The sequence below is a fragment of the Bufo bufo genome, chromosome 3, assembly GCF_905171765.1.
Source record: "Bufo bufo chromosome 3, aBufBuf1.1, whole genome shotgun sequence".
NCBI classification, from domain to species: Eukaryota; Metazoa; Chordata; class Amphibia; order Anura; family Bufonidae; genus Bufo; species Bufo bufo.
This window is the reverse complement of record NC_053391.1, coordinates 3,975,779-4,119,957: the sequence shown is the minus strand read 5'-3', so window position 1 is coordinate 4,119,957 and position 144,179 is coordinate 3,975,779. Positions and strand designations below refer to the sequence as shown.

The following is a 144,179-nucleotide window of genomic DNA, read 5'->3' as shown; positions in this document are numbered from 1 at the left end:
ACAGCAATGTCAGCATCAGCACAGCAATGTCCCCATCAGCACAGCAATGTCAGCATCAGCACAGCAATGTCCCCATCAGCACAGCAATGTCAGCATCAGCACAACAATGTCCCCATCAGCACAGCAATGTCAGCATCAGCACAGCAATGTCAGCATCAGCACAGCAATGTCCCCATCAGCACAGCAATGTCCCCATCAGCACAGCAATGTCCCCATCAGCACAGCAATGTCAGCATCAGCACAACAATGTCCCCATCAGCACAGCAATGTCCCCATCAGCACAGCAATGTCCCCATCAGCACAGCAATGTCAGCATCAGCACAGCAATGTCCCCATCAGCACAGCAATGTCCCCATCAGCACAGCAATGTCAGCATCAGCACAGCAATGTCCCCATCAGCACAGCAATGTCAGCATCAGCACAGCAATGTCAGCATCAGCACAGCAATGTCAGCATCAGCACAGCAATGTCAGCATCAGCACAGCAATGTCAGCATCAGCACAGCAATGTCAGCATCAGCACAGCAATGTCCCCATCAGCACAGCAATGTCCCCATCAGCACAGCAATGTCCCCATCAGCACAGCAATGTCCCCATCAGCACAGCAATGTCAGCATCAGCACAGCAATGTCAGCATCAGCACAGCAATGTCAGCATCAGCACAGCAATGTCCCCATCAGCACAGCAATGTCCCCATCAGCACAGCAATGTCCCCATCAGCACAGCAATGTCCCCATCAGCACAGCAATGTCAGCATCAGCACAGCAATGTCCCCATCAGCACAGCAATGTCCCCATCAGCACAGCAATGTCAGCATCAGCACAGCAATGTCCCCATCAGCACAGCAATGTCCCCATCAGCACAGCAATGTCCCCATCAGCACAGCAATGTCCCCATCAGCACAGCAATGTCCGCATCAGCACAGCAATGTCAGCATCAGCACAGCAATGTCCCCATCAGCACAGCAATGTCCCCATCAGCACAGCAATGTCCCCATCAGCACAGCAATGTCCCCATCAGCACAGCAATGTCAGCATCAGCACAGCAATGTCCCCATCAGCACAGCAATGTCCCCATCAGCACAGCAATGTCCCCATCAGCACAGCAATGTCCCCATCAGCACAGCAATGTCCCCATCAGCACAGCAATGTCAGCATCAGCACAGCAATGTCAGCATCAGCACAGCAATGTCCCCATCAGCACAGCAATGTCCCCATCAGCGCAGCAATGTCAGCATCAGCACAGCAATGTCCCCATCAGCACAGCAATGTCCCCATCAGCACAGCAATGTCAGCATCAGCACAACAATGTCCCCATCAGCACAGCAATGTCCCCATCAGCACAGCAATGTCAGCATCAGCACAGCAATGTCAGCATCAGCACAGCAATGTCCCCATCAGCACAGCAATGTCCCCATCAGCACAGCAATGTCAGCATCAGCACAGCAATGTCCCCATCAGCACAGCAATGTCCCCATCAGCACAGCAATGTCCCCATCAGCACAGCAATGTCAGCATCAGCACAGCAATGTCAGCATCAGCACAGCAATGTCCCCATCAGCACAGCAATGTCCCCATCAGCACAGCAATGTCAGCATCAGCACAGCAATGTCCCCATCAGCACAGCAATGTCAGCATCAGCACAGCAATGTCCCCATCAGCACAGCAATGTCCCCATCAGCACAGCAATGTCCCCATCAGCACAGCAATGTCCCCATCAGCACAGCAATGTCAGCATCAGCACAGCAATGTCCCCATCAGCACAGCAATGTCAGCATCAGCACAGCAATGTCCCCATCAGCACAGCAATGTCCCCATCAGCACAGCAATGTCAGCATCAGCACAGCAATGTCCCCATCAGCACAGCAATGTCAGCATCAGCACAGCAATGTCCCCATCAGCACAGCAATGTCCCCATCAGCACAGCAATGTCCCCATCAGCACAGCAATGTCCCCATCAGCACAGCAATGTCAGCATCAGCACAGCAATGTCCCCATCAGCACAGCAATGTCAGCATCAGCACAGCAATGTCCCCATCAGCACAGCAATGTCAGCATCAGCACAGCAATGTCCCCATCAGCACAGCAATGTCCCCATCAGCACAGCAATGTCCCCATCAGCACAGCAATGTCAGCATCAGCACAGCAATGTCCCCATCAGCACAGCAATGTCAGCATCAGCACAGCAATGTCCCCATCAGCACAGCAATGTCCCCATCAGCACAACAATGTCAGCATCAGCACAACAATGTCAGCATCAGCACAGCAATGTCAGCATCAGCACAGCAATGTCAGCATCAGCACAGCAATGTCCCCATCAGAACAGCAATGTCAGCATCAGCACAGCAATGTCCCCATCAGCACAGCAATGTCCCCATCAGCACAGCAATGTCCCCATCAGCACAGCAATGTCCCCATCAGCACAGCAATGTCCCCATCAGCACAGCAATGTCCCCATCAGCACAGCAATGTCCCCATCAGCACAGCAATGTCCCCATCAGCACAGCAATGTCAGCATCAGCACAGCAATGTCAGCATCAGCACAGCAATGTCCCCATCAGCACAGCAATGTCCCCATCAGCACAGCAATGTCCCCATCAGCACAGCAATGTCAGCATCAGCACAGCAATGTCCCCATCAGCACAGCAATGTCAGCATCAGCACAGCAATGTCCCCATCAGCACAGCAATGTCCCCATCAGCACAGCAATGTCAGCATCAGCACAGCAATGTCAGCATCAGCACAGCAATGTCCCCATCAGCACAGCAATGTCAGCATCAGCACAGCAATGTCCGCATCAGCACAGCAATGTCAGCATCAGCACAGCAATGTCAGCATCAGCACAGCAATGTCAGCATCAGCACAGCAATGTCCCCATCAGCACAGCAATGTCCCCATCAGCACAGCAATGTCCCCATCAGCACAGCAATGTCCCCATCAGCACAGCAATGTCAGCATCAGCACAGCAATGTCAGCATCAGCACAGCAATGTCAGCATCAGCACAGCAATGTCCCCATCAGCACAGCAATGTCCCCATCAGCACAGCAATGTCCCCATCAGCACAGCAATGTCCCCATCAGCACAGCAATGTCAGCATCAGCACAGCAATGTCCCCATCAGCACAGCAATGTCCCCATCAGCACAGCAATGTCCCCATCAGCACAGCAATGTCCCCATCAGCACAGCAATGTCCCCATCAGCACAGCAATGTCCCCATCAGCACAGCAATGTCAGCATCAGCACAGCAATGTCAGCATCAGCACAGCAATGTCAGCATCAGCACAGCAATGTCAGCATCAGCACAGCAATGTCCCCATCAGCACAGCAATGTCCCCATCAGCACAGCAATGTCAGCATCAGCACAGCAATGTCCCCATCAGCACAGCAATGTCCCCATCAGCACAGCAATGTCCCCATCAGCACAGCAATGTCCCCATCAGCACAGCAATGTCAGCATCAGCACAGCAATGTCAGCATCAGCACAGCAATGTCCCCATCAGCACAGCAATGTCCCCATCAGCACAGCAATGTCCCCATCAGCACAGCAATGTCCCCATCAGCACAGCAATGTCCCCATCAGCACAGCAATGTCCCCATCAGCACAGCAATGTCAGCATCAGCACAGCAATGTCAGCATCAGCACAGCAATGTCCCCATCAGCACAGCAATGTCCCCATCAGCGCAGCAATGTCAGCATCAGCACAGCAATGTCCCCATCAGCACAGCAATGTCAGCATCAGCACAGCAATGTCAGCATCAGCACAGCAATGTCCCCATCAGCACAGCAATGTCCCCATCAGCGCAGCAATGTCAGCATCAGCACAGCAATGTCCCCATCAGCACAGCAATGTCCCCATCAGCACAGCAATGTCCCCATCAGCACAGCAATGTCAGCATCAGCACAGCAATGTCCCCATCAGCACAGCAATGTCCCCATCAGCACAGCAATGTCAGCATCAGCACAACAATGTCCCCATCAGCACAGCAATGTCCCCATCAGCACAGCAATGTCCCCATCAGCACAGCAATGTCCCCATCAGCACAGCAATGTCAGCATCAGCACAGCAATGTCCCCATCAGCACAGCAATGTCCCCATCAGCACAGCAATGTCAGCATCAGCACAGCAATGTCAGCATCAGCACAGCAATGTCCCCATCAGCACAGCAATGTCCCCATCAGCACAGCAATGTCCCCATCAGCACAGCAATGTCCCCATCAGCACAGCAATGTCAGCATCAGCACAGCAATGTCCCCATCAGCACAGCAATGTCCCCATCAGCACAGCAATGTCCCCATCAGCACAGCAATGTCCCCATCAGCACAGCAATGTCCCCATCAGCACAGCAATGTCAGCATCAGCACAGCAATGTCCCCATCAGCACAGCAATGTCAGCATCAGCACAGCAATGTCCCCATCAGCACAGCAATGTCAGCATCAGCACAGCAATGTCAGCATCAGCACAGCAATGTCCCCATCAGCACAGCAATGTCCCCATCAGCACAGCAATGTCCCCATCAGCACAGCAATGTCAGCATCAGCACAGCAATGTCAGCATCAGCACAGCAATGTCCCCATCAGCACAGCAATGTCCCCATCAGCACAGCAATGTCCCCATCAGCACAGCAATGTCAGCATCAGCACAGCAATGTCCCCATCAGCACAGCAATGTCAGCATCAGCACAGCAATGTCCCCATCAGCACAGCAATGTCCCCATCAGCACAGCAATGTCCCCATCAGCACAGCAATGTCCCCATCAGCCGTGTCACCCTTAAGCACAGCAATGTCCCCATCAACGATGTCCCCATCAGAACAGCAATGTCCCCATCAGCGGAGTCCCCATTAGCAGCTGATAGGGGCCACCACTGATGGGGACACTGCTGTTGGGGACGCGGCTGATGGGGACACCATTGATGGGGACACCCGTGTCCCTATCAGCGGTGTCCCCATCAGAACAGCAATGGCCAAATCAGAACAGCAATGTCCCCATCAGAAAAGCAATATATTACCATAAAAAAAACAATATTCCCATCAGAAAAACAATATTCCCATCATGGGGACACCCACTGATGGGGACGCTGCTGTTGGGGACATTGCTGTGCTGATGGGGACACCACTGATGGGGACGCTGCTGTTGGGGACATTGCTGTGCTGATGGGGACACCACTGATGGGGACACCATTGATGGGGACACCCGTGTCCCTATCAGCGTTGTCCCCATCAGCACAGCAATGTCCCCATCAGCGGTGTCCCCATCAGCACAGCAATGTCCCCATCAGCGGTGTCCCCATCAGCACAGCAATGTCCCCATCAGAACAGCAATGTCAGCATCAGCACAGCAATGTCCCCATTAATGATGTCCCCATCAGAACAGCAATGTCCCCATCAGCGGAGTCCCCATTAGCAGCTGATGGGGACACCACTGATGGGGACACTGCCTTTGGGGACGCGGTTGATGGGGACACCCGTGTCCCTATCAGTGGTGTCCCCATCAGAACAGCAATGTCCCCATCAGAATGGGGACGCTGATGGGGACATTGCTGTACTGATGGGGACACCATTGATGTGAGAGGGGGCAAAATAAGATATATACAATTTTGCTCCACAGGTGGGGAAAGTGGAATATCGATAAAGAGGGGAAAATGGAATATATACAGAGGGGGCAAAATGGATATAAATAGAGGGGCCCTGTATATATCCATTTTGCCCCCTCTGTATATATTCCATAATCATTTATCCCCTGTGTGTATATATTGCATTTTTGCCCCCTCTGTTATCTGTTTAATTTTTTTTCCATTTTTTTTGCCTTTTTTTCTTATTGAAATATATTTTTGTTCCCCATTGGTCCCCTGTGGAGGATTTCTTGCCTGACATTTAGTTCCATGCCAGGTGCCCCCCTGTGAGTTATAGCCAGGCAGTGGTGGTGTGCACATTTAAAAAAAAAATACTTACCTCGTCAGACTGCTCCGCTCCCGCCTTCTTGCTCTTGCTTGCAGCCCACAATCCTGTCTTCCAGCGTGCGTTGTGTGATCCCGCGAGACCTGGCTGGCGCGATATCACAGCGCCACCAGGCCTGAATGGGTGGAGGCGGAGCCCGAATGGATGGAGGCAGGGCTGGGGTTGGTGGGGCGGCGCAACTACTCACAGAGGCCGGGGGCCCAAGCGACCAGCCATTTACATAAAAATGTTAAAATTACTTGCGATGGGGCGACGGAGCTGCGGGCCCCCCCCACCGCCGGGCCCGGTCGCGGTCGCATCCTCTGCGACCGCGATCGTTACGCCCCTGGGCGGTTGTGCGGATTTGGTTCCTGCAACCTGCCAGCTGCGGGCGGGCCGGATCGAACGCACAATCGGGCCGGATGTGGCCCGCGGGCCGGGGTTTGGAGACCCCTGATCTAGAAGATCGGTCAAGAAGATGTAATGTACGAATTATTGGTCTAACAGAAACCGCTGATGATAAAAATCTATCAGGAACAATACAATCTATTATTTTTGATAATTTTGGGAAGGAACATTTTTCATCCTTATTTTTAATTGAAAGGGCCCATCGAATTCCTGGGGGTAAACATCTTCCGGGACGGCTGCCAAGGATGGTAATAATCAAGATGCTGGCCGCTCCTGATAGAGATATGAGGCGAGCACGGGATCTACCTCCGATTTTGTATAATGGATGTAAACTTTCTTTTTTTCATGATTTCTCAAAAGAGGTTCATGATAAGAGGCGCACTTTTTTAGATGTTAAAAAACCAAGGATATTAAGGACTCCTTTCTATATCCGGCCAAGTTAAGGATTGTGTTCAATGATATTGTGCTCTTTTTCGATACTCCAGATGCGGCCACTGACTGGTTAGATCGGAACAATGTTTAAAATCTGTATTTTTTACTTTAGTTTTTTGGAGGTTTGGCTGAGGGAGTGGGGGAGGGATGGTCCTAGTTAAGAGGTCTGTCACTTTTAGTGATGGAGCAAGGGGGACACGGGGTTCGTGGGTGGGGGAGGGGGGTTCAGAGGGGAGGTCGGGCTATGATGTGTCTATACTTGAGGTGGGAAGTTCGGGGAATTTATTAATTGGATACTTTAAGAATAAGTAATGGCAACAAGAATACTCACGTAGAATGTTCGGGGCTTGGGGGAGAAGATAAAAAGGCAGGCGGTCCTAGACCTGATAAGGAGGCATCTACCAGCAGCTATTGTCTGTCTGATAGAAACCCACTTCACACAGGATACGATTGTGTGACTTGGGGGGAGATGGGCCACACAGGTTTACAACTCTACATATACCGGCTATTCCAGAGGAGTTACAGTCTTAATTCATAACCGGATTAATTTTGTATGTTTGGCATCGTCTATTGATAGACAGGGGAGATACGTCTTTCTCCATGGTAGGCTGGATGGGAAGTTATGTATTTTGGCCTTTATTTATATTCCTCCACCTTTCTCCATACAAATATTGACTTGTCAGATGACGTTTGTGGATCAATGGCCTGACTGTTTGGTTATAGTCAATGGGGATTTTAATTGTGTGATGAATCCAGAGAGGGATAGGATTACTATGGGAGGGAATACTTACTCCCCGGCTCAGGGGTCCTCCTTGGCTCGGTTTTGCCAGGAGGTGGGCCCCGTGGATGTCTGGGAATATCTATTCAAAGGAAAAAGAGCTTTTTTCTGTGTAAGTAAATCTGGAAGATCTATGTCTAGAATTGATCTGACCCTGATAAATAAAGGATATTTAAATTTCATCCAATGTACGAAATACGAGATCCGATCGGTTTCAGATCATGTACCCCTCTTAATAGAGCTGTGTACGGTCAGGAATAGTTTTAGACAGAAACCGCCATTCAGATTGAACCCCCATTGGCTATTAATAATTGATAATCATAACCAGATAGAAAATGAGATCACCTCCTTCTGGGATAAAAATACCTCTTCAGATAAACCTCAACTTGTTTGGGATGCGTTTAAAGTGGTTATGAGAGGGATTTTTATCAGTACCATTGCTAACCTGAGCAAACGTTATGCCATGAAGGAGAAAGAACTAGAGGAAGCAGCCGCGGCCAGGATGGATGGATATACCAAGTTACAATCAGAGGAAGCTAGAGAGATTATGCAGAGGACAGGTCGGGCCTTCTCCGACTTTCTTTTGGATAAAGCTCAACAGAGGTTATTCTTTAGGGGACAGAAATATTTCTCAGAGGCCGGGCGTCCTGGGAAGATGCTGGCTAGGGTAATAGCTAGCCGGGATCCAAAGAAAGAGATTCGTAGCATTCGTGCCTTGGATGGGACCATTATTCAGGATCAGGAGGGAATAATGGAAATATTTACAAAGTGATTTATATGAATCAGAGAGTGTCATCTCAGAGGATGCGATTGACTCATATCTGGACTCTATTTCCCTTCCAGTTCTTACAGATAGTCAAAAAGAACGTCTGGAGAGGGACCTATGTCTTCAAGAGATAGAAGAAGTAATTAAAACTTGCTCAGGCAATTCCTCTTCTGGAATGGATGGATTTCCATATGAGTCTTATCGTAAATATAGGGAGTTTATTCTTCCTTATCTGTGGAGAACATTCTCTGATTCCATAATGGAGGGATCCCTTCCAGAAACCATGACAGAGGCCGTTATTACATTGGTACTGAAGAAGGGTAAAGACCCTAACGATTTGGGGTCATAGAGACCTTTCTCTCTTCTCAATACAGATGTTAAACTCTTCTCTAAGATCCTGGCGATGAGGTTAACTAGTGTTATGACATCAATTATAAGGGACCCATTATAATTTACACCGTCTTTTTACTAACTTACAGACGTCTGGAGGAGATTCACGATCTATCTTATCTATAGATGCCTCTAAGGCCTTCGATAGAGTTGAATGGAGGTTCCTGTGGAGAGTGATTCATAAGATGGGCTTTGGCCCTAGGTTTATCAGTATGATAAAACTTCTGTATAGATCCCCTACCGCAAGGTTGAATATAAATGGACATCTTACAAGAAGATTTCCTATGACTAGGGCACTCGCCAGGGATGTCCACTCTCTCCGCTTTTATTTGTGTAACGGTCACGTACACACACACACAGGGGGGAGGGAAGTGACCACTGCGCTCCACCCTTACCCCTGGCCCTGCCTACTTGCCTCGCGAGTCCTAATGACAGGGGACAACTGAACGGCAATCCCTAACTTGGAGTAAGTGCAGGGATGACAGACAGACAAACAACAGGACGTGAACGGACCGAGTCAATACCAGGAAAGCTACAAAGTACAAAGGATTAAGCAAAGAATGGTCAGGAGAAGCCGGGGTCAAATACCAGGAGAGCGGAGAAGTACAAGAGGAGTCCTAAGAGAGTAGTCAGGTGGGAGCCGAGGTCACAATATCAGGACGGATGCGCAGTACAGGAGGATCAGACAAAAGGATGGTCAAGGAACAGGATCAGGTAAGTATTCAGCAGTCCAACAAATACCAGGAACCTAGAAATTAACAGGCAACCTGTAGCCAGCAGGCTGCCTGTATTTATAGTGGGGAGTGAGGGTCATGTGACGTGGCCAGCGTCACATGACCGACAGGCCAACCAGTCGAGCACCGAGTGATCAGCTCGGCGCTCAAGGCAGACTAGGAGCAGGGAGCCACCCAGCTAGTAAAGCCGCCCTGGGAATGAGGTCAAACACAGAACCTCATTCCCAAAGCTAAGCAACAGGTCTGCGGGCAATGGGGGACCGAGTGCACCTTCGGAACCCCGTGACAATTTGATATCTATATTGAGCCCCTGGCCGCTAGAGTTAGACAGGGCCCTAGGATTCTGGGGTTCGGGGTACTAGGAATAGAAGACCGAATCTCTCTCTACGCATACAATATTTTATTTTATGTTCAACAGACTCAATCTACTTTGTTGAACATCATTCAAAAGATACATAAATTTGGAGAGGTCTCAGGTCTGGATGTAAACTGGGAAAAAAACGACCCTCATGCCTTTGGATAATAGGATCACGTCCTTAGATAACCTCTTACTCCCTAACAAGGCCTCTATGAACACTCTGAAAATTTCTGACTCTTTTGAGTATTTAGGTATTATATAATCTCTCCTAGGGTGGAAGATTTCATCTGGCTTAACTTGATTCCATTGATAAATAAGCTAAGGTCAAAAATAACAACATGGCTCCGTTTATCTCTATCGAGGGCTGAAAGGGTATAAAAGGGTTAAGATGGTGATTCTCCCCAGTTATTGTGCGTCTTCAAGAATTCTCCAGTTTGGATTGGCGATAGATTTTTTAAATTAATAGAAATAATTATTAGGGACTTATTATGGGGGCGGACTATTAGACTATTGGTAGACGCCCTTGGAGGGAGGAGGAGTTAATCTCCCTTCCTTCAGGGGTTACTTCTTGGCCGCGCAGTTCTGTTTTCTCCGTGAGTGGATGGATAGTCCGCTCTGCAAGTACTTAGTGAGTAGATCTCCTTATGATCATTTTTTTACGCTATTGGAGTCGGATCAATTGACCGACTCCGACAGAGAATTTAAATCAGGAATTTGTTGATGAAGTCATGGTATTCGATTAGACTTTGGTGTGGAGTGAAAGGCTCCATTGGACGCTCTCCGCTGTGGTACAACAAGCTCTTGCAAACTCTAGTTGAATTAAGTAGAGATTTATATTGGCAAAAAGGTAATATTTTGTATCTGACACAGGTAGTAGGAAGCGGGGATATTGTTTCATTCACGGTATTATCACAAAGACAAAAATCACAGAAATGATCATGGTTTCGGTATTTACAGTTAAGATCGGCACTTTTAAGTATTAAAGAAAAAAACAGGCTTGAAATTCACACCTGTCCACAATTTAATGAATTGATAGAGAACTTGCGGCAAAGGATGAAGATTTCTCAACTTCAGATGAGAGCCTGAAATCAGGTAATGTGTAATGAAGCCCCCCCATCTGTGCCCCCGATCTTTGCCCGCTTCCTGTGCGCCTCCAATCCCCGCACCCCTCCTGTGAGCCCGGCCTCCGATGCGATCCCCGCCCCCCCATCCATTTTTTGTACCCCTGATGCAGTCCGCCCCCTCCCCCCCATGCATGCATCAGACCCCCAAATGTGCCCCCTCCTGCTGGCCATGCCCCCCCCTTTACAGCACTGCCCCTATCTGTGCCTTCTGCCCCCGATGCGGTCCCCCTGCTTTATTTGATGTCGGCGGCTCCATTCCTGAGCCGCCAACATCAGCAGCGAGTGTCAGCTGTATGCTGACACTCTGCTGTAACCCCTTAGATGCCGCGGTGCGGCATCCATGGGGTTAATAGAGGGAGGGGGCTCCCTCTCTCAACCATCGGGGCTGCTGCGCTGTGATTGCAGCGCCTGATGGTTGCAATGCCAAAAGCGCCCGATGTTGCCATCTACAGGACATTTGATAGTATTGTACTTTGCAATGCAAGAACATTGCAAACTATAGTACAGCCATCAGCCCCGCTGGATCTTCAAGATCCAAGTGGGACTTGATAAAAAAATAAGTGAAAATAATAAAAGTAAAAATAAATAAATAAATAAAAATTTAATTTAAAAAAATAAATTGCCTTTTCCTATAAAAAATGAAAAAAATATAAAAATAGACATATTAGGTATCACCGCGTCCGTAACGACAGTCTTTATAAATATATCACATGATCGACCCCGTATGATAAACACCATAAAAAATAAAAAATAAAAACTGTCAAAAAAGCTATTTTTGTCACCTTACACCACAAAAAGTGCAACACCGAGCTATCAAAAAGGCGTATGTCCCCCAAAATGGTACCAATAGAACCGGCACCTTATCCCGCAAAAAATTAGACTCTACATAAGAAAATCGCTCAAAAAATAAAAAAACTATAGCTCTCAGAACACTGAGACACTAAAACATCATTTTTTTTATTTCAAATTTATTTCACTTGTGTTAAAGTGAAATAAAAAAAAAAGTACATATTAGGTATCGGCGCGTCCGTAACAACCGACTCTATAAAAATATCACATGACCTAAACCCTCAGGTGAACACCATAAAAAATTTAAAACAGTGCCAAAAAGCGATCAAAAAGGCATATGCCCCCAAAAATAGTACCAATAAATCTGGCACCTTATCCCCCCAGTTTCCAAAATAGGGTCACTTTTTGGGAGTTTCTACTGTAGGGGTGCATCAGGGGGGCTTTAAATGGGACATGGCATCTAAAACCAGTCCAGCAAAATCTGTCTTCCAAAAACCATACGGCGTTCCTTTTCTTCTGCGCCCTGCCGTGTGCCCGTACAGCAGTTTACGACCACATATGGGGTGTTTCTGTAAACCGCAGAATCAGGGTAATAAATATTGAGTTTTGTTTGGCTGTTAACCCTCAATGTATTAAAGAAAAAAAATTAATAAAATGGAAAACCTGCCAAAAAAGTGAAATTTGGAAATTTATTCTCCATTTTCCTTTAATTCTTGTGGAACACCTAAAGGGTTTTGTAAAAATCAGTTTTGAGTAACTTGAGGGGTGTAGTTTCTAGAATGGGGTAATTTTTGGGTGGTTTCTATTATGTAAGCCTCGCAAAGTGACTTCAGACCTGAACTGGTCCTTAAAAAGTGGGTTTTAGAAATTTTCTTAAAAATTTAAAGAATTGCTTCTAAACTTCTAAGCCTTCTAACGTCCTAAAAAAATAAAATGACATTTCCAAAATGATGCCAACATAAAGTAGACGTATGGGGAATGTTAAGTAATAAATATTTTATGAGGAATCCCTTTCTGTTTTAAAAGCAGAGAAATTGACATTTTGAAAATTGCACATTTTTCTAACTTTTTGGTAAATTTGGTGAAATATATTGACTCAAATTTATGACTATCATGAAGTACAATGTGTCACGAGAAAACAGTCTCAGAACGGCTTAGATAAATAAAAGTGTTCCAATAAAGTGACGCATGTCAGATTTATAAAATTTGACCTGGACACTGGGGCATCAATGACCCTTGGTCATGAAAGGGTTAATGACTCACGTGGAGGATCAGGAGAAGGTAGCTCAGGATCTAAAGGTGGTTTCACATCATTTTAATCACGTTTTGGTGCAGTTTAATATCTTACATAGACTGTATGTTACTCCGCTCGGGCTTACTAGATGTTGTATCAGGGATCATTAACAATAACATTGTTGCTGGATATACAAGAGTTGGTGCTTCCACAGGGGGGATGATTCCAGGTGAAATACAACGTCTTGGTTTATGTGCACCACAGATTAAGATTCAGCTACAATCTATAAATCAGAGCATGTAAATATACAGCATTACAATATGAACAATATAATGAGCGATGTGGACTTATATTAAGCAGACACTGAGTATCTATTGGGTCTGACCCAGAATTTGGTCCTAAAAGAATGGACCGTGGTTGAGATTCTCTCTCTGCGTGGAGGAGGAGTACAGCTCATCTAAGACCGTTTAGTTTCCTGTGAACAAAGTCCTTGTGCTAATGTTCTCATATTGAGATGGGGTTAAATCTTTAAATATCTTTGTTCACAGGAAACTAAACTATTAATTACACTGTCCTCCGCCTATGTGTATCAAGCCTGCGGATAGCACTTCCATGTACCGAGCCTGCGGATTTGCACATACCCTATCTTTATATTTACCATATCATAGTGATCATCTGAACTGAAAATTTTAGTACATCCTATTTTTTCAAAATGTACCCAGCTTGCACATAGCACTCTTGTGTACCGAGCTTGCCTATTGCACTTTCATGTATTGAGTTTGCATATTGCACATATTCTGACCAAGCTTGCATATTGCACTTTGATATACCGAGCCTGCACATTGCACTTGTATGTACTGAGATTGCACTTAGCACCTTGCATATCCAACTTAAATTTCCTATATGTACTCAGCTTGCCTATCCGGTACTCGTACCTAGTACCTTGTATATTCAGCTTGAATTGACGTTCATTTGCACATAATATACCATCTACTTGTCAATATATAACAGACTTTATATAACCGTTACTTAGTTTATATCTTTTCTTACCATTAATAAATACCATTTTATCATAACCAAGATATCCATCGTCTCACGTTTATACCATATGTGAGTGCGCCATCACATTTTCATACATCAAGTAATTACAATAAAGTATATTCTAGAAAACACAGAGTAAATGTAAAATGTTCCCAATAATATATAATGCTCTCTCCCCATAGTACATTACCTCCATTTATATAATGCCCACTATATAATATGCCCTCCCCATAGTATAATGCCCCCTTATATATATATAATACCTCCCTTCAGTACTAGTATATATAATGCTCTCCCCTCTATAGTTGATATAATGCCCTGTTATATACACTGCTCAAAAAAATAAAGGGAACACAAAAATAACACATCCTAGATCTGAATTAATTAAATATTCTTCTGAAATACTTTGTTCTTTACATAGTTGAATGTGCTGACAACAAAATCACACAAAAATAAAAAAATGGAAATCAAATTTTTCAACCCATGGAGGTCTGGATTTGGAGTCACACTCAAAACTAAAGTGGAAAAACACACTACAGACTGATCCAACTTTGATGTAATGTCCTTAAAACAAGTCAAAATGAGGCTCAGTAGTGTGTGTGGCCTCCACGTGCCTGTATGACCTCCCTACAACGCCTGTGCATGCTCCTGATGAGGTGGCGGACGGTCTCCTGAGGGATCTCCTCCCAGACCTGGACTAAAGCATCTGCCAACTCCTGGACAGTCTGTGGTGCAAAGTGACGTTGGTGGATAGAGCGAGACATGATGTCCCAGATGTGCTCAATTGGATTCAGGTCTGGGGAACGGGCGGGCCAGTCCATAGCATCAATGCCTTCGTCTTGCAGGAACTGCTGACACACTCCAGCCACATGAGGTCTAGCATTGTCTTGCATTAGGAGGAACCCAGGGCCAACCGCACCAGCATATGGTCTCACAAGGGGTCTGAGGATCTCATCTCGGTACCTAATGGCAGTCAGGCTACCTCTGGCGAGCACATGGAGGGCTGTGCGGCCCTCCAAAGAAATGCCACCCCACACCATTACTGACCCAATGCCAAACCGGTCATGCTGGAGGATGTTGCAGGCAGCAGAACGTTCTCCACGGCGTCTCCAGACTCTGTCACGTCTGTCACATGTGCTCAGTGTGAACCTGCTTTCATCTGTGAAGAGCACAGGGCGCCAGTGGCGAATTTGCCAATCTTGTTGTTTTCTGGCAAATGCCAAACGTCCTGCATGGTGTTGGGCTGTAAGCACAACCCCCACCTGTGGACGTCGGGCACTCATATCACCCTCATGGAGTCTGTTTCTGACCGTTTGAGCAGACACATGCACATTTGTGGCCTGCTGGAGGTCATTTTGCAGTGCTCTGGCAGTGCTCCTCCTGTTCCTCCTTGCACAAAGGCGGAGGTAGCGGTCCTGCTGCTGGGTTGTTGCCCTCCTACGGCCTCCTCCACGTCTCCTGATGTACTGACCTGTCTCCTGGTAGCGCCTCCATGCTCTGGACACTACGCTGACAGACACAGCAAACCTTCTTGCCACAGCTCGCATTGATGTGCCATCCTGGATAAGCTGCACTACCTGAGCCACTTGTGTGGGTTGTAGACTCCGTCTCATGCTACCACTAGAGTGAAAGCACCGCCAGCATTCAAAAGTGACCAAAACATCAGCCGGGAAGCATAGGAGCTGAGAAGTGGTCTGTGGTCACCACCTGCAGAACCACTCCTTTATTGGGGGTGTCTTGCTAATTGCCTATAATTTCCACCTGTTGTCTATCCCATTTGCACAACAGCATGTGAAATTGATTGTCACTCAGTGTTGCTTCCTAAGTGGACAGTTTGATTTCACAGAAGTGGGATTGACTTGGAGTTACATTGTGTTGTTTAAGTGTTCCCATTATTTTTTTGAGCAGTGTATAATGCTCTCCCCTGTAGTATAATGCCCCGTATATATAATGCTCCCCCCCCATATGCAAACACAAATAACAAAGTAAATACAATGGTGCCATACTCACGATAGAAAATGTACTGATGCTACGTTATAAATGTGAGATTCTTGGCAAATACACTGCTCAAAAAAATAGAGGGAACACTTAAACAACACAATGTAACTCCAAGTCAATCCCACTTCTGTGAAATCAAACTGTCCACTTAGGAAGCAACACTGAGTGACAATCAATTTCACATGCTGTTGTGCAAATGGGATAGACAACAGGTGGAAATTATAGGTAATTAGCAAGACACCCCCAATAAAGGAGTGGTTCTGCAGGTGGTGACCACAGACCACTTCTCAGTTCCTATGCTTCCTGGCTGATGTTTTGGTCACTTTTGAATGCTGGCGGTGCTTTCACTCTAGTGGTAGCATGAGACGGAGTCTACAACCCACACAAGTGGCTCAGGTAGTGCAGCTTATCCAGGATGGCACATCAATGCGAGCTGTGGCAAGAAGGTTTGCTGTGTCTGTCAGCGTAGTGTCCAGAGCATGGAGGCGCTACCAGGAGACAGGCCAGTACATCAGGAGACGTGGAGGAGGCCGTAGGAGGGCAACAACCCAGCAGCAGGACCGCTACCGCCGCCTTTGTGCAAGGAGGAACAGGAGGAGCACTGCCAGAGCCCTGCAAAATGACCTCCAGCAGGCCAAAAATGTGCATGTGTCTGCTCAAACGGTCAGAAACAGACTCCATGAGGGTGATATGAGGGCCCGACGTCCACAGGTGGGGGTTGTGCTTACAGCTCAACACCGTGCAGGACGTTTGGCATTTGCCAGAGAACACCAAGATTGGCAAATTCGCCACTGGCGCCCTGTGCTCTTCACAGATGAAAGCAGGTTCACACTGAGCACATGTGACAGACGTGACAGAGTCTGGAGACGCCGTGGAGAACGTTCTGCTGCCTGCAACATCCTCCAGCATGACCGGTTTGGCATTGGGTCAGTAATGGTGTGGGGTGGCATTTCTTTGGAGGGCCGCACAGCCCTCCATGTGCTCGCCAGAGGTAGCCTGACTGCCATTAGGTACCGAGATGAGATCCTCAGACCCCTTGTGAGACCATATGCTGGTGCGGTTGGCCCTGGGTTCCTCCTAATGCAAGACAATGCTAGACCTCATGTGGCTGGAGTGTGTCAGCAGTTCCTGCAAGACGAAGGCATTGATGCTATGGACTGGCCCGCCCGTTCCCCAGACCTGAATCCAATTGAGCACATCTGGGACATCATGTCTCGCTCTATCCACCAACGTCACGTTGCACCACAGACTGTCCAGGAGTTGGCAGATGCTTTAGTCCAGGTCTGGGAGGAGATCCCTCAGGAGACCGTCCGCCACCTCATCAGGAGCATGCACAGGCGTTGTAGGGAGGTCATACAGGCACGTGGAGGCCACACACACTACTGAGCCTCATTTTGACTTGTTTTAAGGACATTACATCAAAGTTGGATCAGCCTGTAGTGTGTTTTTCCACTTTAATTTTGAGGGTGACTCCAAATCCAGACCTCCATGGGTTAAAAAATTAGATTTCCATTTTTAATTTTTGTGTGATTTTGTTGTCAGCACATTCAACTATGTGAAGAACAAAGTATTTCAGAAGAATATTTAATTAATTCAGATCTAGGATGTGGTATTTTTGTGTTCCCTTTATTTTTTTGAGCAGTGTACATTTTGTACAAAGTTATTTGTTTCTGCCGGCCGGAATTCTAATGAATGCAGGGAGAGCGGTTACAGCTTTATACTTGCACTAATTAAAATCAGCCTATGGGGCAGACAGGCCGGTCAGGAGTGTACGACCAATGGAGTCCGCCACACCTCTAATGCAGACTGCAAAGAAGAAATGGGGGTTAGTCAGCACATCCCACTGCGCAAGTGCTGAAAGCGCAAAAGCAAAAACAAACACAATGCACAGTATACTCACTATACTCACGATAGAAGATGTACTAATGCTAGTGATGTGTAATAAATGTGCGATTCTTGGGAAATACCGGTACATTTCGTACAACATATATATTGCTCTGCCCCATTGTGCACACTGTAGCTCCATATACAGTACAGACCAAAAGTTTGGACACACCTTCTCATTCAAAGAGTTTTCTTTATTTTCATGACTATGAAGGCATCAAAACTATGAATTAACACATGTGGAATTATATACATAACAAACAAGTGTGAAACAACTGAAAATATGTCATATTCTAGGTTCTTCAAAGTAGCCACCTTTTGCTTTGATTACTGCTTTGCACACTCTTGGCATTCTCTTGATGAGCTTCAAGAGGTAGTCCCCTGAAATGGTCTTCACTTCACAGGTGTGCCCTGTCAGGTTTAATAAGTGGGATTTCTTGCCTTATAAATGGGGTTGGGACCATCAGTGGCGTTGAGGAGAAGTCAGGTGAATATATTTACTGCCTATATAAAGTACGCTAAAAACAGTTTATTGTTTATTATATTAAAAATCTCCACAAAATAGGCTTAATAGGGTGATTAGTGATATCTCAGACTGATGATGCTGATCCCCAAAGAAACACTCCTATCACTAGAACTCCTAAATATAAGGAGTATACAATGTTGGTGTAATTCCTTTACCAGTACAGGGATGTATGGATATCCACTATCAGTGTACCTGAACCAGCAACAGTATATAGTGTATCAAATCTCCTTGCTGCTAGGAGGACACACCCAAGATGTAATGTCAGGTTACACTGTAAGGATAGTTCAACCCTAGACTGGTAATTTTCTAAACAGGAATACACCATATGGCTCCAGATGTATCCACGAGAGGCAGTCTGCATATGTAACTGCAGAGATATATTGCTCGACGCGTTTCCCTATCCAACTGGTTGTTGGCTCATCAGGAGCAATTCACCAAGTCCACTGTTGCCGCAGAATATTACCCCCTCACACTGGGTGTACAGCAGAAGGCAGAGAACTTGGGAATATCTGACTAAGAATATGCTGCACGCCATATGGTGTATTCCTGTTTAGAAAATTACCAGTCTAGGGTTGAACTATCCTTACAGTGTAACCTGACATTACATCTTGGGTGTGTCCTCCTAGCAGCAAGGAGATTTGATACACTATATACTGTTGCTTGTTCAGGTACACTGATAGTGGATATCCATACATCCCTATACTGGTAAAGGAATTACACCAACATTGTATACTCCTTATATTTAGGAGTTCTAGTGATAGGAGTGTTTCTTTGGGGATCAGCATCATCAGTCTGAGATATCACCAATCACCCTATTAAGCCTATTTTGTGGAGATTTTTAATATAATAAACAATAAACAGTTTTTAGCGTACTTTATATAGGCAGTAAATATATTTGGACTAGTACGTCAACAATACCAACCTAACTTAGTTAATGAGAAGTCAGGTGGATACACAGCTGATAGTCCTACTGAATAGACTGTTAGAATTTGTATTATGGCAAGAAAAAAGCAGCTAAGTAAAGAAAAACGAGTGGTCATCATTACTTTAAGAAATGAAGGTCGGTCAGTCAGCCGAAAAATTGGGAAAACTTTGAAAGTAAGGGCTATTTGACCATGAAGGAGAGTGATGGGGTGCTGCACCAGATGACCTGGCCTCCACAGTCACCGGACCTGAACCCAATCGAGATGGTTTGGGGTGAGCTGGACCGCAGAGTGAAGGCAAAAGGGCCAACAAGTGCTAAGCATCTCTGGGAACTCCTTCAAGACTGTTGGAAGACCATTTCAGGGGACTACCTCTTGAAGCTCATCAAGAGAATGCCAAGAGTGTGCAAAGCAGTAATCAAAGCAAAAGGTGGCTACTTTGAAGAACCTAGAATATGACATATTTTCAGTTGTTTCACACTTGTTTGTTATGTATATAATTCCACATGTGTTAATTCATAGTTTTGATGCCTTCATAGTCATGAAAATAAAGAAAACTCTTTGAATGAGAAGGTGTGTCCAAACTTTTGGTCTGTACTGTATATATATATATATATATATATATATATATATATATGAGACTTCTGCTGCTTATTACTAGTAAGTATTCCTATACAGCAGAAGTCTCTTTTTTTTTTTTTTTATATTTATTTATTCATTTACTTACTTATTTACTTATTTACTTATTTATTTACTTATATACTTATATACTTATTTACTGCAAGCTCTATAGTGTAGTGGTTAACATTCTGGGCTGTAATGTAGAAGGTTGTGAGTTTGAATCCCTTCAGAAACTTTTCAGAACTAGAGGCTAAATTAGATTTAAATACACTTGGTGTCCCCAAGCACTGACTCCATATATGGACATAGCTATATATGGAGTCAGAGCAGGGACTCCTAAGCCGGACTAGAGTCCCGACACCCTAGGGGGTGCCTGGTTTAGTGCTCGGGGACTTCCATTGTGCTCAGGTGGTCTGTAGAGAACCCAAGCATGGAGAAGTGTTCTACTCGAGCACACGAGCACTTTGGTGCTTTACCAACACTAGTTAAGAGCATAAGTGCATACACATTCACTAAGCCTAGGCTGAAACCCTGGCTACCAGGAGGATGATAAATTACAAGAGTCCCGAAGGGCCGTCCTTGGTGTAACATGGTGGTGGTGTAACTGATGCAACTAGTTAACAAGATGTCATGGCTACAGGGCTCAGCTGCATTTGAGTCCTGGTATCTGGAGCAGGGAAGATACAAATCCTGGGTCTGTGGCTCTTGCCATGAGTCCCAGTAACACAAGCCGCAAGCAGTCCAATGCTCAGGTGCATCTCAGCCCTTGTGGTAGGTACATTCTTAAGAAAATTGCATAACTTGAGAAGTGGGATCCCCCACTAGAGTACCATAAACACTATTCGGGGGCACAAGAAGCTCAGGTACATTTCAGTATATTCCTTGGGTCAGAGTACTTTAAAGGTAGCAAACCCCATCTCAGGTAGCTTGTTGTCAATAACTTGGAGTAGGGATAGCGCAACCAGCACAACTTGGACTTTAATGAGTACCTGTAGACAAAAGGCAGGTGGGTGGCTATGCAGGGCCCAGAAAGAAACACACAAAACCGGGGCAAGTCCCAATTGTCTTACCCTCCTGGCATTCTTATGGCTTCTGGCCTCTTCCTCTGGTTGGGAGAACACAGATCAATAAGAGGGCCCTCTGGTGGTGAAGCTGTAGCTCGCAGGGGTGGAGTGTCGGTGACCTCCAGTGGCCACAGGCAGAATTGAAGATGTTCTGGCTGCTTGCACACAGGCTGAGGGCCTCCTCTTAGATGATATGGCTGGAGCAGAGGAATGGAGAAGCTCTGGCTCCAGCGCTGGAGGCAGATAGGCTTCAGGGGGCAAACTTGTGCTGTGCGCCTCCTGGTACCAAGCCTATTGATCTGTCTATAACTTTCAGGGAAGCCCATGAGTAACACCAGTGTGGACGTTATGTTGGGACTCACTCTCACCAGGCCAGTATTTGGCACAGCTACTGGTCTGGGTGGATTTCCTAAGACTTAATAAAAAGTGTAAAATCAATGGCTTCTGTCTGGTGTTTTCTTTGCGATTGAGAATATTACACTCGCCACCATTATCTTACATAGCTAACCCTCAGATATAAGGCTCTGTTCACCCAGGCACATGGCATGATGAAGGAAGCAGAGACAACGCAGTATAATGCATGGCTTAGAGCCCCCAGTGGATGCTGTCTTAGGGTGGGATTTTTCGAGCAGGGCTTCAAGCAGTCTTGGATTCAGGCTTGGGTTTTCTATAGAGGAGTAATTACGGCAGCTATTTACTGTACTGAAGGTCTGTCTTCTATTCGTTGCTCTTCTGAATACAGATTAAGTTATATGCCCCTTGGAGATCCAATTTCATGAATATCCTGACTCCACGTAGTCTTTCAAAGATTTTGGGAATTAGGGGCCAAGGGAATTAGATCTTGACAATGACCCTAATGTATGGCCGAAGAGAACCGTCTTTCTTTTTGAGCTGGATAGAAGGACCTCCAGATAAATCTTTAATATAATAAGACATGGCCTGAGTCTCAGGCAAGGACAGTGGGTAGACCCGTCCAAGTATTTCCAGGCACCAGGTCGAGAGGGCAGTCATGGGGATGATGGACGTGGTCTGCGCAGCTGGCACAGGAGGGACGCAGGACCTGCAGGGTGGATGGATCCTGGGGTCACTGAACTGGGAGGACAGTAGACAAGCATTGAGACTGGCACTGTGAGCTCCAACAAAGGATCTCCCCATTGTCCCAGTTGATTACATGGGCATGAAGTCAGAGTCAGGGTAATCCCAACAAGAGAGGGCTGACTGATTTATGCAGGATGCAATAGGAGATCTGCCTTCTCACTGCTCAGAATACATGCATACTAAGCTGAGCCCAGGGTGCATGCGTATGGGGGTCAGGAGGACTAGCACATTGCTTGGGACTCCACAGAAGTAAGGACACACTCACCTGTCGCATACTTGTATAGTGGTCCAGGATGGAGGAGGGGTGCTTTTTGAAGAGATCACATGTAACAGGTCAGCCAGTTTCTTAGGTATAAAACCTGACAGATGCCCTTTAATTGCTGTACAAAAGTACTGTAACGGGGTTCTGAAGGTGCACTCGGTCCCCCATTGCCCGCAGACCTGTTGCTTAGCTTCGGGAGCGAGGTTCTGTGTTTGACCTCATTCCCAGGGCGGCTTTACTAGCTGGGTGGCTCCCTGCTCCTAGTCTGCCTGGAGCGCCGAGCTGATCACTTGGTGCTCGACTGGTTGGTCTGTCGGTCATGTGACGCTGGCCACGTCACATGACCCTCACTCCCCACTATAAATACAGGCAGCCTGCTGGCCACAGGTTGCCTGTTAATTTAGGTTCCACCTGTGATTTGGTCTTTCCTGGCGTACTTACCTCCTGCTGAATTCATGACGATCCTCTGCCTGCTCCTTGTGTACTTTGCTGATCTCCTGGTATTCTGACCCCGGCCTCATCCTGACGATCCTCTGCCTGCTCCTTGTGTACTTTGCTGATCTCCTGGTATTCTGACCCCGGCCTCCTCCTGACGATCCTCTGCTGACTCCTTTGGTACTTCACGTCTCTCCTGGTATTTATGACCCCGGCTTCTCCTGACAATTCTCTGCTTGCTCCCTTTGTACTTTGTAGCTTTCCTGGTATTGACTCGGTCCGTTCACGTCCTGTTGTTTGTCTGTCTGTCATCCCTGCACTTATTCCAAGTTAGGGATTGCCGTCCAGTCGTCCCCTGTAATTAGGACTCGCGAGGCAAGTAGGCAGGGCCAGGGGTAAGGGTGGAGCGCAGTGGTCACTTCCCTTCCCCCTGTGTGTGTGTGTACGCGACCGTTACATGTATAATCAGTATATAAAGATAATGTATAATCAATGTATGGAAGTAATGTATAATGAGTGTACAGAGGTAATGTATAATCAGTGTACAGCGGTAATGTACTGTATGATGAGTGCATGGAGGTAATGTGTAATCAGTGTACGGAGGTAATGTGTAATCAGTGTACGGAGGTAATGTATAATCAGTATACGGAGGTAATGTGTAATCAGTGTACGGAGGTAATGTGTAATCAGTGTACGGAGGTAATGTGTAATCAGTGTACGGAGGTAATGTATAATCAGTGTACGGAGGTAATGTATAATCAGTATACGGAGGTAATGTGTAATCAGTGTACGGAGGAAATGTATAATCAGTGTACGGAGGTAATGTATAATCAGTGTACAGAGGTAATGTATAATCAGTATACGGAGGTAATGTGTAATCAGTGTATGGCGGTAATGTGTAATCAGTGTACGGAGGTAATGTATAATCAGTGTACGGAGGTAATGTATAATCAGTGTACGGAGGTAATGTATAATCAGTGTACGGAGGTAATGTATAATCAGTGTACAGAGGTAATGTATAATCAGTGTACAGAGGTAATGTATAATCAGTGTACGGAGGTAATGTGTAATCAGTGTACAGAGGTAATGTATAATCAGTGTACGGAGGTAATGTATAATCAGTGTACGGAGGTAATGTGTAATCAGTGTACAGAGGTAATGTATAATCAGTATACGGAGGTAATGTATAATCAGTATACGGAGGTAATGTATAATCAGCGTAAGGAGGTAATGTGTAATCAGTATATGGAGGTAATGTGTAATCAGTGTACGGAGGTAATGTATAATCAGTGTACGGAGGTAATGTATATTCAGTGTACGGAGGTAATGTGTAATCAGTGTATGGCGGTAATGTATATTCAGCGTACGGAGGTAATGTATAATCAGCGTACGGAGGTAATGTATAATCAGTGTACGGAGGTAATGTATAATCAGTATACGGAGGTAATGTGTAATCAGTGTACGGAGGTAATGTATAATCAGTGTACGGAGGTAATGTATAATCAGTGTACGGAGGTAATGTATAATCAGCATACGGAGGTAATGTATAATCAGCGTACGGAGGTAATGTGTAATCAGTGTACGGAGGTAATGTGTAATCAGTGTACGGAGGTAATGTATAATCAGTGTACGGAGGTAATGTGTAATCAGTATATGGAGGTAATGTATAATCAGTGTACGGAGGTAATGTATAATCAGTGTACGGAGGTAATGTGTAATCAGTGTACGGAGGTAATGTATAATCAGTATACGGAGGTAATGTATAATCAGTGTATGGCGGTAATGTGTAATCAGTGTATGGCGGTAATGTGTAATCAGTGTACAGAGGTAATGTATATTCAGTGTACGGAGGTAATGTGTAATCAGTGTATGGCGGTAATGTATAATCAGTGTACGGAGGTAATGTATATTCAGTGTACGGAGGTAATGTGTAATCAGTGTATGGCGGTAATACAGATGTAGTAGAGTTAACACACATGCTTTATGAGACGTTTTATCTAAAGTAAATGCGTTATACAAACACTTTCAATTGCTTTTCAATGGCTTTTGTTTCAAGATAATGCGATGAGTTAAGAAATTTGAGAGTTTGTGTGTTAACCCTGCTACATCTGTATTTGGTCCTCAGGAAGCGGTATTATTTAATATCTATATATATATGTGTGGGGAGACATCTTGGAACTTCTGACCCTAGAACTGCCCCCGGACGCAGTGGGGATCAGTCCACTGGACATCGCCTTCTGAACTGACTGAATGTGACTGTGTTGTTGGAAGAGTATTTAAACATCAGGGGCCCCACTTGGAATTTTTCCCAGGGCCACACATTGTTTCCAGTAAATTCTGTGAGGAAGAAATAACAGAGCTGCATCCACCAAACATGACTGACAGCAGCCGGCGCCTCACGTTATCTGCAGTCAGGACGGCGGTGGTCAGCAGACCTCACCACAGACACGGCAGACATGGCAGCATCTGATATAAGAATTCCAAGATGGCGTCAACCCCCCCCCCCTCCCCCCAATGTCTGATCCTGTGGATACAGCAGAACATTACATGGACCCTGCAGCCCTCCTCTACGAGGCCTCATCCACTTGTCTTCATGGGCTTCATAGCAGGACTATATGGACAGTCTGTACGATAGGTGCCCGGCCTATAATATGAAGTCTGCACATCATGAGAGCACCTACCTGCGAGGAACCAGATACAGAGTGAGGACGGAGTTAGGTATCATTTATTTATGGACAGAAGACGCCCGGTGACTGCACAGATTTACCTGGACCCTCCTACAATACATGGCGCTCTACCTGTACTAGACATATTCACAGTGTTGGCTCTGCAGATATATACAGTGTTCACACATCTATGGATTTCCTGGGCACTCATAGGATATATTCTACAGTCCAGGACATGGCTGGGGTGTGCGGTCTCCTTCACATCTCCGGGCGTCTTCTACTCCTCTGGATTTTCAGTATCCGTCAGGTTGAGAAGCGGGTTTAGAACTCTCCATATTCCCTGAGCACCCCCTTTTCTAGAAGAAACAGAACATGATCAGATGATGGACGGACGAGTCAATGACAAAGCCCCTGGACTGGCCGGACCCCAATGAGGCAAGAATTGGCCAAAAGAAGGAACAAATTAGGGCGCATGGAACGGTTATTGCTATAGCCTTTGGATCATTATCCATGAGGATCCCCAGACCCATAACACCAGCTGGTGGGATAGATAAGCCCCCTGACATCATGAACACCCCTTCCGTACTTAGCCTCCTGTAGACAGTGCGGGTTCTCCGTGCTTTCTTGACGTCCCGGATGAGGCAACGGTAGATCTCGTGGCTCTTGACTCCAGTCAGAGTTGAGGAGACTCTGTGACTTCCATTCTGCATCTCCTCCAGCACAACCATGGTGGAGTTTTCCGAGATGTCCTCCTCGCGGCGGTTCAGCCACCTCACAATGGGCACTTTGTACCAACCAGCAGAAACACAATAAGCCACCGTCACATTGTCAATGGTTTCCATCTCCACCGGTGGCTCCTCTTCTTCTAAAGGGTTAAACAAAGAGATGGTTCCACCTGGTGAGGACTTGTTTGAACTCTCAGGGCGTGAAATAAAATTAGCAGGAAATGTTGGGGATCCAATGGCGGGACAGGGAATTGTTTAAAATGGAGAGCCTCCTCCGTTTACTCATTGGAAGATTGCTTCCCTCTTACAAAATGAAAGGTTTCGAGATTATAATAATGGAGGGAGGGGCCCCGGACCACAGCTAGAATGATCAGAGTTATGATTGAATTCATCGTATTGGGACCATGTGATACACTATATGACTACGCTGCATGCACACACCCTAGAAATACAAGGTGCCCTTCACCTCTGGGTCCTCAAGGTACTTATGTCAGCAGGGTATCTGACCTTAAGAGACCTGCAGGGGGATGAATGCTTCTTGCTTCCTTCAGACCGGTAAATCTTCTGCTCTTACACTGTTGAGCAGCACCTGGACCCATGGACCTCCACCACCCCACCTCTGCCACGGCCAATCACACAGCTAGGTCTGAACCCTCTACACTTAGCCACTGGCAAGCAGGTAGAAGACCTCTTAAGACCTCAGCTGTTCAGTCCTGGTTTGGTCCCACTAGTAATTAGACTTACCACTTTACACCATTCATATCTGGGACCCCCAAAGCTGCGACATTAGCAGATGTACCCACCCAAAGATTTAGTCCTCCTCACCAAACAACACAAGCTCACTGGCCCATTATCTACCCCCTTATGGCGAGGAGAATGGGGTATTGTGTTTTGTCCACAAATCTTTTTCGGAGCCTCGATCTGAACCTTCAGAAAACCTGTGCTTTGCCTCTAGGAATCCTGGGCCCCATCATGTCCATGTCCTCTACATCGAGATCTGCATTCACACATACTGTGTGCTACCTGATATTCAACATGTGTTAACATGTATCTGCATCTCTGAAGTCCTCTGAGCTCCCATGATGTAGGAGTATAGGACAAACTATGAGGTACAATTAGTATAAAGCAGGCAACGTGCTAGGTTTCTGAACCACATATGAAATAAACATCAAGTCAAATTAGAGGCCATCATGTACGTATCAGGCTGCAAGGGTTGAACTGACTCTAGAATACGACCTACCTTGTATCATGAGCTTCAGCTTGGTTTCCCCCTTTCCATGGGGGCTGATAGCTTTACATGTGTACAAAGCTTCATCTGGATAGTCCACATTGGTCAGGTGAAGTGTCAGGTCTCCCTCTCTAACCTCTGAGGTGTCCACCCTCACTCGGCCGTGGTAGATGTAGTCCTGTTCTTCAAAGTCTTCCTTGTCCTTGTGGAAGCTGTAGACCAGCTGGGGCTCCTTGTACTCATATGTCTGCCCTATGTAAGCGTAGAGGTCTTCCACCTCGATCTCTTCAATAATGTCCTCTCGATGCCAGCTGAAACCCAAGTCGTAGGTGCCCTCAATGAAAGAGAACTGACAGGGCAGTGTGGCATTACCAAAACGAGGGACCACTATCTCTTCATACTGAGGCTTGGGTATAACATAGTCACAGACTAAAGAGACAAAACAACATGGACATTTACATGAATGGACCAACACCAGGAAGAACATCTCACCACAACTGGGCATCTTCTGTCTCTTTGGCAAGATGTGATGGATGGTGCAGGTTAGCCACATTGGTGTACTGCAAATGTGAAGATACTGCACTATGGACGGGGAAATACCCTGCGGATATACTGCACTGTGATATACTGAAAATGTACTGCACTGTACGATATACTACACTGATATAATGAAAGTGTGCTGTACTGTACAATATACTATACTGTGATATACCGAAAATGCACTGTACAATATACTGTACTATACTGTGATATACTGAAAATGTGCTGCACTGTGATGTCTTGAAAATGTGCTGCACTGTGATATACCGAAAATGTGCTGCACTGTGATATACCGAAAATGTGCTGCACTGTGATATACTGAAAATGTGCTGCACTGTACAATATACTGTACTATACTGTGTTATACTGAAAATGTGCTGCATTGTGATATACTGAAAATGTGCTGCACTGTACAATATACTGTACTATACTGTGATATACTGAAAATGTGCTGCACTGAACGATATACTGTACTATACTGTGATATACTGAAAATGTGCTGCACTGTACAATATACTGTACTATACTGTGATATACTGAAAATGTGCTGCACTGTACAATATACTGTACTATACTGTGATATACTGAAAATGTGCTGCACTGTACAATATACTGTACTATACTGTGATATACTGAAAATGTGCTGCACTGAACGATATACTGTACTATACTGTGATATACCGAAAATGTGCTGTACTGTACAATATACTGTACTATACTGTGATATACTAAAAAGGTGCTGCACTGTACAATATACTGTACTATACTGTGATATACCGAAAATGTGCTGTACTGTACAATATACTGTACTATACTGTGATATACTAAAAAGGTGCTGCACTGAACAATATACTGTACTATACTGTGATATACTGAAAATGTGCTGCACTGTAATGTCCTGAAAATGTGCTGCACTGTGATATACCGAAAATGTGCTGTACTGTACAATATACTGTATTATACTGTGATATACTGAAAATGTTCTGCACTGAACAATATACTGTACTATACTGTGATATACTGAAAATGTGCTGCACTGTACAATATACTGTACTATACTGTGATATACTGAAAATGTGCTGCACTGAACGATATACTGTACTATACTGTGATATACTGAAAATGTGCTGCACTGTACAATATACTGTATTATACTGTGATATACTGAAAATGTGCTGCACTGAACGATATACTGTACTATACTGTGATATACTGAAAATGTGCTGCACTGTAATGTCCTGAAAATGTGCTGCACTGTGATATACTGAAAATGTGCTGCACTGTACAATATACTGTACTATACTGTGTTATACTGAAAATGTGCTGCACTGAACGATATACTGTACTATACTGTGATATACTGAAAATGTGCTGCACTGTACAATATACTGTATTATACTGTGATATACTGAAAATGTGCTGCACTGTACAATATACTGTACTATACTGTGATATACTGAAAATGTGCTGCACTGTGATATACTGAAAATGTGCTGCACTGAACGATATACTGTATTATACTGTGATATACTGAAAATGTGCTGCACTGTGATATACTGAAAATGTGCTGCACTGAACGATATACTGTACTATACTGTGATATACTGAAAATGTGCTGCACTGAACGATATACTGCACTATACTGTGATATACTGAAAATGTGCTGCACTGTGATATACTGAAAATGTGCTGCACTGAACGATATACTGTACTATACTGTGATATACTGAAAATGTGCTGCACTGTGATATACTGAAAATGTGCTGTACTGTACAATATACTGCACTATACTGTGATATACTGAAAATGTGCTGCACTGAACGATATACTGTACTATACTGTGATATACTGAAAATGTGCTGCACTGTAATGTCCTGAAAATGTGCTGCACTGTACAATATACTGTACTATACTGTGATATACTGAAAATGTGCTGCACTGAACAATATACTGCACTGTAATGTACTGAAAATGTGCTGCACTGAACAATATACTGTACTATACTGTGATGTACTGAAAATGTGCTGCACTGAACGATATACTGCACTATACTGTGATATACTGAAAATGTGCTGTACTGTACAATGTACTGTACTATACTGTGATATACTGAAAATGTGCTGCACTGAACGATATACTGCACTATACTGTGATATACTGAAAATGTGCTGTACTGTACAATATACTGCACTATACTGTGATATACTGAAAATGTGCTGTACTGTACAATGTACTGTACTATACTGTGATATACTGAAAATGTGCTGCACTGAACGATATACTGCACTATACTGTGATATACTGAAAATGTGCTGTACTGTACAATATACTGTACTATACTGTGATATACTGAAAATGTGCTGCACTGAACGATATACTGTACTATACTGTGATATACCGAAAATGTGCTGCACCGTACAATATACTGTACTATACTGTGATATACTGAAAATGTGCTGCACTGTACAATATAATGTACTATACTGTGATATACTGAAAATGTGCTGCACTGTGATATACTGAAAATGTGCTGCACTGAACGATATACTGCACTGTACGATATACTATGTTTGAATAATATGTGTGGGTGCACAGGAGCTTTCGGACAGGTCTCTTGATTTACATAAAGGAAAGCTGTGTTGGTCCCATGGTAATATATGCCCGCCAGTGGCGTAATGGCAAACCACGCAGCTGGTATGGGGCCCTGAGCACAAGGAAGGCCCTGCACACTTTTCTTGTGTATACAAGACTAATTTTGACTCTATTTTTGAAATGTGAGGATTCGAACTCACAACCATCTACATTAAAGACAAGAACATAAACCACTGGGCTATAGAGCTCAGTGCTAAGTCATTACTGAAAAACCTCATGGAAGTTTCTCTTCTGTCATACACTGGAAACTTCCATTAGGTTTTTCAGCAATGACTCAGCATTGAGCTCTACAGCCCAGTGGTTTATGTTCTTGTCTTTAATGTAGAAGGTTGTGAGAAACATTTTAAAAATAGAGTCTAAATAAAACTTAAAGGGCTTCTGTCACCCCACTAAACAGTTTTTTTTTTTTTTTTTGGTTACTTATAATCCGTATACTGCGATTTATGCATACATACTGTAATGAATCATTTTGGTTCAGCAGATTATGTTAAAAACGTACTTTTAAAATATGCAAATTACCTTGCTACCAGCAGGTAGGGCGGTTACTTGCTGGTAGCAGCCGCATCCTCCGATCCTAAAGACGCCCCCTCCGCATGTTGATTGACAGCGCCAGCGGACGGGATCTTTCTCTGCTGGCCCTGTTTGCATTCAAAATCTGGCGCCTGCGCCGTACCTGTCTTCAGTCGGCGCAGGCGCACTGAGAGGAGGACGCTCGCTCGGTCGCTCCTTCCTCAATGCGCCTGCGCCGGGTGTAGATGTGACATCATCGGCTCAGGCGCATTGAGGATGGAGCGGCCGAGCTCCAACTGACAATCATCAGATGTAAATTGCTCCATTAGTCTTTATAGAAATCACTTTATCACAGTTCAGTGCTGCCACCTAGTGGCCAAAACTGGGATATCCTAGCAATGAGCCTGGAAGCCTAGTACAGGCTGTGGCTTATTTTTAGAACAGGGTGCTTTTCCGATCTCCGCTCGGGGAAAGCGCGCCTGAAGAGGAATCCCGCGCTTCCGGTTTTTAACACGCTCAGATGCCGTGAGTGAGGGGAACTCATTGCTGTGAGGGGAGGGGGCATGTGGCGTATTCTGGGGCCATAAGGGTGAAGGGTGAAGACTTGTAGATGGCTGGTGGGCATAATAGGTGTTGGATAAACCTTTTAACCATTAAGATACCGGAAGTTTTTTCATTTTCATTTTTCTTCCCTATCTTCCTTGAGCCATAACTTTTTTATTTTTCCGTTCACATATCCATATGAGGCTTATTTTTTGTGGTATAAGTTGTACATTAATATGGCATACAATGTAGCGGGAAGCAGGCAAAAAATTCCAAATGGGGTGGAATTGAAAAAATATATAAAATCCTCCACCGTTTTACGTGCTTTCTTCCTACGGTGTTCTCTTTGAGGAAAAACTGACCTGTGCCCTTCATTCTCTGGGTCAGTAGGAATACAATGGGGGGGGGGGGGTGGTGGCAGGGGAGGAGCTACAACAGGTGGCGGGATGGGCCGGGGTGGGTAGTGGGCGGAGTTAGGGGGCCCAATTCAGATTTTTGGTATGGGGCCCAATGATTTCTATGTACGCCCCTGGTGCCCACATTTCTGAGAAATAACATTTTAATATATGTAAATTAGCATGTAGGAGCAACGGGGGCGTTACTGTTACAACTGCTGCGTCCTCTGCACCTTGATTGAGTTTTCTCTGCCTGGTCCTGTCAAAGTGCAGAGGATGCGGCAGTTGCAGAGAGAGCAGAGCCCCATTGCCCCGAGAGGCTCATTTGCATATATCATTTTTTTCAGCAATGCGGGCACATATGAACATGGGACCAACAAAGATGCCTTCAGCTGCCGGGAGCACATGTAACAGGTCAGCAATATCATAGGTACAGAACTGCTGACAGATGCCCTTTAATGGATAGTATAACAAAGAAACCTGTTGATGATTAGCCTAGGTCAGAACAGGGGTGCACCACCAATGAGGCCAGGTAAGGTGATTGCCTCAGGTGGCGTGACCTAGAGACAAGTTGGTGTGATGGCAGAGGTGTGGGAAATGAGCGTTTCCATGGTAGATGGTTGGTGTGGGTGTTGATGACTGTCATGGCTCAGGCTCATAGATGTTTGATATGGGTCAGAGCACTGGTATGGAGATGGGTGGTGTAGGTCCGGCTTGTAGACAGTTAGTGTGGGTCAGAGACTTGGAGAAAGTTGGTGTGAGTTAAACTTCTAGATGGTTGGTGTGGGAGAGTGACTTGTAGATGGTTGGTGTGGTTGAGAGAATTAAAGATAGTTGATGTGGGTCAGAGACTTGAAGATAATTGGTATGGGTCAGAGACTTGAAGATAATTGGTATGGGTCAGACATTGTAGACGGTTGGTGTGAGTCAGAGACTTGTAAATGCTTGGTGTTGGTCCAGCTTGTGGATAGTTGGTGTGGGTCAGAGACTTGTAGATGTTGGTGGCTGTCGGGGGACTGGGACTTGGTGGCTGTCGGGGGCCTGGGACTTGGTGGCTGTCGGGGGCCTGGGACTTGGTGGCTGTTGGGGGCCTGGGACTTGGTGGCTGTCGGGGGCCTGGGACTTGGTGGCTGTCGGGGGCCTGGGACTTGGTGGCTGTCGGGGGACTGGGACTTGGAGGCTGTCGGGGGCCTGGGACTTGGTGGCTGTCGGGGGCCTGGGACTTGGTGGCTGTCGGGGGCCTGGGACTTGGTGGCTGTCGGGGGCCTGGGACTTGGTGGCTGTCGGGGGCCTGGGACTTGGTGGCTGTCGGGGGCCTGGGACTTGGTGGCTGTCGGGGGCCTGGGACTTGGTGGCTGTCGGGGGACTGGGACTTGGAGGCTGTCGGGGGCCTGGGACTTGGAGGCTGTCAGGGGCCAGAGGCTTGGTGGCTGTCGGGGGCCTGGGACTTGGTGGCTGTCGGGGGCCTGGGACTTGGAGGCTGTCAGGGGCCAGAGGCTTGGTGGCTGCTAAGGTTACAGTTCAGAGTACTCACCTGCCAGGTATGAGAAGAGCGTCAGTGTAAGCAGGACACAGAACAGCGCCATCATCAGGATAGAGATGGAAATCTTCTGCAGCAAAGGCCAAAATCACAGAGAATATTTACTGCAAAGTAACAGGAGACAAGTGATTGTACAGAGCAAATATCAATCTGTTCTATCAATACATGGGAGAGTATTTGAACCCGAATTCTTATCAGTGAGTTGAGATATTACAGCCACTACTGCAAATGGAACACAACTCCCAGTACACAGAGAACCATCAGCAGCAGAGTGGGCCATACTGAAGACTATAGGGACTGCCACCATGCCACTTACATAGGACTGCAGGTGACTACATTATCTGTACTCTGCCATTGCTGTGTAACCTGTGGTGTTACATAGGACAGCAGGTGACATCTACTACATTATCTGTACTGAGCCATCGCTGTGTTGCCTGTGGTGTTACATAGGACTGCAGGTGACATCTACTACATTATCTGTACTCTGCCATCACTGTGTAACCTGTGGTGTTACATAGGACTGCAGGTGACATCTACTACATTATCTGTACTCAGTTATCACTGTGTCATCTGTGGTGTTACATAGGACTGCAGGTGACATCTACTACATTATCTGTACTCAGCCATCGCTGTGTTGCCTGTGGTGTTACATAGGACTGCAGGTGACATCTACTACATTATCTGTACTCAGCCATCGCTGTGTAACCTGTGGTGTTACATAGGACTGCAGGTGACATTACACTACATTATCATCATATATAATACATCCCTTCTGACCCCGGCCCCTCACCTCACACGTACTACACAGGTATTCCTCTTACCTGCACGGGTTGAGATCCTCTGCTGGTTAGTACACCTGTGCCTGCTGTTTCTGGATTAATGTGAGGCCCCTGGGGGCCCTTGTGCCTGAGGCAGCCAGTAAGGTGCCGCCACCTGGTCCTGCTCGCCAGGGTGAGGACTCTGCAGCCTGAGATGTGAGTGACAAGAAATAGTAATTAATTCACTGATCTGCAGAGGAGCCGAGAAGATAGAAAACCACACGTTGTGGAGAGCAAATAAAACGGCCAATCAGGAAAGAGTTAAAAATGACTTCAACTTTTATAGAGTAACAGAAAGCAACAAAGTATCCACTTCTGTAGAAAGTAATCTGAAGGGAGACAATGTAACCACCCAGGGAGGATAGCCATCGGAGGGGCAGCGTCCCCTCTGCCTGAGGGTCCTAATAGACCTTCCTTCAGCGACACTAATGATAGACGAGGGGACGAGGCAGCGACTGATCAGAATCCTACAGACAGACATAACTAATCGCCCCGTCTATGGGCCCCTACGTCAGTATACAACTAATCGCCCCATCTATAGGCCCCTACATCAGTATATAACTAATCGCTCCGTCTATAGATCCCTACGTCAGTATACAACTAATCGCTCCGTCTATAGGCCCCTACGTCAGTATACAACTAATCACTCCGTCTATAGATCCCTACGTCAGTATATAACTAATCGCCCCGTCTATAGGCCCCTACGTCAGTATATAACTAATCGCTCCGTCTATAGGCCCCTACGTCAGTATATAACTAATCACTCCGTCTATAGGCCCCTAAGTCAGTATATAACTAATCGCTCCGTCTATGGGCCCCTACGTCAGTATATAACTAATCGCCCTGTCTATAGGCCCCTACGTCAGTATACAACTAATCACTCCGTCTATAGATCAATACGTCAGTATATAACTAATCGCTCCGTCTATAGGCCCCTACGTCAGTATACAACTAATCACTCCGTCTATAGATCCCTACGTCAGTATATAACTAATCGCCCCGTCTATAGGCCCCTACGTCAGTATATAACTAATCGCCCCGTCTATAGGCCCCTACGTCAGTATATAACTAATCGCTCCGTCTATAGGCCCCTACGTCAGTATATAACTAATCACTCCGTCTATAGGCCCCTACATCAGTATATAACTAATCGCCCTGTCTATAGGCCCCTAAGTCAGTATATAACTAATCGCTCCGTCTATGGGCCCCTACATCAGTATATAACTAATCGCTCCGTCTATAGGCCCCTACGTCAGTATATAACTAATCGCTCCGTCTATAGGCCCCTACGTCAGTATATAACTAATCGCTCCGTCTATAGGCCCCTATGTCAGTATATAACTAATCGCTCCGTCTATAGGCCCCTACATCAGTATATAACTAATAGCTTCGTCTATAGGCCCCTACGTCAGTATATAACTAATCGCTCCGTCTATAGGCCCCTACGTCAGTATATAACTAATAGCTTCGTCTATAGGCCCCTACGTCAGTATATAACTAATCGCTCCGTCTATAGGCCCCTATGTCAGTATATAACTAATCACTCCGTCTATAGGCCCCTACATCAGTATATAACTAATCGCCCCGTCTATAGGCCCCTACGTCAGTATATAACTAATCGCTCCGTCTATAGGCCCCTACGTCAGTATATAACTAATCGCTCCGTCTATAGGCCCCTACGTCAGTATACAACTAATCGCTCCGTCTATAGGCCCCTACATCAGTATACAACTAATCGCTCCGTCTATAGGCCCCTACATCAGTATATAACTAATCGCCCTGTCTATAGGCCCCTAAGTCAGTATATAACTAATCGCTCCGTCTATGGGCCCCTACGTCAGTATATAACTAATCGCCCTGTCTATAGGCCCCTACGTCAGTATACAACTAATCACTCCGTCTATAGATCAATACGTCAGTATATAACTAATCGCTCCGTCTATAGGCCCCTACATCAGTATACAACTAATCGCTCCGTCTATAGGCCCCTACGTCAGTATATAACTAATCGCCCCATCTATAGGCCCCTACATCAGTATACAACTAATCACTCCGTCTATAGGCCCCTACGTCAGTATATAACTAATCGCTCCGTCTATAGGCCCCTACGTCAGTATACAACTAATCACTCCGTCTATAGATCCCTACGTCAGTATATAACTAATCGCCCCGTCTATAGGCCCCTACGTCAGTATATAACTAATCGCTCCGTCTATAGGCCCCTACGTCAGTATATAACTAATCACTCCGTCTATAGGCCCCTAAGTCAGTATATAACTAATCGCTCCGTCTATGGGCCCCTACGTCAGTATATAACTAATCGCTCCGTCTATAGGCCCCTACATCAGTATACAACTAATCGCTCCGTCTATAGGCCCCTACGTCAGTATATAACTAATCGCCCTGTCTATAGGCCCCTACGTCAGTATACAACTAATCACTCCGTCTATAGGCCCCTACGTCAGTATACAACTAATCACTCCGTCTATAGATCCCTACGTCAGTATATAACTAATCGCTCCGTCTATAGGCCCCTACGTCAGTATACAACTAATCACTCCGTCTATAGATCCCTACGTCAGTATATAACTAATCGCTCCGTCTATAGGCCCCTACGTCAGTATATAACTAATCGCTCCGTCTATAGGCCCCTATGTCAGTATATAACTAATCACTCCGTCTATAGATCCCTACGTCAGTATATAACTAATCGCCCCGTCTATAGGCCCCTACGTCAGTATATAACTAATCGCTCCGTCTATAGGCCCCTACGTCAGTATATAACTAATCACTCCGTCTATAGGCCCCTACATCAGTATATAACTAATCGCCCTGTCTATAGGCCCCTAAGTCAGTATATAACTAATCGCTCCGTCTATGGGCCCCTACATCAGTATATAACTAATCGCTCCGTCTATAGGCCCCTACGTCAGTATATAACTAATCGCTCCGTCTATAGGCCCCTACGTCAGTATATAACTAATCGGTCCGTCTATAGGCCCCTATGTCAGTATATAACTAATCGCTCCGTCTATAGGCCCCTACATCAGTATATAACTAATAGCTTCGTCTATAGGCCCCTACGTCAGTATATAACTAATCGCTCCGTCTATAGGCCCCTACGTCAGTATATAACTAATCGCTCCGTCTATAGGCCCCTACGTCAGTATACAACTAATCGCCCCGTCTATAGGCCCCTACGTCAGTATATAACTAATCGCTCCGTCTATAGGCCCCTACGTCAGTATATAACTAATCGCCCCGTCTATAGGCCCCTACGTCAGTATATAACTAATCGCTCCGTCTATAGGCCCCTACGTCAGTATATAACTAATCGCTCCGTCTATAGGCTCCTACATCAGTATATAACTAATCGCCCTGTCTATAGGCCCCTAAGTCAGTATATAACTAATCGCTCCGTCTATGGGCCCCTACATCAGTATATAACTAATCGCTCCGTCTATAGGCCCCTACGTCAGTATATAACTAATCGCTCCGTCTATAGGCCCCTACGTCAGTATATAACTAATCGCTCCGTCTATAGGCCCCTATGTCAGTATATAACTAATCGCTCCGTCTATAGGCCCCTACATCAGTATATAACTAATAGCTTCGTCTATAGGCCCCTACGTCAGTATATAACTAATCGCTCCGTCTATAGGCCCCTACGTCAGTATATAACTAATCGCTCCGTCTATAGGCCCCTACGTCAGTATACAACTAATCGCCCCGTCTATAGGCCCCTACGTCAGTATATAACTAATCGCTCCGTCTATAGGCCCCTACGTCAGTATATAACTAATCGCTCCGTCTATAGGCCCCTACATCAGTATATAACTAATCGCCCCGTCTATAGGCCCCTACGTCAGTATATAACTAATCGCTCCGTCTATAGGCCCCTACGTCAGTATATAACTAATCGCTCCGTCTATAGGCCCCTACATCAGTATATAACTAATCGCTCCGTCTATAGGCCCCTACGTCAGTATATAACTAATCGCTCCGTCTATAGGCCCCTATGTCAGTATATAACTAATCGCTCCGTCTATAGGCCCCTACATCAGTATACAACTAATCGCTCCGTCTATAGGCCCCTACATCAGTATACAACTAATCGCCCCGTCTATAGGCCCCTACATCAGTATATAACTAATCGCTCCGTCTATAGGCCCCTACATCAGTATATAACTAATCGCTCCGTCTATAGGCCCCTACGTCAGTATACAACTAATCGCCCTGTCTATAGGCCCCTACGTCAGTATATAACTAATCGCCCTGTCTATAGGCCCCTACGTCAGTATATAACTAATCGCCCCGTCTATAGGCCCCTACGTCAGTATATAACTAATCGCTCTGTCTATAGGCCCCTACGTCAGTATATAACTAATCACCCTGTCTATAGATCCCTACATCAGTATACAACTAATCGCCTTGTCTATAGATCCCTACGTCAGTATATAACTAATCGCCCCGTCTATAGGCCCCTACGTCAGTATATAACTAATCACTCCGTCTATAGGCCCCTACGTCAGTATATAACTAATCACTCCTTCTATAGGCCCCTACATCAGTATATAACTAATCGCTCCGTCTATAGGCCCCTATGTCAGTATATAACTAATCGCTCCGTCTATAGGCCCCTACGTCAGTATATAACTAATCGCTCCGTCTATAGGCCCCTACGTCAGTATATAACTAATCGCTCCGTCTATAGGCCCCTACATCAGTATATAACTAATCACTCCGTCTATAGGCCCCTACATCAGTATATAACTAATCGCTCCGTCTATAGGCCCCTACGTCAGTATATAACTAATCGCTCCGTCTATAGGCCCCTACGTCAGTATATAACTAATCGCTCCGTCTATAGGCCCCTACGTCAGTATATAACTAATCGCTCCGTCTATGGGCCCCTACGTCAGTATATAACTAATCACTCCGTCTATAGGCCCCTACATCAGTATATAACTAATCGCTCCGTCTATAGGCCCCTACATCAGTATATAACTAATCGCTCCGTCTATAGGCCCCTACATCAGTATACAACTAATCGCCCTGTCTATAGGCACCTACGTCAGTATATAACTAATCGCTCCGTCTATAGGCCCCTACGTCAGTATACAACTAATCGCCCCGTCTATAGGCCCCTACATCAGTATACAACTAATCGCCCCGTCTATAGGCCCCTACATCAGTATACAACTAATCGCCCTGTCTATAGGCCCCTACGTCAGTATACAACTAATCGCCTTGTCTATAGGCCCCTACGTCAGTATATAACTAATCGCTCCGTCTATAGGCCCCTACGTCAGTATATAACTAATCGATCCGTCTATAGGCCCCTACGTCAGTATATAACTAATCGCTCCGTCTATAGGCCCCTACGTCAGTATATAACTAATCGCTCCGTCTATAGGCCCCTACGTCAGTATATAACTAATCGCTCCGTCTATAGGCCCCTACGTCAGTATATAACTAATCGCTCCGTCTATAGGCCCCTACGTCAGTATATAACTAATCGCTCCGTCTATAGGCCCCTACGTCAGTACATAACTAATCGCTCTGTCTATAGGCACCTACGTCAGTATATAACTAATCGCTCCGTCTATAGGCTCCTACATCAGTATACAACTAATCGCTCCGTCTATAGGCCCCTACGTCAGTATATAACTAATCGCTCCGTCTATAGGCCCCTACGTCAGTACATAACTAATCGCTCTGTCTATAGGCACCTACGTCAGTATACAACTAATCGCCCCGTCTATAGGCCCCTACGTCAGTATACAACTAATCGCTCCGTCTATAGGCCCCTACATCAGTATATAACTAATCGCTCCGTCTATCGGCCCCTACGTCAGTATATAACTAATCGCTCCGTCTATCGGCCCCTACGTCAGTATATAACTAATCGCTCCGTCTATAGGCCCCTACGTCAGTATATAACTAATCGCTCCATCTATAGGCCCCTACGTCAGTATATAACTAATCGCTCCGTCTATAGGCCCCTACGTCAGTATATAACTAATCGCTCCGTCTATAGGCCCCTACGTCAGTATATAACTAATCGCTCCGTCTATAGGCCCCTACGTCAGTATATAACTAATCGCTTCGTCTATAGGCCCCTACGTCAGTATATAACTAATCGCTCCGTCTATAGGCCCCTACGTCAGTATACAACTAATCGCCCTGTCTATAGGCCCCTACGTCAGTATACAACTAATCGCTCCGTCTATAGGCCCCTACATCAGTATATAACTAATCGCTCCGTCTATAGGCCCCTACGTCAGTATACAACTAATCGCCCTGTCTATAGGCCCCTATGTCAGTATATAACTAATCGCCCTGTCTATAGGCCCCTACGTCAGTATATAACTAATCGCCCCGTCTATAGGCCCCTACGTCAGTATATAACTAATCGCTCCGTCTATAGGCCCCTACATCAGTATATAACTAATCGCTCCATCTATAGGCCCCTACGTCAGTATATAACTAATCGCTCCGTCTATAGGCCCCTACATCAGTATATAACTAATCGCTCCGTCTATAGGCCCCTATGTCAGTATATAACTAATCACTCCGTCTATAGGCCCCTACGTCAGTATATAACTAATCACTCCGTCTATAGGCCCCTACATCAGTATATAACTAATCGCTCCGTCTATAGGCCCCTACGTCAGTATACAACTAATCGCCCTGTCTATAGGCCCCTACATCAGTATACAACTACTCGCTCTGTCTATAGGCACCTACGTCAGTATATAACTAATCGCTCCGTCTATAGGCCCCTACGTCAGTATACAACTAATCGCCCCGTCTATAGGCCCCTACATCAGTATATAACTAATCGCCCCGTCTATAGGCCCCTACGTCAGTATATAACTAATCGCTCCGTCTATAGATCCCTACATCAGTATACAACTAATCGCCCGTCTATAGGCCCCTACGTCAGTATATAACTAATCACTCCGTCTATAGGCCCCTACATCAGTATATAACTAATCGCCCTGTCTATAGGCTCCTACGTCAGTATATAACTAATCGCTCCGTCTATAGGCCCCTACGTCAGTATATAACTAATCGCCCTGTCTATAGGCCCCTACATCAGTATACAACTAATCGCTCCGTCTATAGGCCCCTACGTCAGTATATAACTAATCGCCCCGTCTATAGGCCCCTACATCAGTATATAACTAATCGCTCCGTCTATAGGCCCCTACATCAGTATACAACTAATCGCTCCATCTATAGGCCCCTACATCAGTATACAACTAATCGCCCCGTCTATAGGCCCCTACGTCAGTATATAACTAATCGCCCTGTCTATAGGCTCCTACGTCAGTATATAACTAATCGCTCCGTCTGTAGGCCCCTACGTCAGTATATAACTAATCGCTCCGTCTATGGGCCCCTACGTCAGTATATAACTAATCGCTCCGCCTATAGGCCCCTACGTCAGTATATAACTAATCGCTCCGTCTATAGGCCCCTACGTCAGTATATAACTAATCGCTCCGTCTATAGGCCCCTACGTCAGTATATAACTAATCGCCCGTCTATAGGCCCCTACGTCAGTATATAACTAATCACTCTGTCTATAGGCCCCTATGTCAGTATACAACTAATCGCCCCGTCTATAGGCACCTACGTCAGTATATAACTAATCGCTCCGTCTATAGGCCCCTACGTCAGTATATAACTAATCACTCTGTCTATAGGCCCCTATGTCAGTATATAACTAATCGCTCCGTCTATAGGCTCCTACGTCAGTATATAACTAATCGCTCCGTCTATAGGCCCCTACGTCAGTATACAATTAATCGCTCCGTCTATAGGCCCCTACGTCAGTATATAACTAATCGCCCTGTCTATAGGCCCCTACATCAGTATATAACTAATCGCTCCGTCTATAGGCCCCTACGTCAGTATATAACTAATCGCTCCGTCTATAGGCCCCTACGTCAGTATATAACTAATCGCCCTGTCTATAGGCCCCTACATCAGTATATAACTAATCACCCCGTCTATAGGCCCCTAAACCGACATATAACTAATCGCCCGGACTATAGGCCCCCTAAGCCGGTATATAATGAATCACTCCATCTATAGGCCCCTAAGCCGGTATATAACTAATTGCTCCGTCTATAGGACCTTAAGCCGGTATATAATGAATTTCTCTGTCTATAGGCCCCTTAGCCGGTATATAACTAATTGCTCCGTCTATAGGCCCTTAAGCCAGTATATAACTAATTGCTCTGTCTATAGGCCCTTAAGCCGGTATATAATGAATTTCTCTGTCTATAGGCCCCTTAGCCGATATACAACTAATGGCTGTGTACCTGTCACGAGGGTGTCAAGAGCCACGTCTGACTCCGTTATACCCGGGGTCAGGAAGTCGCAGCGGTTGGCTGCGCGCTCTATGTAAGATAGGGCTGTTTCCTTATGGTAGCTTTCTGGGTTTGCTTTGCAACCCTTTTTGGCTCACTCAGGGATCCGTAGCTTCTTCTCCTCAGCTGTTTCTTGTCCAGCAATCCCAACCTCCTTATATTCCCCTCTCACACTTCTCTGGTTGCCAGATATAGAGCTTCCTGCCTGGACTTCTATTCTGACCTTCTGGAGCTGTGTAGCTGCGTTCTCTGGTTGTTGGTCCAGAACGTTACCCTCCGGATCCCTGTTGGACCTTTGTGGTCTGCTGTGGTCGCCCACCTGGGTGTATGTGTTTGTATGTTTTGTCTGTCCTCTCCCTGGTGTTTCCCTCTTAGTGTCAGTGGTGCGGACTAGCGATCGCACCGGCCTGTTCACTATCCAGGGCTCATTCTAGGGAAAGCCAGGGTTTAGGCACGTGATCGGCGTACGGGTGAGGAACCCGTCTTGGGACGTCAGGGCAGTCAGGTGCCAGCCGCAAGGTGAGTCAGGGGTCACCACCTTTCCCTCTCCCTTGGGCAGGGCTTTCCCTTTTCCCTCCCTGTGCGTGACGCCGGTCATTACATTATATCTGGCCTTTATTTTGTGTAGGTAAAAAAAAATATATATATATTTTTTTTACCTACTTAGAATCCAGTATGGATCAAATTGCAGCTCTGTCCAAACTCTTTCATGGCCTGTCTTTGGAGGTGGCAGGATTGAAGGCGTCGGTCCTCCAGCAACAGCAGCAATTACAACTGACTGCAAGCCCAGCGGTTGCTACTGGTAACCAGGTTGTTGCGGAACCCAAGGTCCCTCTCCCTGGGGGAAGGGACAAGTTTTTGACATTCCGTGAGGCCTGTAAATTATATTTTAAACTGCGCCCTTACTCCTCTGGTAATGAAGATCAGCGGGTGGGGGTTGTTATTTCCCTGCTGCAGGGGGACCCGCAGTCCTGGGCGTTCTCTTTACCTACTGATTCCCAGGATCTTCGGTCAGTGGATGAGTTTTTTGGGGCCTTGGGTCTCATATATGACGACCCTGACCGAGTCGCACTGGCTGAATCAAGATTACGGAGACTCGTACAAGGAGAGCGGCCGGTAGAGGAGTATTGCTCAGAGTTCGGTAGGTGGGCTACGGATACCCAATGGAACGACCCGGCTCTCAGGAGTCAGTTCTGCTCTGGGTTATCCGAAAGGGTTAAGGATGCGCTTGCGCTGTATGAGACCCCCTTTTCCCTTGATGTGGTTATGTCCCTTTCTATCAGAATAGATAGACGCCTTAGGGTCAGGTTGAAAAAACCGGAGCAATTGGTTACCCCTCCCAAGCAGCAGTTAGTCTGTACGGACTTAGACGAGCCTATGCAGCTAGGCGGAACTACTCGTCAGGTCCGTCCTCCTGAGGCTCGCCGTAGGCGTGGGGTTTGTTTTTTCTGTGGGGAGAGGGGTCATTTCATTAATGTCTGTCCTTCTTTCCTCAGAAACAAAAGACCGTCGGAAAACTACTAACCCCAGGCTGTGTGGAGGATGTCAGCCGGGGGGTATACGTTTCCTCCATACGTACATCGCAATTTGTGTTACCAGCGGTTATTATTTTTGGCGTTAAGACAGAGACTATTTCTTGACTTAAGGAGGTAAGATCATTTCCAGACCCTTCCCACCAACCACTTCCCCCTACCCCCAGTAAGCACACAAAACCTGAATTCTTGGTGGAAAAGGCCATAGCAGCCGTTTATTAAATAACAATATTTTTATCCAACATTATTATAATGCAAACATGAGATATACATATATGCAAACATCAACAGTACAATGTCCCAACAATCACTTTGCGGAAGGATCCTAGAAGGCAACCCAAGCAAGTTGCTATCTTCACTCCTCACATCTTATCCTTTTACCCTCAGCCGCACTCTCCGACCCAAAGGCACCGAATCCTCCAGAATCCATATCTTCCTCTACCCCTGTAGGCCTTTTAGCCCAACAGGAGCCCCCCAGCTTCCAGCTTACCAAACCACATAAGATGCACGCTCCAACGTGTCATGCACCTAATAAAACGTAGAATTGCCTTCCAGGACCCCCCGTTAACCTGCCATCGACGCACATAGGAGACACCTCACCTATGGACGTCCCGCCAAACCCTGAACGCTGTGTCCAAACCCTCCTGAAGCCCCAGCGCCCACAAGTCCATCCCAATTTCGTTAAGATGAACCCCGTCAGCCCTGAGGAATTGAGGTGACGCAACCTCCAAATCCCGGTGACTTACCACAAAACCGCCCTGTCGCCGCACAAAGCGCCCCACCTCCTTGTTCACCTTCGCACGTGCCTTGTTGATACGCTCTACCGACCTCGCAAAACGCCAAGCACTCCTCACCACCACATCAGACCAAACTACCAACAAATCCGGGAACTCCTCAGTCAAACGCAGCAAATCCAACTTAACATCACGAATGACATCCCTCGAGCGGCGGACACCCAAATCGTTCCCGCCCACATGCAGAACCACAATGTCAGGACACCTGTCCAGGGAAGCATATTCATGGAATACAGGTAACACACGCCCCCACAGCATACCCCGCACGCCAATCCACCGGACCTGCAAGTCCTCCGGCCGGAAACCTAACTGCCGTCCGCTCCTCCGCACGTCTGCTCTCAACGCTCCCCAATACACATAAGAATGGCCTAAAATCCAGGCCAAACAAGAAGAAGACGATCCTGAAAACAAACAAAAGAAATTAGCACCCCAACCTACAATAACAAATTAAATAAAATTAACACACACACTCCACCCACCGACTTTATAACATATGAGGACGAATATAGGAACGAAAGCGAGCGGACTCCCACCTGCCAATCCTCCTAATGGCCTCGTCCCCCAAAACCCCATCTGGCGGCTTCAGTTGCCGCCCCAATACGAAATGAATGAGACGCAAACTCACTTGCCGCATAACCCGCCGCTGTCAAACATTTCCGGAAAACCGCAACAAATTGATAACGAGACAAAGCCGAACCGTCCATATGAACCAGCAACGAAGCCGGCCCTCCCGGCCGGACCGCCAGAAAAACCTCCAAACACCGCACAGGGCACAACACTGACCCCAGCAGAGGCCGCAACCAAACCACATCCCTTTACCCACCTGGTCCGTCTTGGACCTACGCAACCTACACCGCAATCCATCCTCACCAACACTCACATCCTCCCGCAGCAAACCACCGCCACTCACTCGACTGTTAGCCACCAGCTCCGAGACCCGAAAAGCCCCAAAGAAAGCCAAAGAAAACGCCGCCCGAAACAAACACACCTCATACCCAGACGTGCACACCGTCTCCACCCGATCCCACAACGACTGCAACACCTGAAAAGAAACCAGACGACGGACATCTTTCCGAACCCCACTACGACGATACCCCTTCAAAGCCTGCCGCACCAAAAAACCCCTTCAAAGCCTGCCGCACCAAAAAACTTTAACCAAAAGGCCACCGCCGCCACCCTTTTTGCCGCCGCCGAGAACGACAAACCTGCACTAAACGACATACCCACAAAATACACCAACAACGAATGAAAATTATCAACCCCTTCGCACCCCCCCACCTGCTCTATCAAACGTTCCCACTGAGACCACACAGAAGAATAAGCCGACCACGTACTGCTACTCACAGACCGCTGAATCAGATCTAACGAGACCCCAAGGCCACGCTCCAGAGCCACTGAGGACACGGCAGACCCGTCACTTTCGCACCCGGTACCAATCTGCGAAAACGATCCCACTGGAAACGAGAAAGAGCATCAGCTATGCAATTATCAACACCTGGAACATGCACCGCCACAAAACACGCATTCAACCTCACTGTTCAGAACCAGGTGCCGAAGCAACCGCACCACTGGTGGGGAATTGGCCGACTGACTATTCACCGCCTGCACCACCCCCAAATTGTCGCAACAAAAAACGCACCCGCTTGTTCCTCAACAACTCTCCCCACAACTCAGTGGCCAAAACTATAGGGAACAACTCCAACAAAGCCAGGTTCCCAAGCAAGCCAGCGACCCTCCATTCCTCAGCCAAGCCCCCGCACTCCACTGCCCCTGACAAAAAGCACCATAACCACATGACCCCGACGCGTCCGTTAACAATTCCAAATCTACATTAGAAATGGGCGCCTCCATCCAAACAGAACGACCATTAAACTCCCTCAAAAAACGCTCCCACACTTCCAAATCCGCACGCACCTCACCCCCCAACCGCACAAAATGAAAGGGAGCTTTCACACCCGCCGTGGCTCTGGACAGACGCCTACAAAAAACTCGCCCCATGGGCAAAATCCTACAGGCAAAGTTCAATTTACCCAAAACCGACTGTACCCGCCTGAGCTGCACCTTCCTCGTCTTACGCAAAAAACACACCTCACTACACAAATCAACCACCTTATCCTCAGGCAGCCTACACTCCATAGCCACGCTATCGATCACGATCCCCAAAAACTTCACAGTTGTAGATGGACCCTCCGTCTTCTCCCTCGCTAACGGAACCCCAAATCTCCCTGCCACCCGCTCCATGGTATGCAACAACACTGAGCACACCCTTGACCCAGCTGGGCCCAAAAACAGAAAGTCGTCCAGGTAATGCAACACAGAACTCCATCCCGTCTCACGCCGCACTACCCACTCCAAAAAAGAACTAAACATTTCAAACAACGAACACGAAATCGCACACCCCATGGGTAAGCAACAATCCACAAAAAACCGCCCTTCCCACTTAAAACCAAGTAAACGAAAACTATCTGGATGAATTGGCAACAGGCGAAACGCCGTCTCAATATCCGTCTTAGCTAACAATGTCCCTTGCCCAAAACGCCGCACCCACCTAATCGCCTCGTCAAACGACGTATACGACACGGAGCACAAAACCTCATCAATGCCGTCATTCACGGAACCCCCAGCCGGGTAAGACAAGTTGTGAATGAGCCGAAATTTGTTAGGTTCCTTCTTAGTAACTAATCCCAAAGGCGAAACCCACAAATCCGGCAATGGACACTCCACAAAGGGGCCTACCACCCTACCAGCAGCCACCTCTTTCGCAATCTTATCAGACACAACCTCAGGACGCTGCAACGCGGAAGCCAAATTACGCGCCGCAACCACCGAACCCACTGCTGTGCACGGAATCCGAAAACCGTCCCGAAAACCGGCCAATAACACTGCTGCCGCCTCCCTATTTGGATAGTTCTCTAGAAACGGCTCCATCACGTCCACCCTCACCAGGGTCACCCCTCTTCTGCGTAACCTCCAATCCCCTACCGCGCTTGAAACACTGCGCAAAACTATGGGCTCCCCCACAACCGGAACACTCATGCTTGAAACGGCACTCCGAAAGATACTTGCAGTGTCCCTCATTGAACTGCCAGCAACATCCCCTTTTGCTCCCTCCAGCCGCATCGGACGCCGAGGGACCCCCGGCCGCCCCACGAAAGGGCTGGCTAACCCCTTTTGGCGCCGCCATCAACCGCATCCACAGACCAATGTCCTTATGGTCCCAATGAATACTAGGCCTAACCGCCTTCCTCTGGCGAAACTGCTCATCGTACCTGAGCCACGCCACCCCACCATAAGTCCGATACGCCTCCCCTATGGCGTCCATGTAGCAAAAAAGGGGCGAACAGTGTTCAGGCGCCTTTTCCCCCACCACACTGGCGAAAATAGCAAAAGCCTGCAGCCAATTAAAAAACGTACACGGAATCCACCTGTACCTCCGCTTCTCCTCCTCCTCCTTTTTACTCTCGTCCGGCTTTCCCCTATCCAAATTAAATTTGTCCAACGGAAGTAACGAGAATATCTCGACATACTCGTCCTTCCAAATCTTCTCCCTGACCTCACTCTTCAAATGAGCCCCCAACGGCCCCTCAAAGCACACGTATACCTCCCCTTTTGCAGCATCCGCCAACCGAACCTCGTCCACGGCAGCCCCTTTACCGCCTCCACTCCCGGCAGCCTCAACCACCGCCGATCCTGCCCCCATGACAGGGGTGTCACCAACTCCAGTCCCACTTAAACGCACCCCCTCCCCAACCGCCGGCGCAGCAGCCCAAACGGCGGCTGGAGACGACACCGCCCCGGTCTTCAACCGCGACAATAACGACCACATACCCGTCAACAATTCGTGAGCTAACCCCTCCTCTTCTGGCAAGGAAGTCCCACCCCCCCCCCACCAGGAACCTGACACGACGTCCTCTCACCTGGCTGTCCCTGGGGCATCCTCCCAGCAGCCGCCGACCTCACCGATGTTCCTCTCTGCGACGACCCAGCCGAAGACCTGGACGTCGAGGGACCCGCGCCGTCTGCATCATCCATCCGACCTCCGATCTCCCATGCTTCCTGGCTGACTTCTCCTTCCTCCAAAGACTGATCGGCCGAGAAACCCCCGCCAGAATCCACGTGGCGTGGCTGCGTAGGCGCCAATTCCCTGCATGCCAACCCACCGTCAAGTGGCCGCTGCAGAACTCTCGATCCAAGGACATCTCGCCCAAGCTCCACAGCCTGTCCACTGCGAGCCGCAACTTGCAATCCTGTGGAAAAATCGTTAACTTGCTGCACCGTGGGCGGAACAAAGTGCAGTCCCCCGGCCAGCGCAACACTCGGCAAACTTCTGCCTGGTATAAAGGACCGACCAGCAGGTGGCAGCATTGCATCACTCATCAGACCACTGCCTGGGACTAAGGATCGACCAGCAGGTGGCGACATAGAAGATCTCCTCAGCCCTCTGCCTGGTGTCGAGGACCGACCAGCAGGTGGCAACATCTCCTCATTCCCCTCACTGCTGCCTGATACCGCAGACCTACCAGCAGGTGGCGCCGATCCCGAACCATCCAGACGAGACTGCACTTCAGAAGACTGCCGCCGTCCCTCAGACCTGGACCGTGACACTGCTCGCCGCCTCCTGGAATCACCCCCAGCTGCCAGGCCACCACCGGAGGTAAGTGAAGCCGCGTCCGCATGTCTACCCTCCCTGCTGCTGCCGCCGGTCACACTTACAGACCGCTGCGCTGCCCGCTGTTCCATGGCAGATCCGCCGACCACAAGGCCCCCACCAGACACCAGTGAAGCCGCATCAGGCCGGCCTCCTCCATCACTGCCGCTACCGGACTCAATAGCAGCCCGGCCGCCCCCCCACCGAGACACAGAACCGCCGCGCACCCCCCCCCCCCCCCCCCCCGCGCCGGGAACGGGACACCCGCTGGGCACTAACCCTCGCCTCCACAGCAAGCGCACTACGCTGCGCAGAATTCCTCCCGCTGCGCCGGCTGGCAGAAACACTTGCCACCCCAGCCGATCGCAGCGGAGGGTCCCCCGGAGGGCTCCTCAAACGCCGCCGGGCCCGAGGGGTCGCCTCCGGGCTCAGACGTTCAGGCGGCACCGATCTCCTAGCCCTCAACCTCCCCCCTGCCGCAACCGGAGGCACGCTAGGAGCCCCCGCTGCAGCCTGCAAACTACTCACCAGCCAAGCCGAACCATGTTGTTTGGCCGCTGCCCGCACCGCCGCCATCAAATCTTCCAGAGACGCCATAACGCTACACTATCCCGCACACAACTCGCCTAGGCGCAACGGACACTGGTGCAGATCCTGCCCCTAACCCTAGCCTATATACGGCGCGCGAACCCCCTGCCACCCCAACAGACCCTCCCCAGAAACACTCCACCCTTTCCTAACCACATTAACCCTAACCTGCCTGGACACTTCCCCCTTTCAGTCAATTTCCACTGCGCTACGTCTGCGCCTCGCTCCGTTGTCATACTTCTTTCTAGACAGTGGAGCAGGGGTAAACTTGATTGATGCCCATTTTGCCCGCACTATGGGTTTGTCTCTCTGTACGCTGCAGAGACCTATTCCCGTATTCGCTATAGATTCTGCTCCTCTGTCTCAGAGAAACCTCACGCACATTGTCCATAACTTACACCTTCGGGTAGGGGACCACCATAATGAGTGTCTTTCATGTTATGTTCTGGAGGGGCTTCCCACTCCGGTAGTGCTGGGTCTTCCCTGGTTGGTAGCGCACAATCCAGTGGTGGATTGGCAGGCCAGGGAGATATTGGAGTGGAGTGAGCAGTGCAGAGAAAATTGCTGAAATAACAATTGCTTAGTTGCCTCCATAGCTACCCTACCTACATTTATTTCGGATTTTGAGGATGTTTTTTCTGAAAAGGGTTGTCAGAAGTTACCACCTCATCGTCCTTATGACTGCCCGGTTAACCTTATTCCCGGAGCAAAATTACCCAAGACCAGGTTATATAATCTTTCGGGTCCAGAGAGACAAGCCATGAAAGATTATATCTCCGAGAGCTTGGCTAAGGGACACATCAGACCCTCTTCTTCTCCCGTGGCTGCAGGGTTTTTCTTCGTTAAAAAGAAAGATGGGGGCCTGCGTCCTTGCCTAGATTTCCATGAGTTAAACCAGATAACCATCCGTGACCCATACCCTCTTCCTCTCATTCCTGACCTGTTTAACCAGATTGCGGGTGCTAGGTGGTTCTCTAAACTTGATCTTAGGGGGGCTTACAATCTGATTCGTATTAAGGAGGGGGATGAGTGGAAGACAGCGTTTAACACCCCTGAGGGGCATTATGAAAATCTAGTTATGCCTTTCGGTCTGACCAATGCTCCTGCTGTCTTCCAACATTTCGTTAATGACATTTTTAGTCATCTAATCGGCAGGTTTGTGGTGATATACCTAGATGATATTTTAATTTATTCGTCTGATCTGAGAACACATGAGGTGCATGTCAGACAGGTACTGCAGGTCCTACGGACGAATAAATTATATGCGAAAGTTGAAAAATGTGTCTTCGCCGTTCAGGCGATACAATTCCTGGGATATCTATTATCTGCTTCAGGTTTCCGTATGGATCCTAGGAAGGTCCAGGCAATTTTGGATTGGGATCTTCCTGAGAACCTCAAAGCACTGCAACGGTTCTTGGGCTTCGCGAATTTCTATAGGAAATTCATTAAAAATTATTCAGTGATTGTAAAACCCCTTACTGACATGACTAGGAAGGGGACTGATTTTTCTAAATGGTCTGACGCCGCTAAAGTTGCTTTTTCCTCTCTAAAAGAGAGGTTTACCTCAGCACCTGTACTGGTCCAACCTGATGTCTCCCAGCCTTTTATTGTTGAAGTCGATGCATCAGAGGTGGGAGTGGGGGCAGTGTTGTCTCAGGGTCCGTCTCCTGGCAAATGGCGTCCTTGTGCTTTCTTTTCTAAAAAACTATCTGCAGCAGAAAAGAACTATGATATCGGCAATAGGGAACTATTAGCTATTAAACTAGCGTTTGAAGAATGGCGTCACTTTTTAGAGGGGGCAGTCCACCCCGTCACTGTGATTACGGACCACAAAAATCTTCTGTACCTCGAATCAGCTAAGCGTCTCACCCCTAGACAGGCTAGGTGGTCGCTATTTTTTACCAGGTTTAACTTTGTTATTACCTATCGTCCTGGGGCAAAGAACACCAAGGCTGATGCACTATCTCGTTGTTTCCCTGGAGGGGGTAATGTGAGTGATCCGGTACCCATTCTTCAAAGAGGAGTGGTTGTCTCTGCGGTACACTCTGTTCTGGAGGGGAAGGTGTTAGAGGCCCAGGGGGACGCCCCGGTCTCTTGCCCCTCAGAGAAATTGTTTGTACCGTTGAACCTGCGTTTCGAATTATTAAAGGAACATCATAATTCGGCACTTGCTGGACACCCGGGTAGTAAAGCAACCTTGGAGCTATTGTCTCGTTGTTTTTGGTGGCCAAGGTTGCGTCAGGATGTAATGGATTTTGTGTCTTCTTGTTCTACCTGTGCGCGCGCAAAAGTTTCACATACACGTCCTGCAGGGTCTCTATTACCACTCGTCATTCCCAATAGACCGTGGACACATCTGTCAATGGATTTTATCACTGACTTACCTTTGTCTGCGGGTAAAACAGTTATTTTGGTAGTAGTGGACAGGTTTAGCAAAATGGTCCACTTCATTGCGTTACCCGCACTACCTAATGCTAAGACTCTTGCTCAGGTATTCATCAGTGAAATCGTGAAGCTTAACGGGGTCCCCTCCGATGTTGTTTCGGATCGGGGAACCCAGTTTATTTCTAGATTTTGGAAAGCTTTTTGTTCCCATTTGGGGGTGCACTTGTCCTTTTCCTCGGCTTTCCATCCTCAGTCGAATGGACAGACTGAGCGTACCAACCAAAACCTGGAGACATATCGAAGATGTTTTGTGTCTGAAAACCAAGAGTTGTGGTCATCATATTTACCGTTAGCCGAGTTTGCCATAAATAATCGCCGTCAGGAATCCACTGGTAAGTCACCATTTCTTGGTGCATATGGTTTCATCCCCAATTCTGTACTTTCAAAGAGGGGGGGTCTTCTGGGGTTCCCGAAGAGGAACGGTTTTCGTCATCTCTTTCGTCGGTATGGCAGAAAGTGCAAGCTAACTTGAAAAATATGGGAGGTAAATACAAATGCATGGCTGATAAGAGACGGTCGCCAGGTCCGGACCTAGGAGTGAATGACTATGTGTGGTTGTCTACTAGGAATATTAAATTAAAGGTTCCCTCTTGGAAACTGGGTCCTAGGTTCATTGGCCCTTACACAATTGTAGCCATCATCAACCCCGTGGCTTTTCGCCTGGAGTTACCTCAGACTTTTAAAATCCATAATGTTTTTCATAAGTCGTTACTCAAGAAATATGTTCCACCTCTAGAACCGTCACCGCTGCCACCCCCTCCTGTTGTTGTGGATGGTAATCTAGAGTTTCAGATATCCAAAATTGTTAATTCTCGTCGGGTCCGCCGCTCTCTTCAATATCTGGTGCATTGGAGAGGTTACGGTCCCGAGGAAAGAATGTGGGTTCCTGCGTCTGAGGTAAACGCCGACAGGTTAGTTCGGGCTTTTCATGCATCTCATCCTGAGAGACCTAGTCCTGAGTGTCCGGAGGCCCCTCGTAGAGAGGGGGGTACTGTCACGAGGGTGTCAAGAACCACGCCTGACTCCGTTATACCCGGGGTCAGGAAGTCGCAGCAGTTGGCTGCGTGCTCTATGTAGAAAGATAGAGCTGTTTCTTTATGGCAGCTTTCTGGGTTTGCCTTGCAATCCTTTTTGGCTCACTCAGGGATCTGTAGCTTCTTCTCCTCAGCTGTTCCTTGTCCAGCACTCCCAACCTCCTTATATTCCCCTCTCCCACTTCTCTGGTTGCCAGATATAGAGCTTCCTGTCTGGACTTCTATACTGACCTTCTGGAGCTGTGTAGCTGTGTTCCCTGGTTGTTGTTCCAGAACGTTACCCTCCGGATCCCTGTTGGACTTCTGTTGGGCTTCTGTTGTCGCCCACCTGGGATTATATGTTTTGTCTGTATTGTCTGTCCTCTCCTTGGTGTTTTCCTTTAGTGTTAGTGGTGCGAACTAGTGTTCCCACCGCCCTATTCACTACCTAGGGCTCATCTTAGGGAAAGCCAGGGTTTAGGCATGCGATCGGCGTACGGGTGAGGAACCCGTCTAGGGACGTCAGGGCAGTCAGGTGCCATCCGCAAGGTGAGTCAGGGGTCACCACCTTTCCCTCTCCCTTGGACAGGGCCTTCCCTTTCCCCTCCCTTTGCGTCACATATGTGATTGGTACGCCGGTTATGATACTCCATAAGCGAAGTATCTGTGATCCAATATCAAAGAGTCTACTCAAGAACCAGTCAGTGGTGGTGCAAACAGATAATATCTCCGCCATGTGTTACATCAACAATCGGAACAGGACACGCTCTGCCCCACGAAACGGTCAATAGAGTCAAATTATGACTTGGTCAGAGGAATGTCATACAGTAGACAGCCATCAACATTCAAGGTGTTCTGAATGTTCACGGACATCTGTTAAGCAGGTCAAAGTTGAAGTCTCAGCGACTGTATTTTCAAACAGATTGTAAGCAGATGGGGTACCCCCACTTAGATGTAATGGCAACAACCTCCGATACCAAGGTTCTGCTCCCTGAATACAATGGATCACCCAGATGAGAATCTTAGCCATAGCCACAGTGCTCCTCTGGCCAGGAGGGCATGGTTCCCTCACTGGCTACAACTTTCTAGAGGAAATTGTTGGAGACACAGTCCAGGCGGATCTTCTTGTTCAAGCAGGCCTACAACATCCAAGCTGGAGATGTTTGAACTTACAGCCTGGAATCTGACGGTTCAGGACTGAAGAAGGGCTTGTAAGATGTGGTGGATAATAATAAAGCGTATGGTAGAATTTGAGAATATTTTCAAGGTCTGGTCCAATAGGAAACAGATGCAGAATCCTGATCTTTCTGAAGTCCTACACTTTGTACAGGAACGTTTCCAGGTTGGGTTAAAACTCTAAGAGTGCATTTCATGGCTGTCAATGCTTGCATAGATGGAGCTTTGTCCCATGCATTTTAGAGATTTTATTCAATTTGAATCCATCAGTTAAGCCTCCTTGGGATCAGGCTGTTCTAACCAAGACCCTGAATCTCCATTTGTGCCTCTTACAGAAGCACCACTAAGGTTCATATCGTGGAAGGTTTTATTTCTGGAGGTAATTGCATCAGCCAAGAAAGTGTCAGAGTTTCAAGCTCTATCATATAAAGAGCCTCATCTGAAGGTACATCAAGAAGAATTGATTTTAAGGTTGATGCCTTATTTCCTACCAAAGGTCTCATCTGACATGAATGTAAATCAAGAAATCAATCTGCCTTCTTTCTATTAGAATCCTCAGGACCAGGGTCCTTCAGGTTGGCCAACGAGCTGTTTATAGAGAGGCATAAAAGCCTGCAAGGCTATACTGCTGTGATCAGGGTTACTATCTGCGTCTCAATCTAAGTACTCCAGTTACCAGGTGGAGTTGTAGCAGTCCACTCAGTCCACTCAGTCCACTCAGTCCACTCAGACCACTCAGACCACTCAGTCCACTCAGTCCACTCAGTCCACTCAGACCACTCAGACCACTCAGACCACTCAGTCCACTCAGACCACTCAGTCCACTCAGACTACTCAGTCCACTCAGTCCACTCAGTCCACTCAGTCCACTCAGACTACTCAGTCCACTCAGACCACTCAGACCACTCAGTCCACTCAGTCCACTCAGACCACTCAGTCCACTCAGACTACTCAGTCCACTCAGACCACTCAGACTACTCAGTCCACTCAGTCCACTCAGACCACTCAGACAACTCAGTCCACTCAGACCACTCAGACCACTCAGTCCACTCAGTCCACTCAGTCCACTCAGTCCACTCAGACCACTCAGACCACTCAGTAGCTTGGGCAAAGAAAAAAACCCAGTGACATTGGATCAAATCTGCAGGGCCGCTGCAAGGTCTTCTTCATGCACCTTTACAAAACATTACAGACTGGGCCTATCTGCTGCTTGAGATTCAGCCTTTGACAGACAACGCTGCAACTTCTACTCCCCCCCCCCCCCCCCCCCTGTTTAATATCCCTTTGTGTGCGCTACCTGAGGGGCGGGAAGGGAAGAATACATTTGCTTACCGAAATTTATCTTTCCTTGAGTCCAAAGGCAGCACAGATATCCCTCCCTAATGAAGGCATTGCTGCCTGCCTAGTGGCTGTGCCCTCCATTATAGGGAGTTAATTAGGATGATTTACTAACGATCTGTCTTCTGTCCTAGACGGGAGGAGCAAGACATTAACCCTTTGTGTGTGCGGCCTTTGGAAAGATACATTTCAGTAAGCAAATTTATTCTATCTATCATCTATCTATCTCCTATCTATCTATATATTATCTATCTATTATCTATCTATTATCTATTATCTATCTATCATCTATCTATTATCTATCTATCATCTATCTATCTATATATTATCTATCTATTATCTATCTATTATCTATTATCTATCTATCTCATATCTATCTATCTATTATCTATCTATTATCTATCTATTATCTATCTATTATCTATCTATCTATCTATCTATCATCTATCTATTATCTATCTATCATCTATCTATCTATATATTATCTATCTATTATCTATCTATTATCTATTATCTATCTATCTATCTCATATCTATCTATCTATTATCTATCTATTATCTATCTATTATCTATCTATTATCTATCTGTCTGTCTATCTATTATCTATCTATTATCTATCTCATATCTATCTATTATCTATCTATCTATCTATCTCTTCCCAGTCCCCTCTGCCATTAAGCGTGGCTTGTTCATGATGACACGGGCTTCACCCGTCCTCCGTTCATTGACTTAGAAGTAGTGTTGAGCGAACTTGTGGTTTAAGTTCGGCGTCTAAAGTTCGGCTTCGGGTTATTGAAGATTCCCGATATGGATTCCGAATTCCGTTGTAGTCTGTAGTAGCGGAATCCATAACGCGATTCTTCGATAACCCGAAGCCGAACTTTAGACGTTGAACTTAAACCCCAAGTTCGCTCAGCGCTCCTTAGAAGCATAAGATACACAGTAATACAGAAACGTGATACATAATATCCAGCATAAGATACATAAAATATAGTATCTTCTAAAATAACATTCAGAACTCTCTTCGGCCTGTTTCACACTTGCTTTGTTTACACGTAAGTGCAAAACAGGCCTTAGTATTATACATAGCTGTCCCCCATGCTGCACCTGCCTACCTCTCTCCCCCATGCTGCACCTGCCAACATCTCTCCCCCTCTCCTGTAGGGCTATGTGAGCACAGTGAACGGTGCAGTGCTGCTGTACGGACACAGCACCCCCTAATGGTGGTTGCAAGTGCCCAGAATTGTTTTAATGTCCAGCTCCCATCCACGCAGACACAAGCACAGGAGGTGGTCACCAATCGGCCCCGGTTCTGCATATTGCACCCGCGGGGTCTCTCCTGGCCCCGTACACATTAACCTGTTGGTAAAGAAGGCGCCTTAATTAACCCCTTAAGGACACAGGGGTCCTAACTTTAAATAGGCATTCTGGCGCCCCAGGGGTTAATCTGAACAGGATGCCAGCTGAAATCATTCAGCCGGCATCCTGTCACAACGCCAGGGGGGGTCATGTGACCCCCCCCCCTTGTCGGCGATCGCAGCAAACCGCAGGTCAATTCAGACCTGCGGTTTGCTGCGCTTTTTGCAGTTTCTGATCCCTGCGGTCAGATCAGAAACTTTACAGTGCCTAAAATCAATATTTTTCACACACCCCCCCTGCACCCCTGCACGATTTGATGCCGGCGGGTGGTGCGGGGGGGTGTCGCAGGCAGTGGGGGCGTTGCGGGAGGCGGGTGGTGCGGCAGGCGGGATCGCGATCCCCCGCCCGCCTCCCCTTGAAAATTCGTTGGCTTCTAGTGGGTTATACCAGGGTGTCAGCACATTGCTGACACCCTGGTATAAACGGCTGACATCTGTGCAGATGTCAGCCGTTTAACCCTTTCCATACAGCGGTCCGTACGGACCGCGGTATGGAAAAGGTTAACTGTCAGGGTCAAGGGGCTCCCTCCCTCTCCATCGGGGGGCTGCTGTGCCTTTGCAGCCCCCCGATGGAGAGGGAGAGAGCCCCCAGAGAACCCCCCTCAGCCCCGTCCTCACCCTTCCCCGTCTGCGAAGTTGTGGCAGACGGGGAAGGTTCCCATGGCAACAGGACGCCTGCTCAGGCATCCTGCTGTCCATGGTGCTGAACAGATCTGTGCTGAAGGCATAGATCTGTTCAGACAAAGTGTAAAATACAGTACAAAACACTATATAGTGTACTGTACTGTATTATACAGACATCAGACCCACTGGATCTTCAAGAACCAAGTGGGTCTGGGTCAAAAAAAATTAAAAAAATAAGTGAAAAAAGTTAAAAGATAAAAAAAAAAAAACATTTATCACTGAATAAAAAAAAATAAATAAAATACACTACACATGTTTGGTATCGCCGCGTCCGTAACGACCTGATCTATAAAACGGTCATGTTACTTTCCCCGCTCGGTGAACGCCATAAAAATAAAAAAATAAAAACTATGAGAAAATTGAAATTTTGCCCACCTTACTTCCCAAAAAGGTAATAAAAGTGATCAAAAAAGTCGCATGTACGCCAAAATAGTACCAATCAAACCGTCATCTCATCCCGCAAAAAATGAGACCCTACTCAAGATAATCGCCCAAAAACTGAAAAAACTATGGCTCTTAGACTAAAGAAACACGAAAACATGATTTTTTTTTGTTTCAAAAATGAAATGATTGTGTAAAACTTACATAAATAAAAATAAAGTATACATATTAGGTATCGCCACGTCCGTATCGACCGGCTCTATAAAAATATCACATGACCTAACCCCACAGGTGACCACCGTAAAAAAATAAATAAATTAAAAAAAAGGTGTAAAAAAAGCAATTTTTTGCCATCTTACGTCACAAAAAGTGTAATAGCAAGCGATCAAAAAGTCATATGCACCCCAAAATAGTGCCAATCAAATCGTCATCTCATCCCGCGAACAATGAGACCCTACTCAAGATAATCGCCCAAAAACTGAAAAAAATATGGCTCTTAGACTATGGAGACACTAAAACATTTTTTGGTTTTAAAAATGAAGTTATTGTATAAAACTTACATAAATAAAAAAAAATTGTATACATATTAGGTATCGCCGCGTCCGTGACAACCTGCTCTATAAAATTACCACATGATCTAACCTGTCAGATGAATGTTGTAAATAACAAAAAAAAAAAAAGTGCCAAAAAAGCTATTTCTTGTTACCTTGCCGCACAAAAAGTGTAATATAGAGCAACCAAAAATCATATGTACCCTAAACTAGTACCAACAAAACTGCCACCCTATTCTGTACTTTCTAAAATGGGGTCACTTTTATGGAGTTTCTACTCTAGGGGTGCATCAGGGGGGCTTCAAATGGGACATGGTGTCAAAAAAACCAGTCCAGCAAAATCTGCCTTCCAAAAACCATACGGCGCACCTTTCACTCTACGCCCCGCTGTGTGGCCGTACAGTAGTTTACGGCCACATATGGGGTGTTTCTGTAAACAGCAGAGTCAGGGCAATAAAGATACAGTCTTGTTTGGCTGTTAACCCTTGCTTTGTTAGTGGAAAAAATGGGTTAAAATGGAAAATTAGGCAAAAAAATGAAATTCTCTAATTTCATCCCCATTTGCAAATAACTCTTGTGCAACACCTAAAGCGTTAACGAAGTTTGTAAAATCAGTTTTGAATACCTTGAGGGGTGTAGTTTATAGAATAGGGTCATTTTTGGGCGGTTTCTATTATGTAAGCCTCGCAAAGTGACTTCAGACCTGTAGTGGTCCCTAAAAATTGGGTTTTTGTAAATTTTGGAAAAATTTCAAGATTTGCTTCTAAACTTCTAAGCCTTGTAACATCCCCAAAAAATAAAATATCATTCCCAAAATAATTCAAACATGAAGTAGACATATGGGGAATGTAAAGTCATCACAATTTTTGGGGGTATTACTATGTATTACAGAAGTAGAGAAACTGAAACTTTGAAATGTGCAAATTTTTCCCATTTTTTGGTGAAATAGGTATTTTTTTTATGCAAAAAAATTAACTTTGTTGACCCAATTTTAGCAGTGTCACGAAGTACAATATGTGACGAGAAAACAGTCTCAGAACGGCCTGGATAAGTCAAAGTGTTTTAAAGTTATCACCACTTAAAGTGACACTGGTCAGATTTGCAAAAAATGGCCTGGTCCTTAAAGGGAACCTGTCACCTGGATTTTGTGTATAGAGCTGAGGACACGGGTTTCTAGATCACTGCTAGCACATCCGCAATACCCAGTCCCCATAGCTCTGTGTGCTTTGATTGTGTAAAAAAAACGATTTGATACATATGCAAATTAACCTGAGATGAGTCATAGCTTGAAAATATGACTCTTCTCTGGTCACACAAGTGAGATATGACTCTTTTATGTTAATTTGCATATGTAACAAAACGTTTTTTTTTTACAGGATAAAAGCACACAGAGCTATGGGGACTGGGTATTGTGGATGTGCTAGCGGCCATCTAACAACCCATGTCCTCAGCTCTATACCCAAAATCCAGGTGACAGGTTCCCTTTAAGGTGAAATAAGGCTGTGTCCTAGGGACTGTGTTATATTACCACACATACAATGCAAGTACAGCAGCCAATCGGACACAATGGGACAATGGAAACCCACCCAGCATATTCCTCCCCTCTGTCTAGGAGATAATTGAGTCACTTTCTGTATCTACACAACTATCTCCTAAGCTGACAAGTTACGCTTATTATAAATTGTTACAACTTTGTGAGTTTACATTGTACATACATATAACTTACATCAATTTAACCAGTATAACTTGGGGACAAACCTACTTAAAGGGCCGTAATCCAGGGGCAGGAGGCGGGCAAACAGCCCCCTCCAAAACACAGTGGCAAAGTGGCTTTCGCCACAGGGTTTATGTCTGTAAAAAGTTTTGGGCGTCTTTGTGTTTGGCTTAGGCTACTTTCACACTAGCGTTTTTCTTTTCCGGCGCTGAGTTCCGTCCTCGGGGCTCTATACCGGAGAAGAACGGATCAGTTATATCCCTATGCATTCTGAATGGAGAGCGATCCGATCAGGATGCATCAGGACGTCTTCAGTTCAGTCTTTTTGACTGATCAGGCTTTTCAGAAAACCGTAGCATATTGTATTTTTACCTCCGGCCAAAAATCCGGAACACTTTGACTGAACGCCGGATCCAGCCTTTTTCCCATTGACTTGCATTAACGCCGGATCCGGCGCCGTGTGTTCCATCAAACCGGATCCGGCTTTTGCATGTTAAACCCGAAAAAAAGTCCATAAATGGCGGATCCGTTTTTTCCAATGCATTTTTTCATTGTGATCAAAATCCTGATCAGGATTCAAATGTAATCAGTTTTCACACATTTTTCCGGATCCAACGGGCAGTTCTGGCGACGGAATTGAACGCCGGATTCAAACAACGCTGGTGTGAAAGTAGCCTCAGATGGAAGAGGAGATTCTGCCGCTGACACGCTTCTGCTGTGTGGACCGTACGGCTTTACCACATCAGGTCCCTTCAGCTTCCTCCATTTCCATATGCAGAATACAGGCAGGCGGTAGATGGTAAGCTCCGCGGGACAGCTGGGCGTTTCTAGTATTACTGGTAGTACGTGCGTAATGGCGACTATAGCTGTGACTGTCATCCGGCCACAGAGGACTCCTCCAACCTGTCAGGAGAAATCACGGATCAGAAGAGGAAATTCAAGAATGTGAGTGTGATTATACGCTATATTACTGTCAGCTCAGTGTAAACTGTGTATATACTGTGTACTCTGATATACTGTACTATAAACTGTGTATATACTGTGTACTCTGATATACTGTACTATAAACTGTGTATATACTGTGTACTCTGATATACTGTACTATAAACTGTGTATATACTGTGTACTCTGATATACTGTACTATAAACTGTGTATATACTGTGTACTCTGATATACTGTACTATAAACTGTGTATATACTGTGTACTCTGATATACTGTACTATAAACTGTGTATATACTGTGTACTCTGATATACTGTACTATAAACTGTGTATATACTGTATACTCTGATATACCGTACTATAAACTGTGTATATACTGTGTACTCTGATATACTGTACTATAAACTGTGTATATACTGTGTACTCTGATATACTGTACTATAAACTGTGTATATACTGTGTACTCTGATATACTGTACTATAAACTGTGTATATACTGTGTACTCTGATATACTGTACTATAAACTGTATATACTGTGTACTCTGATATACTGTACTATAAACTGTGTATATACTGTGTACTCTGATATACTGTACTATAAACTGTGTATATACTGTGTACTCTGATATACTGTACTATAAACTGTATATACTGTGTACTCTGATATACTGTACTATAAACTGTGTATATACTGTGTACTCTGATATACTGTACTATAAACTGTGTATATACTGTGTACTCTGATATACTGTACTATAAACTGTGTATATACTGTGTACTCTGATATACTGTACTATAAACTGTGTATATACTGTGTACTCTGATATACTGTACTATAAACTGTGTATATACTGTATACTCTGATATACAGTACTATAAACTGTGTATATACTGTGTACTCTGATATACTGTACTATAAACTGTGTATATACTGTATACTCTGATATACTGTACTATAAACTGTGTATATACTGTGTACTCTGATATACTGTACTATAAACTGTGTGTATATACTGTATACTCTGATATACTGTACTATAAACTGTGTATATACTGTGTACTCTGATATACTGTACTATAAACTGTGTGTATATACTGTGTACTCTGATATACTGTACTATAAACTGTGTATATACTGTATACTCTGATATACTGTACTATAAACTGTGTATATACTGTATACTCTGATATACTGTACTATAAACTGTGTATATACTGTATACTCTAATATACTGTACTATAAACTGTGTATATACTGTGTACTCTGATATACTGTACTATAAACTATGTATACTGTGTACTCTGATATACTGTACTATAAACTGTGTATATACTGTGTACTCTGATATACTGTACTATAAACTGTGTATACTGTATACTCTGATATACTGTACTATAAACTGTGTATATACTGTGTACTCTGATATACTGTACTATAAACTGTGTATATACTGTGTACTCTGATATACTGTACTATAAACTGTGTATATACTGTGTACTCTGATATACTGTACTATAAACTGTGTATATACTGTATACTCTGATATACTGTACTATAAACTGTGTATATACTGTATACTCTGATATACTGTACTATAAACTGTGTATACTGTATACTCTGATATACTGTACTATAAACTGTGTATATACTGTGTACTCTGATATACTGTACTATAAACTGTGTATATACTGTGTACTCTGATATACTGTACTATAAACTGTGTATATACTGTGTACTCTGATATACTGTACTATAAACTGTGTATATACTGTATACTCTGATATACTGTACTATAAACTGTGTATATACTGTGTACTCTGATATACTGTACTATAAACTATGTATACTGTGTACTCTGATATACTGTACTATAAACTGTGTATATACTGTGTACTCTGATATACTGTACTATAAACTGTGTATATACTGTGTACTCTGATATACTGTACTATAAACTATGTATATACTGTATACTCTGATATACTGTACTATAAACTGTGTATATACTGTATACTCTGATATACTGTACTATAAACTATGTATATACTGTATACTCTGATATACTGTACTATAAACTGTGTATATACTGTGTACTCTGATATACTGTACTATAAACTATGTATATACTGTATACTCTGATATACTGTACTATAAACTGTGTATATACTGTATACTCTGATATACTGTACTATAAACTGTGTATATACTGTGTACTCTGATATACTGTACTATAAACTGTGTATATACTGTATACTCTGATATACTGTACTATAAACTGTGTATATACTGTGTACTCTGATATACTGTACTATAAACTGTGTATATACTGTGTACTCTGATATACTGTACTATAAACTATGTATATACTGTATACTCTGATATACTGTACTATAAACTGTGTATATACTGTATACTCTGATATACTGTACTATAAACTATGTATATACTGTATACTCTGATATACTGTACTATAAACTGTGTATATACTGTGTACTCTGATATACTGTACTATAAACTGTGTATATACTGTGTACTCTGATATACTGTACTATAAACTATGTATATACTGTATACTCTGATATACTGTACTATAAACTGTGTATATACTGTGTACTCTGATATACTGTACTATAAACTGTGTATATACTGTGTACTCTGATATACTGTACTATAAACTGTGTATATACTGTGTACTCTGATATACTGTACTATAAACTGTGTATATACTGTGTACTCTGATATACTGTACTATAAACTGTGTATATACTGTGTACTCTGATATACTGTACTATAAACTATGTATATACTGTATACTCTGATATACTGTACTATAAACTGTGTATATACTGTATACTCTGATATACTGTACTATAAACTATGTATATACTGTATACTCTGATATACTGTACTATAAACTGTGTATATACTGTATACTCTGATATACTGTACTATAAACTATGTATATACTGTATACTCTGATATACTGTACTATAAACTGTGTATATACTGTATACTCTGATATACTGTACTATAAACTGTGTATATACTGTGTACTCTGATATACTGTACTATAAACTGTGTATATACTGTATACTCTGATATACTGTACTATAAACTGTGTATATACTGTGTACTCTGATATACTGTACTATAAACTGTGTATATACTGTGTACTCTGATATACTGTACTATAAACTATGTATATACTGTATACTCTGATATACTGTACTATAAACTGTGTATATACTGTATACTCTGATATACTGTACTATAAACTATGTATATACTGTATACTCTGATATACTGTACTATAAACTGTGTATATACTGTGTACTCTGATATACTGTACTATAAACTGTGTATATACTGTGTACTCTGATATACTGTACTATAAACTATGTATATACTGTATACTCTGATATACTGTACTATAAACTGTGTATATACTGTGTACTCTGATATACTGTACTATAAACTGTGTATATACTGTGTACTCTGATATACTGTACTATAAACTGTGTATATACTGTATACTCTGATATACTGTACTATAAACTGTGTATATACTGTGTACTATGATATACTGTACTATAAACTGTGTATATACTGTGTACTCTGATATACTGTACTATAAACTATGTATATACTGTATACTCTGATATACTGTACTATAAACTGTGTATATACTGTATACTCTGATATACTGTACTATAAACTATGTATATACTGTATACTCTGATATACTGTACTATAAACTGTGTATATACTGTGTACTCTGATATACTGTACTATAAACTATGTATATACTGTATACTCTGATATACTGTACTATAAACTGTGTATATACTGTATACTCTGATATACTGTACTATAAACTGTGTATATACTGTGTACTCTGATATACTGTACTATAAACTGTGTATATACTGTATACTCTGATATACTGTACTATAAACTGTGTATATACTGTGTACTCTGATATACTGTACTATAAACTGTGTATATACTGTGTACTCTGATATACTGTACTATAAACTATGTATATACTGTATACTCTGATATACTGTACTATAAACTGTGTATATACTGTATACTCTGATATACTGTACTATAAACTATGTATATACTGTGTACTCTGATATACTGTACTATAAACTGTGTATATACTGTGTACTCTGATATACTGTACTATAAACTGTGTATATACTGTGTACTCTGATATACTGTACTATAAACTATGTATATACTGTATACTCTGATATACTGTACTATAAACTGTGTATATACTGTGTACTCTGATATACTGTACTATAAACTGTGTATATACTGTGTACTCTGATATACTGTACTATAAACTGTGTATATACTGTATACTCTGATATACTGTACTATAAACTGTGTATATACTGTATACTATGATATACTGTACTATAAACTGTGTATATACTGTGTACTCTGATATACTGTACTATAAACTGTGTATATACTGTATACTCTGATATACTGTACTATAAACTGTGTATATACTGTGTACTCTGATATACTGTACTATAAACTGTGTATATACTGTGTACTCTGATATACTGTACTATAAACTGTGTATATACTGTGTACTCTGATATACTGTACTATAAACTGTGTATATACTGTGTACTCTGATATACTGTACTATAAACTGTGTATACTGTATACTCTGATATACTGTACTATAAACTGTGTATATACTGTGTACTCTGATATACTGTACTATAAACTGTGTATATACTGTGTACTCTGATATACTGTACTATAAACTGTGTATATACTGTGTACTCTGATATACTGTACTATAAACTGTGTATATACTGTGTACTCTGATATACTGTACTATAAACTGTGTATATACTGTATACTCTGATATACTGTACTATAAACTGTGTATATACTGTATAATCTGATATACTGTACTATAAACTGTGTATATACTGTATACTCTGATATACTGTACTATAAACTGTGTATATACTGGGTACTCTGATATACTGTACTATAAACTGTGTATATACTGTATACTCTGATATACTATACTATAAACTGTGTATATACTGTACTATAAACTGTGTATATACTGTGTACTCTGATATACTGTACTATAAACTGTGTATATACTGTATACTCTGATATTCTGTACTATAAACTGTGTATATACTGTGTACTCTGATATACTGTACTATAAACTGTGTATATACTGTATACTCTGATATACTGTACTATAAACTGTGTATATACTGTGTACTCTGATATACTGTACTATAAACTGTGTATATACTGTATACTCTGATATACTATACTATAAACTGTGTATATACTGTACTATAAACTGTGTATATACTGTGTACTCTGATATACTGTACTATAAACTGTGTATATACTGTATACTCTGATATTCTGTACTATAAACTGTGTATATACTGTGTACTCTGATATACTGTACTATAAACTGTGTATATACTGTATACTCTGATATACTGTACTATAAACTGTGTATATACTGTGTACTCTGATATACTGTACTATAAACTGTGTATATACTGTATACTCTGATATACTGTACTATAAACTGTGTATATACTGTATACTCTGATATACTGTACTATAAACTGTGTATATACTGTGTACTCCGATATACTGTACTATAAACTGTGTATATACTGTGTACTCTGATATACTGTACGATAAACTATGTATATACTGTGTACTCTGATATACTGTACTATAAACTGTGTATATACTGTGTACTCCGATATACTGTACTATAAACTGTGTATATACTGTGTACTCTGATATACTGTACTATAAACTGTGTATATACTGTGTACTCTGATATACTGTACTATAAACTGTGTATATACTGTGTACTCTGATATACTGTACTATAAACTGTGTATATACTGTGTACTCTGATATACTGTACTATAAACTGTGTATATACTGTGTACTCTGATATACTGTACTATAAACTGTGTATATACTGTATACTCTGATATACTGTACTATAAACTGTGTATATACTGTGTACTCTGATATACTGTACTATAAACTGTGTATATACTGTGTACTCTGATATACTGTACTATAAACTGTGTATATACTGTATACTCTGATATACTGTACTATAAACTGTGTATATACTGTATACTCTGATATACTGTACTATAAACTGTGTATATACTGTATACTCTGATATACTGTACTATAAACTGTGTATATACTGTATACTCTGATATACTGTACTATAAACTGTGTATATACTGTGTACTCTGATATACTGTAATATAAACTATGTATATACTGTATACTCTGATATACTGTACTATAAACTGTGTATATACTGTGTACTCTGATATAGTGTACTATAAACTGTGTATATACTGTGTACTCTGATATACTGTACTATAAACTGTGTATATACTGTATACTCTGATATACTGTACTATAAACTGTGTATATACTGTGTACTCTGATATACTGTACTATAAACTATGTATATACTGTATACTCTGATATACTGTACTATAAACTGTGTATATACTGTATACTCTGATATACTGTACTATAAACTATGTATATACTGTATACTCTGATATACTGTACTATAAACTGTGTATATACTGTGTACTCTGATATACTGTACTATAAACTGTGTATATACTGTGTACTCTGATATACTGTACTATAAACTGTGTATATACTGTATACTCTGATATACTGTACTATAAACTGTGTATATACTGTGTACTCTGATATACTGTACTATAAACTGTGTATATACTGTACTATAAACTGTGTATATACTGTGTACTCTGATATACTGTACTATAAACTGTGTATATACTGTATACTCTGATATACTGTACTATAAACTGTGTATATACTGTGTACTCTGATATACTGTACTATAAACTGTGTATATACTGTATACTCTGATATACTGTACTATAAACTGTGTATATACTGTGTACTCTGATATACTGTACTATAAACTGTGTATATACTGTGTACTCTGATATACTGTACTATAAACTGTGTATATACTGTATACTCTGATATACTGTACTATAAACTGTGTATATACTGTATACTCTGATATACTGTACTATAAACTGTGTATATACTGTATACTCTGATATACTGTACTATAAACTGTGTATATACTGTACTATAAACTGTGTATATACTGTGTACTCTGATATACTGTACTATAAACTATGTATATACTGTATACTCTGATATACTGTACTATAAACTGTGTATATACTGTGTACTCTGATATACTGTACTATAAACTGTGTATATACTGTGTACTCTGATATACTGTACTATAAACTGTGTATATACTGTATACTCTGATATACTGTACTATAAACTGTGTATATACTGTGTACTCTGATATACTGTACTATAAACTATGTATATACTGTATACTCTGATATACTGTACTATAAACTGTGTATATACTGTATACTCTGATATACTGTACTATAAACTATGTATATACTGTATACTCTGATATACTGTACTATAAACTGTGTATATACTGTATACTCTGATATACTGTACTATAAACTGTGTATATACTGTGTACTCTGATATACTGTACTATAAACTGTGTATATACTGTGTACTCTGATATACTGTACTATAAACTGTGTATATACTGTGTACTCTGATATACTGTACTATAAACTATGTATATACTGTGTACTCTGATATACTGTACTATAAACTGTGTATATACTGTATACTCTGATATACTGTACTATATACTGTGTATATACTGTATACTCTGATATACTGTACTATAAACTGTGTATATACTGTGTACTCTGATATACTGTACTATAAACTGTGTATATACTGTGTACTCTGATATACTGTACTATAAACTGTGTATATACTGTGTACTCTGATATACTGTACTATAAACTGTGTATATACTGTATACTCTGATATACTGTACTATAAACTGTGTATATACTGTATACTCTGATATACTGTACTATAAACTGTGTATATACTGTATACTCTGATATACTGTACTATAAACTGTGTATATACTGTATACTCTGATATACTGTACTATAAACTGTGCATATACTGTATACTCTGATATACTGTACTATAAACTGTGTATATACTGTGTACTCTGATATACTGTACTATAAACTATGTATATACTGTATACTCTGATATACTGTACTATAAACTGTGTATATACTGTGTACTCTGATATACTGTACTATAAACTGTGTATATACTGTATACTCTGATATACTGTACTATAAACTGTGTATATACTGTATACTCTGATATACTGTACTATAAACTGTGTATATACTGTGTACTCTGATATACTGTACTATAAACTATGTATATACTGTATACTCTGATATACTGTACTATAAACTGTGTATATACTGTGTACTCTGATATACTGTACTATAAACTGTGTATATACTGTATACTCTGATATACTGTACTATAAACTGTGTATATACTGTGTACTCTGATATACTGTACTATAAACTGTGTATATACTGTGTACTCTGATATACTGTACTATAAACTATGTATATACTGTATACTCTGATATACTGTACTATAAACTGTGTATATACTGTGTACTCTGATATACTGTACTATAAACTGTGTATATACTGTGTACTCTGATATACTGTACTATAAACTGTGTATATACTGTGTACTCTGATATACTGTACTATAAACTGTGTATATACTGTATACTCTGATATACTGTACTATAAACTGTGTATATACTGTATACTCTGATATACTGTACTATAAACTGTGTATATACTGTGTACTCTGATATACTGTACTATAAACTGTGTATATACTGTGTACTCTGATATACTGTACTATAAACTATGTATATACTGTGTACTCTGATATACTGTACTATAAACTGTGTATATACTGTGTACTCTGATATACTGTACTATAAACTGTGTATATACTGTGTACTCTGATATACTGTACTATAAACTGTGTATATACTGTGTACTCTGATATACTGTACTATAAACTGTGTATATACTGTGTACTCTGATATACTGTACTATAAACTGTGTATATACTGTATACTCTGATATACTGTACTATAAACTGTGTATATACTGTATACTCTGATATACTGTACTATAAACTGTGTATATACTGTATACTCTGATATACTGTACTATAAACTATGTATATACTGTATACTCTGATATACTGTACTATAAACTGTGTATATACTGTGTACTCTGATATACTGTACTATAAACTGTGTATATACTGTGTACTCTGATATACTGTACTATAAACTATGTATATACTGTATACTCTGATATACTGTACTATAAACTGTGTATATACTGTGTACTCTGATATACTGTACTATAAACTGTGTATATACTGTGTACTCTGATATACTGTACTATAAACTGTGTATATACTGTATACTCTGATATACTGTACTATAAACTGTGTATATACTGTATACTATGATATACTGTACTATAAACTGTGTATATACTGTGTACTCTGATATACTGTACTATAAACTATGTATATACTGTATACTCTGATATACTGTACTATAAACTGTGTATATACTGTATACTCTGATATACTGTACTATAAACTATGTATATACTGTATACTCTGATATACTGTACTATAAACTGTGTATATACTGTGTACTCTGATATACTGTACTATAAACTATGTATATACTGTATACTCTGATATACTGTACTATAAACTGTGTATATACTGTATACTCTGATATACTGTACTATAAACTGTGTATATACTGTGTACTCTGATATACTGTACTATAAACTGTGTATATACTGTACTATAAACTGTGTATATACTGTGTACTCTGATATACTGTACTATAAACTGTGTATATACTGTATACTCTGATATACTGTACTATAAACTGTGTATATACTGTGTACTCTGATATACTGTACTATAAACTATGTATATACTGTATACTCTGATATACTGTACTATAAACTGTGTATATACTGTATACTCTGATATACTGTACTATAAACTGTGTATATACTGTGTACTCTGATATACTGTACTATAAACTGTGTATATACTGTACTATAAACTGTGTATATACTGTGTACTCTGATATACTGTACTATAAACTGTGTATATACTGTATACTCTGATATACTGTACTATAAACTGTGTATATACTGTATACTCTGATATACTGTACTATAAACTGTGTATATACTGTATACTCTGATATACTGTACTATAAACTGTGTATATACTGTGTACTCTGATATACTGTACTATAAACTGTGTATATACTGTGTACTCTGATATACTGTACTATAAACTGTGTATATACTGTATACTCTGATATACTGTACTATAAACTGTGTATATACTGTATACTCTGATATACTGTACTATAAACTGTGTATATACTGTATACTCTGATATACTGTACTATAAACTGTGTATATACTGTACTATAAACTGTGTATATACTGTGTACTCTGATATACTGTACTATAAACTATGTATATACTGTATACTCTGATATACTGTACTATAAACTGTGTATATACTGTGTACTCTGATATACTGTACTATAAACTGTGTATATACTGTATACTCTGATATACTGTACTATAAACTGTGTATATACTGTATACTCTGATATACTGTACTATAAACTGTGTATATACTGTGTACTCTGATATACTGTACTATAAACTATGTATATACTGTATACTCTGATATACTGTACTATAAACTGTGTATATACTGTATACTCTGATATACTGTACTATAAACTATGTATATACTGTATACTCTGATATACTGTACTATAAACTGTGTATATACTGTATACTCTGATATACTGTACTATAAACTGTGTATATACTGTGTACTCTGATATACTGTACTATAAACTGTGTATATACTGTGTACTCTGATATACTGTACTATAAACTGTGTATATACTGTGTACTCTGATATACTGTACTATAAACTATGTATATACTGTGTACTCTGATATACTGTACTATAAACTGTGTATATACTGTATACTCTGATATACTGTACTATATACTGTGTATATACTGTATACTCTGATATACTGTACTATAAACTGTGTATATACTGTGTACTCTGATATACTGTACTATAAACTGTGTATATACTGTGTACTCTGATATACTGTACTATAAACTGTGTATATACTGTGTACTCTGATATACTGTACTATAAACTGTGTATATACTGTATACTCTGATATACTGTACTATAAACTATGTATATACTGTATACTCTGATATACTGTACTATAAACTGTGTATATACTGTATACTCTGATATACTGTACTATAAACTGTGTATATACTGTATACTCTGATATACTGTACTATAAACTGTGCATATACTGTATACTCTGATATACTGTACTATAAACTGTGTATATACTGTGTACTCTGATATACTGTACTATAAACTATGTATATACTGTATACTCTGATATACTGTACTATAAACTGTGTATATACTGTGTACTCTGATATACTGTACTATAAACTGTGTATATACTGTATACTCTGATATACTGTACTATAAACTGTGTATATACTGTATACTCTGATATACTGTACTATAAACTGTGTATATACTGTGTACTCTGATATACTGTACTATAAACTATGTATATACTGTATACTCTGATATACTGTACTATAAACTGTGTATATACTGTGTACTCTGATATACTGTACTATAAACTGTGTATATACTGTATACTCTGATATACTGTACTATAAACTGTGTATATACTGTGTACTCTGATATACTGTACTATAAACTGTGTATATACTGTGTACTCTGATATACTGTACTATAAACTATGTATATACTGTATACTCTGATATACTGTACTATAAACTGTGCATATACTGTGTACTCTGATATACTGTACTATAAACTGTGTATATACTGTGTACTCTGATATACTGTACTATAAACTGTGTATATACTGTGTACTCTGATATACTGTACTATAAACTGTGTATATACTGTATACTCTGATATACTGTACTATAAACTGTGTATATACTGTATACTCTGATATACTGTACTATAAACTGTGTATATACTGTGTACTCTGATATACTGTACTATAAACTGTGTATATACTGTGTATTTTGATATACTGTACTATAAACTATGTATATACTGTGTACTCTGATATACTGTACTATAAACTGTGTATATACTGTGTACTCTGATATACTGTACTATAAACTGTGTATATACTGTGTACTCTGATATACTGTACTATAAACTGTGTATATACTGTGTACTCTGATATACTGTACTATAAACTGTGTATATACTGTGTACTCTGATATACTGTACTATAAACTGTGTATATACTGTATACTCTGATATACTGTACTATAAACTGTGTATATACTGTATACTCTGATATACTGTACTATAAACTGTGTATATACTGTATACTCTGATATACTGTACTATAAACTATGTATATACTGTATACTCTGATATACTGTACTATAAACTGTGTATATACTGTGTACTCTGATATACTGTACTATAAACTGTGTATATACTGTGTACTCTGATATACTGTACTATAAACTATGTATATACTGTATACTCTGATATACTGTACTATAAACTGTGTATATACTGTGTACTCTGATATACTGTACTATAAACTGTGTATATACTGTGTACTCTGATATACTGTACTATAAACTGTGTATATACTGTATACTCTGATATACTGTACTATAAACTGTGTATATACTGTATACTATGATATACTGTACTATAAACTGTGTATATACTGTGTACTCTGATATACTGTACTATAAACTATGTATATACTGTATACTCTGATATACTGTACTATAAACTGTGTATATACTGTATACTCTGATATACTGTACTATAAACTATGTATATACTGTATACTCTGATATACTGTACTATAAACTGTGTATATACTGTGTACTCTGATATACTGTACTATAAACTATGTATATACTGTATACTCTGATATACTGTACTATAAACTGTGTATATACTGTATACTCTGATATACTGTACTATAAACTGTGTATATACTGTGTACTCTGATATACTGTACTATAAACTGTGTATATACTGTATACTCTGATATACTGTACTATAAACTGTGTATATACTGTGTACTCTGATATACTGTACTATAAACTGTGTATATACTGTGTACTCTGATATACTGTACTATAAACTATGTATATACTGTATACTCTGATATACTGTACTATAAACTGTGTATATACTGTATACTCTGATATACTGTACTATAAACTATGTATATACTGTATACTCTGATATACTGTACTATAAACTGTGTATATACTGTGTACTCTGATATACTGTACTATAAACTGTGTATATACTGTGTACTCTGATATACTGTACTATAAACTATGTATATACTGTATACTCTGATATACTGTACTATAAACTGTGTATATACTGTGTACTCTGATATACTGTACTATAAACTGTGTATATACTGTGTACTCTGATATACTGTACTATAAACTGTGTATATACTGTATACTCTGATATACTGTACTATAAACTGTGTATATACTGTATACTATGATATACTGTACTATAAACTGTGTATATACTGTGTACTCTGATATACTGTACTATAAACTGTGTATATACTGTATACTCTGATATACTGTACTATAAACTGTGTATATACTGTGTACTCTGATATACTGTACTATAAACTGTGTATATACTGTGTACTCTGATATACTGTACTATAAACTGTGTATATACTGTGTACTCTGATATACTGTACTATAAACTGTGTATATACTGTGTACTCTGATATACTGTACTATAAACTGTGTATACTGTATACTCTGATATACTGTACTATAAACTGTGTATATACTGTGTACTCTGATATACTGTACTATAAACTGTGTATATACTGTGTACTCTGATATACTGTACTATAAACTGTGTATATACTGTGTACTCTGATATACTGTACTATAAACTGTGTATATACTGTGTACTCTGATATACTGTACTATAAACTGTGTATATACTGTATACTCTGATATACTGTACTATAAACTGTGTATATACTGTATAATCTGATATACTGTACTATAAACTGTGTATATACTGTATACTCTGATATACTGTACTATAAACTGTGTATATACTGGGTACTCTGATATACTGTACTATAAACTGTGTATATACTGTATACTCTGATATACTATACTATAAACTGTGTATATACTGTACTATAAACTGTGTATATACTGTGTACTCTGATATACTGTACTATAAACTGTGTATATACTGTATACTCTGATATTCTGTACTATAAACTGTGTATATACTGTGTACTCTGATATACTGTACTATAAACTGTGTATATACTGTATACTCTGATATACTGTACTATAAACTGTGTATATACTGTGTACTCTGATATACTGTACTATAAACTGTGTATATACTGTATACTCTGATATACTATACTATAAACTGTGTATATACTGTACTATAAACTGTGTATATACTGTGTACTCTGATATACTGTACTATAAACTGTGTATATACTGTATACTCTGATATTCTGTACTATAAACTGTGTATATACTGTGTACTCTGATATACTGTACTATAAACTGTGTATATACTGTATACTCTGATATACTGTACTATAAACTGTGTATATACTGTGTACTCTGATATACTGTACTATAAACTGTGTATATACTGTATACTCTGATATACTGTACTATAAACTGTGTATATACTGTATACTCTGATATACTGTACTATAAACTGTGTATATACTGTGTACTCCGATATACTGTACTATAAACTGTGTATATACTGTGTACTCTGATATACTGTACGATAAACTATGTATATACTGTGTACTCTGATATACTGTACTATAAACTGTGTATATACTGTGTACTCCGATATACTGTACTATAAACTGTGTATATACTGTGTACTCTGATATACTGTACTATAAACTGTGTATATACTGTGTACTCTGATATACTGTACTATAAACTGTGTATATACTGTGTACTCTGATATACTGTACTATAAACTGTGTATATACTGTATACTCTGATATACTGTACTATAAACTGTGTATATACTTTGTACTCTGATATACTGTACTATAAACTGTGTATATACTGTATACTCTGATATACTGTACTATAAACTGTGTATATACTGTGTACTCTGATATACTGTACTATAAACTGTGTATATACTGTGTACTCTGATATACTGTACTATAAACTGTGTATATACTGTATACTCTGATATACTGTACTATAAACTGTGTATATACTGTATACTCTGATATACTGTACTATAAACTGTGTATATACTGTATACTCTGATATACTGTACTATAAACTGTGTATATACTGTATACTCTGATATACTGTACTATAAACTGTGTATATACTGTGTACTCTGATATACTGTAATATAAACTATGTATATACTGTATACTCTGATATACTGTACTATAAACTGTGTATATACTGTGTACTCTGATATAGTGTACTATAAACTGTGTATATACTGTGTACTCTGATATACTGTACTATAAACTGTGTATATACTGTATACTCTGATATACTGTACTATAAACTGTGTATATACTGTGTACTCTGATATACTGTACTATAAACTATGTATATACTGTATACTCTGATATACTGTACTATAAACTGTGTATATACTGTATACTCTGATATACTGTACTATAAACTATGTATATACTGTATACTCTGATATACTGTACTATAAACTGTGTATATACTGTGTACTCTGATATACTGTACTATAAACTGTGTATATACTGTGTACTCTGATATACTGTACTATAAACTGTGTATATACTGTATACTCTGATATACTGTACTATAAACTGTGTATATACTGTGTACTCTGATATACTGTACTATAAACTGTGTATATACTGTACTATAAACTGTGTATATACTGTGTACTCTGATATACTGTACTATAAACTGTGTATATACTGTATACTCTGATATACTGTACTATAAACTGTGTATATACTGTGTACTCTGATATACTGTACTATAAACTGTGTATATACTGTATACTCTGATATACTGTACTATAAACTGTGTATATACTGTGTACTCTGATATACTGTACTATAAACTGTGTATATACTGTGTACTCTGATATACTGTACTATAAACTGTGTATATACTGTATACTCTGATATACTGTACTATAAACTGTGTATATACTGTGTACTCTGATATACTGTACTATAAACTGTGTATATACTGTGTACTCTGATATACTGTACTATAAACTGTGTATATACTGTATACTCTGATATACTGTACTATAAACTGTGTATATACTGTATACTCTGATATACTGTACTATAAACTATGTATATACTGTGTACTCTGATATACTGTACTATAAACTGTGTATATACTGTATACTCTGATATACTGTACTATAAACTGTGTATATACTGTATACTCTGATATACTGTACTATAAACTGTGTATATACTGTACTATAAACTGTGTATATACTGTGTACTCTGATATACTGTACTATAAACTATGTATATACTGTATACTCTGATATACTGTACTATAAACTGTGTATATACTGTGTACTCTGATATACTGTACTATAAACTGTGTATATACTGTGTACTCTGATATACTGTACTATAAACTGTGTATATACTGTATACTCTGATATACTGTACTATAAACTGTGTATATACTGTGTACTCTGATATACTGTACTATAAACTATGTATATACTGTATACTCTGATATACTGTACTATAAACTGTGTATATACTGTATACTCTGATATACTGTACTATAAACTATGTATATACTGTATACTCTGATATACTGTACTATAAACTGTGTATATACTGTATACTCTGATATACTGTACTATAAACTGTGTATATACTGTGTACTCTGATATACTGTACTATAAACTGTGTATATACTGTGTACTCTGATATACTGTACTATAAACTGTGTATATACTGTGTACTCTGATATACTGTACTATAAACTATGTATATACTGTGTACTCTGATATACTGTACTATAAACTGTGTATATACTGTATACTCTGATATACTGTACTATATACTGTGTATATACTGTATACTCTGATATACTGTACTATAAACTGTGTATATACTGTGTACTCTGATATACTGTACTATAAACTGTGTATATACTGTGTACTCTGATATACTGTACTATAAACTGTGTATATACTGTGTACTCTGATATACTGTACTATAAACTGTGTATATACTGTATACTCTGATATACTGTACTATAAACTGTGTATATACTGTATACTCTGATATACTGTACTATAAACTGTGTATATACTGTATACTCTGATATACTGTACTATAAACTGTGTATATACTGTATACTCTGATATACTGTACTATAAACTGTGCATATACTGTATACTCTGATATACTGTACTATAAACTGTGTATATACTGTGTACTCTGATATACTGTACTATAAACTATGTATATACTGTATACTCTGATATACTGTACTCTGATATACTGTACTATAAACTGTGTATATACTGTGTACTCTGATATACTGTACTATAAACTGTGTATATACTGTATACTCTGATATACTGTACTATAAACTGTGTATATACTGTATACTCTGATATACTGTACTATAAACTGTGTATATACTGTGTACTCTGATATACTGTACTATAAACTGTGTATATACTGTGTACTCTGATATACTGTACTATAAACTGTGTATATACTGTATACTCTGATATACTGTACTATAAACTGTGTATATACTGTATACTCTGATATACTGTACTATAAACTGTGTATATACTGTGTACTCTGATATACTGTACTATAAACTGTGTATATACTGTGTACTCTGATATACTGTACTATAAACTATGTATATACTGTGTACTCTGATATACTGTACTATAAACTGTGTATATACTGTGTACTCTGATATACTGTACTATAAACTGTGTATATACTGTGTACTCTGATATACTGTACTATAAACTGTGTATATACTGTGTACTCTGATATACTGTACTATAAACTGTGTATATACTGTATACTCTGATATACTGTACTATAAACTGTGTATATACTGTATACTCTGATATACTGTACTATAAACTGTGTATATACTGTATACTCTGATATACTGTACTATAAACTGTGTATATACTGTGTACTCTGATATACTGTACTATAAACTGTGTATATACTGTGTACTCTGATATACTGTACTATAAACTGTGTATATACTGTATACTCTGATATACTGTACTATAAACTGTGTATATACTGTATACTCTGATATACTGTACTATAAACTGTGTATATACTGTATACTCTGATATACTGTACTATAAACTGTGTACTCTGATGTCCGGGTGGTATACGGATAGAAGGTGTCATCACTTTATGACCAATGGTGGTAGGAGCTCTTACAGCCGATTCATTGCTGTACCACATAAATATCCCCAGGGGTTCACTTACTTCTTGGAGATGTCTGTGGCTGCCATTCTGGGCTCTTTCTTACTCGTTAGTCAGATTTTATCTACAGACACCGGGTGCGTCCCATCTAAAGCATGAAAAACAAAGCAATCAACCCTTTCATCCCGGAGGAGGTCTGTACTGTAAGAGCGGTCACACTGCGGAGGTCTGTACTGTAAGAGCGGTCACACTGCGGAGGTCTGTACTGTAAGAGCGGTCACACTGCGGAGGTCTGTACTGTAAGAGCGGTCACACTGCGGAGGTCTGTACTGTAAGAGCGGTCACACTGCGGAGGTCTGTACTGTAAGAGCGCTCACACTGCGGAGGTCTGTGCTGTAAGAGCGGTCACACTGCGGAGGTCTGTACTGTAAGAGCGGTCACACTGCGGAGGTCTGTACTGTAAGAGCGGTCACACTGCGGAGGTCTGTACTGTAAGAGCGGTCACACTGCGGAGGTCTGTACTGTAAGAGCGCTCACACTGCGGAGGTCTGTACCGTAAGAGCGGTCACACTGCGGAGGTCTGTACTGTAAGAGCGGTCACACTGCGGAGGTCTGTACTGTAAGAGCGCTCACACTGCGGAGGTCTGTACTGTAAGAGCGCTCACACTGCGGAGGTCGGTACTGTAAGAGCGGTCACACTGCGGAGGTCTGTACTGTGAGAGCGGTCACACTGCGGAGGTCTGTACTGTAAGAGCGGTCACACTATGGAGGTCTGTACTGTAAGAGCGGTCACACTGCGGAGGTCTGTACTGTAAGAGCGGTCACACTGCGGAGGTCTGTACTGTAAGAGCGGTCACACTGCGGAGGTCTGTACTGTAAGAGCGGTCACACTATGGAGGTCTGTACTGTAAGAGCGGTCACACTGCGGAGGTCTGTACCGTAAGAGCGGTCACACTGCGGAGGTCTGTACTGTAAGAGCGGTCACACTGCGGAGGTCTGTACTGTAAGAGCGGTCACACTGCGGAGGTCTGTACTGTAAGAGCGGTCACACTGCGGAGGTCTGTAATGTAAGAGCGCTCACACTGCGGAGGTCTGTACTGTAAGAGCGGTCACACTGCGGAGGTCTGTACTGTAAGAGCGGTCACACTGCGGAGGTCTGTAATGTAAGAGCGCTCACACTGCGGAGGTCTGTACTGTAAGAGCGGTCACACTGCGGAGGTCTGTACTGTAAGAGCGGTCACACTGCGGAGGTCTGTACTGTAAGAGCGCTCACACTGCGGAGGTCTGTACTGTAAGAGCGCTCACACTGCGGAGGTCTGTACTGTAAGAGCGGTCACACTGCGGAGGTCTGTAATGTAAGAGCGGTCACACTGCGGAGGTCTGTACTGTAAGAGCGGTCACACTGCGGAGGTCTGTACTGTAAGAGCGCTCACACTGCGGAGGTCTGTACTGTAAGAGCGGTCACACTGCGGAGGTCTCTACTGTAAGAGCGGTCACACTGCGGAGGTCTGTACTGTAAGAGCGGTCACACTGCGGAGGTCTGTACTGTAAGAGCGGTCACACTGCGGAGGTCTGTAATGTAAGAGCGGTCACACTGCGGAGGTCTGTACTGTAAGAGCGGTCACACTGCGGAGGTCTGTACTGTAAGAGCGGTCACACTGCGGAGGTCTGTACTGTAAGAGCGGTCACACTGCAGAGGTCTGTACTGTAAGAGCGGTCACACTGCGGAGGTCTGTACTGTAAGAGCGGTCACACTGCGGAGGTCTGTACTGTAAGAGCGGTCACACTGCGGAGGTCTGTACTGTAAGAGCGGTCACACTGCGGAGGTCTGTACTGTAAGAGCGGTCACACTGCGGAGGTCTGTACTGTAAGAGCGGTCACACTGCGGAGGTCTGTACTGTAAGAGCGCTCACACTGCGGAGGTCTGTACTGTAAGAGCGGTCACACTGCGGAGGTCTGTACTGTAAGAGCGGTCACACTGCGGAGGTCTGTACTGTAAGAGCGGTCACACTGCGGAGGTCTGTACTGTAAGAGCGGTCACACTGCGGGGGTCTCTACTGTAAGAGCGGTCACACTGCGGAGGTCTGTACTGTAAGAGCGGTCACACTGCGGAGGTCTGTACTGTAAGAGCGGTCACACTGCGGAGGTCTGTACTGTAAGAGCGGTCACACTGCGGAGGTCTGTAATGTAAGAGCGGTCACACTGCGGAGGTCTGTACTGTAAGAGCGCTCACACTGCGGAGGTCTGTACTGTAAGAGCGGTCACACTGCGGAGGTCTGTACTGTAAGAGCGGTCACACTGCGGAGGTCTGTACTGTAAGAGCGGTCACACTGCGGAGGTCTGTACTGTAAGAGCGCTCACACTGCGGAGGTCTGTACTGTAAGAGCGGTCACACTGCGGAGGTCTGTACTGTAAGAGCGCTCACACTGCGGAGGTCTGTACTGTAAGAGCGGTCACACTGCGGAGGTCTGTACTGTAAGAGCGGTCACACTGCGGAGGTCTGTGCTGTAAGAGCGGTCACACTGCGGAGGTCTGTACTGTAAGAGCGCTCACACTGCGGAGGTCTGTACTGTACGAGCGCTCACACTGCGGAGGTCTGTACTGTAAGAGCGGTCACACTGCGGAGGTCTGTACTGTAAGAGCGGTCACACTGCGGAGGTCTGTACTGTAAGAGCGGTCACACCGCGGAGGTCTGTACTGTAAGAGCGGTCACACTGCGGAGGTCTCTACTGTAAGAGCGGTCACACTGCGGAGGTCTGTACTGTAAGAGCGGTCACACTGCGGAGGTCTGTACTGTAAGAGCGGTCACACTGCGGAGGTCTGTACTGTAAGAGCGGTCACACTGCGGAGGTCTGTACTGTAAGAGCGGTCACACTGCGGAGGTCTGTACTGTAAGAGCGCTCACACTGCGGAGGTCTGTGCCGTAAGAGCGGTCACACTGCGGAGGTCTGTACTGTAAGAGCGGTCACACTGCGGAGGTCTGTACTGTAAGAGCGGTCACACTGCGGAGGTCTGTACTGTAAGAGCGCTCACACTGCTGAGGTCTGTGCCGTAAGAGCGGTCACACTGCGGAGGTCTGTACTGTAAGAGCGGTCACACTGCGGAGGTCTGTACTGTAAGAGCGCTCACACTGCGGAGGTCTGTACTGTAAGAGCGCTCACACTGCGGAGGTCTGTACTGTAAGAGCGGTCACACTGCGGAGGTCTGTACTGTAAGAGCGGTCACACTGCGGAGGTCTGTACTGTAAGAGCGGTCACACTGCGGAGGTCTGTACTGTAAGAGCGCTCACACTGCGGAGGTCTGTACTGTAAGAGCGGTCACACTGCGGAGGTCTGTACTGTAAGAGCGGTCACACTGCGGAGGTCTCTACTGTAAGAGCGGTCACACTGCGGAGGTCTCTACTGTAAGAGCGGTCACACTGCGGAGGTCTGTACCGTAAGAGCGGTCACACTGCGGAGGTCTGTACCGTAAGAGCGGTCACACTGCGGAGGTCTGTACCGTAAGAGCGGTCACACTGCGGAGGTCTGTACTGTAAGAGCGGTCACACTGCGGAGGTCTGTACTGTAAGAGCGCTCACACTGCGGAGGTCTGTACTGTAAGAGCGGTCACACTGCGGAGGTCTGTACAATGTTATTCTCATTCACATGGTGCATCTTATCTTTGATGAGCAGTGAAGGATCCTTTCTACTGATGTTTCATGTCTTGGGTTACCTGTGAGTACTTACCTGATATGACGGCTCGGGTGGATCTTCTCAACCTTCCCTCCTGGATATGACACAAGACTTGTTTGTTTCTCTCCACATCATAGTCCAGCACGGACTCCACCAGCCTCCTGCCATTACTCTGCTCGGTGACACGGAGTCTTCCATAGCTGGACAGATCTTCCCCCTGTGCAGTGATCCACTGGACCTGAGGTGCACGGTAAACACCGGAGCTTCTGCACTTCATACGCCGCTTCTCACCAATGGTCACCAGTGTAACCGTGGGCTCATCTGCATTCAGAGCTGAGTGCAAGAAACAGCATAAATCTAATGAAATTCTGGATTGTAGGAATTTTATACAAAAATAATCTGGAATCTCGCAAGACCAAGAGCAGAACACTGGATTTAGACTGAAGATGCCGGATTGGTGGAGGCCTGAGAAGCGGGATGCCTTGTCCAGTGGAGAAGCCATACTAGAGGCTGGTTGTGAGGCAGTGGGATCTCGTGTTGCTCAATTCTACAGAACCACAGCCAACCACTGACCTCCTAGAGATTGAGGTCAATGGGACAACGAATGAATCAACGGTTCTGACCCGCACTTCTTGTCTCCTGTCAAATCTTTCTCGTTATCTTTTGCCCAACTGACTTCAACGTAAATCCGAAAATTCTGAATTCAAAAAGTTTCATGTAACATCCATTATCTCATAGCATACATTTTGTTACAATGAATCACAGGAGAAATATCTGTACTGATGCAATGAGAGACCCTAATAACATGGGGGTACGTCTTAGCGATGAGCGACGCCATGGTGCTACCGTGAGGCACTGTGGGGCTTTCTACTCATTTATATGTCATAGATGGTGGCAGTGTGTTGGGGTGCATGAAAGGCTGTGTCGGGTGGGATCTAGGTGCAGTCTGAGGCCTGGGTGTAGGGGCGTGAGAGACTGAGTGCATGGAATAGATCGACACTTGTCAGTCGCACCCATGTCACGTGACAGGGTGGTTCCCATACGTTACAGACTTCCCCACACGATCACCAACCCTATGTGCTTTTGAAGGAACACCCGTTTATACCCTCCTCTGATACGAAGTAGCTGCTAAAGTTTTTGGAGTCCACTAGTTTATGAAGCATGGCTTCTTCATATTCTATTTTCATATGACGCATGCGTTCTGTTTAACCGACCATGGGGACGTCGTCACCTCCACTGACGGCCATGTCTTCCCAGGTGGACATCGACAGTGGATTCGAAGTTGCCTCCATCTGAAGGTCAGTGGGGAAAAGGAGCAGAAAACTGTTTAGGGATTTTTGGGAATAAAAGAGTTAGGCTGTCCATACAAATCAGATAAATGTCGGAGGCCGATCAATCTCTCAGGGGCCTAGTCCATTCTCCTGGCTGACCCGATGATGTATATGTATGGGAGTTCTGGGAGAGATAGCTGTTGGCCGTGTGAGCGTGCAGCCTTCGACTAGGTGAAATTTCTAAATGGTTCTGAAATGGAGTCTCCGTTCCAGAAGGCATAAATTCCCATTGAGTTTGGGTTGTTACAGGACACGGATGGTTGAGGTTTCTCCAGCACATACTGAACATGTCCCTGTCTGCCACTTTACATTTACATACATGACAAGAAAGATCTCGGATGTCTCAGTGTTACTGAAAAGAGGTGGATGGGAAAGAACTTACTGTCTATGGACAATGTCACCTTCCTGTCCCCATGACCCTTGGTGTTGGCCGCTCGGCAGTAGTAAGTGCCCTCGTCTTCATACGTGACATTTCTCAGGATCAGGTGTAGGTTTCCTTGTGGGAACTCTGTGGATAATTCTACACGTCCTCTGTACTGGGGATCCTGCTCCTCAGGTTTTTCTTCACTATTGATGATTTTGTAAAGAATCAATTTTCTATTGTTTCTCGTCTTATTCCAGATCACGGACAAACCTGTCAAAGCTTCAGCAAAAGAGAACCTACAGGGCAACATAACATAGCCATAGAGGTAGGAGGTCACCTTTTCTTCAGATATCGGAAGACCTGAAACAGAAAAATAATGTTAAAAAACCTCAGCTCTGTAGCTCACTAGTCGTCCATATCTCAGAGACCATCCATGTTTTACCAGTGACTGGGATCCTATGGGTTTTGTATGTTCTACTCAAATGAGTGAAGACATGCTATGGTGGGGAGGCCTTCATGAGTATAGGACCACACCTCATACTGGATGCCTCTTGATAAAGACTATAACGTAGTAGACTGTAATCTCGTAGAATCTACAGGTCTCTATTTTTACATTTACATTGGTAATGGCCAGATATATCATTAACGGTGGTAAATTCTAGATGGGGCTCCTGTGGTGGTCAATGATGATCTGAGGTCTTGACTCATGGATTTTATTAGTCATCTTCTGATGTGTCTATCATATAGCCTTCAACGTTGAAGCCCCTCTTCTCGTAACTATCTCCAGCCAAGGATACCAGATAACCTCAGACATCGGCAATTTGGATGTAAGGACTTGACTCGGTGGTATCTATATGTCTACCAGACTCCTTTTTACCAGATGCCTTTTTAATTGTGTTACCAAACTTGTGCTCTAACACAAGAGAAAGAAGAACAAGACCACATTTTCCCAGGCTTCTTATGGAGTAGATGGTGTCACTCAGTCTCATGATATTACAACCGTTCCAGCACAGGTGGGCTTTGGATATAGCCAGGCAATCCTTCCCCTCTACCCAACAGTAACCAAAAAAATTATAACTGTTCAATTCCGACTTCCTAATGAATCATTGGGAGCTGCTGCTAGGAATCCGGAGAGGACTTGGTAGGTTTAGGGTCTACCAAGTGTAGATCGTCCCACCTAATAACACTGCCGCCTGTATGGTCTCCTGTGCAGGAGAATGAATTCACACGGAGATCAGACGGAGATCTAGAGGCTCATTACCTGATGACCATCCGATCACACAACATAGGATGAGAAGGTTCAGAATCTGCAACAGAAATGTAAACCTCATGAGATCATTCACAGCCCGTCAATAATCAAACAGTGCTGAAAGTCTCTTATAATAGAAAATGATGTGTCTTACAATGTAATATATAATGTTGAAATTAAATTAAAAAATACTATAAAATATTAAAAATGATAAAATATTAAAAAAATCCAAAAAGTGTAAAATATTAGATTTATATCTAAATATTAAATAGTCAAAATATATTTGAATGAGAACTATAGAAGGTCTTTGTCATAAACGTACCTGTCCGAGCTCCAGTGGCGCGATCCTCAGCAGGATGCAATGCTCTGTTTCTCCCTGCAGCGGGCAAGTCCTGGGAGAGACTAGCAGTGGGTTGATTGCTCAGCTGCTTTATTCTCGTGTGCTCGTGTTTCTGAATAAGGCCTCATTCACACGTCAGTGTTTGGTCAGTGATTTCCATCAGTGATTGTGAGCCAAAACCAGGCGTGGAGCCTCCACAGAGATAAGGAGTAAGGGGAAGATCGGCTCCTGGTCTGTGTTTAGAGCCGCACATGGTTCTGGCTCAAAATCACTGTTGGAAATCACTGACCAAACACTGACTGTGTGATTAAGGCCCAATCCAGGGACTCGGTGCTCTGTTTAAACCCCTTCCTGGCCATACATCAGAGCCAGTGATAGTCTTGTTTGGGCTCACTAACTAGGTTCCTGATTCTTGTTCCTATGCTGATTTGGATTGTTTGTATTTTTGGGGCTTGTCCTTTGACCAACCTCTGTCTTTCGTGATTTATACTGTGCATCCCGTCTGGTTCTGACCTAGACTCGTCTTTCTACTATTCTCTTTATCTCGTTTTTGTACTGCATTGCCCTCCTGGTTCTGACCCATTTAAGTGTCTTTGTGTCGTTTGCCTCTAGGTGTTTATCTGTCTCTGCACCTTAGTAGGATAGGGACCGTTGACCAGTTGCAGTCTTGCTACCTAGGGCTTGCACTGCAAGTAGGTAGGGAATGCGGACTGGGTTCTAGGTTAGGGCTCACTGTCCATGACTGTCCCTACCTACATGTGTTACAGCCTTATAATGAGGTAAATCCGGCCTCAGATGTCATACAGCACATGACTCTTCCACCAGATCATCATCTATTCCACAGGTGTGTAAAATAAATGCCTCCTTATTGCATCCATAGGAATTAAGAGAAAAGTAGTCGCTGTGTGCTGCTATATGACCCACGGTAAGTGTGACTACCTCTATAAGAGTAGGAGTTTTGGAAGTTTGCTGGTCTGGAGAATTCAGACTGAGAATGAAAGACATCAGCAGGGATCTTGGTGAAGCTGTTATTGCTACCCATCGATCTGGGAAGGTTATACGGCCATTTCCAAACCATCTGAACTCCATCTTTCTACAGTGGAGAACATTCAGGATAGCTGACAACCTTCCCAAGAGTGGATGCAACGTGCCGGTCCGGTGGTTTAAATCCAACTGAGAACTTTACTATAACCAGGTTCTTGATAACAGTTTACATCCAGTAATAAAACAGTCTCTTAGGCTGGGTTCACACTTGAGCGTTTTACAGCGCGTTCAAACGCGCTGTAAAACGCTCAACACATGAAAACCAATGCTTCCCTATGGCCCTGGTTCTCACTTGAGCGTTTTACAGCGCGTTTGAACGCGCTGAAAAACGCCCTACGCTCAAACAAGTTCTTGAGCTTCTTTGGGGTGTTTTGTCGCGCGTTTGCAGCCATAGGACACTGCAGTCAATCACACAAACGCGCGTAATACGCGCGTTCACCATGGACAAAAATGCGCACAAAAACGCGCGTTAAACGCGCATATCAAATTCGCTCAAGTGTGAACCCAGCCTTATGAACATGCAAGTAGATGTGATGAATCCCAGTAACAGCCTGTACTTGTAGTGATGTCTCAGGTTAGGGTAGGTAGTTATGTACTCACTGATGTTCAGATGAAATGCAGAATATAAAAGTAAATTTCCCATTAAAAGTGCCCTGTCTGACCCAGGAAGAAGTACAGCCGTGTCTTAAAAAGATTAAAATAGTCAAATCACCGGGACCAGATGGCACACACCCCTGTCCTAAGAGAATTAAGTAATGTCATAGCCAGACCCTTATTTCTGATATTTAACCACCTCAGCCCCTATAGCTTAAACACCCTTAATGACCAGGCCACTTTTTACACTTCTGACCTACACTACTTTAACAGTTTATTGCTCGGTCATGCAACTTACCACCCAAATGAATTTTACCTCCTTTTCTTCTCACTAATGGAGCTTTCATTTGGTGGTATTTCATTGCTGCTGACATTTTTACTTTTTTTGTTATTAATCGAAATTTAACGATTTTTTTGCAAAAAAATGACATTTTTCACTTTCAGTTGTAAAATTTTGCAAAAAAAAAACGACATCCATATATAAATTTTGCTCTAAATTTATTGTTCTACATGTCTTTGATAAAAAAAAAAATGTTTGGGTAAAAGTTATAGCGTTTACAAACTATGGTACAAAAATGTGAATTTCCGCTTTTTGAAGCAGCTCTGACTTTCTGAGCACCTGTCATGTTTCCTGAGGTTCTACAATGCCCAGACAGTATAAACACCCCACAAATGACCCCATTTCGGAAAGTAGACACCCTAAGGTATTCGCTGATGGGCATAATGAGTTCATAGAACTTTTTATTTTTTGTCACAAGTTAGCGGAAAATTATGATTTTTTTTTCATTTTTTTTTTCTTACAAAGTCTCATATTCCACTAACTTGTGACAAAAAATAAAAACTTCTATGAACTCACTATGCCCATCAGCGAATACCTTGGGGTGTCTTCTTTCCAAAATGGGGTCACTTGTGGGGTAGTTATACTGCCCTGGTATTCTAGGGGCCCAAATGTGTGGTAAGTAGTTTGAAATCAAAATCTGTAAAAAATGGCTGGGTGAGAGAAATATCTTGGCAAAAGACAACTTTTCCAATTTTTTTATACAAAGTTGGCATTTGACCAAGATATTTATCTCACCCAGCATGGGTATATGTAAAATGACACCCCAAAACACATTGCCCAACTTCTCTTGAGTACGGAGATACCACATGTGTGACACTTTTTTGCAGCCTAGGTGGGCAAAGGGGCCCACATTCCAAAGAGCACCTTTCGGATTTCACCGGCCATTTTTTACACATTTTGATTTCAAAATACTTCCCACACATTTGGGCCCCTAGAATGCCAGGGCAGTATAACTACCCCACAAGTGACCCCATTTTGGAAAGAAGACACCCCAAGGTATTCCGTGAGGGGCATGGCGAGTTCCTAGAATTTTTTATTTTTTGTCACAAGTTAGCGGAAATGAGGATTTTTTTTTTTTTCTTACAAAGTCTCATATTCCACTAACTTGTGACAAAAAATAAAAACTTCCATGAACTCACTATGCCCATCAGCGAATACCTTGGGGTGTCTTCTTTCCAAAATGGGGTCACTTGTGGGGTAGTTATACTGCCCTGGGATTCTAGGGGCCCTAATGTGTGGTAAGTAGTTTGAAATCAAAATCTGTAAAAAATGGCCGGTGAAATCCGAAAGGTGCTCTTTGGAATGTGGGCCCCGTTGCCCACCTAGGCTGCAAAAAAGTGTCACACATGTGGTATCGCCGTATTCAGGAGAAGTTGGGCAATGTATTTTGGGGTGTCTTTTACATATACTCATGCTGGGTGAGAGAAATATCTCGGCAAAAGACAACTTTTCCCATTTTTTTATACAAAGTTGGCATTTGACCAAGATATTTATCTCACCCAGCATGGGTATATGTAAAATGACACCCCAAAACACATTGCCCAACTTCTCCTGAGTACGGCGATACCAGATGTGTGACACTTTTTTGCAGCCTAGATGCGCAAAGGGGCCCACATTCCTTTTATGAGGGCATTTTTAGACATTTGGATCCCAGACTTCTTCTCATGCTTTAGGGCCCCTATAATGCCAGGGCAGTATAAATACCCCACATGTGACCCCATTTTGGAAAGAAGACACCCCAAAGGTATTCAATGAGGGGCATGGCAAGTTCATAGAAATTTTATTTTTTTGGCACAAGTTAGCGGAAATTGATATTTTTTTTATTTATCACAAAGTCTCCCTTTCCGCTAACTTGGGACAAAAATTTCAATCTTTCATGGACTCAATATGCCCCTCACGGAATACCTTGGGGTGTCTTCTTTCCGAAATGGGGTCACATGTGGGGTATTTATACTGCCATGGCATTCTAGGGGCCCTAAAGCGTGAGAAGAAGTCTGGAATATAAATGTCTAAAAAATTTTACGCATTTGGATTCCGTGAGGGGTTAGTGGAATATGAGACTTTGTAAGAAAAAAAAAAAAATTTCCGCTAACTTGGGCCAAAAAAATGTCTGAATGGAGCTTTACAGGGGGGTGATCAATGACAGGGGGGTGATCAGGGAGTCTATATGGGGTGATGACCCCCCTGTCATTGATCACCCCCCTGTAAGGCTCCATTCAGATGTCCGTATGTGTTTTGCGGATCCGATCCATGTATCAGTGGATCCGTAAAAATCATACGGACATCTGAATGCAGCCTTACAGGGGGGTGATCAATGACAGGGGGGTGATCAATGACAGGAGGGTGATCAGGGAGTCTATATGGGGTGATCACCCCCCTGTAAGGCTCCATTCAGATGTCCGTATGTGTTTTGCGGATCCGATCCATGTATCAGTGGATCCGTAAAAATCATACGGACATCTGAATGCAGCCTTACAGGGGGGTGATCAATGACAGGGGGGTGATCAATGACAGGGGGGTGATCAGGGAGTCTATATGGGGTGATCACCCCCCTGTAAGGCTCCATTCAGATGTCCGTATGTGTTTTGCGGATCCGATCCATGTATCAGTGGATCCGTAAAAATCATACGGATATCTGAATGCAGCCTTACAGGGGGGTGATCAATGACAGGGGGGTGATCAGGGAGTCTATATGGGGTGATCACCACCGTCATTGATCACGCCCCTGTAAGGCTCCATTCAGACGTCTGTATGTGTTTTGCGGATCCGATCCATCTATCAATGGATCTGTAAAATTCATACGGACCTCTGAATGGAGCCTTACAGGGGGTTATCAATGACAGGGGGGTGATCAATGACAGGGGGGTGATCAGGGAATCTATATGGGGTGATCTGGGGTGATCAGGGGTGATCAGGGGTGAATAAGGGGTTAATAAGTGACGGGGGGGGGTGTAGTGTAGTGTAGTGGTGTTTGGTGCTACTTTACTGAGCTGCCTGTGTCCTCTGGTGGTCGATCCAAACAAAAGGGACCACCAGAGGACCAGGTAGCATAACAGCGTCTAATATACCTGTTAGGGGTTAAAAAAATCGCATCTCCAGCCTGCCAGCGAACGATCGCCGCTGGCAGGCTGGAGATCCACTCTCTTACCTTCCGTTCCTGTGAGTGCGCGCGCCTGTGTGCGCGCGTTCACAGGAAATCTCGCGTCTTGCGAGATGACGCACGGATGCGTCCAGGAGGAATGAATCAACCACCTTCCGGACGCATCCGTGCGTTAGGAGGTCCGGAGGTGGTTAAAGGGCTTCTGTCACCCCACTAAAGTGTTGTTGTTTTTTTGGGCTAGTTAAATTAGTTATATTGTGATCTATGAAAATATAATGGTGTTACTTACTTTGATCCAGCAGTTTCTTCCAAAAACGAAGTTTTATAATATGTAAATTAGGTCTCTATCAGCAAGTAGGGCGTCTACTTGCTGGTAGCTGCTGCAGAAAACCGCCCCCTCGTCGTGTTGATTGACAGGGCCAGCCGGGATCTCCTCCTCCGGCTGGCCCTGTCGGCATTTCAAAAATCGCGCGCCTGTGTTCATTCGGCGCAGACGCTCTGAGATGAGGAGGCTCGCCTCCTCAGCACTCCTTCAGTGCGCCTGCGCCGATGACGTCTTCTATTTCGGGGATGTCATCGGCGGGGGGGCGGTTTTCTGCAGCAGCTACCAGCAAGTAGACGCCCTACTTGCTGGTAGAGACCTAATTTACATATTATAAAACTTTGTTTTTGGAAGAAACTGCTGGATCAAAGTAAGTGACACCATTATATTTTCATATATCACAATATAACTAATTTAACTAGCCCAAAAAAAAAATATCACATTAGTGGGGTGACAGAAGCCTTTAAGGACTCGATACTGACACCAAGGACATTAAGAAATCCACATATCAATAAAGACATATCTATGTCTTGGAAGTGCGTCCATTATCTTCAAATCTCCAACTACTCCCGTTCAGTCCAACTCAAAAAGTCCACGCAACACGCTAGTACATGCAGCGCTAGACACGAGGGACGCCGAACAGAGAGGAGTTCTCCTACCCAGCAGCGAACACGGGAACTGTACCATACTACTTGCTACCACGGACCAGCGCAAACACTGACAGACCGGGATATTAGATACCAACCAAGCGATCATCAAGAAAGGTGACAGTGGCCAGTACGCCTAGAGCTGGTGGGACGCCACCAGACACTGGTCCGCTATATATTTTTCTACTGTACCGCACTTTATATATGTACTTTACTCCAATTTGCGTATTTGCACACATTTGACAAACTATCTACGGTCAAATATCCAGGACTTGGCGCTATATTAAATATTAAGTCAACTCACTGGCTGAGAAATTTGACGGTGCATGATACGGGACATTGAAGCTGAGCGGTCCAATCAGAATAATGGTGATTCCTTCTGACTTGAAAATCCTTTGGGTCTGTAAGCACAACTGTACATGTATTGAGCCGCATTGGTAACGCATCAGACGCAACTGCGCGATTTTATGAAATATAAGGGAGCCAGTGTACTACTGTTATACGTCATTATTATATCCAGGTCATAGGTCATATCTGGATATCTGAATCACTTCTCATCAACACAGTGTCCAGCTTATATTTGTTTCACCACAATAGCTGATCCAATCCAGGATCTATAGTCCTGTAACCTGGACACCACGTTCTTAAAGGGGTGGGCTCGTACATCCTTTGACTCCCCCTATTTTCTATTCTCTATTTTAGTTATCATTTTTGTGTCTTTATATCCGTACTATATTTTTATATTTTGACACTATTGTATTGTGAAAACCAACTTTTATTCTGTGCATTTTTAGTCTTGAATAAATATCTACTGATTCAATATAGAGTGCCGGTCTACACTTTCGTCTTTACTGTAAGAGCAGTGAGACTATGGACTCTTTACTGTAAGAGCAGTGAGACTATGGACTTTATACTGTAAGAGCAGTGAGACTATGTACTCTATACTGTAAGAGCAGTGAGACTATGGACTCTATACTGTAAGAGCAGTGAGACTATGGACTCTTTACTGTAAGAGCAGTAAGACTATGGACTCTATACTGTAAGAGCAGTGAGACTATGGACTCTTTACTGTAAGAGCAGTGAGACTATGGACTCTTTACTGTAAGAGCAGTGAGACTATGGACTCTTTACTGTAAGAGCAGTAAGACTATGGACTCTATACTGTAAGAGCAGTGAGACTATGGACTCTTTACTGTAAGAGCAGTGAGACTATGGACTCTATACTGTAAGAGCAGTGAGACTATGGACTCTTTACTGTAAGAGCAGTAAGACTATGGACTCTATACTGTAAGAGCAGTGAGACTATGGACTCTTTACTGTAAGAGCAGTGAGACTATGGACTCTTTACTGTAAGAGCAGTGAGACTATGGACTCTATACTGTAAGAGCAGTGAGACTATGGACTCTTTACTGTAAGAGCAGTGAGACTATGGACTCTTTACTGTAAGAGCAGTGAGACTATGGACTCTATACTGTAAGAGCAGTGAGACTATGGACTCTATACTGTAAGAGCAGTGAGACTATGGACTCTTTACTGTAAGAGCAGTAAGACTATGGACTCTTTACTGTAAGAGCAGTGAGACTATGGACTCTTTACTGTAAGAGCAGTGAGACTATGGACTCTATACTGTAAGAGCAATGAGACTATGGACTCTTTACTGTAAGAGCAGTGAGACTATGGACTCTATACTGTAAGAGCAGTGAGACTATGTACTCTATACTGTAAGAGCAGTGAGACTATGGACTCTCTACTGTAAGAGCAGTGAGACTATGGAACTCTTTACTGTAAGAGCAGTGAGACTATGGGCTCTTTACTGTAAGATCAGTGAGACTATGGACTCTTTACTGTAAGAGCAGTGAGACTATGGACTCTTTACTGTAAGAGCAGTGAGACTATGGACTCTTTACTGTAAGAGCAGTGAGACTATGGACTCTATACTGTAAGAGCAGTGAGACTATGGACTCTATACTGTAAGAGCAGTGAGACTATGGACACTTTACTGTAAGAGCAGTGAGACTATGGACTCTTTACTGTAAGAGCAGTGAGACTATGGACTCTATACTGTAAGAGCAGTGAGACTATGAACTCTTTACTGTAAGAGCAGTGAGGCTATGGACTCTTTACTGTAAGAGCAGTGAGACTATGGACTCTATACTGTAAGAGCAGTGAGACTATGAACTCTTTACTGTAAGAGCAGTGAGACTATGAACTCTATACTGTAAGAGCAGTGAGGCTATGGACTCTTTACTGTAAGAACAGTGAGACTATGGACTCTTTACTGTAAGATCAGTGAGACTATGGACTCTTTACTGTAAGAGCAGTGAGACTATGGACTCTTTACTGTAAGAGCAGTGAGACTATGGACTCTTTACTGTAAGAGCAGTGAGACTATGGACTCTATACTGTAAGAGCAGTGAGACTATGGACTCTATACTGTAAGAGCAGTGAGACTATGGACACTTTACTGTAAGAGCAGTGAGACTATGGACTCTTTACTGTAAGAGCAGTGAGACTATGGACTCTATACTGTAAGAGCAGTGAGACTATGGGCTCTTTACTGTAAGAGCAGTGAGACTATGGACTCTTTACTGTAAGAGCAGTGAGACTATGGGCTCTATACTGTAAGAGCAGTGAGACTATGGACTCTATACAGTAAGAGCAGTGAGACTATGGACTATATACTGTAAGAACAGTGAGACTATGGACTCTTTACTGTAAGATCAGTGAGACTATGGACTCTTTACTGTAAGAGCAGTGAGACTATGGACTCTTTACTGTAAGAACAGTGAGACTATGGACTCTTTACTGTAAGATCAGTGAGACTATGGACTCTTTACTGTAAGAGCAGTGAGACTATGGACTCTTTACTGTAAGAGCAGTGAGACTATGGACTCTTTACTGTAAGAGCAGTGAGACTATGGGCTCTATACTGTAAGAGCAGTGAGACTATGGACTCTATACTGTAAGAGCAGTGAGACTATGGACTATATACTGTAAGAACAGTGAGACTATGGACTCTTTACTGTAAGATCAGTGAGACTATGGACTCTTTACTGTAAGAGCAGTGAGACTATGGACTCTTTACTGTAAGAGCAGTGAGACTATGGACTCTTTACTGTAAGAGCAGTGAGACTATGGACTCTATACTGTAAGAGCAGTGAGACTATGGACTCTATACTGTAAGAGCAGTGAGACTATGGACTCTTTACTGTAAGAGCGGTGAGACTATGGACTCTTTACTGTAAGAGCAGTGAGACTATGGACTTTACTGTAAGAGCAGTGAGACTATGGACTCCTTACTGTAAGAGCAGTGAGACTATGGACTCTTTACTGTAAGAGCAGTGAGACTATGGACTCTTTACTGTAAGAGCAGTGAGACTATGGACTATATACTGTAAGAGCTGTGAGACTATGGACTCTATACTGTAAGAGCAGTGAGACTATGGACTCTTTACTGTAAGAGCAGTGAGACTATGGACTATATACTGTAAGAGCTGTGAGACTATGGACTCTATACTGTAAGAGCAGTGAGAATATGGACTCTTTACTGTAAGAGCGGTGAGACTATGGACTCTATACTGTAAGAACGGTGAGACTATGGACTCTTTACTGTAAGAGCAGTGAGACTATGGACTCTTTACTGTAAGAGCGGTGAGACTATGGAATCTTTACTGTAAGAGCAGTGAGACTATGGACTCTGTACTGTAAGAGCAGTGAGACTATGGACTCTATACTGTAAGAGCAGTGAGACTATGGACTCTATACTGTAAGAGCAGTGAGACTATGGACTCTTTACTGTAAGAGCAGTGAGACTATGGACTCTTTACTGTAAGAGCAGTGAGACTATGGACTCTGTACTGTAAGAGCAGTGAGACTATGGACTCTGTACTGTAAGAGCAGTGAGACTATGGACTCTATACTGTAAGAGCAGTGAGACTATGGATTCTTTACTGTAAGAGCAGTGAGACTATGGACTCTATACTGTAAGAGCAGTGAGACTATGGACTCTTTACTGTAAGAGCAGTGAGACCATGGACTCTATACTGTAAGAGCAGTGAGACTATGGAGTCTTTACTGTAAGAGCAGTGAGACTATGGACTCTTTACTGTAAGAGCAGTGAGACTATGGAGTCTTTACTGTAAGAGCAGTGAGACTATGGACTCTTTACTGTAAGAACAGTGAGACTATGGACTCTTTACTGTAAGAGCAGTGAGACTATGGACTCTTTACTGTAAGAGCAGTGAGACTATGGACTCTTTACTGTAAGAACAGTGAGACTATGGACTCTTTACTGTAAGAGCAGTGAGACTATGGACTCTATACTGTAAGAGCAGTGAGACTATGGACTCTATACTGTAAGAGCAGTGAGACTATGGACTCTATACTGTAAGAGCAGTGAGACTATGGACTCTTTACTGTAAGAGCAGTGAGACTATAGAGATCTTTACTGTAAGAGCAGTGAGACTATGGACTGTTTACTGTAAGAGAAGTGAGACTATGGACTCTTTACTGTAAGAGCAGTGAGACTATGGACTCTTTACTGTAAGAGCAGTGAGACTATGGACTCTTTACTGTAAGAGCAGTGAGACTATGGAGTCTTTACTGTAAGAGCAGTGAGACTATGGACTCTTTACTGTAAGAGCAGTGAGACTATGGAGTCTTTACTGTAAGAACAGTGAGACTATGGACTCTTTACTGTAAGAGCAGTGAGACTATGGAGTCTTTACTGTAAGAGCAGTGAGACTATGGACTCTTTACTGTAAGAGCAGTGAGACTATGGACTCTTTACTGTAAGAACAGTGAGACTATGGACTCTTTACTGTAAGAGCAGTGAGACTATGGACTCTATACTGTAAGAGCAGTGAGACTATGGACTCTATACTGTAAGAGCAGTGAGACTATGGACTCTTTACTGTAAGAGCAGTGAGACTATAGAGATCTTTACTGTAAGAGCAGTGAGACTATGGACTGTTTACTGTAAGAGAAGTGAGACTATGGACTCTTTACTGTAAGAGCAGTGAGACTATGGACTCTTTACTGTAAGAGCAGTGAGACTATGGACTCTTTACTGTAAGAGCAGTGAGACTATGGAGTCTTTACTGTAAGAGCAGTGAGACTATGGACTCTTTACTGTAAGAGCAGTGAGACTATGGAGTCTTTACTGTAAGAGCAGTGAGACTATGGACTCTTTACTGTAAGAGCAGTGAGACTATGGACTCTTTACTGTAAGAACAGTGAGACTATGGACTCTATACTGTAAGAGCAGTGAGACTATGGACTCTTTACTGTAAGAGCAGTGAGACTATGGACTCTTTACTGTAAGAGCAGTGAGACTATGGAGTCTTTACTGTAAGAGCAGTGAGACTATGGACTCTTTACTGTAAGAACAGTGAGACTATGGACTCTTTACTGTAAGAGCAGTGAGACTATGGACTCTATACTGTAAGAGAAGTGAGACTATGGACTCTATACTGTAAGAGCAGTGAGACTATGGACTCTATACTGTAAGAGCAGTGAGACTATGGACTCTTTACTGTAAGAGCAGTGAGACTATAGAGATCTTTACTGTAAGAGCAGTGAGACTATGGACTCTTTACTGTAAGAGCAGTGAGACTATGGACTCTTTACTGTAAGAGCATTAAGACTATGGATGCTTTACTGTAAGAGCAGTGAGACTTTGGACTCTATACTGTAAGAGCAGTGAGACTATGGACTCTTTACTGTAAGAGCAGTGAGACTATGGACTCTTTACTGTAAGAGCAGTGAGACAATGGGCTCTATACTGTAAGAGCAGTGAGACTATATGGACTCTTTACTGTAAGAGCAGTGAGGCTATGGACTCTATACTGTAAGAGCAGTGAGACTATGGACTCTTTACTCTAAGAGCAGTGAGACTATGGACTCTTTACTGTAAGAGCAGTGAGACTATGGACTCTATACTGTAAGAGCAGTGAGACTATGGACTCTTTACTGTAAGAGCAGTGAGACTATGGACTCTTTACTGAAAAAGCAGTGAGACTATGGACTCTATACTGTAAGAGCAGTGAGACTATGGACTCTTTACTGTAAGAGCAGTGAGACTATGGACTCTTTACTGTAAGAGCAGTGAGACTATGGACTCTTTACTGTAAGAGCAGTGAGACTATGGACTCTTTACTGTAAGAGCAGTGAGGCTATGGACTCTATACTGTAAGAGCAGTGAGACTATGGACTCTTTACTGTAAGAGCAGTGAGACTATGGACTCTTTACTGTAAGAGCAGTGAGACTATGGACTCTATACTGTAAGAGCAGTGAGACTATGGACTCTTTACTGTAAGAGCAGTGAGACTATGGACTCTATACTGTAAGAGCAGTGAGACTGTGGACTCTTTACTGTAAGAGCAGTGAGACTGTGGACTCTTTACTGTAAGAGCAGTGAGACTGTGGACTCTATACTGTAAGAGCAGTGAGACTATGGACTCTATACTGTAAGAGCAGTGAGACTATGGACTCTTTAATGTAAGAGCAGTGAGACTATGGACTCTTTACTGTAAGAGCAGTGAGACTATGGACTCTTTACTGTAAGAGCAGTGAGACTATGGACTCTTTACTGTAAGAGCAGTGAGACTATGGACTCTTTACTGTAAGAGTAGTGAGACTATGGACTCTTTACTGTAAGAGAAGTGAGACGATGGACTCTTTACGGTAAGAGTAGTGAGACTATGGGCTCTATACTGTAAGAGCAGTGAGACTATGGACTCTATACTGTAAGATCAGTGAGACTATGGACTCTGTACTGTAAGAGCAGTGAGACTATGGACTCTGTACTGTAAGAGAAGTGAGACTATGGACTCTTTACGGAAAGAGCAGTGAGACTATGGACTCTTTACTGTAAAAGCAGTGAGACTATGGACTCTTTACTGTAAGAGCAGTGAGACTATGGATTCTTTACTGTAAGAGCAGTGAGACTATGGACTCTATACTGTAAGAGCAGTGAGACTATGGACTCTTTACTGTAAGAGCAGTGAGACTATGGACTCTTTACTGTAAGAGCAGTGAGACTGTGGACTCTTTACTGTAAGAGCAGTGAGACTATGGATTCTTTACTGTAAGAGCAGTGAGACTATGGGCTCTTTACTGTAAGAGCAGTGAGACTATGGACTCTTTACTGTAAGAGCAGTGAGACTATGGACTCTTTACTGTAAGAGCAGTGAGACTGTGGACTCTTTACTGTAAGAGCAGTGAGACTGTGGACTCTATACTGTAAGAGCAGTGAGACTGTGGACTCTTTACGGTAAGAGCAGTGAGACTATGTACTCTTTACTGTAAGAGCAGTGAGACTATGGACTCTTTACTGTAAGAGCAGTGAGACTATGGACTCTTTACTGTAAGAGCAGTCAGACTATGGACTCTTTACTGTAAGAGCAGTGAGACTATGGACTCTTTACTGTAAGAGCAGTGAGACTATGGACTCTTTACTGTAAGAGCAGTGAGACTATGGACTCTTTACTGTAAGAGCAGTGAGACTATGGACTCTTTACTGTAAGAGCAGTGAGACTGTGGACTCTTTACTGTAAGAGCAGTGAGACTGTGGACTCTATACTGTAAGAGCAGTGAGACTATGTACTCTTTACTGTAAGAGCAGTGAGACTATGGACTCTTTACTGTAAGAGCAGTGAGACTATGGACTCTGTACTGTAAGAGAAGTGAGACGATGGACTCTTTACTGTAAGAGCAGTGAGACTATGGACTCTTTACTGTAAGAGCAGTGAGACTATGGACTCTATACTGTAAGAGCAGTGAGACTATGGACTCTATACTGTAAGAGCAGTGAGACTATGGACTATATACTGTAAGAGCAGTGAGACTATGGACTCTATACTGTAAGAGCAGTGAGACTATGGACTCTATACTGTAAGAGCAGTGAGACTATGGACTCTTTACTGTAAGAGCAGTGAGACTATGTACTCTTTACTGTAAGAGCAGTGAGACTATAGTCTCTATACTGTAAGAGCAGTGAGACTATGTACTCTTTACTGTAAGAGCAGTGAGACTATGGACTCTGTACTGTGAGAGAGGTGAGACTATGGACTCTTTACTGTAAGAGCAGTGAGACTATGTACTCTTTACTGTAAGAGCAGTGAGACTATAGTCTCTATACTGTAAGAGCAGTGAGACTATGGACTCTTTACTGTAAGAGCAGTGAGACTATGGACTCTTTACTGTAAGAGCAGTGAGACTATGGGCTCTTTACTGTAAGAGCAGTGAGACTATGTACTCTTTACTGTAAGAGCAGTGAGACTATAGTCTCTATACTGTAAGAGCAGTGAGACTATGGACTCTTTACTGTAAGATTAGTGAGACTGGACTCTTTACTGTAAGAGCAGTGAGACTATGGACTCTATACTGTAAGAGCAGTGAGACTATGGACTCTATACTGTAAGAGCAGTGAGACTATGGGCTCTTTACTGTAAGAGCAGTGAGACTATGGACTCTATACTGTAAGAGCAGTCAGACTATGGACTCTTTACTGTAAGAGCAGTGAGACTATGGACTCTATACTGTAAGAGCAGTCAGACTATGGACTCTTTACTGTAAGAGCAGTGAGACTATGGACTCTTTACTGTAAGAGCAGTGAGACTATGGACTCTATACTGTAAGAGCAGTCAGACTATGGACTCTTTACTGTAAGAGCAGTGAGACTATGGACTCTTTACTGTAAGAGCAGTGAGACTATGGACTCTACTGTAAGAGCAATGAGACTATGGACTCTTTACTGTAAGAGCAGTGAGACTATGGACTCTATACTGTAAGAGCAGTGAGACTATGGACTCTATAATGTAAGAGCAGTGAGACTATGGACTCTTTACTGTAAGAGCAGTGAGACTATGGACTCTATACTGTAAGAGCAGTGAGACTATGGACTCTATAATGTAAGAGCAGTGAGACTATGGACTCTTTACTGTAAGAGCAGTGAGACTATGGACTATTTACTATAAGAGCAGTGAGACTATGGACTCTTTACTGTAAGAGCGGTGAGACTATGGGCTCTTTACTGTAAGAGCAGAGAGACTATGGACTCTTTACTGTAAGAGCAGTGAGACTATGGACTCTATACTGTAAGAGCAGTGAGACTATGGACTCTATACTGTAAGAGCAGTGAGACTATGGACTCTTTACTGTAAGAGCAGTGAGACTATGGACTCTTTACTGTAAGAGCAGTGAGACTATGGACTCTATACTGTAAGAGCAGTGAGACTATGGACTCCTTACTGTAAGAGCAGTCAGACTATGGACTCTTTACTGTAAGAGCAGTCAGACTATGGACTCTCTGCCTGAGGAGGTGGTGATGGTAGAGTCACTAAAAGAGTTCAGGATGTATTTCTGGAGTGTAATAATATTACAGGTTTTAGTTACTAGAGAGGGGTCGTTGATCCAGGGATTTATTCTGATTGAAGTTGGAAAGGAAATTTTTTCCCCTAAAGTGCGGAAAATTGGCTTCTACCTCACAGTTTTTTTTCCTTCCTCTGGATCAACTTGCAGGATATCAGGCTGGACTGGATGGACGGAGGCTTATTTCAGCCTTATAAACTATGAGTAAAGCTGTTGAACTTTTACCAAGTCTTGACTGTTACTCCTCTCACTATAACTTCTCCTTTATTGCTTTGGAGCCTAACCCTGGGGAGTGACGGTATCCAGGTAGGAGCACCGTGACACACAAAACTAATAAGGCCAATCACCACTCAGCATTCCTAAAAACCTGGCACACGATCAGCCGTGGGGGTGGAACGTTGCAAATGTATTCATGGGGGGCACTTGTATATATGTATTCATGGGGGGCACTTGTATATATGTATTCATGGGGGGCACTTGTATATATGTATTCATGGGGGGCACTTGTATGTATGGATTCATGGGGGGCACTTGTATATATGTATTCATGGGGGGCACTTGTATATATGTATTCATGGGGGGCACTTGTATATATGTATTCATGGGGGCACTTGTATGTATGGATACATGGGGGGCACTTGTATATATGTATTCATGGGGGGCACTTGTATGTATGTAATCATGGGGGACACTTGTATATATGGATTCATGGGGGGCACTTGTATGTATGTAATCATGGTGGGCACTTGTATATGTATTCGTGGGGGGCACTTGTATATGTATTCGTGGGGGGCACTTGTATGTATAGATTCATGGGGGGCACTTGTATGTATGGATTCATGGGGGGCACTTGTATGTATGGATTCATGGGGGGCACTTGTATATGTATTCATGGGGGGCACTTGTATATAAGGATTCATGGGGGGCACTTGTATATGTATTCATGGGGGGCACTTGTATATAAGGATTCATGGGGGGCACTTGTATATAAGGATTCATGGGGGCACTTGTATATAAGGATTCATGGGGGGCACTTGTATATGTATTCATGGGGGGCACTTGTATATAAGGATTCATGGGGGGCACTTGTATATATGTATTCATGGGGGGCACTTGTATGTATGGAGTCATGAGGGGCACTTGTATGTATGTAATCATGGGGGGCACTTGTATGTATGGATTCATGGGGGGCACTTGTATGTATGGATTCATGGGGGGCACTTGTATGTATGTAATCATGGGGGCACTTGTATATGTATTCATGGGGGGCACTTGTATGTATGTAATCATGGGGGGCACTTGTATGTATGTAATCATGGGGGGCACTTGTATATGTATTCATGGGGGGCACTTGTATGTATAGATTCATGGGGGGCACTTGTATGTATGGATTCATGGGGGGCACTTGTATGTATGGATTCATGGGGGGCACTTGTATATGTATTCATGGGGGGCACTTGTATGTATAGATTCATGGGGGGCACTTGTATGTATGGATTCATGGGGGGCACTTGTATGTATGGATACATGGGGGGCACTTGTATATATGTAATCATGGGGGGCACTTGTATGTATGTAATCATGGGGGGCACTTGTATATGTATTCATGGGGGGCACTTGTATGTATAGATTCATGGGGGGCACTTGTATGTATGGATTCATGGGGGGCACTTGTATGTATGGATACATGGGGGGCACTTGTATGTATGGATTCATGGGGGCACTTGTATGTATGGATTTATGGGGGGCACTTGTATATATGTAATCATGGGGGGCACTTGTATGTATGGATTCATGGGGGGCACTTGTATATATGTATTCATGGGGGGCACTTGTATGTATGTAATCATGGGGGACACTTGTATATATGGATTCATGGGGGGCACTTGTATGTATGTAATCATGGGGGGCACTTGTATATGTATTCGTGGGGGGCACTTGTATGTATAGATTCATGGGGGGCACTTGTATGTATAGATTCATGGGGGGCACTTGTATGTATGGATTCATGGGGGGCACTTGTATGTATGTATTCATGGGGGGCACTTGTATATAAGGATTCATGGGGGGCACTTGTATATAAGGATTCATGGGGGGCACTTGTATATGTATTCATGGGGGGCACTTGTATATAAGGATTCATGGGGGGCACTTGTATGTATGGAGTCATGAGGGGCACTTGTATGTATGTAATCATGGGGGGCACTTGTATGTATGTAATCATGGGGGGCACTTGTATATGTATTCATGGGGGGCACTTGTATGTATGTAATCATGGGGGGCACTTGTATGTATGTAATCATGGGGGGCACTTGTATATATGTATTCATGGGGGGCACTTGTATGTATGTAATCATGGGGGGCACTTGTATGTATGGATTCATGGGGGGCACTTGTATGTATGTAATCATGGGGGGCACTTGTATGTATGTAATCATGGGGGGCACTTGTATGTATGTAATAATGGGGGGCACTTGTATATGTATTCATGGGGGGCACTTGTATGTATAGATTCATGGGGGGCACTTGTATGTATGGATTCATGGGGGGCACTTGTATATGTATTCATGGGGGGCACTTGTATATGTATTCATGGGGGGCACTTGTATGTATGTAATCATGGGGGGCACTTGTATATGTATTCGTGGGGGGCACTTGTATATGTATTCGTGGGGGGCACTTGTATGTATAGATTCATGGGGGGCACTTGTATGTATGGATTCATGGGGGGCACTTGTATGTATGTATTCATGGGGGGCACTTGTATATAAGGATTCATGGGGGGCACTTGTATATAAGGATTCATGGGGGGCACTTGTATATAAGGATTCATGGGGGGCACTTGTATATGTATTCATGGGGGGCACTTGTATATAAGGATTCATGGGGGGCACTTGTATGTATAGAGTCATGAGGGGCACTTGTATGTATGTAATCATGGGGGGCACTTGTATGTATGTAATCATGGGGGGCACTTGTATATGTATTCATGGGGGGCACTTGTATGTATGTAATCATGGGGGGCACTTGTATGTATGTAATCATGGGGGGCACTTGTATATATGTAATCATGGGGGGCACTTGTATGTATGGATTCATGGGGGCACTTGTATGTATGTAATCATGGGGGGCACTTGTATATGTATTCATGGGGGGCACTTGTATGTATGTAATCATGGGGGGCACTTGTATGTATGTAATAATGGGGGGCACTTGTATATGTATTCATGGGGGGCACTTGTATGTATAGATTCATGGGGGGCACTTGTATGTATGGATTCATGGGGGGCACTTGTATATGTATTCATGGGGGGCACTTGTATATGTATTCATGGGGGGCACTTGTATGTATGGATTCATGGGGGGCACTTGTATATATGTATTCATGGGGGGCACTTGTATATAAGGATTCATGGGGGGCACTTGTATGTATGGATTTATGGGGGGCACTTGTATGTATGGATTAATGGGGGGCACTTGTATGTATGGATTAATGGGGGGCACTTGTATGTATGTAATCATGGGGGGCACTTGTATATGTATTCATGGGGGGCACTTGTATGTATGTAATCATGGGGGGCACTTGTATGTATGTAATCATGGGGGGCACTTGTATATGTATTCATGGGGGGCACTTGTATGTATGTAATCATGGGGGGCACTTGTATATATGGATTCATGGGGGGCACTTGTATGTATGTAATCATGGGGGGCACTTGTATATGTATTCATGGGGGGCACTTGTATATGTATTCATGGGGGGCACTTGTATGTATAGATTCATGGGGGGCACTTGTATGTATGGATTCATGGGGGGCACTTGTATGTATGGATTCATGGGGGGCACTTGGATATGTATTCATGGGGGGCACTTGTATATGTATTCATGGGGGGCACTTGTATGTATGGATTCATGGGGGGCACTTGTATATATGTATTCATGGGGGGCACTTGTATATAAGGATTCATGGGGGGCACTTGTATGTATGGATTCATGGGGGGCACTTGTATGTATGGATTAATGGGGGGCACTTGTATGTATGGATTAATGGGGGGCACTTGTATGTATGTAATCATGGGGGGCACTTGTATGTATGTAATCATGGGGGGCACTTGTATGTATGTAATCATGGGGGGCACTTGTATGTATGTAATCATGGGGGGCACTTGTATGTATGTAATCATGGGGGGGCACTTGTATGTATGTAATCATGGGGGGCACTTGTATGTATGTAATCATGGGGGGCACTCCGTGTATACTCCTAGAGCCGGGCGTCAGCGGACACTTACCATGGTGCGGGAGCCGGGCGCTGTACGATACCAGATCCGCGTCTAGAAAACAACACAGAGATCAGTCACTGCCTCATACAACGGTACAGGTTAACCCCTTGTGTGCAGCAGCGTTTGCAGCAAATCTTTGTTTTTCATTTCCACATTTCAGACTCCAGACTTCTTCCCATCAATGTGGCCGCACTGGGCTTGTTTCCTGCGGGTGGGATGTGGTTCTCGTTGGTACCAATGTGGGGTATAGATCATGTATCATATGTACTTGTGTTTTTTCTGATTTTAATTTTTTCTTTTTATGGGGGGGGGGGGGGAATGAGAATGTTCTACATCACCTAATGTAAAAGACGGCGTATGATCAGCGCTGTGTTCACTTGTATACTCCGCAGGGCTCCTGTGTACACCTGGTATCTGACCTCTGTGTGGTCAGTGTATACTCTGCAGGGTGATATTACTCCGCAGGGCTCCTGTGTACACCTGGTATCTGACCTCTGTATGGTCAGTGTACACTCTGCAGGGTGATATTACTCTGCAGGGCTCCTGTGTACACCTGGTATCTGACCTCTGTATGGTCAGTGTACACTCTGCAGGGTGATATTACTCCGCAGGGCTCCTGTGTACACCTGGTATCTGACCTCTGTATGGTCAGTGTACACTCTGCAGGGTGATATTACTCCACAGGGCTCCTGTGTACACCTGGTATCTGACCTCTGTATGGTCAGTGTATACTCTGCAGGGTGATATTACTCTGCAGGGCTCCTGTGTACACCTGGTATCTGACCTCTGTATGGTCAGTGTACACTCTGCAGGGTGATATTACTCCACAGGGCTCCTGTGTACACCTGGTATCTGACCTCTGTATGGTCAGTGTACACTCTGCAGGGTGATATTACTCCACAGGGCTCCTGTGTACACCTGGTATCTGACCTCTGTATGGTCAGTGTATACTCTGCAGGGTGATATTACTCTGCAGGGCTCCTGTGTACACCTGGTATCTGACCTCTGTATGGTCAGTGTACACTCTGCAGGGTGATATTACTCCACAGGGCTCCTGTGTACACCTGGTATCTGACCTCTGTATGGTCAGTGTACACTCTGCAGGGTGATATTACTCTGCAGGGCTCCTGTGTACACCTGGTATCTGACCTGTGTATGGTCAGTGTATACTCTGCAGGGTGATATTACTCTGCAGGGCTCCTGTGTACACCTGGTATCTGACCTCTGTATGGTCAGTGTACACTCTGCAGGGTGATATTACTCTGCAGGGCTCCTGTGTACACCTGGTATCTGACCTCTGTATGGTCAGTGTACACTCTGCAGGGTGATATTACTCCGCAGGGCTCCTGTGTACACCTGGTATCTGACCTCTGTATGGTCAGTGTGTACTCTGCAGGGTGATATTACTCCGCAGAGCTCCTGTGTACACCTGGTATCTGACCTCTGTATGGTCAGTGTACACTCTGCAGGGTGATATTACTCCGCAGGGCTCCTGTGTACACCTGGTATCTGACCTCTGTATGGTCAGTGTATACTCTGCAGGGTGATATTACTCCACAGGGCTCCTGTGTACACCTGGTATCTGACCTCTGTATGGTCAGTGTATACTCTGTAGGGTAATATTACTCCGCAGGGCTCCTGTGTACACCTGGTATCTGACCTCTGTATGGTCAGTGTATACTCTGCAGGGTGATATTACTCCGCAGAGCTCCTGTGTACACCTGGTATCTGACCTCTGTATGGTCAGTGTGTACTCTGCAGGGTGATATTACTCCGCAGGGCTCCTGTGTACACCTGGTATCTGACCTCTGTATGGTCAGTGTATACTCTGCAGGGTGATATTACTCCGCAGGGCTCCTGTGTACACCTGGTATCTGACCTCTGTGTGGTCAGTGTATACTCTGCAGGGTGATATTACTCCGCAGGGCTCCTGTGTACACCTGGTATCTGACCTCTGTATGGTCAGTGTACACTCCGCAGGGTGATATTACTCCGCAGGGCTCCTGTGTACACCTGGTATCTGACCTCTGTATGGTCAGTGTATACTCTGCAGGGTGATATTACTCCGCAGGGCTCCTGTGTACACCTGGTATCTGACCTCTGTATGGTCAGTGTATACTTTGTAGGGTAATATTACTCCGCAGGGCTCCTGTGTATACCTGGTATCTGACCTCTGTATGGTCAGTGTATACTCTGCAGGGTGATATTACTCCGCAGAGCTCCTGTGTACACCTGGTATCTGACCTCTGTATGGTCAGTGTGTACTCTGCAGGGTGATATTACTCCGCAGGGCTCCTGTGTATACCTGGTATCTGACCTCTGTATGGTCAGTGTACACTCTGCAGGGTGATATTACTCCGCAGAGCTCCTGTGTACACCTGGTATCTGACCTCTGTATGGTCAGTGTATACTCTGCAGGGTGATATTACTCCGCAGGGCTCCTGTGTACACCTGGTATCTGACCTCTGTGTGGTCAGTGTGTACTCTGCAGGGTGATATTACTCCGCAGGGCTCCTGTGTACACCTGGTATCTGACCTCTGTATGGTCAGTGTATTCTCTGCAGGGTGATATTACTCCGCAGGGCTCCTGTGTACACCTGGTATCGGACCTCTGTGTGGTCAGTGTACACTCTGCAGGGTGATATTACTCCGCAGGGCTCCTGTGTACACCTGGTATCTGACCTCTGTATGGTCAGTGTATACTCTGCAGGGTGATATTACTCCGCAGGGCTCCTGTGTACACCTGGTATCGGACCTCTGTATGGTCAGTGTATACTCTGCAGGGTGATATTACTCCGCAGGGCTCCTGTGTACACCTGGTATCGGACCTCTGTATGGTCAGTGTATACTCTGCAGGGTGATATTACTCCGCAGGGCTCCTGTGTACACCTGGTATCTGACCTCTGTATGGTCAGTGTATACTCTGCAGGGTGATATTACTCCGCAGGGCTCCTGTGTACACCTGGTATCTGACCTCTGTATGGTCAGTGTACACTCTGCAGGGTGATATTACTCCACAGGGCTCCTGTGTACACCTGGTATCTGACCTCTGTATGGTCAGTGTACACTCTGCAGGGTGATATTACTCCACAGGGCTCCTGTGTACACCTGGTATCTGACCTCTGTATGGTCAGTGTATACTCTGCAGGGTGATATTACTCTGCAGGGCTCCTGTGTACACCTGGTATCTGACCTCTGTATGGTCAGTGTACACTCTGCAGGGTGATATTACTCCACAGGGCTCCTGTGTACACCTGGTATCTGACCTCTGTATGGTCAGTGTACACTCTGCAGGGTGATATTACTCTGCAGGGCTCCTGTGTACACCTGGTATCTGACCTGTGTATGGTCAGTGTATACTCTGCAGGGTGATATTACTCTGCAGGGCTCCTGTGTACACCTGGTATCTGACCTCTGTATGGTCAGTGTACACTCTGCAGGGTGATATTACTCTGCAGGGCTCCTGTGTACACCTGGTATCTGACCTCTGTATGGTCAGTGTACACTCTGCAGGGTGATATTACTCCGCAGGGCTCCTGTGTACACCTGGTATCTGACCTCTGTATGGTCAGTGTGTACTCTGCAGGGTGATATTACTCCGCAGAGCTCCTGTGTACACCTGGTATCTGACCTCTGTATGGTCAGTGTACACTCTGCAGGGTGATATTACTCCGCAGGGCTCCTGTGTACACCTGGTATCTGACCTCTGTATGGTCAGTGTATACTCTGCAGGGTGATATTACTCCACAGGGCTCCTGTGTACACCTGGTATCTGACCTCTGTATGGTCAGTGTATACTCTGTAGGGTAATATTACTCCGCAGGGCTCCTGTGTACACCTGGTATCTGACCTCTGTATGGTCAGTGTATACTCTGCAGGGTGATATTACTCCGCAGAGCTCCTGTGTACACCTGGTATCTGACCTCTGTATGGTCAGTGTGTACTCTGCAGGGTGATATTACTCCGCAGGGCTCCTGTGTACACCTGGTATCTGACCTCTGTATGGTCAGTGTATACTCTGCAGGGTGATATTACTCCGCAGGGCTCCTGTGTACACCTGGTATCTGACCTCTGTGTGGTCAGTGTATACTCTGCAGGGTGATATTACTCCGCAGGGCTCCTGTGTACACCTGGTATCTGACCTCTGTATGGTCAGTGTACACTCCGCAGGGTGATATTACTCCGCAGGGCTCCTGTGTACACCTGGTATCTGACCTCTGTATGGTCAGTGTATACTCTGCAGGGTGATATTACTCCGCAGGGCTCCTGTGTACACCTGGTATCTGACCTCTGTATGGTCAGTGTATACTCTGTAGGGTAATATTACTCCGCAGGGCTCCTGTGTATACCTGGTATCTGACCTCTGTATGGTCAGTGTATACTCTGCAGGGTGATATTACTCCGCAGAGCTCCTGTGTACACCTGGTATCTGACCTCTGTATGGTCAGTGTGTACTCTGCAGGGTGATATTACTCCGCAGGGCTCCTGTGTATACCTGGTATCTGACCTCTGTATGGTCAGTGTACACTCTGCAGGGTGATATTACTCCGCAGAGCTCCTGTGTACACCTGGTATCTGACCTCTGTATGGTCAGTGTATACTCTGCAGGGTGATATTACTCCGCAGGGCTCCTGTGTACACCTGGTATCTGACCTCTGTGTGGTCAGTGTGTACTCTGCAGGGTGATATTACTCCGCAGGGCTCCTGTGTACACCTGGTATCTGACCTCTGTATGGTCAGTGTATTCTCTGCAGGGTGATATTACTCCGCAGGGCTCCTGTGTACACCTGGTATCGGACCTCTGTGTGGTCAGTGTACACTCTGCAGGGTGATATTACTCCGCAGGGCTCCTGTGTACACCTGGTATCTGACCTCTGTATGGTCAGTGTATACTCTGCAGGGTGATATTACTCCGCAGGGCTCCTGTGTACACCTGGTATCGGACCTCTGTATGGTCAGTGTATACTCTGCAGGGTGATATTACTCCGCAGGGCTCCTGTGTACACCTGGTATCGGACCTCTGTATGGTCAGTGTATACTCTGCAGGGTGATATTACTCCGCAGGGCTCCTGTGTACACCTGGTATCTGACCTCTGTATGGTCAGTGTATACTCTGCAGGGTGATATTACTCCGCAGGGCTCCTGTGTACACCTGGTATCTGACCTCTGTATGGTCAGTGTACACTCTGCAGGGTGACATTACTCCGCAGGGCTGCTGTGTACACCTGGTATCTGACCTCTGTATGGTCAGTGTATTCTCTGCAGGGTGATATTACTCCGCAGGGCTCCTGTGTACACCTGGTATTTGACCTCTGTATGGTCAGTGTACACTCTGCAGGGTGATATTACTCCGCAGGGCTCCTGTGTACACCTGGTATCGGACCTCTGTATGGTCAGTGTATACTCTGCAGGGTGATATTACTCCGCAGGGCTCCTGTGTACATCTGGTATCTGACCTCTGTATGGTCAGTGTATTCTCTGCAGGGTGATATTACTCCGCAGGGCTCCTGTGTACACCTGGTATCTGACCTCTGTATGGTCAGTGTATACTCTGCAGGGTGATATTACTCTGCAGGGCTCCTGTGTACACCTAGTATCGGACCTCTGTGTGGTCAGTGTACACTCTGCAGGGTGATATTACTCCGCAGGGCTCCTGTGTACACCTGGTATCTGACCTCTGTATGGTCAGTGTACACTCTGCAGGGTGATATTACTCCGCAGGGCTCCTGTGTACACCTAGTATCGGACCTCTGTGTGGTCAGTGTACACTCTGCAGGGTGATATTACTCCGCAGGGCTCCTGTGTACACCTGGTATCTGACCTCTGTATGGTCAGTGTATACTCTGCAGGGTGATATTACTCCGCAGGGCTCCTGTGTACACCTGGTATCTGACCTCTGTATGGTCAGTGTATACTCTGCAGGGTGATATTACTCCGCAGGGCTCCTGTGTACACCTGGTATCTGACCTCTGTATGGTCAGTGTATACTCTGCAGGGTGATATTACTCCGCAGGGCTCCTGTGTACACCTGGTATCGGACCTCTGTATGGTCAGTGTACACTCTGCAGGGTGATATTACTCCGCAGGGCTCCTGTGTACACCTGGTATCTGACCTCTGTATGGTCAGTGTACACTCTGCAGGGTGATATTACTCCGCAGGGCTCCTGTGTACACCTGGTATCTGACCTCTGTATGGTCAGTGTACACTCTGCAGGGTGATATTACTCCGCAGGGCTCCTGTGTACACCTGGTATCTGACCTCTGTATGGTCAGTGTATACTCTGCAGGGTGATATTACTCCGCAGGGCTCCTGTGTACACCTGGTATCTGACCTCTGTATGGTCAGTGTATACTCTGCAGGGTGATATTACTCCGCAGGGCTCCTGTGTACACCTGGTATCTGACCTCTGTATGGTCAGTGTATACTCTGCAGGGTGATATTACTCTGCAGGGCTCCTGTGTACACCTAGTATCTGACCTCTGTATGGTCAGTGTATACTCTGCAGGGTGATATTACTCCGCAGGGCTCCTGTGTACACCTGGTATCTGACCTCTGTATCGTCAGTGTATACTCTGCAGGGTGATATTACTCCGCAGGGCTCCTGTGTACACCTGGTATCTGACCTCTGTATGGTCAGTGTATACTCTGCAGGGTGATAGTACTCTGCAGGGCTCCTGTGTACACCTGGTATCTGACCTCTGTATGGTCAGTGTATACTCTGCAGGGTGATATTACTCCGCAGGGCTCCTGTGTACACCTGGTATCTGACCTCTGTATGGTCAGTGTATACTCTGCAGGGTGATATTACTCCGCAGGGCTCCTGTGTACACCTGGTATCTGACCTCTGTATGGTCAGTGTACACTCTGCAGGGTGATATTACTCCGCAGGGCTCCTGTGTACACCTGGTATCTGACCTCTGTATGGTCAGTGTACACTCTGCAGGGTGATATTACTCCGCAGGGCTCCTGTGTACACCTGGTATCTGACCTCTGTATGGTCAGTGTACACTCTGCAGGGTGATATTACTCCGCAGGGCTCCTGTGTACACCTGGTATCTGACCTCTGTATGGTCAGTGTATACTCTGCAGGGTGATATTACTCCGCAGGGCTCCTGTGTACACCTGGTATCTGACCTCTGTATGGTCAGTGTATACTCTGCAGGGTGATATTACTCCGCAGGGCTCCTGTGTACACCTGGTATCTGACCTCTGTATGGTCAGTGTACACTCTGCAGGGTGATATTACTCCGCAGGGCTCCTGTGTACACCTGGTATCTGACCTCTGTATGGTCAGTGTATACTCTGTAGGGTGACATTACTCCGCAGGGCTCCTGTGTACATCTGGTATCTGACCTCTGTATGGTCAGTGTATACTCTGCAGGGTGATATTACTCCACAGGGCTCCTGTGTACACCTGGTATCTGACCTCTGTATGATCAGTGTGTACTCTGCAGGGTGATATTACTCCGCAGGGCTCCTGTGTACACCTGGTATCTGACCTCTGTATGGTCAGTGTATACTCTGCTGGATGATATTACTCCGCAGGGCTCCTGTGTACACCTGGTATCGGACCTCTGTGTGGTCAGTGTATACTCCGCAGGGCTCCTGTGTACACCTGGTATCTGACCTCTGTATCGTCAGTGTATACTCTGCAGGGTGATATTACTCCGCAGGGCTCCTGTGTACACCTGGTATCTGACCTCTGTATGGTCAGTGTATACTCTGCAGGGTGATATTACTCCGCAGGGCTCCTGTGTACACCTGGTATCTGACCTCTGTATGGTCAGTGTACACTCTGCAGGGTGATATTACTCCGCAGGGCTCCTGTGTACACCTGGTATCTGACCTCTGTATGGTCAGTGTATACTCTGCAGGGTGATATTACTCCGTGGGGCTCCTGTGTACACCTGGTATCTGACCTCTGTATGGTCAGTGTGTACTCTGCAGTGTGATATTACTCCGCAGGGCTCCTGTGTACACCTGGTATCGGACCTCTGTATGGTCAGTGTATACTCTGCAGGGTGATATTACTCCGCAGGGCTCCTGTGTACACCTGGTATCTGACCTCTGTATGGTCAGTGTACACTCTGCAGGGTGATATTACTCAGCAGGGCTCCTGTGTACACCTGGTATCTGACCTCTGTATGGTCAGTGTATACTCTGCAGGGTGATATTACTCCGCAGGAATCCTGTGTACACCTGATATCGGACCTCTGTATGGTCAGTGTATACTCTGCAGGGTGATATTACTCCGCAGGGCTCCTGTGTACACCTGGTATCGGACCTCTGTATGGGTCAGTGTATACTCTGCAGGGTGATATTACTCCGCAGGGCTCCTGTGTACACCTGGTATCTGACCTCTGTATGGTCAGTGTATACTCTGCAGTGTGATATTACTCCGCAGGGCTCCTGTGTACACCTGGTATCTGACCTCTGTATGGTCAGTGTATACTCTGCAGGGTGATATTACTCCGCAGGGCTCCTGTGTACACCTGGTATCTGACCTCTGTATGGTCAGTGTATACTCTGCAGTGTGATATTACTCCGCAGGGCTCCTGTGTACACCTGGTATCTGACCTCTGTATGGTCAGTGTATACTCCGCAGGGTGATATTACTCTGCAGGGCTCCTGTGTACACCTGGTATCTGACCTCTGTATGGTCAGTGTATACTCTGCAGGGTGATATTACTCCGCAGTGCTCCTGTGTACACCTGGTATCTGACCTCTGTATGGTCAGTGTATACTCTGCAGGGTGATATTACTCCGCAGGGCTCCTGTGTACACCTGGTATCGGACCTCTGTATGGTCAGTGTATACTCTGCAGGGTGATATTACTCCGCAGGGCTCCTGTGTACACCTGGTATCTGACCTCTGTGTGGTCAGTGTACACTCTGCAGGGTGATATTACTCCGCAGGGCTCCTGTGTACACCTGGTATCTGACCTCTGTATGGTCAGTGTATACTCTGCAGGGTGATATTACTCCGCAGGGCTCCTGTGTACACCTGGTATCTGACCTCTGTATGGTCAGTGTACACTCTGCAGGGTGATATTACTCCGCAGGGCTCCTGTGTACACCTGGTATCTGACCTCTGTATGGTCAGTGTACACTCTGCAGGGTGATATTACTCCGCAGGGCTCCTGTGTACACCTGGTATCTGACCTCTGTATGGTCAGTGTACACTCTGCAGGGTGATATTACTCTGCAGGGCTCCTGTGTACACCTGGTATCTGACCTCTGTATGGTCAGTGTATACTCTGCAGGGTGATATTACTCCGCAGGGCTCCTGTGTACACCTGGTATCTGACCTCTGTATGGTCAGTGTATACTCTGCAGGGTGATATTACTCTGCAGGGCTCCTGTGTACACCTGGTATCTGACCTCTGTATGGTCAGTGTACACTCTGCAGGGTGATATTACTCCGCAGGGCTCCTGTGTACACCTGGTATCTGACCTCTGTATGGTCAGTGTACACTCTGCAGGGTGATATTACTCCGCAGGGCTCCTGTGTACACCTGGTATCTGACCTCTGTATGGTCAGTGTATACTCTGTAGGGTGACATTACTCCGCAGGGCTCCTGTGTACATCTGGTATCTGACCTCTGTATGGTCAGTGTATACTCTGCAGGGTGATATTACTCTGCAGGGCTCCTGTGTACACCTGGTATCTGACCTCTGTATGGTCAGTGTACACTCTGCAGGGTGATATTACTCCGCAGGGCTCCTGTGTACACCTAGTATCTGACCTCTGTATGGTCAGTGTATACTCTGCAGGGTGATATTACTCTGCAGGGCTCCTGTGTACACCTGGTATCTGACCTCTGTATGGTCAGTGTATACTCTGCTGGATGATATTACTCCGCAGGGCTCCTGTGTACACCTGGTATCGGACCTCTGTGTGGTCAGTGTATACTCCGCAGGGCTCCTGTATACACCTGGTATCTGACCTCTGTATGGTCAGTGTATACTCTGCAGGGTGATATTTCTCCGCAGGGCTCCTGTGTACACCTGGTATCTGACCTCTGTATGGTCAGTGTATACTCTGCAGGGTGATATTACTCCGCAGGGCTCCTGTGTACACCTGGTATCTGACCTCTGTATGGTCAGTGTATACTCTGCAGGGTGATATTACTCCGCAGGGCTCCTGTGTACACCTGGTATCTGACCTCTGTATGGTCAGTGTACACTCTGCAGGGTGATATTACTCCGCAGGGCTCCTGTGTACACCTAGTATCTGACCTCTGTATGGTCAGTGTATACTCTGCAGGGTGATATTACTCTGCAGGGCTCCTGTGTACACCTGGTATCTGACCTCTGTATGATCAGTGTGTACTCTGCAGGGTGATATTACTCCGCAGGGCTCCTGTGTACACCTGGTATCTGACCTCTGTATGGTCAGTGTATACTCTGCAGGGTGATATTACTCCGCAGGGCTCCTGTGTACACCTGGTATCGGACCTCTGTGTGGTCAGTGTATACTCCGCAGGGCTCCTGTGTACACCTGGTATCTGACCTCTGTATGGTCAGTGTATACTCTGCAGGGTGATATTACTCCGCAGGGCTCCTGTGTACACCTGGTATCTGACCTCTGTATGGTCAGTGTATACTCTGCAGGGTGATATTACTCCGCAGGGCTCCTGTGTACACCTGGTATCTGACCTCTGTATGGTCAGTGTATACTCTGCAGGGTGATATTACTCCGCAGGGCTCCTGTGTACACCTGGTATCTGACCTCTGTATGGTCAGTGTATACTCTGCAGGGTGATATTACTCCGCAGGGCTCCTGTGTACACCTGGTATCTGACCTCTGTATGGTCAGTGTATACTCTGCAGGGTGATATTACTCTGCAGGGCTCCTGTGTACACCTGGTATCTGACCTCTGTATGATCAGTGTGTACTCTGCAGGGTGATATTACTCCGCAGGGCTCCTGTGTACACCTGGTATCTGACCTCTGTATGGTCAGTGTATACTCTGCTGGATGATATTACTCCGCAGGGCTCCTGTGTACACCTGGTATCGGACCTCTGTGTGGTCAGTGTATACTCCGCAGGGCTCCTGTGTACACCTGGTATCTGACCTCTGTATGGTCAGTGTATACTCTGCAGGGTGATATTTCTCCGCAGGGCTCCTGTGTACACCTGGTATCTGACCTCTGTATGGTCAGTGTATACTCTGCAGGGTGATATTACTCCGCAGGGCTCCTGTGTACACCTGGTATCTGACCTCTGTATGGTCAGTGTATACTCTGCAGGGTGATATTACTCCGCAGGGCTCCTGTGTACACCTGGTATCTGACCTCTGTATGGTCAGTGTACACTCTGCAGGGTGATATTACTCCGCAGGGCTCCTGTGTACACCTAGTATCTGACCTCTGTATGGTCAGTGTATACTCTGCAGGGTGATATTACTCCGCAGGGCTCCTGTGTACACCTAGTATCTGACCTCTGTATGGTCAGTGTACACTCTGCAGGGTGATATTACTCTGCAGGGCTCCTGTGTACACCTGGTATCTGACCTCTGTATGATCAGTGTGTACTCTGCAGGGTGATATTACTCCGCAGGGCTCCTGTGTACACCTGGTATCTGACCTCTGTATGGTCAGTGTATACTCTGCTGGATGATATTACTCCGCAGGGCTCCTGTGTACACCTGGTATCGGACCTCTGTGTGGTCAGTGTATACTCCGCAGGGCTCCTGTGTACACCTGGTATCTGACCTCTGTATGGTCAGTGTATACTCTGCAGGGTGATATTACTCCGCAGGGCTCCTGTGTACACCTGGTATCTGACCTCTGTGTGGTCAGTGTATACTCTGCAGGGTGATATTACTCCGCAGGGCTCCTGTGTACACCTGGTATCTGACCTCTGTATGGTCAGTGTATACTCTGCAGGGTGATATTACTCCGCAGGGCTCCTGTGTACACCTGGTATCTGACCTCTGTATGGTCAGTGTATACTCTGCAGGGTGATATTACTCCGCAGGGCTCCTGTGTACACCGGGTATCGGACCTCTGTATGGTCAGTGTATGGCGGTATTACTGGTTATAGGGATGCTTGTACAGCTTCCCCTTCCTGTGTTGAGGACGAGTCTCTCATATCTCAGGGGGCGCTGGGGGGATTTCGCCCCCATTTTAATCCTGGTTCTCTTTCTCTTTCTCATCTTCTATTACATTATTTTTATCATTATATTTTCTTCTCAGTTTCAGTACAGAAAACAATGATGATTGTGACCAGGGCCGTCTTTAATATTGATTGGACCCTGGGCAAAAATTTACTTGGGCCCCCTGGATCCCGCCTTCCCACACCCTAGCGTGCAATCACGCCCTCCACCACAACACACACACAAAAGTCCAGTGAATGACTGTAAATACTTCCAGTTCTGAAGACTCCAGCGGCTCAGGATCAGTGCTCAGTGCTCAGGCTGGAGGTGGGCACCGCTCTGCAGGAAGGAGACCGGGGCTCGGCTCACCCTAGTGTTACAGTGCACCCCAGAGTATGCAGTATAGCACCCTATAGTATACAGCACCCCACAGTATGCAGTATAGCACCCTATAGTATACAGCACCCCAGAGTATGCAGTATAGCACCCTATAGTATACAGCACCACACAGTATGCAGTATAGCACCCTATAGTATAAAGCACCCCACAGTATGCAGTATAGCACCCTATAGTATACAGCAACCCACAGTATGCAGTATAGCACCTTATAGTATACAGCACCCCACAGTATGCAGTATAGCACCCTATAGTATACAGCACCCCAGAGTATGCAGTATAGCACCCTATAGTATACAACACCCCACAGTATGCAGTATAGCACCCTATAGTATACAGCAACCCACAGTATGCAGTATAGCACCCTATAGTATACAGCACCCCACAGTATGCAGTATAGCACCTTATAGTATACAGCACCCCACAGTATGCAGTATAGCACCCTATAGTATACAGCACCCCAGAGTATGCAGTATAGCACCCTATAGTATACAGCACCACACAGTATGCAGTATAGCACCCTATAGTATAAAGCACCCCACAGTATGCAGTATAGCACCCTATAGTATACAGCAACCCACAGTATGCAGTATAGCACCTTATAGTGTACAGCATCCCACAGTATGCAGTATAGCACCCTATAGTATACAGCACCCCACAGTATACAGTATAGCACCCCACAGTATACAGTATAGCACCCTATAGTATACAGCACCCCAGAGTATGCAGTATAGCACCCTATAGTATACAGCAACCCACAGTATGCAGTATAGCACCTTATAGTATACAGCACCCCACAGTATGCAGTATAGCACCCTATAGTATACAGCACCCCAGAGTATGCAGTATAGCACCCTATAGTATACAGCACCACACAGTATGCAGTATAGCACCCTATAGTATAAAGCACCCCACAGTATGCAGTATAGCACCCTATAGTATACAGCAACCCACAGTATGCAGTATAGCACCTTATAGTGTACAGCATCCCACAGTATGCAGTATAGCACCCTATAGTATACAGCACCCCACAGTATGCAGTATAGCACCCTATAGTATACAGCACCCCACAGTATACAGTATAGCACCCCACAGTATACAGTATAGCACCCTATAGTATACAGCACCCCAGAGTATGCAGTATAGCACCCTATAGTATACAGCAACCCACAGTATGCAGTATAGCACCTTATAGTGTACAGCATCCCACAGTATGCAGTATAGCACCCTATAGTATACAGCAACCCACAGTATGCAGTATAGCACCCCACACTATACAGTATAGCACCCTATAGTATACAGCACCCCAGAGTATGCAGTATAGCACCCTATAGTATACAGCACCACACAGTATGCAGTATAGCACCCTATAGTATAAAGCACCCCACAGTATGCAGTATAGCACCCTATAGTATACAGCACCCCACAGTATGCAGTATAGCACCCTATAGTATACAGCAACCCACAGTATGCAGTATAGCACCCTATAGTATACAGTACACCACAGTATGCAGTATAGCACCCTATAGTATACAGCAACCCACAGTATGCAGTATAGCACCCTATAGTATAAAGTACCCCAGAGTATGCAGTATAGCACCCTATAGTATACAGCACCCCACAGTATACAGTATAGCACCCCACAGTATGCAGTATAGCACCCTATAGTATACAGCAACCCACAGTATGCAGTATAGCACCCTATAGTATACAGCACCCCACAGTATGCAGTATAGCACCCTATAGTATACAGCAACCCACAGTATGCAGTATAGCACCCTATAGTATACAGCAACCCACAGTATGCAGTATAGCACCCTATAGTATACAGCACCCCACAGTATGCAGTATAGCACCCTATAGTATACAACACCCCACAGTATGCAGTATAGCACCCCACAGTATACAGTATAGCACCCTATAGTGTACAGCACCCCACAGTATACAGTATAGCACCCTATAGTATACAGCAACCCACAGTATGCAGTATAGCACCCTATAGTATACAGCACCCCACAGTATGCAGTATAGCACCCTATAGTATACAACACCCCACAGTATGCAGTATAGCACCCCACAGTATACAGTATAGCACCCTATAGTGTACAGCACCCCACAGTATACAGTATAGCACCCTATAGTATACAGCAACCCACAGTATGCAGTATAGCACCCTATAGTATACAGCAACCCACAGTATGCAGAATAGCACCCTATAATATACAACACCCCACAGTATGCAGTATAGCACCCTATAGTATACAACACCCCACAGTATGCAGTATAGCACCCTATAGTATACAGCAACCCACAGTATGCAGAATAGCACCCTATAATATACAACACCCCACAGTATGCAGTATAGCACCCTATAGTATACAACACCCCACAGTATGCAGTATAGCACCCCACAGTATACAGTATAGCACCCTATAGTGTACAGCACCCCACAGTATACAGTATAGCACCCTATAGTATACAACACCCCACAGTATGCAGTATAGCACCCTATAGTGTACAGCACCCCACAGTATGCAGTATAGCACCCTATAGTATACAACACCCCACAGTATGCAGTATAGCACCCTATAGTATACAGCACCCCACAGTATGCAGTATAGCACCCTATAGTATACAGCACCCCACAGTATAGCACCCTATAGTATACAGCACCCCACAGTATACAGTATAGCACCCTATAGTATACAACACCCCACAGTATGCAGTATAGCACCCCACAGTATACAGTATAGCACCCTATAGTGTACAGCACCCCACAGTATACAGTATAGCACCCTATAGTATACAACACCCCACAGTATGCAGTATAGCACCCTATAGTGTACAGCACCCCACAGTATGCAGTATAGCACCCTATAGTATACAACACCCCACAGTATGCAGTATAGCACCCTATAGTATACAGCACCCCACAGTATGCAGTATAGCACCCTATAGTATACAGCACCCCACAGTATAGCACCCTATAGTATACAGCACCCCACAGTATACAGTATAGCACCCTATAGTATACAACACCCCACAGTATGCAGTATAGCACCCTATAGTATACAGCACCCCACAGTATGCAGAATAGCACCCTATAATATACAACACCCCACAGTATGCAGTATAGCACCCCACAGTATACAGTATAGCACCCTATAGTATACAGCACCCCACAGTATACAGTATAGCACCCTATAGTATACAACACCCCACAGTATGCAGTATAGCACCCTATAGTATACAGCACCCCACAGTATGCAGTATAGCACCCTATAATATACAACACCCCACAGTATGCAGTATAGCACCCTATAGTATACATCACCCCACAGTATACAGTATAGCACCCTATAGTATACAGCACCCCACAGTATACAGTATAGAACCCTATAGTATACAACACCCCACAGTATGCAGTATAGCACCCTATAGTATACAGCACCCCACAGTATGCAGAATAGCACCCTATAATATACAACACCCCACAGTATGCAGTATAGCACCCCACAGTATACAGTATAGCACCCTATAGTATACAGCAACCCACAGTATGCAGTATAGCACCCTATAGTGTACAGCATCCCACAGTATACAGTATAGCACACCACAGTATACAGCACCCCATAGTATACAGTAGAGCAGTATAGCACACCACAGTATACATCACCCCACAGTATACAGCACCCTATATACAGCCCCCCCACAGTATACAGCACCCCATATACAGCCCCCCCACAGTATATAGCACCCCACAGTATACAGCACCACAGGACTCCTATCATCTATGAGACGCAGCATCTTAATAAACTGGGAAAAAGCTATAACCCCCCCCCCCTCCACGTACCCCTCTGTACCCCCGACTTTCCGTACACCCCTGACTCACCAGATCCTCTCTCATTCACAGTCAGAAATTAAAAGAAAGATTGTGACTATCACCTCCTCTTATAAAGCCTGGTGGGTGTAGTAGTTGCACTTTAATCTTTGTTTTTTATCTTCACTTTCACTTTCTATTTCTTGGAAATCATCCATGCGATATAGTAGTGCCGCCATCTCTTCCTGTCACATACAGCTGGAGAAGAAGAAGACGCAGAACATGGTTCAGACAGCAGAGTCTTCCCGTTCTCATGCTGTCTACTGGATATGGTATATATATATATATTGGCTCCATCTTCCCCGGATGCCTGAAGGAACAGCGTGTTACTCAGCTCATAGGAAACTCCCCGGACACCGGCCCCGGCTGTAGTGACGGTGACATCTCCCCCCATAAGACAAAAAACCACACAATGCAGCCGCGCTCTGCAAACACAAATAACGCCAGAGTTATATCCGGATATTCTGGGGCTGAGGCTGCGCTTATCTTGTAAATGGGAGATTCTTGTACCTGCATTCCCTGCATTTAATGGAGGACATTATGGAAGGGCCCAAATAATCTTGTGCAAAATGTAATTGCCAAGAATCTCAAATTTACTAAATATGCGCAGCCTCCAGTGCCTTTTGCGCATTGCATCATTTCAATTGCAGAGACCCATTTCTCTGCTCCCTTCTCAGAGGAACGCTTACTCTGTGTAGCCCCCATCCCGTGGGTGGCTCCTTGTAATTCACTACCCAGGTACTCACACACCTGGTGAATTACAACAGTGCCGTGGACACACTTCCGAGGCTGCACTATTAGTAGTGCCGTGGACACACTTCCGAGGCGGCACTACTAGTGGTGCCGTGGACACACTTCCAAGGCAGCACTACTAGTGGTGCCGTGGACACACTTCCGAGGCAGCACTATTAGTGGTGCCGTGGACACACTTCCGAGGCGGCACTACTAGTGGTGCCGTGGACACACTTCCGAGGCGGCACTACTAGTGGTGCCGTGGACACACTTCCAAGGCAGCACTACTAGTGGTGCCGTGGACACACTTCCGAGGCAGCACTATTAGTGGTGCCGTGGACACACTTCCGAGGCAGCACCACTTTCTTCTACTACCAGTGGTGCCGTGGACACACTTCCGAGGCAGGACTGATCCACTGGTCTGGCATTACTACAGTATAGTCTTGCCCTCACACAGAGTAACTCACGTCCTCTCTGGGGTTACTCGCTGGAAACCCCTTAAACCCCTCTACGTTCTTTCTATGGCACAGGAAGCAAACAAATACTGCAATCCAAATGATTATAACTGCAACCACCCAATCCAAACTGGTATCATAATACCCACGCGTGTATACACTGTACAGCACAGGAGTTGGCAGTAATTCTTCCTCACACAATATCAGCAGGCGCTCAGTACATGTGAAACCACACAGTATGACATTGGAGCCACCCCTGACCTCAGACGCCTTTTCAGGTACCGACAAGGAACAGCAGGGCCCCTATCCAATCTCACTGGACATCTTTATACACTGCCTCCTCCAGGATGGGTCCGTCAACCCTTTCTCCACCAGAACCAGAGGCCTCCAGAGCCAGTCAGCGAGCTCCAGACTTTCAGCTGGGCTCAGGAGGAGCAGGGTCAGACCCCTCCAGGATTCAGCTTATCTCAGCCACTCACACATTCGCGCATTCATACACCTAGAGACCAGTGCCATCTTAAGAGCATTATAGGCCCCCGGGCAATACAGTGCACTGGGGCCCTGTCTACACAATCACGCACTAGAATAAAAATGCAAATTATCAATAAGGCGATATTTATTGGTACTTTCAACAAAATCAGTGTTTAATATAGGAATAATATATAGGGGGGGCACAAAGATACCACAGTCAAAAATGGGGGGGCAAAAACAAAATAAGTATATATAAATAAGATTACAAAATATGAGAGAATTGCGGTATGCAGGGATACATTTATACTAAAACTATTTACTTACAAAAGAAGCCATTCAGTCGTCTGCTGTGCCGTCCTCTGCTCGCTTCCGCGGATTCTTTCCCCTTCTTTCTGTCTCTCGTCAGTGCGCAGGCGCAGTGTTATGGGGGCATCTGTGGAAGACACACTGTTATGGGGGCATCTGTGGATGACAGTGTTATTATGCCTCTCATTAGCCCCCATATGCTGCCTCTCATCATTAGCCCCCATATGCCTCTCCATTAGCCCCCATATGCCTCTCCATTAGCCCCCATATGCCTCTCCATTAGCCCCCATATGCCTCTCCATTAGCCCCCATATGCCTCATTAGCCCCCATATGCCTCTCCATTAGCCCCCATATGCTGCCTCTCATCATTAGCCCCCATATGCCTCTCCATTAGCCCCCATATGCCTCTCCATTAGCCCCCATATGCCTCATTAGCCCCCATATGCCTCTCCATTAGCCCCCATATGCCTCATTAGCCCCCATATGCCTCTCCATTAGCCCCCATATGCCTCATTAGCCCCCATATGCCTCTCCATTAGCCCCCATATGCCTCTCCATTAGCCCCCATATGCCTCATTAGCCCCCATATGCCTCTCCATTAGCCCCCATATGCCTCTCCATTAGCCCCCCATATGCCTCTCTCCATTAGCCCCCCATATGCCTCTCTCCATTAGCCCCCCATATGCCTCTCCATTAGCCCCCCATATGCCTCTCCATTAGCCCCCATATGCCTCTCCATTAGCCCCCTTATGCCCCCAGCAGCCACATTTTCTTATAAAATAAAAAATCACTTACCTCTCCTGCTCCTGGACGCCGCCTGCCTCTCCTCAGTCGACTCTGTGCTCTGAACTGGCGCGCACAGCGTGAGGTCACAGAGCGCCCTCACGCTGTGCGCAGCCCTGCACAGCCGACAGCCGAGGACCAGGAAGTGGTGAGTACAGAGCGTTCACCACTTCCTGGTCTCTCGGTTCTAATGAGCGCTTCCATAATGGAAGCGCTCATTAGTATTCAACTGGGGGGTGGGCTGGTGGGTTCACTGGGCAGGCGGGCCCCCAGGCAAGTGGGGCCCCCGGGCAACTGCCCAGCGTGCCCATTCGAAAAGACGGCCCTGCTAGAGACAGTTTTGCACATATAGGGGAAATAAAACGTTCACCAGAACACGGTGCAGGCACCACGTTCACACACCACACTGCAGAACAGCGAGCAGAGCTCAGGAGACAGGCAGTAACACAATGGGTTACTTACCGCGGTCTTCCTGGGTCCTGGTCTCCGTATCGCGGTCTGCAGCTAGGAGCGTTGTTGTGGAGCCCGCATACTCCACCAGAAAATGTTGTGGCAGACCAAGGGTCAGCCACGTGACGATCGTTGCCTCGTGTTCAGGTGAATGACGTAGACGGAGGAAAATGACAGAAGTCAGAGTATAGTTCAAAACTCTGCCAGGAACCCAAAGTGGGAGAGTCCTGGGCCATTTATTTATACAAACTAAGAAGACAGGTTGGCATTAGCAGGAGGTGCTTCAAACCCACATGCAGTTGTGCATATATACAGGGGAGCAAATCCTGCACTTGTGGCCCGTTGCTAATGGCAATCCCCAGCAAAATGCATACAATGGAGGATGCCCGCGGCGAACCACAAGTACCACAATAGACATCCTACACAAGGTAACAAGTGCGGATGTAATAATTAATATAACAATATAACAAAACAATAACAAACACAGGTGCACTCTGCAGAATCACTGAATCCTCAAACTGATTTTAAAATTGAGAGATTAGTCAACATGTCCTACGGTGTAGAACATGTCTAAGCCCGGGCACCACGCCAAGGTTTCTCAAGTAGCCCGGGACCCTACACTCTCCTACCTGAGCCGTATGGGCGATACCAGGAGCCAGTGGGCAATTTACAGGAGCATAAGGCCGACTCACAAACAACTCACCAGTTACCTCCAGCATGTGGCCATGCTTGCAATGGGAGGAGGGAGGAGTCTGCGAGTCCCACTCAAGACTGGCTGATATGTCGCAGGCCTCACAGGTGCACCTAAATGTGACCTGTAGATGGAAAACAGGCACATTTAAATTGGAGTTTATACACCTCCAGAAATCTATATGTGCAGGATTTGCTCCCCTGTATATATGCACAACTGCATGTGGGTTTGAAGCACCTCCTGCTAATGCCAACCTGTCTTCTTAGTTTGTATATATAGATTTCTGGAGGTGTATAAACTCCTATTTAAATGTGCCTGTTTTCCATCTACAGGCCACATTTAGGTGCACCTGTGAGGCCTGGGACATATCAGCAAGTCTTGAGTGGGACTCACAGACTCCTCCCTCCTCCCATTGCAGGCATGGCCACATGCTGGAGGTAACTGGTGAGTTGTTTGTTAGGGCTTAGACATGTTCTACACCGTAGGACATGTTGACTAATCTCTCAATTTTAAAATCAGTTTGAGGATTCAGTGATTCTGCAGAGTGCACCTGGCCATTTATTTATACCCAGAGACAAAGGGTGTAACCCCTCAAAGTAAAACATGATTGGTTTACAGATATTTCAATAATGGCTTTTGATTACAGCAGGCGAACGGAGCGGCGCCCAGGAATAATAGCAAGCGCTATAGGGTCCCTGCTTTATGCCCTACCTAACGCGCTACTTATCTTATAAAGTCTGGACCCATGAAAGGTCCTCTTTAAGCGGATAATGTCTCTGGGTGATTACAGTGCAGAGTGCCTACTGACAGGAGCACCTTGTCCACGGTATCAGGAGAGTGAGCGCTGTATTTCTTTGTATATTCCTTTTTAGTCTTCCTGATTCTAGCCATGGCGGCGTGCACCTGCGCATTGGGATGTGCTGACTGACCACCTTTTTCTTGCAATCCCCACCCAAAAAACAGCGGCCAAGTTCAGGGTGTGTTCACACCAGCTGCTCCTCTGCAGATCTCAGGAAAAAGCCACAAAACGGTCACATGTAAAATATAGCCTAATCTATTAAAGCCACATCCGCACGTTCCGCCCTGATATAGGGCTGCGCCCAGTGCAGGGACCCACGTGACAGCTCGACTGCATCATGAAGCCCTTCCACACCGCGCACGGCGGCGGCTGCACATTAGGAGGAGAGAGACACCAGCTCCAGCCAAGTATAGTGGATTGTTCAAAAAGTTCAGTTCTGAACTGATTTATCATGAATTAAAATGTCTCCAGTTGCCCTGGAAATCGGTATACACCCCCTCCCAGGAATATTTAGGAAAATGTGTTATCTCTTTTATGAATTCTGTATATAATTATATATCTACACCTGCTATAACCTGGGCATCTCCTGTATATAATATATATGTACGGCTGGTATAACCTGGGTATCTCCTGTATATAATATATATGTACGGCTGGTATAACCTGGGTATCTCCTGTATATAATTATATATCTACACCTGCTATAACCTGGGTATCTCCTGTATATAATTATATATGTACAGCTGCTATAACCTGGGTATCTCCTGTATATAATTATATATGTACACCTGCTATAACCTGGGTATCTCCTGTATATAATTATATATGTACAGCTGGTATAACCTGGGTATCTCCTGTATATAATTATATATGTACACCTGCTATAACCTGGGTATCTCCTGTATATAATTATATATGTACAGCTGGTATAACCCGGGCATCTCCTGTATATAATTATATAGGTACACCTGCTATAACCTGGGTATCTCCTGTATATAATTATATATCTACACCTGCTATAACCTGGGTATCTCCTGTATATAATTATATATGTACAGCTGCTATAACCTGGGTATCTCCTGTATATAATTATATATGTACACCTGCTATAACCTGGGTATCTCCTGTATATAATTATATATGTACAGCTGGTATAACCTGGGTATCTCCTGTATATAATTATATATGTACACCTGCTATAACCTGGGTATCTCCTGTATATAATTATATATGTACAGCTGGTATAACCCGGGCATCTCCTGGATATAATTATATATGTACAGCTGGTATAACCTGGGTATCTCCTGTATATAATTATATATGTACAGCTGGTATAACCTGGGTATCTCCTGTATATAATTATATATGTACAGCTGCTATAACCTGGGTATCTCCTGTATATAATTATATATGTACAGCTGGTATAACCCGGGCATCTCCTGTATATAATTATATAGGTACAGCTGGTATAACCTGGGCATCTCCTGTATATAATTATATATGTACAGCTGGTATAAGTTATACATCTTCTAGTGATATGGAGCATGCTGTACATATAATATTATAGAAACTAGAAAGAGGCAGTCACTAAATAAAACGTAACTTTTAATAGTATAAAGAGGTAAAAATTAAGCCCCTACAGACAAACAAACAAATATTAATGGACTCGAAGCTCAACTGGTCATTGGTGAAGGACCGTCAAGAGCACTGAGTATAACCGTCAAAAGGCTGGGTGGACACAGAAAGACAAAAAACTATTGTCTCACCATTGTAGAAAATATGTTTCCACACCAAGTGTCACGGATGGCACCTAAACCGGACTGGCGGGTGGCTGGTGAGGCCCAAGGGGGGGGGGTTGGGTGTCAACTAACCCTATCAATCCCTACTTGGCCTAGTCCACCCTATATACTCCTAGATACGGGGTCCAAAAAACCCTGCAAGGGGTGGCCCTGGCTGGAACCTGATCCTACTCTAGAGACCCTAAAAGGCCCTGTACAGAGTATAAACGTAAATGGAAAATGTGCCAGATCCGGGGGCTAAAAAATCTTACATCGGTATACAAATGAAAAAGAGGGATTGTCCCGACGCGTTTCATCAATATGAGCCCCTAGATTCTTCAGGGGACACGGGGCAAACAAATATTACCAGAGGCGGCGTACGGCACAGCAATGGAGTGTAACCTAGAACAAAACACATAACAGAAAAAAACCAGTAAGAATAGTGACAAAAAGACCTCAGCCCCATCAGTAAGTGATGAGAGGAGGTGACACTCACTATTAGGTGACCGTGGACAGCGTATGGCTGTATACCACGGAGGGGGGGGGATCACCGAGGTGATGGTGTCCCCTCTAGATGGATAGTCCGGCAGCATCTATGTCTGCACAGCCGAAATATAAGGAGGGGCCAGGTAGAGCGCATGCGCCCGGCGTTCTCCATCGTCACGTGACTGGGCTCCGGGCAATGACCTCAGAGGGTGCGCTGGCGCTCCTGTCACCACGTGATCGGGCGTCAGGCGAAGATGTAGTCACGCATGTGCACAATCGTACCGGCGGATCACTAAGGCTGGCACCCAGGAGGATGTCCAGGCGTAAACGTAGCCTCAAAAACGCCAATCAAATGGTGACGTATAGAGAGGATGCGGTGACCGCCGGTAACATTAGGCCAATAAAGAGCCTGGTAAGTGCTCGGTATGGCACGAAATGTAGAGAACGCCTCCTGGTGGTCGCTAACGGTATGGGTGGCCAGACAGGAGGACAATACTTCTACGGTGAAACACAGAAAAAGGGGAGGAGGAGCGCCTCGAACGACTATTCGAGAGACGTGCTACAACTCCAATGTGTTGAGGGAAATAGTAAAGGAACCCTCAAAGCCGACCAGAGAACGGGATATTAATTGGCAGGAGAAAAAATCATGGCCTAAACAGGGATACTGGCGACTGCCCTACCGGAAATCAGCTAGGGCCAGAAATGAGCGCACACAGAGCCACAGCGCATCCAAAAGGAATCATAAGAAGCAGCCGAAATGTAGCTGCTCGTTCAAGCCGTGGGGGGTGGGAGTATTGAGTGTAAATATCCACCAGCACTCTCTGGAGGATAGGCTTATCACAATCAGCCCCCCCCCACACCCCGTTGTGGTTTTTTGATGTGTTCAATGGCCATAAATCGAACCGATGAGGTACGGCCGTTGTGGGAAGACTACATGTCGCACTATGGGAGTATCCCTATTGCTGCGTATGTCGCTGACATGTTCACACATGCGCTTGCGCAATTCCCTTTGAGTCTTACCCACATAACGTAAACCACATACACAGGTGAGGAGATAAATTACACCAGTCGTAGGACAATTAATGAAGTCTCGTATGTAGTAAACAGTATCAGCCGGTTCCCCTCTAAAGGATTTGATTGTATAAGAAGGTCACAGAAGCCACAATGGCCGCAAGTGGGAACGGGAGGCTACATCCAGTTCACTGCGATTCCTGCAGCTGTTACTGGACGAAGGGTTGTCTTAGAACGAGCAGAACGTAGTCTAATAGAACAAATTGAGACCACAAAAAAATCCCTCCTAGAAACCGAATTTGCAATAAAGAGACTCAATTACAAAATACCATTGAACGTTACCAATACCACTTGAAAGACCGGAAGCATAAACAATTTACCCGGGACTTTCAGGATTTTAAGGAGAATAAAGTGTATCTGTTTCTAACAAACCCCAACTCGGCTCAGAATACTGACCTCTCCTCTACTGAGGCCTCTGATACTGAGAGGGACAGACATCCTAAAACTAGAGGCCGCGGACGGGGAGGTTTTAGATCCAGGGGACGTGGGGGTCGCTTTAGGAGTAACCCTCAAAACCCCCCCAACCCTCGCCCACCGTACCCTCAACCTCCCCTTTTTTAGACCAGGGAGCACATTACCCACTGAGGAGCCGGAATACCCAGTTATCAACAACACATTTATAACAACTTCCGATAAATTTGTTATTAATTTATCTTCTCGCTCGCTGACCGAAACCGAGATTAAATTACTCAGACGAGGCCTTTCTTTTGGTCCGACTACTAGATTTGACTTATTTCGTTGGACGCGTGACCTCCACCTATTTGCCCATAAGCTTAGATGGCATAAGTATCATAAACTGAGGGATAAGAAAGAAAGAAAGCCGAGTATTAGGCATCCCGGTAGAGATTTTGAGTGACGTCCGCTTGCTCTATAACCTTGACAGCACACCTACCAAGGCTGAAGGGGTGGGTCCATTCACCTCTTTGAAAAATAAAAGCACTAAGATGCCCCCCGTAGGAGATGTCTCATGTGTTGATGTTTTCTCTGAACTCTCCGCTCTTTGTTCCGTTCCCTCTAGGTACAATTGTAGTAAGGAAGAGAGATTTGCCATTAAAGCCCTAGAGACAGACAAAAACATCACGATCAAACCATCAGATAAGGGAGGTAATATAGTCATCATGGACACACCAGCTTATAAAGAAATGTGTCTGACCATTCTCGAGGATAAAACTGGTTACGAAATCCTCCCTGGTGATCCCACTGGCAGACTACAGGGACACTACGGCAGATTTTACAGCAAGACGAATCTGATAGCTTAATCAGCAATGAGGAATATGACTTCCTTTATCCCCACCATCCAGTTACAGCCACCTTTTATTGTCTACCGAAGGTCCACAAGGGTACCTCCCCCATCAAGGGATGACCCATCGTCTCTGGGGTGGGTAGCTTATCACAAAACTGTGGTATTTTCGTGGACCAAGTCTTACGCCCTTTTGTGCAGTCCCTACCCTCCTACGTGAGGGATACAGGAGACCTTCTCAGTAAACCCGTGGCCTCCATTGACGTAGAGGCACTCTACTCATCTATCCCTCACGAGAAGGGCTAGAGGCCACTGCTCATTTCTTGAAGACCAGGGGCCAAAAGTTCTTGATGCATAACAACTTTACCCTAGAACTGTTGAATTTTGTCCTATCCAGTGACTTCTTTTTGTTTGATGGCCGGATGTACCACCAGCTCAGGGGCACCGCTACGGCCAGTTCCTGTGCGCCGTCCTATGCGAATTTGCTCCTGGGCTGGTGGGAAGAGTCTGTTGCATTTGGGGAACCATCACAGTGGTCTACGGACTACATTGCCCTCTGGTCCCGCTACATTGATGATATTTTTGTACTATGGAGCGGGCCAGAGAGGGAATTCAACAGATTTGTTTCTGGGCTTAACCACAATGTTTTTAATCTCAGGTTTACCTCTGTAACTGAGAGGGACTGCCTCCCCTTCCTGGATGTCTCTATATTGAGGGACAGTGAGGGTGGCTTACAAACGTCCATTTACCGTAAACCAACAGCGACAAATTCTCTCCTCAGATGGGACAGCTGTCACCCTGTCCCTCTTAAGAGAGGGATACCTACTGGACAATACCTGAGATTAAAAAGGAATTGCTCAAGGTAGAGTTCCAACGCCAGGCGCGGAACCTAAGAACTAGGTTCCAGGAAAGGGGGTGTCCTGACAAGACTTTAAGATCTGCCTACCAACGTGCACAGGGGCTTACATGCACTGAACTTCTCCATCCCACCATACATGCAGCCCAAAGATCTCAGGAAATCGTACAAATCATAGGGACATATGATGCGGCTGCATCTCAGGTAAAAAGCGTTCTAGAACGCCAATGGGACACCATATTGATGGACCCGGATTTGTCTGAGGTCCTCAGTCCCCATGTATCTGTGACTTTCGGGAGAGGCAACAATCTGAGGGACAAACTAGTACATAGTCACTTCAGTCCCCCAGATAGACCCCGCACGTGGCTTGATAAACCCGTGACAGGCTGCTACAGATGCGGCCATTGTGGCTTCTGTGACCTTCTTATACAAGGCAAATCCTTTAGAGGGGAACCGGCTGATACTGTTTACTACATACGAGACTTCATTAATTGTCCTACGACTGGTGTAATTTACCTCCTCACCTGTGTATGTGGTTTACGTTATGTGGGTAAGACTCAAAGGAAATTGCGCAAGCGCATGTGTGAACATGTCAGCGACATACGCAGCAATAGGGATACTCCCATAGTGCGACATGTAGTCTTCCCACAACGGCCGTACCTCATCGGTTCGATTTATGGCCATTGAACACATCAAAAAAAAACACAACGGGGGGGGGGGGTTTGGGGGGGGGCGGGGGATTTGTGATAAGCCTATCCTCCAGAGAGTGCTGGTGGATATTTACACTCAATACTTCCACCCCCCACGGCTTGAACGAGCAGTTACATTTCGGCTGCTTCTTATGATTCCTTTTGGATGCGCTGTGGCTCTGTGTGCGCTCATTTCTGGCCCTAGCTGATTTCCGGTAGGGCAGTCGCCAGTATCCCTGTTTAGGCCATGATTTTTTCTCCTGCCAAATAATATCCCGTTCTCTGGTCGGCTTTGAGGGTTCCTTTACTATTTCCCTCAACACATTGGCGTTCTACCACGTCTCTCGAATAGTCGTTCGAGGCGCTCCTCCTCCCCTTTTCTGTGTTCCACCGTAGAAGTATTGTCCTCCTGTCTGGCCACCCATACCGTTAGCGACCACCAGGAGGCGTTCTCTACATTCTGTGCCATACCGAGCACTTACCAGGCTCTTTATTGGCCTAATGTTACCGGCGGTCACCGCATCCTCTCTATACGTCACCATTTGATTATGTTTTTGAGGCTACGTTTACACCTGGACATCCTCCTGGGTGCCAGCCTTAGTGATCCGCCGGTACGATTGTGCACATGCGTGACTACGTCACCGCATGACGCCCGATCACCGGTGCACCCTCTGAGGTCATTGCCCAGAGCCCAGTCACGTGACGACGGAGAACGCCGGGCGCATGCGCTCTACCTGGCCCCTGCTTATATTTCGGCTGTGCAGCCATAGATGCTGCCGGACTATCCATCTAGAGGGGACACCATGACCTCGGTGATCCCCCTCCCTGGTATACAGCCATACGCTGTCCACGGTCACCTAATAGTGAGTGTCACCTCCTCTCATCACTTACTGATGGGGCTGAGGTCTTTTTGTCACTATTCTTACTGGTTTTTTTCTGTTATGTGTTTTGTTCTAGGTTACACTCCATTGCTGTGCCGTACGCCGCCTCCGGTAATATTTGTTTGCCCCGTGTCCCCTGAAGAATCTAGGGGCTCATATTGATGAAACGCGTCGGGCCAATCCCTCTTTTTCATTTGTATACCTATGTAAGATTTTTTAGCCCCCGGATCTGGCACATTTTCCATTTACGTTTATACTCTGTACAGGGCCTTTTAGGGTCTCTAGAGTAGGATCAGGTTCAGGTATACACATGAAAAAAAGGGGTGTCCCGATACGTTTCATCAATATGAGCCCCTAGATTCTTCAGGGGACACGGGGCAAATAGATATTACCAGAGGGGTTTTTTGGCCCCCGTATCTAGGAGTATATAGGGTGGACTAGGCCAAGTAGGGATTGATAGGGTTAGTTGACATCCAACCCCCCCCTTGGGCCTCACCAGCCACCCGCCAGTCCGGTTTAGGTGCCATCCGTGACACTTGGTGTGGAAACATATTTTCTACAATGGTGAGACAATAGTTTTTTGTCTTTCTGTGTCCACCCAGCCTTTTGATGGTTATACTCAGTGCTCTTGACGGTCCTTCACCAATGACCAGTTGAGCTTCGAGTCCATTAATATTTGTTTGTTTGTCTGTAGGGGCTTAATTTTTACCTCTTTATACTATTAAAAGTTACGTTTTATTTAGTGACTGCCCCTTTCTAGTTTCTATTTCTTAGCATTGGAGCAGTATTCAGGGTTGGGTACATCACTACCCGTCCTCCCTGATTGACCAATTTATTTACACATATAATATTATATACAGAAGATACCCAGGTTATACCAGCATGCTCCATATCACTATATACAGGAGATACCCAGGTTATAGCAGCATGCTCCATATCACTACACTGCGTGCAGAATTATTAGGCAAATGAGTATTTTGACCACATCATCCTCTTTATGCATGTTGTCTTACTCCAAGCTGTATAGGCTCGAAAGCCTACTACCAATTAAGCATATTAGGTGATGTGCATCTCTGTAATGAGAAGGGGTGTGGTCTAATGACATCAACACCCTATATCAGGTGTGCATAATTATTAGGCAACTTCCTTTCCTTTGGCAAAATGGGTCAAAAGAAGGACTTGACAGGCTCAGAAAAGTCACAAATAGTGAGATATCTTGCAGAGGGATGCAGCACTCTTAAAATTGCAAAGCTTCTGAAGCGTGATCATCGAACAATCAAGCGTTTCATTCAAAATAGTCAACAGGGTCGCAAGAAGCGTGTGGAAAAACCAAGGCGCAAAATAACTGCCCATGAACTGAGAAAAGTCAAGCGTGCAGCTGCCAAGATGCCACTTGCCAACAGTTTGGCCATATTTCAGAGCTGCAACATCACTGGAGTGCCCAAAAGCACAAGGTGTGCAATACTCAGAGACATGGCCAAGGTAAGAAAGGCTGAAAGACGACCACCACTGAACAAGACACACAAGCTGAAACGTCAAGACTGGGCCAAGAAATATCTCAAGACTGATTTTTCTAAGGTTTTATGGACTGATGAAATGAGAGTGAGTCTTGATGGGCCAGATGGATGGGCCCGTGGCTGGATTGGTAAAGAGCAGAGAGCTCCAGTCCGACTCAGACGCCAGCAAGGTGGAGGTGGAGTACTGGTTTGGGCTGGTATCATCAAAGATGAGCTTGTGGGGCCTTTTCGGGTTGAGGATGGAGTCAAGCTCAACTCCCAGTCCTACTGCCAGTTTCTGGAAGACACCTTCTTCAAGCAGTGGTACAGGAAGAAGTCTGCATCCTTCAAGAAAAACATGATTTTCATGCAGGACAATGCTCCATCACACGCGTCCAAGTACTCCACAGCGTGGCTGGCAAGAAAGGGTATAAAAGAAGAAAATCTAATGACATGGCCTCCTTGTTCACCTGATCTGAACCCCATTGAGAACCTGTGGTCCATCATCAAATGTGAGATTTACAAGGAGGGAAAACAGTACACCTCTCTGAACAGTGTCTGGGAGGCTGTGGTTGCTGCTGCACGCAATGTTGATGGTGAACAGATCAAAACACTGACAGAATCCATGGATGGCAGGCTTTTGAGTGTCCTTGCAAAGAAAGGTGGCTATATTGGTCACCGATTTGTTTTTGTTTTGTTTTTGAATGTCAGAAATGTATATTTGTGAATGTTGAGATGTTATATTGGTTTCACTGGTAAAAATAAATAATTGAAATGGGTATATATTTGTTTTTTGTTAAGTTGCCTAATAATTATGCACAGTAATAGTCACCTGCACACACAGATATCCCCCTAAAATAGCTAAAACTAAAAACAAACTAAAAACTACTTCCAAAAATATTCATCTTTGATATTAATGAGTTTTTTGGGTTCATTGAGAACATGGTTGTTGTTCAATAATAAAATTAATCCTCAAAAATACAACTTGCCTAATAATTCTGCACTCCCTGTATATACAAGGAGATGTATAACGGATACCAGCTGCACATATACTGTATAATTATATACAGGAGATACCCAGGTTATACCAGCTGTACATATAATATTATATACAGAAGATACCCAAGTTATACCAGCTGTACATATATAATTATATACAGGAGATACCCAGGTTATACCAGCATGCTCCATATCACTATATACAAGGAGATGTATAACTTATACCAGCTGTACATATATAATTATATACAGGAGATACCCAGGTTATACCAGCTGTACATATATAATTATATACAGGAGATACCCAGGTTATACCAGCTGTACATATATAATTATATACAGGAGATGCCCAGGTTATACCAGCTGTACATATATAATTATATACAGGAGATACCCGGGTTATACCAGCTGTACATATATAATTATATACAGGAGATACCCAGGTTATACCAGCTGTACATATATAATTATATACAGGAGATGCCCAGGTTATACCAGCATGGTCCATATCACTATTTACAAGAAGATGTATAACTTATACCTGCTGCACATATATAATTATATACAGGAGATGCCCAGGTTATACCAGCCGTACATATATAATTATATACAGGAGATACCCAGGTTATACCAGCATGCAGCATGCTCCATATCACTATATACAAGGAGATGTATAACTGATACCAGGTGTACATATATCACTATATACAGGAGATACCCAGGTTATACCAGCATATGCAGGAAGATGACTGTATGTATATCAGAAGAATCCAGATGGTACGTAGTAAGTACCTGGCCCTAATGCCTAGTGGGCTGGCTCAGGCTGACTACTGCTGAACGCTGCCTGATGACAGGGACTATGCTTAACGGTCAGAGAGAGCGAGGTGGTGTCAAGTGTTGGCTGGAACGTGGTGGTGGTGGGATCGTGGATGGGCCAGTGAGTGAGTAGGGTCCGGCTTCTTAAAGTGACAATGCCTGCATTGCCTGACCCATCACCCATAACCACAAAAAAAGGGGATTTCTGGCCGCCCTGGCCTTGCGCCAGACAGAGGACCAGGAGTCTAAAAACCAGACGGTCTGGCCTAAATCCGGACATCTGACCACCCTAGACTCCTCTGATAACTGTAGTATAATTGCCTCTGCCCCTTTATGTTACAGCTGCTCTGGAGCGCAGCAGATGTACTACACGTAAGATGCGGGAGGTGTTTGTAGACCGTATGTGACACTACAGACAGAAGACACAGGCAGTGGTATCAATGGTGATATCAGAGCCTGGAACCCATCGCTCCAAGCAGTGCAAACCTCTGGGAAGATGGAAGAGGAGGGGGCAGCAGGGCTACTACAACTGCAGCCATCCCGGACGTATTGCCAGTAATTGTGCAGCCCTTAAGTGACCTGGACAGAACTGGAATCATGAGACTCAAAACAGCACGGCAAAAGTGAAAGTGAAGACTTCCCGACTGTGGACAGATTCCCAGAAATGGGTTCACTTTCCTTGCTGGATACGGGGAGTCCGAATCAGCTGGACCCTCCTCAGCCAGTGTAAAATCCTGATGACACATGAGGACAAGTTACTTTACAACACTGAGGTACAGAGAGGACGGACAGGACAGGCTGTGGTAATGGAGACTGCATACAAGTGCTGCTCCTCATTACCTCCACCCTCCTCTGATGTCTCCTCATCATCTCCATTCCCACAGAGATTCACCTGTATTCAGGATCATGATTCCTGACAAGCAGAGAGGAGGAGGAGGAGGCAGCACTATGGCTCATTGTGGGGAAATAACTTGTCCTCCTTTGTGATTAGGACAGGTTTTGTGTGTACTGATAGGACGGCAGCCATTTTATTTCTCCTAATAATTGCTCCTCAGACAAAACAAGCTATTCTAAGTAACGAAAGGTATTTGTGAATAGATTTATCATAAAATAATATTTAAGTATTTTCATTTTTTTAATTCCTGGAGAACCCCTTTAAGTCATTTCTCAAGAACCTTCTTTCACAATCCCTGGAACCTCTGGTTCTTGAACTAAAAGATATTAAGCAAGACTTCCAGCATAAGCCCCCCCAGATTAGAGGCCATTGAGACCTCTCAAACGGCTGTTGTCGACTTCAATACAGCGGTCTCCCATAACCTGGAACATGTGAGTTACCTATACTCCATGCTGGAAGACGAGGACAACCATGGACACTGGTTTAAAGGCCTCCCTGAAACAGTTGGCTTACACAAACGCTTGTTAGCATCTTTACTAACCTGCTGGGGACCTTACTATGGACCAAGTACATAGAGCATTAAGACCTCTCCCAGAGCAGCATGAGGTGGCCAGAGAGTCACGTACGGTTTCTTCTTTGGACTATCAGGGTTCCGCGGTGGCCATCTACCATGATCCGGCCCCTATGACTTTGGGTAAGCAGAACCATTTGGGTCCTTTGTTGGACATACTTAGGAGCAGGAAAATGACTCACCGGCGGGTGCATCCCTTTCGGTTGCTGGTCAACCCTCCTGGCCAGAAGGTGGTGATCGGAGCGCATGCGGATTTGCAGCGTATTTATGATGCCCATGAGATAGAAGCTTTGGCCATAGTCGATTAGTGCCAGGCCCAAAATATCGCCACTCTCTCTCAGCTACTGTTAGTAATTCCTTGGACGCCGGTGACCTCAGTCAAATAACAAGAGCCTGAAAGCGAGGACCAGCCGGATTACACCACAGAAGCTCCGTTCTGATCTGGAAGGGACCTTGGACGATTCCTTCTTGGCTCTACTTTGGCTAAATACTGTTAATGGAATCCGAACAATGGCAAAGTTTATCTAGTTGCCCATGTTTTGGTCTGACATAGCCTCTGATATTGCTGTCCCGGATGAGGCCGTGTGGATGCAAAGTTCCTTCCCTCACGACCACTGTTGGTCTCAATATTGTTTCCTTTTTTGGATTTTTGTTCTGCTTGGAATGAGGAAGCTGCGTTCTAAATGCTGGTTACTTTTTGACTTAGGCTACTTTCACACTTGTGTTGTTAAATCCGGTATTGAGATCTGGCAGAGGATCTCAATACCGGAATTGAACGGATCCGTTTTGATTTTGCACATCAGGAGGCAGCCGTTCTGTTAGGGTGCAGTTGTGTGAAATCAAAATGGAAAAAAACCTGATCCGTCACTAAATACATTGAAAGTCAATGGGTGATGGATCCAGGTTTTTAGGCCTCCCTCACAGATGGTGTCTGAACTGTACCCTGGTAAACTAATTGAGGGAGTTCTTTCAGAATACATGGGACTGAATTCTTCCCGAGCGGAATAAAGGTTACAAGCAGGGCCGGCGCCACCAGTAAGGTGACTTAGGCAGTCGCCTAGGCCGCCATTTAGCAGGGGGCGTCCATTGCGGTGTGAAACAAAAAAAAAAGTTGGTTATATAAGATCGGGCGGCCGGCGGTGCCCCTCATGCTGCGCCTCCTGAGCGGCTGAGCGTTTGCCGCTCTAAAGAATCTCCGGCCGCCGGCTCAGTGCTGCGCAGCCTGGCTGCTGTCATGCTGTGTCTGCTCTGTGCTGTCCGTGGCCGAGCTCTGTTCGGTCCGCGGTACAGGAGCTTTTGTTTCCTGTACCCGGCCGGACTGACAAGAAGTGCTCACTTAGTGTGCACTTCCTGTCAGTCCGGCCGGGTACAGGAAATAAATGCTCCTGTACAGAGCTCGGCCACGCTACATTAGAGGTGGGGGTAGAATGAGAGTGACAAGGGAGGGGGGGAGAAGAGAGTGACAAGGGAGGGGGGAAGAGAGTGACAAGGGAGGGGGGGGAAGAGAGTGACAAGGGAGGGGGGAAGAGAGTGACAAGGGAGGGGGGGGAAGAGAGTGACAAGGGAGGGGGGGGGAAGAGAGTGACAAGGGAGGGGGGGGGAAGAGAGTGACAAGGGAGGGGGGGGGGAAGAGAGTGACAAGGGAGGGGGGGGAAGAGAGTGACAAGGGAGGGGGGGGAAGAGAGTGACAAGGGAGGGGGGGGAAGAGAGTGACAAGGGAGGGGGGGGGAAGAGAGTGACAAGGGAGGGGGGGGAAGAGAGTGACAAGGGAGGGGGGGGGAGAGAGTGACAAGGGAGGGGGGGGAAGAGAGTGACAAGGGAGGGGGGGAAGAGAGTGACAAGGGAGGGGGGGGAAGAAGAGAGTGACAAGGGAGGGGGGAAGAGAGTGACAAGGGAGGGGGGGGAAGAGAGTGACAAGGGAGGGGGGAAGAGAGTGACAAGGGAGGGGGGGGAGAAGAGAGTGACAAGGGAGGGGGGAAGAGAGTGACAAGGGAGGGGGGGGAAGAGAGTGACAAGGGAGGGGGGAAGAGAGTGACAAGGGAGGGGGGGGAAGAGAGTGACAAGGGAGGGGGGGGAAGAGAGTGACAAGGGAGGGGGGGGGAAGAGAGTGACAAGGGAGGGGGGGGGAAGAGAGTGACAAGGGAGGGGGGGGAAGAGAGTGACAAGGGAGGGGGGGGGGGGGAGAGAGTGACAAGGGAGGGGGGGGGAAGAGAGTGACAAGGGAGGGGGGGAAGAGAGTGACAAGGGAGGGGGGGGAAGAAGAGAGTGACAAGGGAGGGGGGGGAGAAGAGAGTGACAAGGGAGGGGGGAAGAGAGTGACAAGGGAGGGAGGGGGGAGAAGAGAGTGACAAGGGAGGGGGGGAGAGAGTGACAAGGGAGGGGGGAAGAGAGTGACAAGGGAGGGGGGGGAAGAGAGTGACAAGGGAGGGGGGGGGAAGAGAGTGACAAGGGAGGGGGGGAAGAGAGTGACAAGGGAGGGGGGAGAGAGTGACAAGGGAGGGGGGAGAGAGTGACAAGGGAGAGGGGAAGAGAGAGACAAGGGAGGGGGGGGAAAGAGAGTGACAAGGGAGGGGGGAGAGAGTGACAAGGGAGAGGGGAAGAGAGTGACAAGGGAGGGGGGGGGAAGAGAGAGACAAGGGAGGGGGGGGGGAAGAGAGTGACAAGGGAGGGGGGGGGAGAAGAGAGTGACAAGGGAGGGGGGGAAGAGAGTGACAAGGGAGGGGGGGGAAGAGAGTGACAAGGGAGGGGGGAGAAGAGAGTGACAAGGGAGGGGGGGGAAGAGAGTGACAAGGGAGGGGGGGGAAGAGAGTGACAAGGGAGGGGGGAAGAGAGTGACAAGGGAGGGGGGGAAGAGAGTGACAAGGGAGGGGGGGAAAGAGAGTGACAAGGGAGGGGGGAAGAGAGTGACAAGGGAGGGGGAGAAGAGAGTGACAAGGGAGGGGGGGGGGGGGGAGAAGAGAGTGACAAGGGAGGGGGGGGAGAAGAGAGTGACAAGGGAGGGGGGGAAGAGAGTGACAAGGGAGGGGGGGAGAGAGTGACAAGGGAGGGGGGGGGGGGAAGAGAGTAACAAGGGAGGGGGGGAAGAGAGTGACAAGGGAGGGGGGGGGAAGAGAGTGACAAGGGAGGGGGGGAAGAGAGTGACAAGGGAGGGGGGGAAGAGAGTAACAAGGGAGGGGGGAAGAGAGTGACAAGGGAGGGGGGGAGAGAGTGACAAGGGAGGGGGGGAGAGAGTGACAAGGGAGGGGGGGGAGAAGAGAGTGACAAGGGAGGGGGGGGAGAAGAGAGTGACAAGGGAGGGGGGAAGAGAGTGACAAGGGAGGGGGGGAGAGAGTGACAAGGGAGGGGGGGAGAGAGTGACAAGGGAGGGGGGGGAAGAGAGTAACAAGGGAGGGGGGGAAGAGAGTGACAAGGGAGGGGGGGAGAGAGTGACAAGGGAGGGGGGGAGAGAGTGACAAGGGAGGGGGGGAAGAGAGAGACAAGGGAGGGGGGGGAAAGAGAGTGACAAGGGAGGGGGGGAGAGAGAGACAAGGGAGGGGGGGAAGAGAGTGACAAGGGAGGGGGGGGGAGAAGAGAGTGACAAGGGAGGGGGGGGAAGAGAGTGACAAGGGAGGGGGGGGGGAGAAGAGAGTGACAAGGGAGGGGGGTAGAATGAGAGTGACAAGGGAGGGAGGGGTAGAATGAGAGTGACAAGGGAGGGGGGGGAGTGACAAGGGAGGGGGGGAGAGAGAGTGACAAGGGAGGGGGGGGGAGAGAGTGACAAGGGAGGGGGGGAGAGAGTGATAAGGGAGGGGGGAAGAGAGTGACAAGGGAGGGGGGGGAGAGAGTGACAAGGGAGGGGGGGGGAGAGAGTGATAAGGGGGGGGAGAGAGTGACAAGGGAGGGGGGGGAGAGAGTGACAAGGGAGGGGGGGGAGAGAGTGACAAGGGAGGGGGGGGGGGGGAGAGAGTGACAAGGGAGTCCCCAGAGCC

General features: G+C 44.6%; 2 protein-coding genes and 3 long non-coding RNA genes across 9 annotated transcripts; all 5 read right to left on the bottom strand.

Moving 5' to 3' along the window:
- Window positions 1-25,563: 25,563 nt before the first annotated feature.
- On the bottom strand, window positions 25,564-33,702 carry LOC120993163 (butyrophilin-like protein 10). 2 transcript variants are annotated; one of them, XM_040421731.1, is made up of 4 exons: window positions 33,595-33,702; window positions 27,433-27,849; window positions 26,054-26,332; window positions 25,564-25,823 (listed from the first exon to the last, which is right to left on the bottom strand). In XM_040421731.1, the coding sequence occupies exons 1-4, from the start codon at window positions 33,647-33,649 to the stop codon at window positions 25,789-25,791; spliced, it is 786 nt and encodes a 261-aa protein (XP_040277665.1). In that variant the 5' UTR covers window positions 33,650-33,702; the 3' UTR covers window positions 25,564-25,788. The 2 variants fall into 2 exon arrangements, with proteins under 2 accessions (XP_040277665.1, XP_040277664.1); XM_040421730.1 differs by having other exon boundaries at window positions 25,564-25,818.
- Window positions 33,703-61,766: 28,064 nt separating this feature from the next.
- LOC120994317 (butyrophilin subfamily 1 member A1-like) lies at window positions 61,767-123,790 on the bottom strand. The gene is made up of 7 exons (XM_040422784.1): window positions 123,758-123,790; window positions 107,378-107,419; window positions 87,340-87,385; window positions 86,097-86,438; window positions 84,438-84,716; window positions 80,776-80,860; window positions 61,767-61,988 (listed from the first exon to the last, which is right to left on the bottom strand). Exons 1-6 carry the CDS (start codon window positions 123,770-123,772, stop codon window positions 80,826-80,828), a joined length of 759 nt encoding a protein of 252 aa, XP_040278718.1. The 5' UTR covers window positions 123,773-123,790; the 3' UTR covers window positions 61,767-61,988; window positions 80,776-80,825.
- Window positions 114,836-117,525, bottom strand: LOC120994319. Of its 3 annotated transcripts, none has more exons than XR_005777389.1 (3): window positions 117,304-117,525; window positions 116,604-117,175; window positions 114,836-114,868 (listed from the first exon to the last, which is right to left on the bottom strand). It is a non-coding gene; the product is annotated as an uncharacterized LOC120994319 (long non-coding RNA). The 3 variants fall into 3 exon arrangements; XR_005777391.1 differs by having other exon boundaries at window positions 116,604-117,102; XR_005777390.1 differs by having other exon boundaries at window positions 116,604-117,187; window positions 117,316-117,525.
- Window positions 115,325-116,065, bottom strand: LOC120994320. Of its 2 annotated transcripts, none has more exons than XR_005777393.1 (3): window positions 115,789-115,927; window positions 115,581-115,641; window positions 115,325-115,434 (listed from the first exon to the last, which is right to left on the bottom strand). It is a non-coding gene; the product is annotated as an uncharacterized LOC120994320 (long non-coding RNA). The 2 variants fall into 2 exon arrangements; XR_005777392.1 differs by lacking the exon at window positions 115,789-115,927 and adding an exon at window positions 116,008-116,065 and having other exon boundaries at window positions 115,407-115,507.
- LOC120994318 lies at window positions 117,693-119,236 on the bottom strand. Its single transcript, XR_005777388.1, has 4 exons — window positions 119,075-119,236; window positions 118,448-118,654; window positions 118,162-118,246; window positions 117,693-117,814 (listed from the first exon to the last, which is right to left on the bottom strand). It is a non-coding gene; the product is annotated as an uncharacterized LOC120994318 (long non-coding RNA).
- Window positions 123,791-144,179: the final 20,389 nt, after the last annotated feature.

Bases quoted from the DNA above. Each gene is read 5' to 3' on its own strand.
- LOC120993163 (XM_040421730.1), bottom strand. From the start codon at position 33,649: ATGATGGCGCTGTTCTGTGTCCTGCTTACACTGACGCTCTTCTCATAC. The intron at 27,850-33,594 runs GTGAGTACTCTG...TTGTCTCTTTAG, and splicing joins GCTCTTCTCATACCTGGCAG to TCTGTGACTATGTTATACCC. The intron at 26,333-27,432 runs GTAGGTCGTATT...TTAACCCTTTAG, and splicing joins GCTGAAGCTCATGATACAAG to AAGAAGAGGAGCCACCGGTG.
- LOC120994317 (XM_040422784.1), bottom strand. The intron at 84,717-86,096 runs GTAAGTTCTTTC...TCTTGCACTCAG, and splicing joins GGTGACATTGTCCATAGACA to CTCTGAATGCAGATGAGCCC. The intron at 80,861-84,437 runs GTAAGTACTCAC...TTCATGCTTTAG, and splicing joins CACCCGAGCCGTCATATCAG to ATGGGACGCACCCGGTGTCT.